Source organism: Filicampus tigris, chromosome 2 (genome assembly GCF_054856515.1).
Source record: "Filicampus tigris isolate MCC_2025a chromosome 2, RoL_Ftig_1.0, whole genome shotgun sequence".
NCBI lineage: Eukaryota > Metazoa > Chordata > Actinopteri > Syngnathiformes > Syngnathidae > Filicampus > Filicampus tigris.
In genome coordinates, this window is record NC_141218.1 from 23,365,364 (window position 1) to 23,509,542 (window position 144,179).

General features: G+C 41.2%; 3 protein-coding genes and 1 pseudogene across 7 annotated transcripts; 2 read left to right on the forward strand and 2 right to left on the reverse strand.

The window, feature by feature from the left end:
* Positions 1 to 9,761: 9,761 nt before the first annotated feature.
* Positions 9,762 to 25,191, reverse strand: LOC147151828 (uncharacterized; annotated as a pseudogene). Its single transcript, XR_015085676.1, has 7 exons — positions 24,958 to 25,191; positions 21,468 to 21,632; positions 14,472 to 14,531; positions 12,602 to 12,706; positions 12,324 to 12,494; positions 11,602 to 12,164; positions 9,762 to 11,448 (listed from the first exon to the last, which is right to left on the reverse strand). The product of XR_015085676.1 is annotated as an uncharacterized LOC147151828 (transcript).
* A 35,584-nt stretch (positions 25,192 to 60,775) lies between these two features.
* Positions 60,776 to 70,068, forward strand: etf1a (eukaryotic translation termination factor 1a). Of its 3 annotated transcripts, none has more exons than XM_086023996.1 (11): positions 60,776 to 60,960; positions 61,299 to 61,408; positions 63,280 to 63,455; positions 64,082 to 64,221; positions 64,332 to 64,470; positions 64,591 to 64,781; positions 67,304 to 67,433; positions 67,570 to 67,743; positions 67,827 to 67,891; positions 67,963 to 68,110; positions 69,049 to 70,068. In XM_086023996.1, exons 2-11 carry the CDS (start codon positions 61,323 to 61,325, stop codon positions 69,129 to 69,131), a joined length of 1,332 nt encoding a protein of 443 aa, XP_085880122.1. In that variant the 5' UTR covers positions 60,776 to 60,960; positions 61,299 to 61,322; the 3' UTR covers positions 69,132 to 70,068. The 3 variants fall into 3 exon arrangements, with proteins under 3 accessions (XP_085880122.1, XP_085880121.1, XP_085880124.1); XM_086023995.1 differs by having other exon boundaries at positions 60,777 to 60,964; XM_086023998.1 differs by lacking the exon at positions 60,776 to 60,960 and adding an exon at positions 61,069 to 61,215.
* Positions 70,069 to 70,648: 580 nt separating this feature from the next.
* fbxw11a (F-box and WD repeat domain containing 11a) lies at positions 70,649 to 103,113 on the forward strand. Of its 2 annotated transcripts, XM_086021775.1 has the most exons (13): positions 70,666 to 70,836; positions 79,583 to 79,651; positions 82,698 to 82,917; positions 88,356 to 88,542; positions 88,748 to 88,838; positions 90,709 to 90,846; positions 94,220 to 94,338; positions 95,283 to 95,532; positions 95,785 to 95,903; positions 96,525 to 96,635; positions 96,728 to 96,806; positions 99,974 to 100,138; positions 101,817 to 103,113. In XM_086021775.1, exons 1-12 carry the CDS (start codon positions 70,798 to 70,800, stop codon positions 100,133 to 100,135), a joined length of 1,584 nt encoding a protein of 527 aa, XP_085877901.1. In that variant the 5' UTR covers positions 70,666 to 70,797; the 3' UTR covers positions 100,136 to 100,138; positions 101,817 to 103,113. The 2 variants fall into 2 exon arrangements, with proteins under 2 accessions (XP_085877893.1, XP_085877901.1); XM_086021767.1 differs by lacking the exon at positions 79,583 to 79,651 and having other exon boundaries at positions 70,649 to 70,836.
* A 3,917-nt stretch (positions 103,114 to 107,030) lies between these two features.
* On the reverse strand, positions 107,031 to 116,910 carry fgf18a (fibroblast growth factor 18a). The gene is made up of 5 exons (XM_086024298.1): positions 115,354 to 116,910; positions 111,445 to 111,484; positions 111,161 to 111,338; positions 108,750 to 108,856; positions 107,031 to 108,627 (listed from the first exon to the last, which is right to left on the reverse strand). Exons 1-5 carry the CDS (start codon positions 115,383 to 115,385, stop codon positions 108,355 to 108,357), a joined length of 630 nt encoding a protein of 209 aa, XP_085880424.1. The 5' UTR covers positions 115,386 to 116,910; the 3' UTR covers positions 107,031 to 108,354.
* Positions 116,911 to 144,179: the final 27,269 nt, after the last annotated feature.

Below are 144,179 nucleotides of genomic sequence, written 5' to 3' on the forward strand. Positions count from 1 at the left end.
AACCCTAGCTGGAAACCCTAACCCTAGTTTGAAACCCTAACTGAAAACCCTAGCTGGAAACCCTAACCCTAGTTTGAAACCCTAACTGAAAACCCTAGCTGGAAACCCTAACCCTACTTTGAAACCCTAGCTGGAAACCCTAACCCTAGCTGAAAACCCTACCTGGAAACCCTAACCCTAGTTTGAAACCCTAACTGAAAACCCTAGCTGGAAACCCTAACCCTAGTTTGAAACCCTAACTGAAAACCCTAGCTGGAAACCCTAACCCTAGTTTGAAACCCTAACTGAAAACCCTAGCTGGAAACCCTAACCCTAGTTTGAAACCCTAACTGAAAACCCTAGCTGGAAACCCTAACCCTAGTTTGAAACCCTAACTGAAAACCCTAGCTGGAAACCCTAACCCTAGTTTGAAACCCTAACTGAAAACCCTAGCTGGAAACCCTAACCCTAGTTTGAAACCCTAACTGAAAACCCTAACCCTAGCTGAAAACCCTACCTGGAAACCCTAACCCTAGTTTGAAACCCTAACTGAAAACCCTAGCTGGAAACCCTAACCCTAGTTTGAAACCCTAACTGAAAACCTTAGCTGGAAACCCTAACCCTAGTTTGAAACCCTAACTGAAAACCCTAGCTGGAAACCCTAACCCTAGTTTGAAACCCTAACTGAAAACCCTAGCTGGAAACCCTAACCCTAGTTTGAAACCCTAGCTGGAAACCCTAACCCTAGCTGAAAACCCTACCTGGAAACCCTAACCCTAGTTTGAAACCCTAACTGAAAACCCTAGCTGGAAACCCTAACCCTAGTTTGAAACCCTAACTGAAAACCCTAGCTGGAAACCCTAACCCTAGTTTGAAACCCTAACTGAAAACCCTAGCTGGAAACCCTAACCCTAGTTTGAAACCCTAACTGAAAACCCTAGCTGGAAACCCTAACCCTAGCTGAAAACCCTACCTGGAAACCCTAACCCTAGTTTGAAACCCTAACTGAAAACCCTACCTGGAAACCCTAAACCTAGTTTGAAACCCTAACTGAAAACCCTAGCTGGAAACCCTAACCCTAGTTTGAAACCCTACCTGGAAACCCTAACCCTAGTTTGAAACCCTAACTGAAAACCCTAGCTGGAAACCCTAACCCTAGTTTGAAACCCTAACTGAAAACCCTACCTGGAAACCCTAACCCTAGTTTGAAACCCTAACTGAAAACCCTAGCTGGAAACCCTAACCCTAGTTTGAAACCCTAACTGAAAACCCTAGCTGGAAACCCTAACCCTAGTTTGAAACCCTAACTGAAAACCCTAGCTGGAAACCCTAACCCTAGTTTGAAACCCTAACTGAAAACCCTACCTGGAAACCCTAACCCTAGTTTGAAACCCTAACTGAAAACCCTAGCTGGAAACCCTAACCCTACTTTGAAACCCTAGCTGGAAACCCTAACCCTAGCTGAAAACCCTACCTGGAAACCCTAACCCTAGTTTGAAACCCTAACTGAAAACCCTAGCTGGAAACCCTAACCCTAGTTTGAAACCCTAACTGAAAACCCTAGCTGGAAACCCTAACCCTAGTTTGAAACCCTAACTGAAAACCCTAGCTGGAAACCCTAACCCTAGTTTGAAACCCTAACTGAAAACCCTAGCTGGAAACCCTAACCCTAGCTGAAAACCCTACCTGGAAACCCTAACCCTAGTTTGAAACCCTAACTGAAAACCCTAGCTGGAAACCCTAACCCTAGTTTGAAACCTTAACTGAAAACCCTAGCTGGAAACCCTAACCCTAGTTTGAAACCCTAACTGAAAACCCTAGCTGGAAACCCTAACCCTAGTTTGAAACCCTAACTGAAAACCTTAGCTGGAAACCCTAACCCTAGTTTGAAACCCTAACTGAAAACCCTACCTGGAAACCCTAACCCTAGTTTGAAACCCTAACTGAAAACCCTAGCTGGAAACCCTAACCCTAGTTTGAAACCCTAACTGAAAACCCTACCTGGAAACCCTAACCCTAGTTTGAAACCCTAACTGAAAACCCTAGCTGGAAACCCTAACCCTAGTTTGAAACCCTAACTGAAAACCCTAGCTGGAAACCCTAACCCTAGTTTGAAACCCTAACTGAAAACCCTAGCTGGAAACCCTAACCCTAGTTTGAAACCCTAACTGAAAACCCTACCTGGAAACCCTAACCCTAGTTTGAAACCCTAACTGAAAACCCTAGCTGGAAACCCTAACCCTACTTTGAAACCCTAGCTGGAAACCCTAACCCTAGCTGAAAACCCTACCTGGAAACCCTAACCCTAGTTTGAAACCCTAACTGAAAACCCTAGCTGGAAACCCTAACCCTAGTTTGAAACCCTAACTGAAAACCCTAGCTGGAAACCCTAACCCTAGTTTGAAACCCTAACTGAAAACCCTAGCTGGAAACCCTAACCCTAGTTTGAAACCCTAACTGAAAACCCTAGCTGGAAACCCTAACCCTAGCTGAAAACCCTACCTGGAAACCCTAACCCTAGTTTGAAACCCTAACTGAAAACCCTAGCTGGAAACCCTAACCCTAGTTTGAAACCTTAACTGAAAACCCTAGCTGGAAACCCTAACCCTAGTTTGAAACCCTAACTGAAAACCCTAGCTGGAAACCCTAACCCTAGTTTGAAACCCTAACTGAAAACCTTAGCTGGAAACCCTAACCCTAGTTTGAAACCCTAACTGAAAACCCTAGCTGGAAACCCTAACCCTAGTTTGAAACCCTAACTGAAAACCTTAGCTGGAAACCCTAACCCTAGTTTGAAACCCTAACTGAAAACCCTAGCTGGAAACCCTAACCCTAGTTTGAAACCCTAACTGAAAACCTTAGCTGGAAACCCTAACCCTAGTTTGAAACCCTAACTGAAAACCCTAGCTGGAAACCCTAACCCTAGTTTGAAACCCTAACTGAAAACCCTAGCTGGAAACCCTAACCCTAGTTTGAAACCCTAACTGAAAACCCTAGCTGGAAACCCTAACCCTAGCTGAAAACCCTACCTGGAAACCCTAACCCTAGTTTGAAACCCTAACTGAAAACCCTAGCTGGAAACCCTAACCCTAGTTTGAAACCTTAACTGAAAACCCTAGCTGGAAACCCTAACCCTAGTTTGAAACCCTAACTGAAAACCCTAGCTGGAAACCCTAACCCTAGTTTGAAACCCTAACTGAAAACCTTAGCTGGAAACCCTAACCCTAGTTTGAAACCCTAACTGAAAACCCTAGCTGGAAACCCTAACCCTAGTTTGAAAACCCTAACTGAAAACCCTTAGCTGGAAACCCTAACCCTAGTTTGAAACCCTAACTGAAAACCCTAGCTGGAAACCCTAACCCTAGTTTGAAACCCTAACTGAAAACCCTAGCTGGAAACCCTAACCCTAGTTTGAAACCCTAACTGAAAACCCTAGCTGGAAACCCTAACCCTAGTTTGAAACCCTAACTGAAAACCCTAGCTGGAAACCCTAACCCTAGCTGAAAACCCTACCTGGAAACCCTAACCCTAGTTTGAAACCCTAACTGAAAACCCTAGCTGGAAACCCTAACCCTAGTTTGAAACCTTAACTGAAAACCCTAGCTGGAAACCCTAACCCTAGTTTGAAACCCTAACTGAAAACCCTAGCTGGAAACCCTAACCCTAGTTTGAAACCCTAACTGAAAACCCTAGCTGGAAACCCTAACCCTAGTTTGAAACCCTAACTGAAAACCCTAGCTGGAAACCCTAACCCTAGTTTGAAACCCTAACTGAAAACCTTAGCTGGAAACCCTAACCCTAGTTTGAAACCCTAACTGAAAACCCTAGCTGGAAACCCTAACCCTTGTTTGAAACCCTAACTGAAAACCCTAGCTGGAAACCCTAACCCTAGTTTGAAACCCTAACTGAAAACCCTAACCCTAGCTGAAAACCCTACCTGGAAACCCTAACCCTAGTTTGAAACCCTAACTGAAAACCCTAGCTGGAAACCCTAACCCTAGTTTGAAACCCTAACTGAAAACCTTAGCTGGAAACCCTAACCCTAGTTTGAAACCCTAACTGAAAACCCTAGCTGGAAACCCTAACCCTAGTTTGAAACCCTAACTGAAAACCCTAGCTGGAAACCCTAACCATAGTTTGAAACCCTAACCGAAAACCTTAGCTGGAAACCCTAACCCTAGTTTGAAACCCTAACTGAAAACCCTAGCTGGAAACCCTAACCCTAGTTTGAAACCCTAACTGAAAACCCTAACCCTAGCTGAAAACCCTACCTGGAAACCCTAACCCTAGTTTGAAACCCTAACTGAAAACCTTAGCTGGAAACCCTAACCCTAGTTTGAAACCCTAACTGAAAACCCTAGCTGGAAACCCTAACCCTAGTTTGAAACCCTAACTGAAAACCCTAACCCTAGCTGAAAACCCTACCTGGAAACCCTAACCCTAGTTTGAAACCCTAACTGAAAACCCTAGCTGGAAACCCTAACCCTAGTTTGAAACCCTAACTGAAAACCCTAGCTGGAAACCCTAACCCTAGTTTGAAACCCTAACTGAAAACCCTAGCTGGAAACCCTAACCCTAGTTTGAAACCCTAACTGAAAACCTTAGCTGTAAACCCTAACCCTAGTTTGAAACCCTAACTGAAAACCCTAGCTGGAAACCCTAACCCTAGTTTGAAACCCTAACTGAAAACCCTAGCTGGAAACCCTAACCCTAGTTTGAAACCCTAACTGAAAACCCTAGCTGGAAACCCTAACCCTAGTTTGAAACCCTAACTGAAAACCTTAGCTGTAAACCCTAACCCTAGTTTGAAACCCTAACTGAAAACCCTAGCTGGAAACCCTAACCCTAGTTTGAAACCCTAACTGAAAACCCTAGCTGGAAACCCTAACCCTAGTTTGAAACCCTAACTGAAAACCCTAACCCTAGCTGAAAACCCTACCTGGAAACACTAACCCTAGTTTGAAACCCTAACTGAAAACCCTAGCTGGAAACCCTAACCCTAGTTTGAAACCCTAACTGAAAACCCTAGCTGGAAACCCTAACCCTAGTTTGAAACCCTAACTGAAAACCCTAGCTGGAAACCCTAACCCTAGTTTGAAACCCTAACTGAAAACCCTAACCCTAGCTGAAAACCCTAGCTGGAAACCCTAACCCTAGTTTGAAACCCTAACTGAAAACCCTAGCTGGAAACCCTAACCCTACTTTGAAACCCTAGCTGGAAACCCTAACCCTAGCTGAAAACCCTACCTGGAAACCCTAACCCTAGTTTGAAACCCTAAATGAAAACCCTAGCTGGAAACCCTAACCCTAGTTTGAAACCCTAACTGAAAACCCTAGCTGGAAACCCTAACCCTAGTTTGAAACCCTAACTGAAAACCCTAGCTGGAAACCCTAACCCTACTTTAAAACCCTAGCTGGAAACCCTAACCCTAGCTGAAAACCCTACCTGGAAACCCTAACCCTAGTTTGAAACCCTAACTGAAAACCCTAGCTGGAAACCCTAACCCTAGTTTGAAACCCTAACTGAAAACCCTACCTGGAAACCCTAACCCTAGTTTGAAACCCTAACTGAAAACCCTAGCTGGAAACCCTAACCCTAGTTTGAAACCCTAACTGAAAACCCTAGCTGGAAACCCTAACCCTAGTTTGAAACCCTAACTGAAAACCCTAGCTGGAAACCCTAACCCTAGTTTGAAACCCTAACTGAAAACCCTAGCTGGAAACCCTAACCCTAGTTTGAAACCCTAACTGAAAACCCTAGCTGGAAACCCTAACCCTACTTTGAAACCCTAGCTGGAAACCCTAACCCTAGCTGAAAACCCTACCTGGAAACCCTAACCCTAGTTTGAAACCCTAACTGAAAACCCTAGCTGGAAACCCTAACCCTAGTTTGAAACCCTAACTGAAAACCCTAGCTGGAAACCCTAACCCTAGTTTGAAACCCTAACTGAAAACCCTAGCTGGAAACCCTAACCCTAGCTGAAAACCCTACCTGGAAACCCTAACCCTAGTTTGAAACCCTAACTGAAAACCCTACCTGGAAACCCTAAACCTAGTTTGAAACCCTAACTGAAAACCCTACCTGGAAACCCTAACCCTAGTTTTAAACCCTAACTGAAAACCCTAGCTGGAAACCCTAACCCTAGTTTGAAACCCTAACTGAAAACCCTAGCTGGAAACCCTAACCCTAGTTTGAAACCCTAACTGAAAACCCTAGCTGGAAACCCTAACCCTACTTTGAAACCCTAGCTGGAAACCCTAACCCTAGCTGAAAACCCTACCTGGAAACCCTAACCCTAGTTTGAAACCCTAACTGAAAACCCTAGCTGGAAACCCTAACCCTAGTTTGAAACCCTAACTGAAAACCCTAGCTGGAAACCCTAACCCTAGTTTGAAACCCTAACTGAAAACCCTAGCTGGAAACCCTAACCCTAGTTTGAAACCCTAACTGAAAACCCTAGCTGGAAACCCTAACCCTAGCTGAAAACCCTACCTGGAAACCCTAACCCTAGTTTGAAACCCTAACTGAAAACCCTAGCTGGAAACCCTAACCCTAGTTTGAAACCCTAACTGAAAACCCTAGCTGGAAACCCTAACCCTAGTTTGAAACCCTAACTGAAAACCCTAGCTGGAAACCCTAACCCTAGTTTGAAACCCTAACTGAAAACCCTAGCTGGAAACCCTAACCCTAGTTTGAAACCCTAACTGAAAACCCTAGCTGGAAACCCTAACCCTAGTTTGAAACCCTAACTGAAAACCCTACCTGGAAACCCTAACCCTAGTTTGAAACCCTAACTGAAAACCTTAGCTGGAAACCCTAACCCTAGTTTGAAACCCTAACTGAAAACCCTAGCTGGAAACCCTAACCCTAGCTGAAAACCCTAGCTGGAAACCCTAACCCTAGTTTGAAACCCTAACTGAAAACCCTAGCTGGAAACCCTAACCCTAGTTTGAAACCCTAACTGAAAACCCTAGCTGGAAACCCTAACCCTAGTTTGAAACCCTAACTGAAAACCCTAGCTGGAAACCCTAACCCTAACTGAAAACCCTAGCTGGAAACCCTAACCCTAGTTTCAAACCCTAACTGAAAACCCTACCTGGAAACCCTAACCCTAGTTAGTTTCAAACCCTAGTTCAAACCCTAGTTAGTTTCAAACTAGGGTTAGGGTTTCCAGCTAGGGTTTTCAGTTAGGGTTTGAAACTAGGGTTAGGGTTTCCAGCTAGGGTTTTCAGTTAGGGTTTCAAACTAGGGTTAGGGTTTCCAGCTAAGGTTTTCAGTTAGGGTTTCAAACTAGGGTTAGGGTTTCCAGCTAGGGTTTTCAGTTAGGGTTTCAAACTAGGGTTAGGGTTTCCAGCTAGGGTTTTCAGTTAGGGTTTCAAACTAGGGTTAGGGTTTCCAGGTAGGGTTTTCAGTTAGGGTTTCAAACTAGGGTTAGGGCTTCCAGCTAGGGTTTTCAGTTAGGGTTTCAAACTAGGGTTAGGGTTTCCAGCTAGGGTTTTCAGTTAGGGTTTCAAACTAGGGTTAGGGTTTCCAGCTAAGGTTTTCAGTTAGGGTTTCAAACTAGGGTTAGGGTTTCCAGCTAGGGTTTTCAGTTAGGGTTTCAAACTAGGAGTGCAAGATAAAATGTATGCACTTCTGGTGTCTTCCTTGCCAAAATAACTGATACGGCAGGACAATGTTTCAATACGTATGTTTTCTTTATTTCAACAGCCTCGCTCTAATACACACTGTCTCTCTCTTCTTTGCTCATGAAATGGGCCGTGCCAAAGCAACTCAAAAAGGAACAAACACTCAAGCAAAATAAAAATAGATACATATACTAAAACACAACACTGTAGCATGTGAGGAAACAATAAATACAAAATAATATATACAATCCCAAAAATTAAAATAAAAAAACAAAACTATAAACTATAATTCGGCAACGAAATCATGTGTTACATAATGTGTAGGGGCACATTTGACGGTGTCGTGTTTGCGCTGTTTTTTTTTTTTTTGTAGTTTCACGTTTTGCTCAGTGTTTCTGTCTGTCTCATCATGATTATTGCATCCACCTGTGTGCCTTCCCCTCTGTAGTGTTAGCCAATCAGCTCCCTCCTACCATGTGCGCAGGTCTTTCTCGCTGTCTCGTCAGTATGCCTGTATTTAAATTCCTAGTTTTCGTTCAGTTCTTGTTGGGTCATTGTCAGTGTCTATGTCCATGCTGTCTGTGAGTTAGTGGAGTGAAGTCTTGTTTGTACGATTATGTTTCGTCTCGTTCCCGTCTTAACATCCCTCTCATGCCGATCTTCTCAACCCTGGTCAAGTCCTGCCACGCTACTCCAGTCACGTTGAACCGTGCCGCTTCTGTCACAGCACATTAACCCATTAAGGCCTCAACGCCTGGCTCAACAGCACCCCAAAACCTAAGGTCGTGTTTGGAATTACCCTTGAAAACCTGAAGTTTTCCCAGAAATTCAACACCTACAAAATAATTATCTCAGCCACTGTAGCAGACAGAAACATAATTCCAAAAGAATTTGAGAGCTTCGACATGTGGCTTTCACACAGACTCAAGTTTATTCATCTTTACTGTTTCAATCGAAGAGGTTATTCAAAAATAAAGTGTCAGTGCTCAAGAGAAGCACTACGTTTAATTTTTAAAAAATCGAGTGGTAATTACCATTCTCTTTTCTGTTACAAAGACGTCAATATCGTCATTATCTACAAACATATATCACATTTGACAGGTTCAAAGTCCACAATCGCGTTGTCTTTATCACGGCTCGTTGTCTCCATCACTCTATATCACTCAGAGCTCCCGCGATCGACGGCGTCCGCCATTACTGCTCGTAAAAATTCCGGATATCCTCCGATGACTCACGACACTGCCACATGTTTATTCTGATGCATTTCATTGGTTAAGAAATTGAAAATCAAATATTAAATAGAAAATGACTTATAAGCTCTCCCGCCTTTAAGGGTAGAAAGACGCAACAGCGCTCCCAGCTCTAGTGGTCGAAGCGCGGTTATGCACTCCCGTCCTTAATGGGTTAAACTCCCTTGAATCCTCCTACCATCTCACATTCCTGCATTTGGGTCCACCACGCCACTCCTCGTCACCATTCCCCGATCATGACAGACGGGAGGATTTTGATTTGTACTATTGTCATCAGGAAAGTTGTGTTTGTGCGTGCAACGTATGTCCGGTGTTGTGCCAAATCCAGCACCTCTGCCGAAAACTACACCCCCCTCGCAAGCGCGCGCATACGTCAGTACAGTAAGTAGAGTAATAACTAGCCTAAATATCGCCGCAGAATTAAGTGGGAAACTTTACTTTTTCACTTTTCTGAGAAGAAAGTCATTCTTTATTAGCACCAATTTAAGAAAACACGACAGATTTTTTTTTGGACATGGAATGAAACTGCGGGCTACGTGATGTGACAATGAGGAAATACAAACACGCTTGAGCGCACGTTGCTGTCTCACATGTTGCGATGACATACAGTTTCCCACGCGGGGACGGATGAGCCACGCAGCTCGTTGCTGCTGCTGCAAAGTAAACAAGCTACTCACCCGCGTTCCCCCTTCACCGCCACCTTCCAGATCGTTTTTGGAATTAAATTAAATGCATCATCTAGTCATCCCTTTATGGTTGTAGTAGGCACAATATGCATTGTTGTCGATGTCTTTTTGAAGCGCTGCCCCCCAACTTTTTTTTTTTTTGACGCCCCCCCCCCCACTTGTTTCAAACCATTTTGTGTCCACGAGTATATTCAGACACTAGCACATCAAGGTGGAGTTCATGCACTTTTTCTGATTTTCACTACTTCCGGAAATACGGCATAGCAAACCTGCAGTGTATAGTGGTTTACTGGTATGCTTTTATTTTGAAGGCCGGGAAGGAGGGGAAGTGTGCAAAATAAGTAACTACGAATTCTACGACGACTTCTTCTACCTTCTCTATAATTATTAGAACCAAATAATTATACAATACGACAAATCCAACCCCGGGGCTCGCAATGCAAGGAAGTACGCAGTTGGGTAAATACTACTGGCGCATTTGAAGCGTGTGTTCGAATAGTAAATTAGCCAGCTAATGATCCTTAAAAACCCTCTGTCGTTAGCGTCCCTCCCGCGGCGACGTCAATCACGGACGCTTTTTTCTTTTTTTTTTTTGGGGGGTTGGGGGGCGGAATAGGGCCGGGGCCGGCAATGTTTATGAATATGGCCGGAAGGGTAACCAAGTCAAGGGTGGAGGGTCGCGGCCGGACCGGCAAAAAATGGTCAAATGACCAGCTCTGGCGACAGCCAATCGGCATCGAGAACATAATCCTCAAGTCACAAGCAGGTTCCGCATGGTGATCGGTGAAATGCGTTTGTGGGACCGCAAGGCACACAGCACTGTCTTATTTTTTCCTTAGTCGGCCACGTGTCAGGAGTGCGGCAACTACGTGATTCTGAATGCCAATGGATTCTGAAAAAACATCTGAAAAAAAGGGAAAAAAACAATGAAAAATAATTGCGTTGAAAAAAGCCAACCATCTTCATACATCTTCAGTACATACCCGGAGTTGTGACACTTTTTTCTCCCGCATTGCAGTCATTTCAAAGCTGTCAATGACAGCAGCTCTGTCCACGTTTTTAGTATTATAGTCCCGCACCAGCAGTGTCAGGTAGGCATTTATTACCTAATAAAGATTGAATAACTAAGTAGCCATGTAAGATGCAGTTCCATACAGCCTGATAGACTACACCAACTACATTGATTTTGTCACGTTTTCGGGAGGGGGGCCCAAATGCAGGGCAGCAGGAGAAGCAGGGGGCACTGAAGAAAATATTTATTAACAAAAACGAGGACAAACAAATCTTGAGTCCAAAACTCAAAGTAGCTAAGAAACAAAACATAACACTGGGAGAAACAAAACAACCTGACAGCGACAGCAAGGACTAAACAACAACTAGGACAACATGACAATGACCCGACAAGGACTGAACGAAAACTATCAACTTAAATACAAGCACACTGACGAGACAACGAAAAACACCTGGACAAGAGACACAAGGTAGGAGGGAGCTGATTGGCCAACACTAGGGAGTGGAAGACACACAATAATCATGACTAGACAGACACAGAACACTGAGCAAAACATGAATTTAAAGAAAGCCCAAAACAAACCAAACATGACAGATTTAACAAATAGAGTGAGCTATCACAATATTTAGCAGGTCACTGAATTACAATCTACTGCAAAGTACCTTCCAATAATAGAATAATAAATATGTGTTTCAATGTGCATACTGCATAACTGCTACTATCAAAATGAATGCAGCCTATCGGCATCATACAATGATGACAGGATGATACCTCACTCTCCAGCTCCTGATTGCGACCAATTCTTTGAATGTCGTAATAAAACATCTTGTATATAGGCCGACCTTCGAAAGTAGGATGTGACCGTCTCTCCCTGCCCAGGCGTCCTGAACATCTGCTGAAAATGTTAACAAATCATACCCTGGACGGTGCTGTAACCATGAACCTTTCATTTTGACATTGTGTGGCTTCAAAACATGTTTGGAAACTTGTCATTTCATTTTTTATATATTTAAAGTAAGTGAACATTGAATTAAGAAAAACATACATTTTTCAGCTGATGTTTTTTTGTACTTTGATGTTGCTTCTGCAGAGACAGGAAATGCTGGTGATGCTGGTGCAGGAGGTGGTGATGGTGCAGAGGCAGGTACTGATGCAGGGGGTAGTCAGGTCAATTGCATAGAAACAATGACAGAGGGCCGAGTTGTCTGTGGTGGTGTTGTTACAGCTGGTGCGGAAGGGACCATGGATGAATTTATATTTGTAGGAATGCATGGAATTTCCACTATTTTTAAGTGGTCCACATTTACTTTGGGGAAAACAGCACCATTTTCTGCTTCCAGGTCTGTGCTTTTTCCCTGCAATGCAGTGATGTATGGGCCAAGGAAATTTAGCTCAAGCTTCCCACCCTTCCGCTGCTGGTTCCTAATGTTTTGCCTCCACACCTGATCGCCAATTTTAAAACTTTGTTTGGGAGCACATGATTTAATTCTCCGCCAAGTACTCTCCTGCTGCTTTGGACATTTGAGTGGACAGTGTCTCTGATACTGTCAAGACGCTCAATGTCCTCCGTCAGAGCTTCCTCTGCTACAGCATTCTCAATGGTGCTATCTGTGTAAAACAATTTTCAATGTTATTACATTTTATAGAAGCAGGAAGATTTAGTTTATAGGGGAAAATCGTGACTTGCTTTTACATTGATTTGTGTTACTTTTTCATACCTTACATTCCATCGAGACTTGTTATATAAACGAATTGGGATCTTTTCACTCACCATGTAGTGCTCTGGGACCTCTGACGGGTAGTGTGCCTCTCTTCCAAACATGAGGAATAAAGGTGATAATTTTGTTGTAATCTGTTTTTTAGTTCACAGCCCAAACATCACAGCATCCAGGTAATCATCCCACATCTCTGTTTTTCCCCACAAGTGTGCTGAGAGCTCTAAAAAAAATTGACACATTCAATTTGCATTTCCTTAAACACCAACATTCATTGTGCCTGTGTAAACAGAAGACAATTTATATATTTATCCTGAAAAAAATCCTCACCTTTGGTTCTATTTATCCTTTCCACCAAACAATTAGTTTGAGGATGATATGGTGCACAAAGGCTCCGTCGAACGCCAAGCTTGACACACAAACCCTCTTGTTTATCTGCAAACATAAAGTACTCATATGTTACCCACTTAAGCACACAGTACTATATTTTAGTTTGGAAGGCTAAGGTTTGTAATAGCATGCATTTTCCCAGAATATGATGCATTTTTGTCTCGGCCACGTACAACATTGAGGGAAAACAAATTGTGAAAATACTTACACATTGAACTTGACCATGAACACATTTCTAATAATTCAGTTACACTGTTGTGATGGATTCAAATAATACCAAATTCACAAATTCGGTTCCTTCTATAAGGACCCTTTTTGGTGACTCAAACTAATAAAAAAAATTAATTATGCAGTCTATCAACTCAGCTGCATTTTTACCTTTTAGTGGATAGTCCTGTGGCCATTTTGTTAAATCATCACACAGATGTATTGATAGCCATTTGCTGCTGTTGTAAGATTCCCAATCAGGCCCATTCCAACAAGGGCAATAGGCCGTTTGACCAAAAAAGGCAGAGAACAAAGAACATAAGGTGAGGAACAGCTTCCTTATGGTCTGCAATTCATTTTTGAACATCAGTTGAGTTGAATGAAGCGCCACTGGACTTGAATTGATTTCAAAATAATGAATGCACTTGATTCAATGGAATTAATTCAATTTATCTGAGAGAGAATATATGAATGTGTAAATAATAATACTGCAAACATAAAAGTAATCAATATATTTTAACAAATTAACTTAAATACAGGAATTAACTTTGCATTTACAGTACTGTTAAAACGGATATTTCTCAGCGTAAACTCTTACAAATTTCTGAACCTTGCATATGTATTTCCTTACTTATTGTAAATCTTTGTGTTTATACTTAAGAAGAAAATTGTTCTTCTCCCCCTCCTGATGCATTTGTTTTGGATTCATTACAGCTGTCATGTTTTGCTTTATTCCACTATTTATTTTTGGCATCTGTCAAAATGAAAAGACATTTTATTAATAATCTTTTTTTTTTTTGGTTAAAAAAAAAATACATGTTGTTTTTACCCTTGATAAATTGCCCTTTAACTCTGTGAAAATTGTATTTGCAGCCCTTTTGGATTTGGATTTGAGTGCACCTACATTACTGTACATGCAAGGTCTTCACAGTAACGAACAAACTCATCATAAAGGCAAGGCCTGATTTATTTTTGGTAGAAAAATGCAGAGCTGGGCATTTTACTAAAATTTCCCAGTCCGTTTATCGCCTCTGCCTGTAGCCGGGGTACCCTTCTGCCGTCCGACTATCCGCCTTTTTGTCCAGTTGGAACAAATAGTAGTTGACTATAGGCCGGTCCGCCTATCATTTTAAATGGGCTTCCGTTTGCGTTTCCGTCTACAAACTTCGACCAACTTCCACTCGCCGCAATTTTCTTTAGTGCATGCTAGTCTTTATTGATTTACAGTTGCGGGTGAACATTGTTGTTGTTGTCAGATTTCAGACTGACGGATACCAAACAACAACTGAAATATTCCCTGACATCCCCTGGCAGCCTGGTGAAGTGATATGAATACAAATTAGTCCATTGATTAAATGCACTTCCTATTCTTAATTTAATTGAGCTTCTATCACTCCAATTCATCTTGATCACCTTTTTTGGGGGTGTGGGCAGGTGTAGATGTACTTTTTTGGCAAATGTGTTTTTACTTCTCTTGCTTTTGGGTGGTTTACATCTTATTGTGGAGCATCTGTACCTTTGTTTATGTTCACAACTGTCACTCATGCCTTCCAGGTTGTTGCTGCACCTCTTAAAATGTTTGTTGCCAAGGTCCGTTTCTTACCTGGGTTTACGTGTTCAAACTGTCGCTTAGCACACCTGGGATTTCTTTCTCCTCGTTGTCCTGAAAATGTAAGTGCATACAACAGCTGGAATTATTTTAGCGAAACCACAAAAATTAAAGATGACATTCTACACTTATCACAATCACATCTTAATTGCTTCCTTTTAAGTCCATTGTGTTGATGTATGAAGCTAAAATGATATTTTTTAAAGATCTGTCATTGTTCAAATACGACTTGACCTAACTATATATTAAACTGAAGAATATGCTTTCTTTTTTTTTTCTTCTAAATATCCTTAAGGAAAGCAAGGTGGCAGGGCTGATTAACTGTACAAAGGCATCAAATAAGAAAGGGAAAGACAATGCTGGACACAGATCAGTAGGTGAAAGCAAGGTGTCCCTTTGAGCTATGCTTACTGATGTGGTTTTTGTACATTCAACATCTCCGTTTGTGTATCCACCAAGATGGCGGAGGAATCCAGTATTTTTGCACAGATTATGTCTATTAGCTTTGTGCCCAACCAGCCTCTATCGATTCAAGACAAGTGATATGAAAAAATGACTAGCAAGGGAGTCTGGGAGGATAAAAGGACATACAAAATAAAATGAAATAAATCACTTTGTCATTTGTGACCTGCAGCTGATTGTTTGCTTGCCTTGTGACACAGAAAGAGAATGAAAGGCTGGCTGAATATGGAGTAAGATCGCTGTCAAAAAGGCATATGCGTGATTAACGATTCGTATCCGTAATAGTAATCATTTGTGAGTACAAATTAAAATTGTGAGGGTTTGACTTCTTTTCTTGAGAGTACGAATCAAAATTTTGAGGGTTTCAATTTTTTTCTTGTGAGTACGAATCAAAATTGTGAGGGTTTGACTTCTTTCCATGTGAGTACGAGTAAAAACTGTGAGTGCCATTGTTTTGTGAATACAACTCTCGCTTCTACTACTACGAATCTTCACTATGCACGAATTGCCATCTGAGGATACGAATCACTTTGTGAGAGGACGAATCTGCACAACATGCAAATTAGGATGACGTCACGCAGAACACAGGCAGGTCCCAAGGGGAGCTAATCGGTCCGCAATTCCTCTCCCCGCGCATGCGTAGATAAGAAAACAAAGATGCGGGCGGATTGGACGGCGCTTCCAGCGGCTCAGGAGACGCATCACCACAGCAGCTAAAGTCAGCAACGTGTATATCCAATTTATTGATATGTATTTCATAAAGTCGTTCTATCTCAAATAATAACTTTGGACTCAGGTTTACGGTGATAGATTGTAATCTAATGATGCGTTTCACTGTTAGCATTAGCACTTGGCTAATGTAGCTCTGTTTTCAACATATCTGTCACCATACTGTAGTTTAGTCACGTGTACCCACAATTCAGCACGTCGACAAAAATGTATCGTATAGATACTGTTAATAGCTCTTGCTAAATTTTTTTATTGATTAAGTATTCTCACAGAACTAAAAAAACAAGTACAGTGGTACCTCTACTTACGAACGTCTATTCATACGACATTCTCAAGTTACGAAACATCTCAACAGGAAAATACTACCTCTTGTTACGAAAGAACATTGTATTGTATTGTATATTCTAACAAATTATTGATTGTCATTGATATTTTTGTGGTACAAACTTGTAGGTGGGAGTACTTGTATATATATTTGTTGGTTGTATATGAACAAGAGAAAATCATTATATATCAGTACACATTATCCAAGTATTTAATGGATTTTTAGTTACACTCCCCAAAAATCCCAGTTTACAATGCTGTACTGCTAAAATCTTATTGACTGTCAGGATATCCATTTTGAAGGTTGTGCACATTTTAACTGCAAATATTAGTTTCAATGTAATTTTTTTTTTCTTTTATAGTAGTAGCAACAAGATGGCTCAAGTCATGCCTGAAGAACAGTAGCAGTATTGATTCAATCAAAAAGACGAGGGTAACACTAATTAATTTTCTTTTCAACATACAGCATACCGTCTTTGTCCTGTGAAAAACACGTATGTCCAATTTTTTATTTTTTTATGTTCATGTTAATGCGATATCTGTAAAGCGGAACACTATTCACGTAAAAATAAGAAAATTGAAAAAAATGGAGATAAGTGTTTTTCACATGACAGCGACGATATGCAGCTAACTATACATTTTTAATTCAGAGCCACATTTATCCATTTATCGACGTTATCATTTAGTTGAATTATTTATTTTGATTACATATTATCGAAGTTACCATCATCTCAAACAGTATACTTTGCCTGATAAATTTTTATGCAATTATATTTTCAGAAATGTAGACAGTCATGTCCAGGATGATCTCTTTGGTGACGGTCGCAACTCTGACCCTGCATGCTGACTTGAAGTGTAACTGCAAGTCACTGGTAACGGCTGACATCCAGATGGAGCAGAGTTGGAGATGGAGGCAAACACTGATGACAATCTAGATCGACGATAAACACATGCCTTCGGATGGACCGCCTGACTTGGGGGACGATGTCAATGACGACGTGGAGATTGAAACACATCCACGAGAAAATGACAAAATAGAAATTAAAATACTTGAAAAAATCATGAGTACTAAATTACATAAACATACAACACATCCGAGTATAATAGACATCAATTATTTCACCGGGTATATTATTTGTAGGCATAACATTCATTATTTAATATCATTGGACGCTATGAACAGGCAATACCTTTTGTGTGTGAAATTGTATTTAGGTACATTAGTTTCAATCGGTTTAAATCTGATTTCTGACACCACACATGAAGAATTTACGCATTGTTTGGTACATTTTCTAGGGATGTAACGATTAATCTAAAATCAATTTAAACTGCAGAAAATATACATCGATGTAAAAAATAAAAGAAAGTAGAATTGATTCGCAACAGCATGTTAACAATAGCCGCTCTCAAATTATTTGGCGCAAATTTTTCTCTCAAAAATGCCTCATCTCCCGCTGGGGAAAAAATGATTGGTGCCGAAGAAGGGTGAAATATGTTTACAAATCCGGTATTTCTTTTAGTATTTATAAGTAGTTTCATAGTATTAGTGCAACTCAGCATAGTGTATTGTTTTTTGGTTCCATTTTAAAATGCACTAAACATTCAGCAATAAAATATTTACGGCCACAATTCAATTTCAACTACTGGTACTCCACTAAAAACAAGTCAGGAATGCTGATACAACCTGCACAGTTTAGTACAAGTTGAATGTAGTAAAATCTTGTCTTTATTCTTTTGTACAATACCTCAAAGAGTTCTAGCTGTAAGCTACTGATAGTCATATGAGCAGCAGCTTGCTGGTACGATTATGCCGCAATTTACATATGATCCGATTAGTCAACTAATCGCAACTCCTGTTGGTGAATAGTCGACTAGCAAAATAATCGTTTGTGACAGCCTACTTGACACTTGAATCTGGGCTGGAGTAAATTGTTACATCCATAACATTTACAGTCGATCAATTAAAATAATTTCAGTAGAAGACGTAAAGGGGTATGCTGAACAGGTAGGTATGCTGATGATACTGCAGCGGACTTCGGGGGTGGTTTACAAAGTGCTGCAGCTGGGCTGATTTGCTCAGAATGAAAAAACTACAAAAGAAAAATAAATAGTTAATAGGATGCAGATGGTTTTATTTCATGCATCCACTTGTCAAAATACAATTGAGTAAATTCAACGTTTTTTTTCAGTGTACTGACAAATTTAAGTATTATCAACTATTTCTAGGAATACATGATAATCACAAGTTTGCTCCATGGGGCGGATTCATAATTTGCTCTTATTATGCATACTAGATGTTATATAGAGACTCAACTGTTCTACAACTAGGTACCAATAAAGGCTGCTGTTGGTTTGGTTGGAAGCTCGTTTTTTTCCGTCGCATAATTGTCTATTTTTTATAAAAATGCCCTACTCTGGTGCTTTGGCATCATCTTGTGGCATCTTGGTTCCAAGGAACTATGATGAAATGGGGGGACGAGCTTCAGGGGGGTAGAAGGGTTGCCAAAATCACGTACATCCAACGAATTAAAAAAAAAAAAAAAAAAGTAAATATATTTGAAAAGAATTATTGTACCGGTTTGTGCAAATGTTTGATCACTTATAGTAAGACCTCAAAAGTTTCATTATTCTGCGACATTTTCATGTTGACTGAGTGATTCTGATTAGTGTACCTGAATCACTTTTGTGATATTTATCCAAATCCTGCATGACTTGCATAATATTCTTGAAAATGTTGGCCCAAATTGCAATTGATCGACTCTAGAGGTTCCATAAATAAACCCCATCATCTTCTCAGATTACCCATTTGCCTGTTGCGTTCAACCTGCAATAATTATTTGAATCTAATGCGTATGTATGTAAAAGCAAATCCTCAAATGTTTCCTTTGGATTCCATTTCAAAATCTAGCAACAGTATTTATCCCGACCTTGAAATCAGAATAATTTATATACACACAATGGTGTAATCTCACCTGTTTGCCTCTCTCTGTCATTTCTTCCCAAATTAAAACAGGGAACTTCTTTTTTTCATGATTTTATCAATTAACGGCTTTTAAATGAGCACAGCGGTGTTGTGTGCAGTCACACAGTCTAACAACAGATGAGATCGCATGGCGGGGGCGTTAATTGCAAAAATCTCAGGTGGCTGTAGGAGCAGAAAAGGTGTCAGAACGGTTTTGTTAAGAGCAAGCATGCAATCGTGAAGTGAGAACAGAATTATGAAAATTTAATTGGAATTTGAAAAAGATTGAACGTTTTCAGGTAGTTTTACTGGATGTATTTTCTCCCTTGGCAGTCAAATGCAACAATTGGTGGGAGCCGCGAGAAGAGGAATTGGATTGTAGCACGTGATAATCACAGGTAAACACGGGGAGGGAGAAATGCAATCACACGTGAAAAAGGGAGAGAAATACGAATGACTATAACAATATGATATGTTGTTGTTATCAGTTACGCCAATAGAGAGCAATAATGCACAGGAGAGTTGAAGTCGAACGTGTAACCAGTTGTTGACGCTAATACGTGTCATGTTCAAATAAATGCTGACCGAATTGGGCCAGAGCAAAGAAGCTGGACGTGTTTTTTATTATAAAGACACGGTGGCAGCGGCAGAGGATTTTGCCTTTTTTTTTTTTTTTTTTTTTTTTTGTGAGTCGTTGGTTCAACTGGTGAAGACGGCAAGGAGCTAACAGCTGGCAGAGGTTAGCATAGCAATTAAGACAAGCTACCAGCACCCCTGTGCTAAAGGCTCCACAGACGTTGTGTTTGGACTTCAGCAACTTGTGTTAAACTTGGAAGACATGGAGGGATGAGTTTCAGCTTTAAGTTGGATTAACTGTTGCAGAGGATGACGAGAAAAAGCGAGTGAAGCTCTTCAGTTATGTTGTCGGAGAGAGCGGCAGAGAGCTGCTTGATGCGCTAATGGGGGACACAGTGCAGGCTGAGTGGAAGTTGGGGGACATGGTTGAGAAGTTCGACAACTGTGGAGAGATGTAAATTCTTCACAAGAAACCAAGGAACCAGTGAGTCAATTGACAGCTATGTTACAGAATTGAAGCTACTTGCTAAAACATGTAACTTTGCCACTTTGAGAGACTCCCTCATTCGAGACAGAATTGTATGCGGCATTTATAACACCAGCATGCAGGAAAGACTATTGAGGGAAAAAGCCTTAACTTTGGACTCGTGCCTTCAGCTCTGCAGAGCAGCGGAGCTGTCCCGGGAAAACTGCAGAGCCATAGCGGGACAGGTGGAGGAAGTTCACACTGTGCACAGAGCTTCCCGCCAGCAGCAAAAAGACAAAGAAAACATGGTGGAGTGCAAGTTCTGTGGTAGGACACATGAAAGAAACAAACGAAAATGTCCGGCTTTTGTCAAGAAATGCAAAAAGTGTGGTAACGATAACCACTTTGCGGCAAAATGTAAAGCTCAACCAGAATTCAAGAGAAATACATCTGTTTACTGTGTAGCGGACTGTGAAAGTGAATTTGAGGACATTCTGTGCATTACAGATGTGACACAAATTGAAAATGTGAAGACCAAAGGCTCTAACAAAGAAAATGACACAAAACTGTTTGCAGGCATGCTCTTAGGCATAAAAAAAAAAGAGACTGTTTCTGGAAAGATGCAAACTTAAGCAGCTTATCAACCTGTTGTCAAAAGGATAGACAAAATAACCAAAAACATCAAGCAATGGTATCCGCTGCAGTTCGCATAAAGGGCCGGCAGGGGAGTGGATGACGCCAAGATATTCTGGAAGATCGCACATGCCTATTCGCCATCACCAAAGTTTGCTCTAAAATCATTGGCCACCCTGTTAGAACTTTAACCTGCCTTTTGCCAACAACAAACCATCCGCTTTGCTCACAGGATTCTGCACAACCCCTCACATTCACTCCCATCAGGTCGCAGGCTGCGTTGCCCACGCCGCAGAACACAAAGAAGGAGGGCCCCCTTTGTCCCCAGAGCAGTCCTGCTCCTGAACAATGACCCTACCTTGTCCCAACCGGCATCGATGGACTGAACGCACACAGCAGTTAGCATCAAGCACACAGCACTTTTTACTTGGCAGTAGATGGATATATATATTTTTGTTTTACTATTGTAATTGATGTATGTTTTTTATGATGTTGTGTTGTCCTACAATTTGATTTGATTTGAAGACTGTTGGGTATGGTAAACTATCTGGCTAAATTTTGCCCTAACCGTTCCTCCCAATGTGAAGTGTTAAGGCAGTTGACAAAAAGACGTGGAATGGGACTGCACAGAGCAACATCCATCCATCCATCCATTACCTATACCGCTTGTCCTCACAAGGGAGCCTATCCCAGCTGGAGCCTATCCCAGCTGTGGTCGGGCAGTAGCCGGGGGACACCCTGAACCGGTTGCCAGCCAATCGCAGGGCACATAGAGACAAACAAACATCCGCACTCACAATCACACCTAGCGGCAATTTAGAGTGTCCAATCAACTTACCATGCATGTTTTCGGAATGTGGGAGGAAACCGGAGGACCCGGAGAAAACCCACGCAGGCACGGGGAGAACATGCAAACCCCACACAGGGAGGCCGGAGCCGGGATCGAACCCACGACCTCTGAACTGTGAGGCGGACGTGCTAACCAGTCGATCACCGTGCCGCCCTGCATAGAGCAACATGAAAATGCTTTTGTGAATCTTGCAAAAATGATTGCAGATGCTCCTGTCCTGAAGTATTACTGCACAGAGGAGGACCTAGTAGTACTGTGTGATGCATCGGACACAGGTTTAGGGGCAGCACTCATGCACTCACACAGACGGAACGTGGCTATGCTCAGATTGAGAGAGATTTTAGCCATGGTTTTCAGTGTCGAGAAGTTTCATCAGTTCACATATGGGCGTAAAGTCACTGTACAATCTGATCATAAGCCGCTAGAGACAGTAGTGAGAAGAGACTCCAAAGAATGATGCTGCACATTCAGAAATATGAGTTGAATGCCATATATGTTCCAGGCAAAGATATGTTACTAGCAGACACGTTAAGCAGAGCATATCTCCCAGAATGCTTATCCCAGAGCTCTGTTGAAGCTGAAATAGAGACCGTTGAACGCTTCATGAGTTAAGGTGATTTGAAGAACGTGTCATCTCCTGTCGGAGACAACAGGTTTGCATCTAGAGGGATATATATAAGTAGCTTGCTCCCAATTCTCCAAGCCTGCTGCACCTTTGTCATGATATATTGTTGTTTCACATTTTCACACACGTTTTTTTATTTCGCCACACATTGTTTGTGTGCGTGTGTTTTTTAAATTTGATTTGGGTGTGTGTGCGCTTATGCATGCACATTGTAGTGTAAACGAAATAACACTACACTGACAAAGAATTATCTTGTTGGTAACTGACAATCTTTGGTCACGTACCTGTCCTGAGGCATTTGTAGATGCGCTGTTGGCATTCAAGCAGGAGTAAAGGAAAGCGACCAGCTGCAGTTGTCCCACAAATGTTATATGTTCAATTAAAAAACATGACACATGACATTAGTGTCATGAAGAAGAAGAAGACGAAGAACGAAAATCAAGGAATCGAACACAGAAGAATTCAACAACATCGTCAAGCAATTTAAACTGGGAAGAGGGGATCCTATCAAAAGTAAGAAATTATAAACAAACTTTTGGAAGTTTTAAGTTTGAAACTAAAATAAGTGCATGTGAGGTGTTTTGGCAAATGATGTAGATACACAAAATAACCGCATAATAGTGAACTATCTGTTCGAATATGACATGCATTTTTTTAGGGGGGGGGCGGGGGGCGGTTAGATGGATAGATGGATCAAATTTTTAGTAAAATGCCCAGCTCTTACAAACAATATAGGGAGGAATACTCAATTTAGAAACAACAGAGGAATGGCAAATTCAGTGAAAAGCTGAAATGGTGTGACAAAGAGTGGATAGTGGAGAAGTCAACAGAGGAAGGGCCCAGAATTCCTCAGGTTTGTATTTGCAAAGGTCCAAACTAGCCATGATGCCACTTGAGCCTGAGGTAGAATCATATTCAGGAGGTGAGGAAAGATAACGTTCTGCTAGTAGGATCCTGCTCCTTTTCTGCGTGTGCATGTGTGCCAGACCTACGGAAATGAAGAAGGCTCTCAAATGTTATCCGTCCACGTTTGCCGTGGGGGCTGTTACGCACACACCAAAAAATGGTGGTGTCTCAGTAGAAATGTCAACCTGTCTGTGCAGTGAGATGATGTTACTTCCAGACTTCACTGCAGTACTTCAATTGCATTTGTGTATTTGGGCACTCAAACATCTCTCTTTTTTTTTAAAATGAAACAAAACATTTTTGTAGTTGAAATATAAGACTTTTTCCAGTTTTTTTTTTTTCTAAGAAATTATTTTGTTATTATTCAATTATTCATTATTATGATTCAAGTGCTTTTAATTGTACTTAAATTTAAATACAGTGCATATGCAACAATTTACGAAAAATGTCTGCGATCTCAATCTTTTCCCACTATGTACTTGACCACAATAATGAATTAACATTTTTCGACAATACAAGGCTATATGGAGTATCGAGTGATGTATTGGTCCAGTCCCAAACTCAAAGATCAATAAAACATTCTGCCTTTACGAAGATATTAACCCTCTCCAGACAGGTGTTGCAAAATCGCAACTACTATTTCGCAACAACTAATTGCTATTCCCCTAATTAATACACATTCATATTTTCTCAGTCTTTTTTTACTCAGAAGAACTACTAAACTATTACTACTCACTTACTTAGAGTATTTTTCCTCTGTACTATGTACAGGCTAAAATGAGTGTTCCTCATACTTTTTATGTAGATGTATGTTGGTGTGTATATATATATGTGTATATACACATTGTTATTGCGCATATTTACATAGGTTTGATCCTGAATGTTTGCCGTTAATGTTATACATTAATGGCTACATTATGCCGCCGTCCCTGTGTGACCTATATCTTTGCTGCTGTAACACTGAAAATGTCCCCACTGTGGAATCAATAAAGGCCTTCTTATTCTTATTCTGAAACTTAATTTGGGCCTCAGAGGGTTAACCCTGTACACTGTACTTTAGCGAGCAAGTCAAACGTGATAGCTTAGATGTATCGCTTAACATTCAGTTTACACACTTCTAATCCGCAACATAGCTAGCCTGTATTCCCGATCGAGGCATGTTGCACAAACTACGACGGCGTATTAGTGTGATGCAAGGATACACTCAAACATGAAAGTGACAAGTCTACATCATCACAGTGATGAATGAGTGGGAAAATGCACTTTTCAGCAAGTTGAAGTTTAGTTATTCAACTTTACTGTGGGATCAATAAAGGCCTTCTTATCTTATTCTGAACACCATGGCCAATGTATGAGAATGGGTGTTGTCATGACGACGTCTTTTTGCTCTCGCTGGGTGACCGTAACACACCGCCACAGATATCACATATCAAATACGTTTTTTTTTCCCCATTCTGATTGCTGTAATAAACACCTTTTTCCTCATTCTGGGAGTTGGCAGTGGTGCATCAGTACTTACTGCACCTCAAAATGTCATACATGTCGTATCATTATGGAATCATTGGAGACATTCACATGACAAACATTCTCAAAAATCAATGTAAGTCTAGATGTAATTTTAGTTCTTCATTGCCTTAAAGGCCTAGATAGACCAATCTGAAACTTTGACTTTGGCAACCAAGTGCGAAGTCAAGTCAAGTCAAGTGCGAAGTCAAGTCACGGTGGCACGTAGCGACGCCATGACAGACACTTCCTCACACATACACTCTCACAAAATAACAACACACGTACATGGGGAGTTTTAACCTTACGAGGTGAAACGGATCAAGCATGCTGTTGCTGCAGCAGAGTTATCTTAAAGCGTTGGGTGAGTCCCCCTCTCCCCTCCGCTGTCAACAAAGTGATGACTACTCAAACCGCAGTATAATGGCAGAAATTCTGTTTTACCATTAGCTTCAATGTTGGTAGTCGAAAGTAGTTCTGACTTGTCCACAGTAGCACATCTTCTTATCCATGATTTGAATTTCCTTGAATTACTCACACGGACTCAAAGTTCCTTTTTTGTCTTCTTATATTGAAGATTTTGTAATCCAACAAAGTGAGCAATGTCATTCAGTACAGCAGGTGGATAACATGTACTTAGACTATGAGCACGGTCAAAAGCTGTTTGCTTCCGTAACTACCAGCACACTGTCTACTAAAACACTGTCTGCTATGCTATCACTACTGCAAGTGCATTAAATTTTTATGATGACAGAAATTGAGGTACTACTTTATGATGACAAAATTGATGACAGAAGTGAGATAATACTTCAAAGCATTGGCTCTCATTCATGTTGTTATTATTCAATTGTCTTCGCGATTACTTAATCGTGTTTCCTCAAATCGCGATTATATTGCAAATTCAATTAATCGTTCAGCCCTAGGAAGCAGTATAGTTAAAAAAAGGTTTTTGGGGAGAGGAACTGCAAGAATCTTTAATCAGTGCACAGGTAGAAATACAAATATATGGATATTGAGTAATTGTCAACAAATTCATTTATTTATATACATTTTACCAAATGGATATTTATGCTCCACTCAACTCCACAGTTTATCTCACATTTGGATAATATTTGAAGTTTGAATGCTCTCTGTAATTGGTGTGTTTCTATGCTTGCCTTGTGCAACTGTATAGACAATTATTTGGTGAAAACAGCGTGATCTGAGGCACCTGTGTGTTTGTAAGTATGAATAAATTGTGGTTACAAAATGAACCTGAAGGCAGTTTGCAGCGATTATGGTACACCTCCAGTCACTGGTTGTAACACATTTCCAGTTAAGCATAAACATTGGAGAGTGAAGTCCATGAAGCATAACTCTAATGATAGACTTTTCTAAGTCACCCGCACAGCATGTTGTACCAACCTCACTCATTAATCAGCGGTTCAGTCTTGTCTATAATTATTCAAGGTCTTTCAGTCTTAAGTTGATAAGATCTGATACATAGTAATGTACTGTATGACACCACTCATTCACTCATCAGGTCTGTGGTCTTGTGTGTTCAAATCTGATGATCAAATCACCTGGAGTAAATACTGCAACGGTCTCTCCCTATCAAGCCAAAGCAATAACAAATGGCGTTAGTGTTTTTGTAGCATAATAATTAAGACTGTTCAAAGTGCTTGCTTAACCCATTAAGGCCGGGAGTCCATCACCACATTTCTACCACTAATGCTGGGAGCGGTGTTGCATCTTTCTACCCTTAAAGCCGGGAGAGCGTTTAGGTTATTTTCTTTTTTTAATCCAAATCTCAGTCTCTTAGCCAAATAAATGCATCAGAATATACACGTAACGTAGGATATTGCAGGATTTTTTTCGAGCATAATGGCGGATGCGCAGACGATCGTGATCTGTGTATCCGCCATTTTGAACAAAAAATAGTAATCACCTACAAACACTGACAGTGAATCAGAATCGGGTAAGTATACAAATGAAATATATTTAATGTCCACATCGAGCACAAGTCTTTCTTTTTATTTGCACACTTGGCTTGCCCATGGGTGTTAAGTAGCTTGCTATAAACTGCATTATTGTATTGTATTTTCATGAGGTGCTCCAAAATGAAGCTCTCTTGTGGATAATTCAAAATCATAGGTTTGATATAAATTTATTTGTCAAAAATAACCATTGAGAAAATCAAAGGAAAATTAATAAACAGTAGAAAGGTTCATGAAACAACGTTAGTTAAAGTAAAATAAGTTACAAAAAAAAAAAAACACATTTTCACCACAGTTGCAAGACATAATGCCATTATCAAGTAGCAGTAGTGAGTATCTGCGCATTCCTACTTTTGGGGCGTATTTTTCTAATAAATCTGGGTCTAAATTTTATGGCTGTTGAGGCATTTGAATTTGGAGGTTCCACTGCATGTGTAAAATGGACACTACTGCATGCACTAGTCATCACTTTGTAGTGTCAACAAGGGTACTCTTAAACTTCTCTTAATTTTCGTCCACAAAAGCATATAACCTGATGAAAGACATTCTCACCCACCTGATGTAACCCACTGTGAGCACTTTAATATTTAATACAGCAATGCAACCTCTTGGTAAAATGAGATGAGACAGATGGCCTGTGCAGTTACAGTGGTATCATTTTATTCTCCTGTCTCCCGTGAGGAAAATGAACAAAAAAAATGTATTTAATTTGGCTATTTCTCTCACCCTTAGGTCTGAATTGAATGCCCAGAAAGTTTTTGCAGTTTATCAATATGTTGTGTGGATAACACTTCATGGGCCCAGTAACCACACGTGGAGAAGAAGAGTCAATAGAAATAGACAGCTTCTCTGTGATTAGCACTATGGTGTGTGTGTGGGTGTGGGGGTGCACGTGTGTGTGTTGGAGGGGTGGGGGGGGTATGCGTGTGTGCGCACAAAGTGAAGGCATTGCTTCCGAAAAACATGTTTTCTCACCAAACATGGGAACACTCCAGCTGTGTCACATTGTTGTGGTGTTGCTTGTGCCACTGGGGAGCAGTGGTCATTTACTGTGGTGTGAGGAACATCTAAAAACTAGTGCTGTCAAGCGATAAACATTTTTAATCGTAGTTAATCTCAGTTTTTCATAGTTAACTTGTAGTTAAACAGATAATTTATTTATTGTAAAAAAAATCCCTTGATTTTTCTGTCCCATTACTTTCTTGAATTTTAATACCCTTAAAATGAATAAGAGGATTGATTTTCTTATGCAAATAGTTTATTCAAGCGAAGTCAACCCAAACATATTATCTTTTAAGAATATGCTCCATGCAAGCCCACTAGTGGAAACAAGGCATTTTGATAAATATTGCGTATGTGGAATAAGAGTTAATCCACCTGTTTTTAGTCATCACTGGGGGCGGCCTATTGTCACGTCTTTCAACTGAAAATGATATCACAGTTGCTCAGAGCTCACGTAACGACCAATCACAGCTCACCTGTTTTCTGAAACAGCCATGATTGGTCGTTATTTGAGCCCTCAACGCATCTGTGATGTCATTTTCAGTCGGTAGAAGTAATAAAATGGCCGACACTTGAAATGGTAAAAAATTGATGGATTTTAGTCCTCAGTCGGAAAAGGGTGCAGTGCCTTCTCCAGGTCCGGGATGAGATTCTGCAACAAATGGAGGAGTTCTAGTATCTTGGGGTCTTATTCACGAGTGATGGTAGGATGGAACTGGAGATCGACAGGTGGCTCGGTGCAGCATCTGCTATGATGCGTCCTCTGTATCGGTCTGTCGTGATGAAGGAGCTGAACCGAAAGGCGAAGTTCTCGATTTACCGGTCGATCTATGTTCCTACCCTCACCTATGGTCATGAGCTGTGGGTCATGACCGAAAGAACAAGTTCTCGGATACAGGCGGCCAAAATGGGTTTCTTCCGCAGGGTGTCCAGGCTCTCCCTTAGAGATAGGGTGAGAAGTTCGGTCATCCGGGAGGCGCTCAGAGTCGAGCCGCTGCTCCTCAGGATGCCTCCGAGACGCCTCCCTGGTGAGGTGTTCCGGGCATGTCCGACCGAGGGCGACCAAGGACACACTGGAGAGACTATTTCTTCCTGGCCTGGGAACGACTTGATCCCTCCGGAAGAGCTGGAAGACGTGGCTGGGGAGAGGGAAGTCGAGGCTTCCCTGCTGAGGCTGCTGCTTCCGTGACCCGACCTCGGATAAGTGGCAGATGATGGATGTAAAAAGACATTTTTTTGCACATTTGTCCGTGCCTCTTTTTTTGCGCATGGAGCGACTACATCAATCCATTCTGGCATGTGTTGCACTTTATGATTTCAGAAAAATAGAACTTCATTGTAAAATGCAAAAATATGATAAAAGAAAATGTGAAGAAAAAAAACATTTAATGAAATTGAATTAAGCCAAAAGTCACTGTGGTGCATTTGTGGGTAGTTCCTGTAATGGGAGCATAGCCTAGTGAGTCATTGGCCGGTTGGCCATTTTTCACATCTGATCCATGATCCTTGCGAGTGTTTTCATTTTTCATATGTGTTTGGTTGGTTGTCCCGTTCAAAGTTCAATTCTGTTCAAATTTGTTAAATAAATAAAAAAAGTTCAATTCAGAGAAGCGCCTGTGAGCTGGCAGTGTTACTTTCCTCTTTATTTGTACTTTTTAACCCTTTTTTTTTTATTGTTTAGGCTTTGTTTTGCTTCATGCTAACCCTTTTTAAAGTTTGTTAGCTTGGAGATTTTTGGGTGGAGAATATTGGTGCTAATTGTTTTTGTTGTGCACCTGTGAATCAGCAGGCCATTTACAACAGTTCCATTCACCCCTTTAGTTACCCTTTACACCCTTTATTCTTTTTACATTGTGCGAAACTGTTGCACTGTCAGAACGTTTTAGCCATGATATCTATTTTTTTTAACTGAGAATATCACTTGTCTGCAATGCTACATACTCAAGGAGCTTCGCACCAACATGGAGTCATATGGCGTTCACTCAGCGAGGAATGCATCCCTGAGGAGATATGGACAGGGATGAGATCCTGCGCTGAAACAAAGCAAAGTCAAGTAAGAGAGCAGACTCAGTGGGACAGTTGCACTGAACTGTTCTTTCTCACTTCTCACTTCTCACTTTCTTACTCACCAACATAAGAACGAATGTCTGTTAGAAAACTGCAGCCAAGACAAGAGACGTCATGCACAGTGTGAGAGCTAGATTTCAACTTTAGCATCCCGATGCATTCATGCTGGTCAGTGGATTCTTGAGTTATGTTCCACTCTCCCATGGATGGATCCTTCATAACATGTCGACCTCATACTTGCCAAATGTCAATATGAACTCTGTAGTGAAATCTTGGATTGATGCAAATATATATTGGAAAACCTATGAATCACAAAGTGTTTAAAAAACTTGTTCGCGAAGCTATTTTTGAAAGTTGTAGAGAATGATTTGGATGACAATGATTTATCTATTGCTATTTCCTTTTTGTCTTTTTTTTGGTATTTGCATAAAATAGGTAAATAGGTAAATTCAGCCATATATTACCTTTGAAGGAGGACAAAAGGCCAGGCTTAAATAAGCTATAGCATCTGCCTGTGTCATTCTCTCACTGATATTTGACTTTTAATTGTTGTATTGTGTGTATATTATTCCACTGGATGATTGATGAGAGAATAAACAATGTCCTACCACTTCAAGATTGTTCATTTATTTATTCATTACTTACTTTTATATTTAGTTTTTATAATTTATGTTATTTATTGTGGTTAAAATTTTTTATTCGATCTTATGTACAACACTGTTACAGTTGCGCTTTTTGTTAAAGTGTTCTATAAGCAGCGCCGCCCCTGACCAAATTGTTGCCCCAAGAAAACTATATTTTGCAGGTCCCCCAATGGCTGTTTTTCATGGCCTGAAAAAAAAAAAAAATTGGGATGGAGGGTGCGGACAGAGTTCTGGACGACATGTCAAGTACTTGTCGGAGCGTTCACGCATGTTATGTGGAGCTCACTCATTCAGTGATGTCGCAGTGCATCCCCTCGCACAAAATGGGGTCCCCCATGGACGATGGAGCCCTACGCATTGTGCGTGATCTTTGTTTAGTGAGCGGCGGCGCTCTCTACAAGTAAGGCTGAGTTTAATTGAGTTGATTTCGACAATGTTCATTGGTGAGTGTGACTCTTTTCTTTTTTTACTTCACTCAAGTAGTGGCATATCTGAAGCAGTAACTCAAAGATTTGTTCGCATCACAAAGCAAAGAAAACAAAAATAGCCAAATGACAACTTGTAACAAAAAAATAATCTAGCACTAGAAAGTCAAGGTATACTAGTGTACATGTTTTGGGACTACAAGAAAAACTACAATACCTGCAGCAAACTCTTGTCTTCTATTTGTAGTCATTAGTCAATCGCATGCTATCCATCACCTTGTCATGTCGAGTTGAAGGTCGCCAAGTTAACCAAGTGGGTGGGATCATCACTGTCACTCTGTTTTCCATTGGACAGGCGGACAGCGGCTAGATTGATGGACAGTAGTGGTCCAAGTTGCTTCCTGTCATATTGATGAATGGTTTATTTTTTGACAAGGACACACACATAAGACATTTCCCTGAGTAATAGGAAGGACGGTCATTTCTCCTCTGATTAGGTATTTACAGAAGTACACACTACTGTTTTGATATCCAATTTAAAATAGCATGAACTGAAATCGTACTAGATTTTTGAAAATCACATCACTGATGTTAGAAAAATGTCATCTGTGTTGAGAGATGCTGCAACTCAACAAGCATTTTAACATTTTGCTATTCATGTACACCCAAAGTCATCTGGGACAGACTAGAGCCTTCTTAGGACCCTGATACGTGGAATGGAAAATAAATGGATAATTTTCTGTCTTGTCAGTTTCAACATTGAAGCTCTTACATTCCTCATATACTGCTGAAGATTGTGGATTTAATATATATCAGTATTTTATGTCCTGGTGATTAAAAAAGCATACAGACACGTGTTCAAATTTAGAACAGAATTTTTGTATTCTACTTGAAGTTGTCAATAAGGTGAAAATGAGTCATTTTTCATCTAAGAAAGCATTGTGTCTTTACATTTTGTGTTTGGCAAAAGTCATATCTTCACAGAGGTAGCACAATTACTCACACTCTGAACTAAAGTAGAGGTATAGATACTTGTGGAAAACTACTCGGGGGGCGGGGGGATGGGGCAGAAGTACAGACTGAAATATACTTAGAGGCAAAAGGTAATCAGTAAAAACGAATTTCATTCAATTTTGGTACAACAAAGAAAAACATCTGTGCTCAAAATATTTCCCTCTTTATTAACTTGCATTAAGGCCTTCTCTAAAGATTCATATCTTGAACACAAGTGATGCTAAATGAGCATCTGTCAGTTGCAGATCTGAGTGAAAATGCCCCTAAAATTAACTAAATGAGCTAAATCAAACGCTCTGGGGAGCGGAGATGAACAGATGGGGGAAAAGACAGCTGTATCTTTGGTGCACATCATTGAAAGTTTATGGAAGCATTGCAGCAAATTTAACCACACAAGTTTAAAACCTGCTCACAGAGAAGATTGTGGTGCTAACAACATCATCCATTTGTCACAATTAACTCATTGGGAGAGAGCAGTGGTGGGCCAGCGAAGATTTCTGTTGGCCTGAGCACTTTGTCAGAAGCACTTACCTACATTCATCTATGGGCTATTTTCATGACCAGGGCAAGTCTGGCGCCATCTTGATATTTTCATAGACGCACACAGCTTGGCGCAGTTGAAGACGAGCCTTTTGCGCCTTTGTGGGCCTGAACATAGTCGACTTGATTCGCCGGAGGCACGGAGTCCTTGACATAGCGGATGGAGAAACTGATTTGCTGGTCAAGGCAGGAGGTTAAAGCACACAAGGTACGTTTATAAGGAACCACAAGCATGATGGTGGTGGCATGGCTCAGTGAGAGTGGTTGTTTCCCAACCCAGAAGTTGTGGGTTCGATACCCGGCCCTTGTGACCATGTCAAAGTGTTCTTGAGCAAGATACTGAACCCCCAGTTGCTCCTCACGCTGCGCCATCAGTAGGTGAATGTGAACGCAGTGTGAAGCGCTTTGAGTGCCTTAACCCTTAAGCGCCTGGCTCAACAGCTCCCCAAGATCTAAGGTCGCCTTTGGTATTACCGTTGAAAACCTGAAGTTTTCCCAGAAATTCAACACTTGTAAATAATTAATATCTCAGCCCCTGTAGCAGACAGAAACATAATTCCAAAAGAATTAGCGAACTTAGACATGTGGCTTTCACACAGGCAGAGTTTATTATTATTTACTGTTTCAATCGAAGATGTAAAAGTAACGGGTCAGTGCAAAAGAAGCACTATTTTAATTTTTAAAAACTCGAGTGGTGATTACCATCCTCTATTCTGTTACAAAGACGTCAATATCGTCATTGTCTACAAACCATATCATATCACATTCGACTGGTACTACTGGTTAAAAATTCCACAAGCGCGTCGTCTATATATGACTGCCGTTACTTATTTCAGAGATCCCGGCGATCGACGGCGTCCGCTATTAGCCTGTGGCTCGATGAAAAAATTCTGCCGCATCCGCGGTCTCGTGACACTGTCACATATATATTCTGATGCATTGAATTAGCTAAGAGACGGAGGATTGGATTAAAAAAAGGTTTTAAAGGTAGAAATGCGCAACAGCGCTCCTGGCTCTAGTGGTAGAAACGCGGTTATGCGCTCCTGTCCTTAATGGGTTGATAGCTGGAAAAGCGCTATACAAGTGAACAACCATTTACCATGATGTAAAGTTGACCAGCTGGATTTTGAATTCTGTATACTGCAGTGCAACATTGTCTTCAAACTTTGCCTTGATATTTCACTTAAAAAAAAAACAAAAAAACCCATAAAACCATAAAATACTTTCAGCCTTCAACTCTTGACATTATGGAACAGACTGGAAAGTGGAGAAGAATATAGATTAGATCCCCAGGCAGAGAAACACTACTGTTGTACTGTCACAGATATTTCACTTTTGTTTTAGTTTCACACTGAGGTTTCTCATTGCAGAAAAGTTATGAGAACCCTTTTTCTTAGCAATGTTACGTACCCTACTTGCTGATTATTGTGAATTTTTATTAGACATGTCAGTCTAGTGGTTCGTTCTTTAGTATTTTCACGCCTTGTATAATTTCCCTCAGCTCCTGCTTTCTCCATGCATCTTGTTTTTGTCAACAGGGTTTTTGTTGCTTCCAGCATATTGCCAGAATGTCTAGGTAATACTGTATTATTATTTTAGATGAGCATGTACTTTGGTTATCATCAAATACTTTGGCTGGGAAACTTCAAAAGTAAAGCTTTTATAGATAGTTCTTCGGAATTAATTCTTTTTTTTTTTTTTTTAGCATTATGTATTGAGGACTCCTGCTAAAAATATATGTGTATGATTGTGAATCCAGCAGTCGTACAGTTTTTTTTCTTTTTGACTCTCTGTACAGGTGCTTGTGGCAAACAGAACAACGGTGAAAACAATAAAAATCTGGGAGTTGCTGTGTTGAAGCTTTAATATTTAATACAGTCATTACCACAGCGCTACACATGATAACACACACAGACGTAAGCACATACTGGTGCACCCACATTCTCTCCTTAACTTAAGGCGCTGTCACAAGGCAGTCATTACGGTGAACTATAACTCGAATTTGATGGGTTCTGTGTTGTGCAACTGCACATTACAAATTTGGTCTGTGCCTGGTGCCATTAATTACACTCTCGTGCTTGAACATAAATACTGTATTTAGATTCTGCAGCTTTGATATTGCATTATAGCAGGGGTGGGTATCCTGCATGTTTTCTATGTCACCCTGCTGCAACCCACCTGATTCAATGATCAGGATCGTTATCCAGCTTCTGCAGAACTTGCTGATTATATGATCATTTGAACCAGGTGTGTTGCAGCAGTGACAGATGGAAAACGGGCAGGACACCCACCGGCCCTCGAGGGCTGGAATTGCCCACTCCTGCATTAAAGGATCTGAGAAAAACATCAACCAGCAGACATGAATTGTCCTTTGACAACTGCATTTGGTACAGTATGTTCATGTTTGCATGTCGGAAGCTTTCTGTCATATTGCCTTAACCACTCATCTTAAAGTGGAAGTATGAATGTATATCTTAGCTTTATTTCACCGACCTCCCCCCCTATATGTACATGAATTGCTGTCTTTGCTTTTCTATTTGTTTGTTTTTGCTGTTTTGTTCCTATATCTGTAAGGATATAGTACTATAGGATCAGAACTAAAAGGGAAGTGGCGGAACTGCTAAATGTCATTAATTTTAGTTTTAGATCCACATTTTTGCACATTTAAGTTTAACTGGTGATACTACTTTTAATGTGTGTGAATTTTTGACAATAGCACAGCAGGTTTTTCTGTGTTCTTTGCTTTACTTAGGTCATTCCCATCACTGTGCTCGTATCCATGGATGGCAAATGCATCATTCATTTTGATGGCATCCTAAAATGTAATCCTAAATTACAGTCCTCCCTTGCTGGGCTTTAAATGTGGCAGGATGAAATATAGATAAAACTGTAATTTATTTGTTGTGAGAGGGGAAACAGCAAGCAAGAATAAAACAAGGACATGATAAAAAAAATAAAAAAAAGAAAAGAAAAGAAACGTGACAGTTTTATTTCCTTGTAATTACTGTGAAGGGTTTGAATGATTGTGCCAAAGTGTTGGAAATGTTTTTGAGATGAGCACACTTAAATATTGATGGGGTTTTAGTGAAGGAAAGGTCACTTCTTAGACCGGCTGAATAAGAAATGAGACAATGGCAAGATCATAACATTGATGAAATGCGAACAAAATCTCACACGCTTGTGTAATGTTGGAACTAAAAGGCTTATTTTAAGATGTTATCAAATGATGAACACAGTTAGGTCCAGAACTACTACAATAGACTTTTAATACAGTGTGATCTTTTAAGAATGATATATTTTTCACACCTGAAATTTGGGGGACTCAAACGTATTTGGACAATTGGCATAATGTAATTGTAATGTGCATTATAGGCTGAATATGAACAGAGGGTATTTCCCTGTACACCTTACAATCAATCTTGATACTTCTGTCGGAACTCGAATTATCAATAAACACCAGTGAGTCTTTATACTGTATTAGTGACAGCACATGTGTAACATTACCTCCATCATGTTGGACGCATGATGTGGTATGCTTTGGATATAATGAGCGCCTTAGATTATCCAGTATTCTGTTACAAGTTGTGAATCTGTCCACAGAATTATTTCGGAACATTGGACACTTTTAAAAAGATATTTTTGGAAATGTCTGGTCCAAATTTTGTTTCTTACCAGTCAGTGTGTTCCACCTTGTTGGAAATATTGATGCTGTTTTTATGTGTGGTGATTTAGCCAAGATGAATGTCATAAATTGTTGCCTCTTTTAGCCAACTCTGAGCAACTGACATGTATTGTAGGTCGTTAGGGTGAAGAACAATTTAATTTGTTGACTTTTATTCATTTCCAGCAATAAACATATACAGAATTTGGCAATGCAAGTTGCAGAAAAGCAATTGCGCTCAGTTTTGATGTACGGTTTCAGGTTAGGGAAACAGTTTGAAATAAGAGTTTCACGCCAGTCTTGAGGTTTAAGGTTTCAAAATATGGGTTACTGGCCGGTTTAATTTCCTTCATTTTATATCACTTCCAATCCTGAGTTCAGAGTGTCAATTGAGCGATTATCTTAACCTATTGAGGCCTAAAGCGCCTGGTTAAACATCTCTCTAAAGCCTAAGGTCAACTTTGGAATCACCCTCTAGAACCTCAAGTTTCAACACCTCCAAAATAATTGATATCTCAGCCCCTGTAGCAGATAGAAACATCATTCCAAAACAATTTGAGAGCTTAGACATGGCTTTCACACAAGCCTGACTTTGTTATTATTTACTGTTTCAATCGAAGATTTAAAAATAAAGTGTCTGTGGCACTATTTCTAATTTTAAAAAATCAAGTGGTAATTACCATCATATTCTGTTACAATGTTGAGTGTGATGTTTGCCACTGTTATTTTATTGACACTATTTTATTGTGCGCAAGGTTCTGCCCAGTTGCTAAAAGGAAAATAAACGGCGGAGCCTACCTGCAGAGGCTATCTTTAGTTCTTTTAGTTTCTTCTTCTTTTCGTTGTTTAACCTCTTCATTTAATGACGGACACAAACACTGTTTTACGTGTACCCAACACTGACGATCGCAGCACAGTAAAACGACCGTGGTGCTCGTCCACCATTGTTTTTATTTCTTCTCTAACAATGCACAACACTTTCTTCTTCGTGTGTAACAAAAAATAATGAACCGCGCCCTCTAACGTAGACAGTAGTAACATCCCACACATATTTCAATTCAAAACTTAAAATAATTACAAAAGAAAAATAAATGCATTATTTCTTTTCACCAATATAGAGAATTATTGAAAAACAAAATATTTGCAATTATTATTCATAAAAAATAGCTAAACTTATTAAATGGCGCTAACACTACCTACACTCCTACTGTGTTTTGTTGAGCCAAAGGTGGACGCAGAGTGAGCGTGTGTGGCTATCGTCTTTAAACTATTTGTGTGTCTCCTGACTTGTGTTTTTATACCCTGCGATAAGTACATTTGTCTAAAGATGTCTACGGGGACGACAGCCTCAGGAGAGGGATCGAGTGTCTCCCGAGCGCTAAGTGAGAGACCCGCTGAAGTTGTTGTTATCCTTTCGGCTTGTCCCCTCGGGGGTCGCCAGAACAACCAACATACAAAGCCGTTAATATAGTCATTGTCTACAAAGTTATCTTAAACATATATCATGTTCATCTTTTCCACTGCCGTCACTTATTTCAGAGATCCCACGATCATCTGCGTCTGCCATTATTGCCCGAAAAAATTACGGACATCCTCCAAGTGCTCATGACACCGTCACATGTATATTCTGATGCATTTCATTGGCTAAGAGACGAAGAATGGGATTAAAAAAAAGAAAATGACATATACGCTCTCCCGGCTGTAGAGGCAGAAAGACGCAACAGTGCTACCGGCCTTAGAGGTAGAAAGGCGCTTATGGGCTCCGGGCGCCTGGCTCAACAGCTCCCCAAAAGGTCATCTTTGGAATTACCCTTGAAAACCTGAAGATTTCCCAGAAATTCAACACCTACAAAGAATTAATATCTCAGCCCCTGTAGCAGACAGAAACATAATTCCAAAAGAATTTGACAGTTTAGACTGTGGCTTTCACACAGACCCAAGTTGATTAAATTTTACTGTTTTAATCAAAGAGGTAAAAATAGTGTCCGTGCAAGAGAAGCACTACCTTTAATTTAAAAAAATTGAGTCGTAATAACCATCCTCTTTTTTGTTACAAAGATGTCGGTATTGTCATTGTCTACAAACATATATCTTAACCATATATCACGTTCGACTGGTTCCACTGGTTCAAAGTCCATAATCGCATCGTCTATACAGTATCACTGCTGTTACTCATTTAAGAGCTCCCTTAACCGTGGCGTCCGCCATTATGACTTGGAGGAATTCCGGAACATCCTCCGCGGGCTTAAGACACCGTCAGAGTGTATATCCTGATGCATTTCATCGGTTAAGAGACAGAATTAAATAATAAATAGAAAAGGACGTATATGCTCTCCCGGTTTTAAGACTAGAAAGACGTAACAGCGCTCCCGGCTCTAGTGGTAGAAACGTGGTTATGCGCTTCCATCCTTAATGGGTTAACATTCATGAATTGATTATTGAATGCATTCCTTTAAATCGAACATTTTATACTATCAGCCTCTATTCCAAATCATAGCGATAGACTTGGTGAGACAAAATTATTTTAGATCAAGTTTGCAAAGGTCATGCTCGAAGTTTCCGATCACCACCTGGAAAAGTATAGCCCATAAACAGGTTTTATGGCAGAGGACATGTTTATTGTTTTTGACAGGATGAAAATGGCATAATTTTGCCTTTTTACCTTTTTCACAATGTCCAATATATCATGTACATTTTTCATGATGCAACACAATTAGTCACAGTCATTACTGCTTTAACCCACACTCAACGACGTATCACACATCAACTGCATGTGTCACACACATGGCTGTCCTTGCGCTGTGCCTGCCACGTATGACAGACTGTAGCAATCTGTGATTGGAGTGCCTGCCATAGCTGCCATGAAAATGTCAGCCGTGTATCAATATTTACTTCATTTTCTATTAACAGCAAGGTGAAAACCCGACTAGCTCTTAAACAATGTCACATGCAAGGACACAATAAAGCGAGTTTTCAGCGCGTGCAATTCTGACTCTTAAAATGTCCCCTTTTCACTGCATGAATGGTCCTAGGACCTTCTCTGCTCTATGACCAATGAGCTGACAGCATATTCATACACGATATGACGATACAGAATCCGCTTATCTGATTGGTCGAGGAAATGTCGCCAATGTCTGACTGACCTCAAACAAACATGCTTTCAGTGGTGGAGACATACGAAAGGCAAAACAAAACTAGGGGAACCCTAGACAAATTTGTTGTCCACCAGGTAATGCCAGAGCTAGATACGGTATGTAAAGAATTCTTTTTTTAACCCTCTGTTCAATGTTGATATGGGAATGTGCAATGAATGTCAACATTGTGTAGACAAACAATAATTTTGGGGTGGAATAAACAAGTACAGATGATTGACAAGTACGTTAAACAGACAGGTAATTGATTGATTGATCGATTGATAATAGCTAAAGAATACACACACACAGCCTTACATTACAAGTTCAAACAGATATGCATAATTTTTACTGTACAGGCAGTCAATATACTACACTTAAATTATAAATATAGTTAAAAAAACAGTAAAAAAAAGGTTTAGTATTTTTCTCTTTTATGAAGATTGAAGTGGATAAATGTCGAAAGAAATGTTCTCCCTAACTGATTAAAGGTGAGCTCATTGTGAGCCTCAACTATGACATGTCTTGCTCAGTGTTTTACTCTGCAATTGTGAAAGACAACGCTGCCTCACTGCAGCAAGATCTCAGAGAAAATATAAATGGAAAAATAGGCTCCACATAATGTGGCATTGAACTGTTCATAAGCAGGAAAGGTTCTGTTTGAGAGATATTTATTTTGATAAGTTAAATTTGTTAATTTGTATTCAAGTAAATTTCTGGATAATAACTTTCTAATGTGTTCATATCATTCAAAAATACGCATTTTATTCAACTCGGGTTTGAATAGTTAAAAATTGTTTCACCCACAAAAAAGAGCTAAAAAGAAAAAAAATCAAGATTCGAAGGTAGGTAGCCCATGGGCGATACCAGTGATTTGGGATTCGATCTGATACCAAGTAATACTGGACCAAATATCGCGATACCTATCTGATATTGATACCGGAAGTGACTTTTAATTTTTTTATACAAAGCTGCAAACAAAACCACATGTGTTCTGCCACTGGTGTAACACCAGTGGAAGCGTACACATCATCAGTTGAACCAAACTATTCCAAACTATTTTGTTATCACTTCCATGTCATCTTGTCAACAGTGGCGTGGACTCCATGCAGTGCCTACGAGTCGTGGGCCTTCACCCTGATCGTTCTTCATCCAATCAAATGCATTTACAAAGTTCTGGTGGGCCCGGACCAGAGCCAGCAGTTTGTTTCTGCCAAGGCAGAAAGCTCTTTGCCCTTGGCGACATATAGCAAAAATGCTGATTGGATGACAATAAAACCTTCTAAATTATGGATTAATAAATATATTATACAGTATATATGAATTAATATCAGATATCAATACTTTAGCTTGAGAATCCATACTTAAAATTGAGCACTCTTGATCGAAATATTGATATTTTAGTATCGATCTGCCCATCCCTAGTTGAAGGCAGTCAGGTCGGCCGTCCGTGCCGATGAGGTGTCCCTTATTTATTTTTCCAGGAGTTGGCCACCATAGCCCTCACTCACCAGATGGACGATTTAACAGGACTGCCCACCGTGCAGTGGTCGGAATTTTACACATACCTCATAGAAAAACCGAGTTTACACCAAAGATAAAGTGAAGGCCTATAATAGGAGCTTTTAACTATGTCTTTAATGGACATGTTCAAGATTTACAGTATAACAACTTGAGCCAAGACTTTTGTGTCGTGCGGTCACAAGTGCTGCCAAGTCAACGACAGGGACAAAAGACGAGGATATGTCAGGCATGGGCGATTATTAACAAGAGAAGCAGCTACATCTTGATGGCAAACTGCACATGTATTGATGGAGAAATAATAATTGTGAACCCACTTCTCATGTCATGTCAAGTGGTTAGCATTAGCACATGTAGTATACATGATACTATTCATTAATTCATTCATTATCTGTACCGCTTATCCTCACAAGGGTCGCGGGCATGCTGGAGCCTATCCCAGCTGTCTTCGGGCAGTAGGCGGCAGACACCCTGAATTGGTTGCCAGCCAATTGCAGGGCACACAGAGACAAACATCTGCACTCACAATCACACCTAGGGGCAATCCAGAGTGTCCGATCAACCTACCAAGCATGTTTTTTTTGGAATGTGGGAGGAAACCGGAGTACCCGGAGAAAACCCACGCAGGCACGGGGAGAACATGCAAACTCCACACAGGGAGGCCGGCGCCGGGATCGAACCCACGACCTCTGAACTGTGAGGCGGACGCGCTAACCAGTCGCCCACCGTGCCGCCTACATGATACTAACTTAAAGTAATTTGAGCCACAATAAAGTCCAGCCCATATCATTTTCCAGGCCGAAACTGACATTTCATGGTAGTACACTTCACGTTAAATCTTACCAGATATGAACGCTGCAAAAACAAGCATTGTTGATGGTATCCTCAGTCCAATCCTTTCAGCTAATCGTGTTCAACCACAGCCGTCTACGATTTCTCTGGCTGGCAGAGGCTGGGATGTGATAAAATTTCAAGGTTTTGTTTTCACTTGTACGGTTTTGGCAACCAAAAACACAAAATGACATTTTCCACATAAAAGTAGATGTGTTTACTTCTGGCTTTCATTCTTTTCCCTCCAGCGAACACCATGATGTCATCGTGACTTTGGCCATGAACTTGATGACTGCTCTAAGAGGTGCCTGACTATTTCTCTTTACGCAAGGCCATACTGTACTGTATATGCATACATGAACAAGGAGTTACCATCTGCCTTATGCAGCTGGAGCCCCCATACGTATTTTCACGACCAAAAGGCGCACCGTATTAAAAGGCGCAGTCTCAGTTACGGGTGCTATTTCTGTATTTAACACATACATAAGGCGCACCGTATTATTGGGCGCAGGCATGGTAAAACATACAATAGCTTAAAACACACGGTAGCATGCATACACGCTAAATCATACAAGCATGCTAACGTATGTTTTTAAAAAAGCAGCGGGAGCAAAACTGAGTTCGGTTGTTTTTTATTTAAACATTTAACAATGTACTCACGTAATTGTCAGTGATTAACTATCATCCACAAATCCATCAAAGTCCTCAACTTCAGTGTCCGAAACGAACAGCTGGGCAAGCTAAGCGCTCCATTAAACACGTCAGGTTCGCTTTCGTCATTGTCTGAGTCAGTCTCGTTGCCGTGCGGATCCTCAGAAACGATGCCGGCTTTTGCGAAAGCTCGCACAACAGTGCAAGCAGACACTTTAGCCCAAGCATCCACAATCCATTCACAAATTGTGGCGTAACTTGCCCAGCGCTGCCTCCCAGTCTTTGTGAAGCTGTGTTCACCGTCCGTCATCCATCGCTCCCATGCCGCTCGCAATTTAACTTCCATTAAGTTCCATTGTTAAGACTCCTGAAATAATGGCAAGCTCTGAGTTCATTTGCTTCACTTGGTTTTTCACAGCGGCTGTGAGATGGGCGCGCATGCAGTCACAGATTAACAGCGACGGTGACGTGTGGAAAAAAACATCCGGTCTCTTTTGCTAGGTTCACACCGCAGGTCTTAATGGTCAATTCGGATCTTTTGGAAAAATCTGATTTTTTTGTGTAAACGTTCGTATTACATTTTAAATGCGACTTCTGTCTTGCCTGCTGTATGAACACGTGTCACGAAAGTGACCTGCATGCGAGATGACGTCACTCCCGTGTTTGCGGAAGTAAATGTGGTCCAGCGTGTCGGGGCATTTATTCAGTGAAGCGATTAGGTATGAGGTAGAAATAAATACAGTATTTGGGGAAAATCACCCGCAGTCAGCCACTCTCTCCTTTTTCTCCTCGTCCATCCAGCCCTTTTGATTGGCCTTGATGATGACTCAGGCCGGAAACTTTTCTTTAGGCAGCATCTTCGTCTTAAAAATCACCATAGGTGGCAGTTTCTGTCCATTACCATGGCAACCAAGCACAACAGTAAAAGCCAACTTCTCGTGCCCCATTGTGGTATCGCTACCGTGCTGAGCCCCTTCTTCTCCACAGTGTGGTTCACCGGGATGTCGGAAGTGAGCAGCACCTCGTCCATGTTGGTGATGTGGATGGCCCGGATACGTTTGTCGGCATCCTTTTTGCTACAGTAGCAGCGGAAGATGGCCAGCTTTTCCTTGTAATCTGCCAGAAGTTGCTGCGCCACGGTGGTCCTTGTCGGGATGTGTAACAATGTGATATGTTGTTGTTGTTGTTGTTGTTGTTGTTGTTATCAGTTACGCCAATAGGGGGCAATCATTCACTGTTGAGAGAGTGGAAGCCAAATGTGTAACAGGTTGTTGACGCTGATAAGATGCATGTTCGAATAAATGCCGACCGAGTTGGGCCAAAGCAATGTTCAATTTTCATTTCTCTCTCTCTCTCTCTCTCTCTCTCTCTCTCTCTCTCTCTCTCTCTCTCTCTCTCTCTCTCTCTCTTCTCTCTCTAGCTTATAGCTTGCAGTTTGAACTGTGCTTTGTAGGCGTGTCTCTTCGTGGGTGCCATTTTCAATGTTGTTATGCACAATGAATGCATATACCGGCACTATATACCTCCTGGGGCGTGCCTTTAGCGTCGTCTGTCATGCCCACCCTTCTCCCTTTAACGTCCGCATGGTGTCCTCACTCACGTCCGCTTTTTTTCTATACAACCAGCGTATTGGCAGCAAATGCTCCCAGTCAGTCAAACGCAGCGCTCAACAATCACATAACAATCACAGATATTGGAACTGGGTGCACACAAAAGCTGCACTGCATTATAAGGCTCACCGTCCATTTTGGAGAAAATTTTAGACTTTTAGGTGCGCCTTATAGTCGTGAAAATACGGTACATAGAGTAAATCTTCGTTTGTCTCACAGCAAAGTGATTCCAGAATATTAGAGAGCGATTACTGCATGAGGTAATAATTAACATAAAATACATTTTATGCAAGTGCAAAGGCATACAGTTTTCTTAGCACTTGGCATAAAGATGCCACCTGATGGCACCAAAGCAATATGTAATTGCACAAAAACAGAAAATAGGTGAGTTTTTTGGGGAACAATAAAGGACAGATTCCCCCCAAGAAAATACAAGAACAGGCACACCACGCCGTAAATAGAGAGAAACAACAAAAATAAACCTGCTTGCTAATGTTAGCATACTTTGGTGTTGCAGTATCAAACTTAACTGTTCCCCCCATTGCTTCTGTGGTCCTTTTTCTTGCTGCCCTCAGTCGCCTTTGAAAAAAATGTGTCTCCTCACCACAATCAGTAGCTAAAGGATGAGAAGTAAATACATATTGCTGTTTGTTAGCTTGTGTTTCGTAGCTGTTGCATTTCGTGCAATCTGGTTCACCCAGGTGCTCATGATACTACAGCATTTTGAAGTGGAACTCTGACCAAGTGGAGTAGAGCTGACCAGCACTTGTACTGAGCAGTGGAAAAGTGGCATTATTAGCGATGCCTTTTTTGGAGCAGGGCCAAAATTGGTTAAATCTAACATTTGCATGTTTTACAAAGAGTCATAATATCTGAGCCCTAACAAAAACTCTGGCAATAAGCCACCTTTGCGTTTTACACACAGAACCGATAAAAGGTGGAATATTGAACTGTGTGTGCTTTACTGGAAGCGGACAATTATGCAAACACAAAGGAGGTAAAAGTGAGTGTCAAGTGTGAAAGTTCTCAACCCTGTCCTACCATCCTGACATTCACCATTTACACTATAGCCTCATGCTCTAACACAGGGGTAAGGAACTCCGGTTCCCCGAGAGCCATATCCTGCTTGTTTTGGAGCCCTCCCTAGTACAACACACCTGATTCAAATGAACAGCTCATCAGCATGCTCGGTAGAAGTCTGAAACGATCCTGATCATTTGAGTCAGGCGTGTTGTAGTAGGGAGAGATCCAAAACAGGCAGGATATGGCTCTCGAGGAACCGGAGTTCCTTACCCCTGCTCTAACAGAACAGTGACTTGCAAAAAACATTTAGAAGTCCAGGCTTGTCAAATGTGCTTTAGGCAGGCTCAACGCTTGAGGCGCCTTTTTTATGGTGGGCCACACACAAAAAGGTTGAATTAGGCTTGAGGGACTTTTAGGCGTTGAAACCTTGCATGCTGCATTTTCATTCTGTCCATGATAAAGTTTCATGGCATTTTGTCCCATCTTTTAATTTCAAATGAATAACTCAATTGTTGTGTGATTACCCCTTTTATGTTCCATAATCTGCATTATTTTCTGGTCAGTGTCAAAGGAGCCTGAGGAGCAGATAACAACTGAGCTGTCAACTCCAAAAATTTCAGCACGCGGGTTCTTGTATGTTTTTCCACCCTGCAGATTAATGGCATTGTGCTTTCAACACATTATCTGGAAACGACAGGCATATTCCCATTATCTCAGCCGGTCCAGAGGAGAGTCAAACTGGCACAGACATTTAGACTTCTAATCAACGGAAGGAAATGCTTCTCTAAATGGTCTGTCATTGGCATTTGTTGACTTGGGTCATCAATCAGCCAAAATTTTGAATTGCAGTCAGGTGAAATTGTTTTTTGTTGGCTAGTTGGCATCCAAGCATCAGGTTTTATCACCTGTCAGTTTGGCTGGGAGCAGAGGAACCACAAAATGTTACAGCCTAATTGCAAATCAATGTAGTGACATTTGCTCCAAAACAAATTGATGTTACTTGATTTGTTCATTTATTTTGAGATTATACTGTACACCCAAATTCCAAACCAAGCAAGGGGAATGCACTGCATCTGATGTTGTTTTGATCAGTTACATTGGTCAACAGTAAATTTTAATCAGAGATGGCTTTATGTGTCCCTGAATGTATTTTTGACACTTATTTTAAAAATATCTTTACTTTTTTCCCTAGCACATCAGGTATTTGAGACATTTTCATTTTTCGTTTGTGACCTAAAAACTTGAACGGTATGGATTTTACTATGCCTTAATTGTAATGTAATTTATAGCTCTGACGATTCAGAACAAATTCCACCTGTTGCTGAACCTAACAATTAATTCATAAATATTACAAAATGTATTATTATTATTATTAAAACTTCAATTGCTATAGTTAAAAACAGGAGGGCAGATTCAGACTCATATCTATTTAAAAATAGATATGACCAGTCTTGACCAGTGTTATTTTTACGTTCAAATGCGAAAAACTCCCATGTGTGCTGAGTGTCGAGTCTCTACAAGACTGTACCAAACTGGCAAACAGTCCCAGCTTGAAAATGCAAAAGATTACAAAAAAAAAAAAAAAAAGAACGCACGTATACCTTGCTGTTCTGACTATGTCTCTGTAGAAGAGTGTGATGAACGACTGACTTATGCCAGAAGAAGAATTCAGTATCAGTATTTATCACAACAGTCATATGATCAATATCAATACAAAATGTGTTGGATAAATTGTTTGACAAAAAAAAAATCAGGAAGAAAACCAAGACCCCGACATTTTGCATGCTGCAGGCAGAGGCTACAGTATGGCGTTAGATGTGTGTCACAATTCCAAGCACGTAAGAGGAAATTTGGAACACAAAAGCGTTTTTTGAGAGCAGCCAAGTCGCCGTGTGCTTGTCCGTCGAGTGCCCACCAGAAGAAGACTGCTTGAACCAATGCAAGCGCGTGCGCCACGAAAATGTTTAACGCCTCATTGCAACTCTTGCAATACGATAATGTTGTGTTGTGCAAATTAACCCGATTAAACACCTCGGGATAGATAGGCGGTGTAGAAGTAAAGAACTTCCCTGTTTTTGACATGGTAGCAATCAAGTAAAACAATTACCGGTAGTTATCCTGTAGTAGCACATAAAAGTAGACCTAAGACGGTTGGTCAACTCTAATGCATATTTGTTTTTTTTGTACATTATCTTTAAACCATTTAATACTTTTAAACTTTTCATTAGATTTAACAAGTCGACTGGTTAGCATGACCGCCTCACAGTTCAGATGTTGTGGGTTCGATTCCGGCACCGTCCTTCCTGTGTGGAGATTGCATGTTCTCCCCGTGGCTGCGTGGGTTTTCTCCGGGTACTCCGGTTTCCTCCCACATTCCAAAAACATGCATGGTAGGTTAATTGAACGCTCTAAATTGCCCCTAGGTGTGATTGTGAGTGTGTATGTTTGTTTGTCTCTGTGTGCCCTGCGATTGACAGGAAACCAGTTCAGAGTGTACCCTTCCTCCTGCCTGAAGACAGCTGGGATAGGCTCCAGCACACCCGTGACCCTTGTGAGGATGAAGCGGTATAGATAATGGATGGATGGATGGATTTAACAAATCCATAACTATCCACTGATATGAAATACTTATAGGCCTACTGTAACAGCCATATCGCCCAGCCATACAAGAAGGTAAAGAAAATAATGGATGAACATGACAACACCAACTAAATTGGGTAATGCACATTTACAGTACAATAAACATCATTAGTTAATTTAATATAAGGGCTGGTATAAAAATCCATGAACATTTAATCCCTCAGTCACACACAATGTCAGCACACAGAAATTGATTGACAGCAATTGTAAAAGCAAGTGCGCCTGGGAGAGTGGGTCAGTGCAAGTCAGCCAATGGTAAGGTACAATTGTGTGTCGCCTTTGCGCATCCTCTATGAACTCATAAATTAGGCAGAAAGTTCCAGTGTTGCTTACAAAAAAATATGCAGTGAAAAACACAGGGAGATTTTCATTCAGCTTCTATGGCGAGTTCTGAGGCCAGCCCTAAAGCCCTTCACGGTCCCGGGAGAAAAAAACAGCCTGAGGCCAAACTGGCTTCCAGTCAAGCTGTTGTGCTTTAATTAACACAGAAGTGAAATTAGAATTGGTTTTTACTAAGTTTAATTTGCCTGCAAAAGGGAGGGGATATGTGTCAAAAAAAAATTTGCGGTGCTATATCTTGAAGTGCGTAATTACTTTTTGTGTAAAAAAAAATAATAATAAATGAATAAATAAAAAATGTAATTGACTATTTAGCCACTGGTTTCCAATCACTCACAAGGCGCATTCAGACAAACAACCATTCACACATAATTACAATTATGAACAATTTACAGCCTACAATTAACGTTGGTAGCATGTTTTGGGGATGAAAACTCAGATAAGCACGACAAGAGCATGCAAACTCCACATTACATTGGGGAGTCGACCCAAGAGAAAATATATAACACTTTTGAATCAACATTCAGCTTTCTGACCTTTTGAATGTACCATTCAGTTATCATCGGGGGTGATCCGGAACAAAAAATCAACCCTGGCACTTTTGGATTATCAGACCCTAAGAGCACAACCAAATTTATGTATTTGTTCCCCGAAGGAATGTATTTTACAATTATTCCAAACCCAACTTTAAATTTATGCGGGTGAGGTGTATATTTATTATTACATAATTTTTGCTGTGACTATTTTGGAGATAGTATACCATAAAATAAAGAGGTTCAAGTATTCAAACAAGTACAACTAATCCAATCTTTTCAATCTTTATTAAGAACAGTTTAATTGATTATTTTATCCCTTTTATTCAAATGATTTCTCATATCGTCGCTGTCCTGTGAAAAACACGTATCTCCAATTTTTTAAACTTTTTTATTTTTCACTTTAATGCGATGTCTGTAACGCGGAAACATGATTCATGTAGAAATAGGAAAATGAAAAAAATGGAGAAAAGTGTTTTTCACATGACAGCGACAATATGTCATGTCATGTCATCTTCCAAACCACTTATCCTATATAGGGTCGCGGGGAGTTGCTGGAGCCTATCCCAGCCATCGACGGGCCAAGGTAGACTACACCCCGAACTGGTCGCCAGCCAGTCTCAGGGCACACACAGACACCATCACTGAGCGGGAATCGATCCCACGCTGCCCGCACACAACTCAGGCGTGTGTACCACTACACTATCAGCGGACTTAGCGACAATATGTATTTTTTGTATATCGATGATATGGCTTCAGGTTAAAAGATCCCTCCCTTACAAAGCTATTGCATGCATGTGTATCTGGTAAAACCAGGGTTGCTTTATGAACTCATGCACAGTAATTATGTCTTTAAATCATTTCCCTCTGTAATGCAGTGATTCCCAACCATGAGCACATTGCAGGGGGCACATGGAAAAATGTAATATATTATTGCCTGGATCAATAAACTATGGCACAGCTGAGGCAAAATCACCACAGCTGTGTGTCAAGTTAAAGCTCAGATGACTGATGAAAGCTTAGATGACTGATTCTAAACAGAAAGTAAAACAGCTTTCGAGGGTCTGATTATTATTCTTGTTCAGTGTTTTGTTCCAGACATGTAAAGTTTAAATGCCTGTTTAAAGGGGACTTTTTCAAAGGAGCTTGTTCTTTTTTTTTTTTTTTTTTTTGTGGTAACTGATAGAAGAGTTATCTATTACAAATGCAAGTATATTCTTTATTGTGATTAGTCTTTTTAAATGCATTTTACCTACTTATGTGCAAGTCAACAAACATGTATTTTTATGTTTGCATTAAAAAGAAGACAATGCCTAAGAATTAAATGTTGAAATTAAAGAAATAAAAAGCAATAATTATTCGCAATTAATTATCTGTTGCGTTGTGTTCTACTTTTGGAGAATCATCACGTCTGCGTGAGGAAGTACTCATGGTTTGACAAAAACATTCAGGGGTGCACAAGCCAAAAAAGGTTGGAAACCACTGCTATAATGGATGCTAACTTCATCACCTAAAAGTCCCCTTTTTATATAGCTGTTACAGCAGCTTCAAATTTAGGATGTTGCATTATATTAGGTCACCACTAGATGACAAAAAAAATCTACACACTGTACCTTAAGTGCGAATGGGAGAATATGCCCTTAGTGTGCTATGAATCTCAAGCCGCTCTTCCCTTCTGACCCATGTATTTGAACAGGAGATATGCAAAATCAGCTATTTCAAAGATGAAACCATTGACATTGACAATAATTTATTTGAAACATTATTGTTTTTTTTCCTATTCTCATGCAGGCTAAGGGAGGCTCTGCCACCCCTGAATGTTCTGACCGCACGTCCCTGATATACTTGACTGATATTCACTATTTTGACATTATATTTACAGATTTGTGCCCACACATTTCCATTGCATTTCTGGGAGATAACACAACCCGTGAACCTATTGAGGATAAGCGGTATAGAAAATTAATGGATGAATGTTCTTGTAGCTGCTTGTATCAGTTAATTGACAATGTGGAATTTGTCTTTATAACATTCATGGCCATGATTCTGAACCTCTAAACAAATACTAACTAATCCACCACTATTTTGTATGATACTGTGATATGATACTGTGAAAAACTGAAAAGAGTATGAGGAAAGATTATGAAGACAAGCTGAGTGATCTCTTCATTCAAGCGTCTTGCGACCACTCTAGTTTGAAATGTATCAGCCTTTCCCATCTGACAGTATCTTCCTCACTCTTAGTTGTCATTCTTGAGAGACTCTATTTTCAGCTCCTTTTAGCCTTCCACATCACCTCTCAGTCTGCTCTCCCAACCTTTCCAGTCATCTCCTCTCCTCTTATCAGTGTCATTACATCCATCTTCTCTTCCTATTTTTGTAGCTCAGTCAGGCGCTTACTTCAATTCACAACGTATTTTACTTTTCTCCGGTTTCCAGTAATAATTTATTGTTCAGTTCATTGAAATAAAGGGGATTCTGACTGACTCGCTGAGAGATTCTGCCTATTGTGGAAGTGTGCTTTACTTTATGAGTTCAATTTTTCACCATTTCACTCATTTCTCCCCAAAATTCTCATAAATTACAGTGAGGATCAATGAAAGAATGAAAGAGATGACATCTATTGACTTTATTGTCAACGACTTTTCTCTAAGATGTTGGAGCGTGTCCGTGGGAATCTTTGTCCCTTCTTCCAGAATATCTGTGATTGGCTGCTGACCAGACTCCGCCTCTCACCATTTGCCCGCTCTATTGGCTCCATCTCATTTGCGACCCCAATTGGGACAATCACTTTTGAAAATAAATGGCTGAAGTCAAGTCACTATAATGTAGGTCTTGAGAGAGGGCCTGGCTCACAATAAAGGTATTTGTTCTATTTCCTCCCCATTAATCCCAAAGGTGTTTTTGATGGGGTTGATTTCGAGTTCTTCCACACCAAATTCATCCAAGCATTCCTTTATGGACATTGCTTTGTGCACTGGGGCACAGTCATGCTGCAACAGAAAAGAGCCTTTCCCAAATTGTTGGAAGCTCAGAATTGGCCCATTTTTATTCTTGCCATTTCTTTCATATTTGAATGGCATACGGATGATTTGGGCTAATGTGATTTGAGTTTAATTTGACAGCTGCACAGTATTTGTCTGAACAATTCCATTCCTGCCCAATGATTTCTGTTCAGTCTCGTCATGTCAGTGACATTAGGCTACACGTGCCACCAGTCAGCGCAAACATGCAGACTGAGAGTTTTCCATATAGCAGCGCTCATGCACATATGGTTTTACAAATGGCAGTCGGGCGTAGATGTCTGTGGAGTTTTACAAAAACGTTGAGCAGAGCATGTTTTAAAACCTTGAATTGATAAAGCAGTTTTTATTGATTGTTGTTTTTTTGTAAATACGTTTAATTCTTGAGACATTCTAGTAGAAGGCCATCTAAGCACTGTTGACCTTTGATCACTCCCATCATCCTTCGAACTGGGCTCGCCTCACCCGATACGCCTCTGTCTTCCTTTAACACGCTGTATTAAATCCACTGAACTGATAATGCCGTTTCAGTAGTAAATTTGATTAATGCAACTCCAAGAAAATCAATTTTCCACCATCTTTCTCCCCTGTTTCATCTCTTTTCCCCCCATCTTCCTTGGCCTATCCATCTATCTTCAAGATTTTCATGGTGGTGGCTCTGATCTAATCTATTTTGAAGCCGTGACGCAGGAGTGATGGCGTGGATTACCGCATACCCCAAACTAATCAGTGTAAAATCTTTATTTCCCTGACATGTACTGGAAGAATTCTGCCTCACAAATGCCAACATATCAAATGAGGTGATACTCATCAATAACACCATATTTTCATGAATAAAATAATTGATACACTAAATAAAAAATCATGAATTTGAGGTGTTAAATTAACTGTATTTTCTTGTCTACCGTAGAGTATCTACTGATTAAACATATTTGTTTTCAACAGATGTATGTGTAACGGGTGTGTGGGTAGAGTTCAATGAAGGTATTCAAATTGCTGGTTTCCAGATTTTATTCATTCCTTCAGAAAACAATACAGGACAGAGATTGTCTTCACAAATCCTTAATCTGCACATATGATCGCCTCAGCAATCAACATCGCATTGTGAGGGAAGAAGGAAGTTGCTACAGAATCCCATCTCAGGATCCCACGCCATACCTGCCTTGAGTCGTTGTTCTTAAAGCAGTCCTCTATTCTCCTCTTATAAGCAGCCTTCACCACCTTAATTCCCCTTCTTAAATTGGCTCTAGCTGCGCTGTAGAGCTCCTTGTCCCCAGACCTAAAAGCAATGGTTCGTTCCCTCAGCAGGCACTCCACCTCCCTAGTCATCCAGGGCTTCTTATTCGGAAAAAATCCCGATGCATTTATCCACAGTTGAGATGTCTATGCAGAACTTTATATAGTCCATGACTGTTGTTGTGTAAAGCTCCAGATCATCATGTTCAAACACATCTCAGTTTGTCATCTGAAAGCAGTCCTGCAGCTGCTGGGATGCACCTTCAGGCCTGGTCTTTATTGTTTTCAAGGTGATTGGAGCCCTTTTTCTGAGAGGGATGTACGAAGGTATCAGAAGCAAGGACACATGGTCTGCCTGCCCCAAATGTGGCAGAGACCTCACGCTGAAACCATGCTTAATAGTCGAATAGAATTTGTCTAGTGTATTATCTCCTCTTGTGGCACATTTCACATGCTGATATAAAATGATGTGAATCCAGATTTTTTCAAGCAGACTATACATCTACTTTAAAAATGTATCTGTGGACAGATGATTTTATTTTGTGTAACCACTTGACGAAATAAAATTGAGTAAATTCAACCATTTTTTTCAGTGTACGTGAGGGTTACATGGCGAGCGACTGGTTCCCACATCCTTACAGTGCAAAGGTCGTCTGTGTGCCCTGCGAATTGACTGGTTACCAGGTCAGGGTGTACCCTGCATACCGTCTGAAGACAGCTGGGATAGGCTCCAGCATGCCCGCGACCCTATCGAGGATAAGCGGTTCAGAAAATGAATGGATGGATTCTTACGAGAATCAAAAACGAAGCAAAATAACAACTTCAACTGGATAGCTGAGCTGTGTATAGGATGAGTCAGTGATGTTCACAAGAATACTTATCCATTACTTTGGGTTTAACCCAAATCCAGTGCCACGTTTGACTGACTAAATGCCATGGCTTCTGAGTTGAGGTTATTGGTCTTAATCCACCTTGTTGATAAACTTAAAACGTGCTTAATTGTGTGGACATGAAGCAGAGTTTGCCCTATTCCTCAAAAAGACTTCATTTATATTTATGACAGTCTTGAGTCTCCATTCCTGATTAATCCACTTCATTTTAGGATGCACATCCGTAAATGTCCTCCGAGCCGTGAGACAGTGTAGTGTAGAGAGAGAGTATGTGATCTGAATGTGAACTCTGTGATTTGCAAACTGAAAAGTGTGAACCTTAAGAGCTCTCTTACTCCAAATCTTGTCTCACTTGCCACTTGGTAACTAGTCAGAATGGTAAAGCACATGGCTGTCCCATACCTTCAATCCTAACTTCCCGCATCTTCAAGCCCATCCCAATAAGATTGCTTTAAGTCATAGGCAAGCCATTGGAGTACGGATGATTATGATACTCTTTTTCACTATGAGAGACAGACAGTGAGTTCACAGATTAGCAAGTCAGCAGAGAGTAAATGCTGCCTAATTCCCTCTAGGGATCTGAAAGGTTTCTTCATCCTTGTTGAGAGCTGCACCACTCAATGTGAAGAGCTTTTATGGAGAGCTGCTTGGGTCGGGACACAGCAAAATCAACAAAATTATGAAAGTGGAGTCTACAGACCTGGCCATTTTACAAAAAATTTGCGGTCTGTTTATTGCCTTCTTTCGTTTTTGGGATCGAGAGGCATAAGCCATAAGCAAAAACATGTTTTCAATTTTACTTTTGATGGTGCAAGAGGTGCATTGAAGGGCCCTCAATCAAAGCTGGACATTGCCTAACCACCACCGAATTCCCACCTGCGTACTTAAACGACACACGTGGTCCCAGTCCGTCCCTCATTGGTGACAGGCAATCGGCATCGAGTACGTAATCTTCAATCCCACGCAGGCGTCGCATGAGCAGACAAGCTGCCAAACGAATAAAAAATATCAAACAACAACAACTGACACGCACACGGTGGGCATCTGTGAAATACATAAAAAAATATGGGGAACATGTCAATGCAGTCTGTGGGACTGCAAGATACACAACACTGTTTGATTTTTCCATACTCGGCCGCGTGTCACATGTGCGGCACCTGCGTGTGACGTGGTACAGGTTAAGTCCGTTCTCGACATTGTTTGGCTGACTCAGACCGACTGGGATCACATGGGTCGTTTATATATGCAGGTGGGTACTCGGTGATGGTTAGGCGATGCCCAGCTCTGCCCCCAATTAAACAGGATATCTCAAAATTCGACGAAACACACTGTCACTGAATTAAACCTAACAACAACACCGAGATTCCACCAGATGGCGCCACAGTGATTATTTCTCTTTCTTTCTTTCTTTGATTTGGCTCTCAAAAAGCCAATAGACAGATTTTCAGTGAATAAGGGGAAAAGTGCCCCTCCCAACCGTGGCGCCAACCCAATCAAAAAAAAAAGAAAAACCAAGAAAAAAATATGTGAATCTACAAATTGTTGACTGTCAAACAGTGATTATGCAGGGGAACACTGTATCACATTTGGGAATGCTTGATTTCAAGCGAACGTGCAATATTCACTTTATCCTTTCTGTGTTTTATATATCACACTCCAATTCATGGGTACAAGCATGAGTGTGTCCTTGAATACCCCTGACAGTTCCAAGTTCCACCTTTTACTGTCCCTTCTCTCCGCTCAGCACTACTTAAGCAGATGGCCAGAGGTGGAAAAAATAGAACTGGATGAACCTGGAGGCAGCTGCCTTCAGTCATATGCTCTATAACACTTCCATGTACATTGATACACACACACCCCCACCCCCACACACACACACACACACGCACACACACCCGCCCCCACACACCCACGCACGCACACACACACACACACACACGCTTGCACAAACAATTCCACAGATCCACAGAGATCCCTGCTCTTCTCTTATGCACACACGACGCCATAACATGCAGATTTTATACATATACATATATATATATATATATATATATATATATATATATATATATATATACATACACATATATACACATATATACATATATACATATACATACATATATATACATACATATACATATATATATATATATACATATATGCATATATATATATGTACATATATACATTTACATATACATATATATACATATACATATATACATAAATATACACATATATGTATGTGTGTATATATATATATATATATATATATATATATATATATATATATATATGTTTATATTACAGTGGAACATGTTATTCACTGGGAAAAGGTTTGGGTGTTGAATCGCCCCACATCCCCATGGGTGTGACAGGAAATGCAGACGTTGAAACCTTCAAACGGTAAGGTCCCCAACGTTGCGACACTCGTGCTATTAGCAAATGGCATCATCTTAAGGACAGCCCTCTGCAATTGAGCATGTGTCATATATTTCCAACCAACAGATTATCACAGCTCTAATGGCTGACAGATGGTGAAAAATTGGCTCTAATACTAATGCTACAAAATGTTGCAGGCAATCATTTTAACAAATTATTTTCTACCATTTCGCTCATGAGGTAGCAAACTTGGAAAGTGGTAAATACTGACACAAATTCCACATACTCCCTCATTTCATGAGAGTTGAGAAAATGGCAGAGGCAATTTTGAGAATGTTACTTTATGGCACAGAGGAAATTGACCAAGGCACTAATTCTCTATAAACGTCTACGTGATACAATATAATTACATGTGTCCTGTGCCATGACAACCTTTTCCCCCATTCACCATAGAAAAGTGCAACTGAGTAAATAGATTTGCTTTCACGAGGCGCCTTCAGGAATAAATAGCATCGTCAGACAGTGAAGTACGTTTTGTCTGTTGAATGATGCTGACATCTAGTGGCGTATATTTGTACCAGTACCAGGATTTAGCTCATGGTACAGGATGTCTTGAAGTTGTGACTGTTTAGTGTTGTATACTATACATTCTTCATTGGCTATTGAACTTTCTGTGGTGCAAAATAATGCACTCAACACATTCTTGAAAGAGTAATTATCTTCAGAGCTTTTTGGAAGTCTCGTTATCCACAATTGAAAAGTGCTGGTCACCAACATATTATCACTGATATGTAACTGTTTTGTTTTGCAAAACATAAGGAACATATTTGGGTGCTCAAATACAACTAAGCACAAGCTCTTTTTAAAGGCAATAAAGAGCATCAAAATATGCTTATTGGACTTGTAATACTCAACAAATGCAAGAAAAACTACATATGTTTTAATGACAATTGGATATATCTTCTCACCAGTGGTGTGGTGGAAAGCAAGTACAAATACTTGATTACTGCGTTTAAGTAAGAGAGTTGGGAAGCAGGAAAAGAAGTTATATCTGGCCACAAAGATCAGATGCTTAAAACAGAGGCACTACTTCGTTTTTCTCATTGCCAATCCTAACTATGTACAAAAGTTTGCTGGACACTGTTTTTTTGTTTGTTTGTTTATTTTTTTAAAGAGGAAGTCAACCCCCCAAATGTATTTGCAACAATATATTCTATGCGCTAGGGCTGTTCGAGTTTGCCTAACAAGAAATTCCGATTATTTTCTCTCAAACCCGATTTTACGGGATGGATGGATGCCGCCCATTGATTGGATGTGAAACTCCAGTTCCTTTTAAAGATAGTTATTGCTCAGCTAAGATGTTTAATGCTCAGCTATGACAAAGAGTGCTTTGCTTAGTATCAAAGCTAATCACGATAGACAATGCAAAATAGTACTGACCACTTTGGCCTGCTTTCAACCAATGGCATTCTTCTCCCAGATATAATCATTATTGTAAAAAATGTGATACTTCAACAAACTTGTTATGTTAACTTTGAATATTCACTCGGCTTTGGCAAAACAACGAGGAATGACGAGGAAAAAGTAAGCAAAAGTGTCGTGGTGAATGCCACTACGACAAGTTATTCTCAGTCTCTGCGTAAAGCCTACGGAGAATCTGTAAGACGCAACTTCCAGTACGAAATTTTCAAAATAAAGGCATCGCATTTCAAAATTCAGATGGCAGCCATTACAAATGTCATGCGATCTACCAATATTACCTTTGCGATCAACTGGTAGATCGCGATCAACATATTGAGCACCCCTGGTTTATACTGTATGTCTCCAACATTCCTGATTCAAATGATCAGCTCATCAGCAAAGTCTGTAAAAGCTGGATAATGACCCTGATCATTTGAATCGGGTGTGTTGGAGCAGGGAGACATATACAACATCTAGGATACCAGCCCTTGAGGACCGGAATTGCCTACCCCTTCCAGAGAGTCACACAATGTCACATGGATGCGGCAGAGTTGCCCTCCTGCGTGGGTGGGTCTCAGGGAGTATAAAGAATAGGAAACAAACATATTTGGACAGATTAGACCTTCTTCCGCATCTTGCAGAAAAGGCTCCACGGCATTGTCTCGATTTTCCTGGCATGCATTGAATAGTTCAACTGAAAATACAGTATGCAGTCTTCCGGTGGTTACTCTTTGTGTAATATAACGAGCATTAAAGATAAAAGGACCAGGAGAGGGGTTCCCTTAAAACTTTTCAACACCCTTGACTTTAGTGAGCATAAGCGGTAGAGAAAATGGATCGATGGATTAACAAAATTACATAGAGTCTTTGCGTAATGGAATGGTACTGTAGTATCGAACAATGGCGGCTGTTCAAATGATGTGGAGGATTATCCATCAAAAATAAAGTGAGCAGTAGCGCAATAATGATAAAGTGTAATGACAATCGAGGAGATGATGCAGAGAACCCTCACACAATTTTAAGTGACCTGTAGCACAGTAATTGTGATATAATGACAAATGTGCATGATGCAGAGTCCTTGAGCACTTTAAAGTGTCTAGTGGTGTAGAAATGTGATCACAACAGTTATAAGTACAAATATGCAAGATACAATAATTAATATGGTATTACTGGTACTGTCCTCACAGGGTTGTACAATATTGGAGCACGTTGGCACAAATTGCCTGTCAATTGCAGTGGCTTAAACACTGCTTGTTCCTGTATTGTGCTTATTTATCACAAGAGGGCTGTCGTTGACAGATGACATCAACATTGGATTATAGGCGGGAGTGTTCGCGCCTTATTTGTTCTCTCTGTACCTGGCTCTCGTAGAGAGCAGTTCATGTGTGTTGCTGAATAAAGTATGCCACTTGACTAAAGAGAGATGGGTCTGCAACATCAGAATTATTCTGCTGCTGCGACCGGGCAAAAGGTATGAGCCTATACGCCGCTCCGTACCCATAGGTTTCATCAGTACCGTTCAGTTGTATTTTTCAAATCAAATCACCAAATCAAATCTTATTTACAGACCATCTTTGACATATAGAAATGTAACTCAAATTGCTGTGCAATAAAAACATCAAAATACAACATAAAAAGAAGACCCGCTCCCTCCCTGCCAACATACACAAAGACAGATCCACAAGCACACTTACACTCCCCCCCACATACACACACTTACACTCCCCCCCACACACATACAAAACATACATATAACCTGATAAACTATCCATCCATCCATTATCTGTACCGCTTCTCCTCACAAGGGTCGCGGGGCGTGCTGGAGCCTATCCCAGCTGTCTTTGGGCAGTAGGCGGGGGACACCCTGAACTGGTTGCCAGCCAATCGCAGGGCACACAGAGACAAACATCCGCACTCACAATCACACCTAGGGGCAATTTAGAGTATCCAATCAACTTACCATGCATGTTTTTGGAAAGTGGGAGGAAACCGGAGTGCCCGGAGAAAACCCACGCAGGCACGGGGAGAACATGCAAACTCCACACAGGGAGGCCGGAGCCGGGATCGAACCCACGACCTCTGAACTGTGAGGCGGACGTGCTAACCAGTTGACCACCGTGCCGCCCTGATAAACTATATAAATAAAAAACTATATTAACATATAACCTGATAAACTATGTAAAAAAACATTTGCGTAGTAGTTGTATTAAGTTCATTTTGTCTTCCTTGTTATCTATATTTTGGTTGGTTCATATATAACAGACAATCGAGATTTTTAGGTCGTTTTATTACCTGACATGTTTCGGCGTGTACTTCAAGCCAAAAATATATATATATATATCTCGATTGTCTGTTATATATGAACCAACCAAAATATATGTGAAAAAACATGGACAAGTCCCCCAAACACATATATAGGTTTTAAGTACAGTACATTTGGATTTTAACTTTTCTAACTTATGTGGAATACATTCTAATTTAATTATTATTTAAGTACAGATTTTTTCATACGTTTTAGCAAAGTATTGATGCTCATGATGTGTATAATGTAACACTGGTCTAAACTTTTTAATCCTATCTGTTAAGTGCAGTTTAGTTGCATTTGCCTTTTAACAGATGCTTTTAGCATTGTCAAACTGTTTGTTTTCAAACATTTATTCATGTACATTGTTAAATTTATGTGCAATGGATTTAAAACAAATCATTTAAGTACGTATTATTTTCTTAAATTTGCTATATACTTTATTTAAGTGCAGTATTGTTGTTCAAACTACATTGCAGTGTTTTACAATAATATTATATTACATCTACGTTATAGGATTAAAGCCTCTGCCACGCTTTTACTGAACACACGGGCCTATAGTATTTTTTTGTTGGCCATGTTGGTGCTTGGAAGGCTAAGTGACTTTTTAGGTGATATTTGGTATGCATTTTTGAGAAACACTGGTAATATTCAACAATGTTAACCCTTGTATGATGTTCGTATTTTTGTTACTCAGCCACTATTGATGGGTCTGGTGGACCCGCTAGCTAGACTCTAGCGGGTAGAATTTTGAGTTTTCAAACCAACACAATCAAATAATTTTCAGTTAAAATACTCAACAGATGTTTACTGCATCCCAGTTGCAAGTCATATGAACAGCAAATATAGTTAATATTTTCCCTTTACCTTTGTTAGATCACATTTGTGTGCTACTCCTTTTTTTTTTTTTAAATAAAATGTCATTAAAAAAAAAGAAAATCCCATGCACGTGTGTCATCACCATGAGGAGAAATGCCTTTGTTAATTTTTCTTTTGTCAATAAAAACTGAACGGGTTCCAGAGACCCGCGAATTTTTCTTTTGTCAATAAAAACTGAACGGGTCCCAGAGACCCGCGAACACCATACAAGGGTTAAAGTGCTTACTGTGTCTTTTTCTACACTGATAGACTGGATTAAGGTGACGAATATCAAAGTGGTCCTTGCATTCTTCGATTTTCCGTATGCGGTCCTTGGAAAGAAAAGGCGAAACTCGCAGATGTAATGGCCCCAAAACATTCACTACATATCCCACAAACAACTGCGAAATGCGCCTGCACCTCTATGACGCGAGATTGCCATGAGTCATCCAATGGTTGGGTCGAGTATGATGATTGACGCACAAGTCACATGCTACCATTGGTTTCTAAGCGGTTTCCAGGAAGTGAACGCCACCACTTGGAACCACCTCCTACATGTGAGCTCAGTCGGCGGCACCACGCGCGGCGTGTGGAGGAGAGAAACCGGCGGAAAGGCAACGTCATCCCTCGGACCACCGACACGACGTAGAGTAGAAAACAGCGAGCGGAGCGGCGTTGTCCGAGGCAGGTACTGTATTGATTGTGATTTCAGATGGTTTAATCCCAACACCGCAGTTGCTGTCGAAAGAAAACGTGGGGGAAAGTAGGTCGAATTAGGTAAGAAACGGGGTGGACTTTAGGGCCTGGCAAACTGTAGGCCTGTTAGCTACCGCGCACTTTACTGAGAGAGAGCCCGGGTAGAAGCTCTCGTCTTCGGTCAGTTGTAGTTTCAATATTATTTAGGTGCCTTACAGGACACCACACCATTCATTTGGCGAGGTACGAGACTGTGAATATGTACCAACCATTTTTGGTTATGACGACAATTCGATCGTATTTACGCTTCTTTTGCTACATTTTAGGTGCTGATCAACTACAGCAGAAAGATGGCGGACGACCCTAGCGCGGCGGACAGGAACGTGGAGATCTGGAAAATCAAGAAGCTGATCAAAAGTTTGGAAGCTGCCCGTGGGTAAGGACGCGATGCCATGTGTTGTGTCCGCGTGTGTTGGCCGTTGGCATTGACTTAACACGGCGTTACCCGGCTGAGGTTATTGTGTAAACGTCCCCAGTCGCAACAGCTGGACATCAGCTACGAAGGGCCGACTTTGGGAGTGGTTAGCTTAGCATCGCTAGCGTTCTGCCGCTGTGGCTGCTAGCCTGCTGGTGAATGGGTGCAGTCGTCGCATTTCGCCGGCCTGTTAAAAAAACGGTTGTAACTACGTGACCACCTCAGCGTTTTGAGTTTTGACACACAAGGGGTACATAAAACGAGTTAAACCCAGTAGACAGACTAGAAACAGCGATGCCGAAGACATTCGTTATAAACGTCATCTCTGGAGGGAGGCCGCCATGGATGTCTTTAGAGATGTGGCTAGCTGTAAATGAGAGGTCGGAAATCTTCCGGTTGATCCATTAGTTACCCGAAATGCGTGCATTTTTTTTCATCAAGTGACGTCAAGCGTTGAATTGTCCTAAAAGCCCATGAGGCTAGCCTCATTATATAGCAGTAATGTCAATATAACGTAATTGGTTCAACATGGTCAAAGATTACTGAACTGCTTTTGAAGATCTTGTAATAATTGAACTTTTTACAACTTGTTATAGGTGGTCCAGTGGTTGTTTTGCCCACTAGTCACACTGCTCGTTGCTACCTACCATTTGAGTGCTGTCAGCCTGCCTGTGGCCCGCTTGTGTAGCCAGTGAACGGAGAGATGGAAATGTGGCAGAGGTGCAACTTGTACTCAGGCCTTTGTGCCTGAAAAGTCACGTTTTTTTTTTTCTGTACTCACTTTTCACTAGCTTGCACTATACTGCGTTTAAGCGATTTATTGTGTCTGTCCAATAGCACAAATATAAGTATCACGTTCATAGCCTGGCACAGTTGCAAACCAAAACAGTGATGTGACATTCAAATGTGTTTCAGTGTACAGTGGTGCCTTGACTCATGTTAATACTTAAACCTCAGATGATGAATGTTTCCCCATTGAAATGAATGTGAATGCCATTATTGTTTTACAATCCCCATATAACACCAACATTTTTTTAATAAGAAACAATGCACTCTCCAGTATTGCACTTAATAAAAACTTCCATTGTAACATAAATTGAAAACCACAAAACCAAAAATGATGAAGGATGAACCAAAAATGTGGTCACTGAAAATGATTTTGTCACTGAAACAACACGACTAAATCTGAATGTTTTGATGGTGCAAGCAAACATCCTTAAAGCTAGCACTCTAGCTAAGCTAACTAACCAACTATGACGACTGGGACACTGCATTGGAGCTTGGCGTGAGATTGACTCAGAAGAAAAAGAGGGGGGGATAAAAAGATTCTCGTCACTCACGCCGCAGTGGCCTCCTGCCCTTGGTCGGCCTTGCATGCGCCAATGGCCCACTGAACTGAGCAGAGGTGAGCGGCGTGAAATGAGCTAAAAATTCCCTTGCCACTGTAGCCGGCCATTGGCCCAGAGCGAGAAGGCTGCCTGGCCACAGTGGCCATTGAGGGATGCCTCGTGGGCAGTCATAAAAGGTTAAATACAAAACTTGTAATTCTTTGTTTTACATTTAGTTTTCCAGTAAACCTTAATCAGGAGTGGCAATAACAGCTTAAAGAAAGAACTTGGCCTCCTTTTTGAATACTTTTTCACCATCTGCCAAACTGCTGCTTGTTGTGAAGTTTGCTGTCGCCATCCAGCACTCGTAACTCAAATGTTTGCTTCGAATGCAAGACAAGAAAATGGTCAAGCAATTGCTTGTATGCGGAAAAACCCAAGTCAGGTCACTTATAAGTCAAGTTATAATTGTATAATAACAGTAATACCCTCCTCTTTTTTTAGTAATGGCACCAGTATGATCTCCCTGATCATCCCACCCAAGGACCAGATTTCTAGAGTGGCCAAAATGTTGGCAGATGAATTTGGCACTGCTTCCAACATCAAGAGTCGAGTCAACAGACTCTCCGTACTCGGGGCCATCACCTCTGTACAGCAAAGACTAAAGCTCTATAACAAAGGTAGGTCAAAAACATCAAATAGAAATGTAATATCCTGACATCTTTAATTTCAATGTAATACATTATACTGGTTATAAACTTTCAAGGGTGGATTCAACTTGCATGCTGCCATATATTTTTTGTTGCACACATATTCAGTGGCAGGGGTTGGGTGGGATTCAGTAGCTTTGCTCAAAGGCGCCAACTTTTCATGTGTGCATGATAAGATGCCCAAGTATGGCATAGTGCACTTACAGGGTGTTTGTCAACTCAATCTCATCTCTTTACCTTTTGTTAATGGGAAAAGTCAGTAACAATCTTCCCTTTGCTTATGTTTATGTTCTGACGGAGTATGCACAGGGTGACCTGCTGTGGTGATAAAAGTGGGGCAGGCGGGACTGAGCAATTCTTAACATGCTGCTCAGGGCTAGGCTATGATTTCCAATTTTGTAAGATTGTACATATTTAAAAATACTTCTCCGAAGTCTGTTTTATCCTATGGGAAACACCCTTGCTAAATAGAAATGTCACCATTTTATTGAATATGGATGATATTGATTGCATAGCTGATCTTTGGCAAAATTTATGCCGTTCAATATTCATCTGAAAACAGCACATTTTTAATCATTTTACTCTTCTCTCCGCAGTGCCACCCAATGGCTTAGTTGTGTACTGCGGAACCATTGTCACAGACGAAGGGAAGGAGAAAAAAGTTAATATCGACTTTGAGCCTTTTAAGCCAATCAACACTTCCCTGTATCTCTGTGACAACAAGTTCCATACTGAGGTGGGTATTTTCACTTTTGTGTAGATTGAACTTAAGTTGTACAAGTTCATTTTGAATTTGTACTCATTCCATTTTGGCTCATGCTCTCAATCTTTTCCTTTTAAACGTAGGCATTGACAGCCCTGCTCTCTGATGACAGTAAGTTTGGCTTTATTGTGATTGACGGTAGTGGGGCGCTGTTTGGCACACTGCAAGGGAACACCAGGGAGGTGCTGCACAAGTTCACTGTGGACCTACCTAAGAAGCACGGTACAATACCACAATGCTCGCTCAACTGATTTTTATATTTGCTACAATCCATCAAGGACTTTCTTTCTATTAATAGTAGTTTTTCCCCAATTTGACACTTTCTCTTCATCTTTGTTATAGGCAGAGGAGGGCAGTCAGCTTTGCGTTTTGCCCGTCTCAGAATGGAGAAAAGGCACAACTATGTGAGGAAAGTGGCCGAAACGGCTGTCCAGCTGTTTGTGTCCAACGACAAAGTCAATGTGGCAGGAATGGTTTTGGCTGGTTCTGCCGACTTCAAGACTGAGCTTAGCCAGTCTGACATGTTTGACCCAGTAAGTATGTGTTCTAATTATGTCACGTTAAGTTTTACTTGTTTTTTCCCCTCCCTCCTCTGTCGAGGATGCTGATGTAGTATGTTATAGTTAACCTTAGTTCACATGATACTCAGATGTCTGGAGAGGGTGAACCTAAAGCCTTAATTACTTTAAATTCAATGTGTTTATTTATTTTCCGTGTACTCTTTAGTGCATTCTTTAAATTGAAGTAATTTCTTTGAAAATGAATCCTTGCTGTGTCAAAATGACATGATTTTCCTGGAGACATTTTACAGCTCATGCACATACCTATTTTCCTATTTTAGTTACTCACATTAGTTTGGTGACTACAGGTCAACACCATCACGTTGATTTTAGAACCTTTCGTTCTAGCTGTTCCTAACATCCGATTTGAAACCTAATTATTCAAGGAATGTCAAAAGAGCAGGAGTGATTTTGTTTACATCAGTGTTTTTCAAACTCTTTGCAGTTGTGCCGCGAGATATTGTCAGGTGTGCCGTGGGAAATAATCTAATTTGTGTGCCTGTGCTGTCTAGCGCTTGGCAGCGTAATCATGTATTTACTACATTGTAGTACTCTTCCATACCAGCAGGTAGCAGCACAGCAGCAGGTAGCTAACTGTATTTGTTTAGAGACAAGCGAATCAGTGAAGCATGTTATTCCAAACAGGCCCATGTTTCACACTGAGTAAGTATCAATATGAAACATTATAAAATGCTTTTTTTTTTGTTTATTTAATTCCTATTCAAGACGTTATAATATAACGTCATTCTTCAATGTTAAAAAATGCTTATATAAACAATATAACACTTATATTGTTAAAATGAGCCTTTTTTTCACAATTTCAGATGGTGGTGTGCCGTGTTTTTTTTTTTTCAATGAAATAAATGTGCCCTGACTCAAAAGAGTTTGAAAAACACTGGTTTAGGTAATAGTTTAAGATAATCACATCCATATTGATATATATACTGGTACAGTACAGCATCACATCCTGGAGTATCCTGGGATATTGCTTTTCTACAATAGTTATAAAAGAGCCATTTGTTAGTTAACACTAATAAGCAGCAACAAAACTATGATTGTCTGTTCAGCAGTTATTCTGCTCTATGAACACAAATGGCAGCAAACGTTGGCCTTAGCTGCAATGTTAGCTGTTAGCATGGCATGCTAACTAGCAGAGATGGGGGAGACTCGAGTTGCTATTTTTAGGACTTGCGACTTGCTTGCCGAAAACACGGGAATGACTTGACTTGGTATCTAAGTGACTCGACTTGACTGAGACGTGGACCTCATAAATTGACCAGTCATCCTGTTTATAGTTTTAAAATTTACATTTGGACACAGTTTTGACTTTTTATGAAGGGAACAAGAAAGGGGGCGGGGGAGTGTCAACTGGCAACCCGGTCAGCGTCACTTGTTAGTGTGATGCGGCAACGTACACACCAACAGTGTCGGAGCAAATCCGAGGAAGAATAATTTGATATTAATGGATTATTTTGGTCATGACGTTGATAAAAATAGGGTGGAAAAACTTCTTGTTTGCACCTCACGGGATGAAGACAGACACAACGACATCTAACATCATTCGTCATTATTAAAAAAAACACAGCGCGGTAAGACAATTTTAGTTTAGCTAGTGATATAAACACTGGTTTGGGAACAGTAAAAAAATTGATTTTGAACATTTAGGTACAACTAAGTAACGTAACTAGGGGTGGGATGGTTTGTGAAAACTGTCCAAACCATTCGTTTTGACTGTAGCTTTTCTTTTCGCATGCAAAAGTCCCCGCCCCCCCCCGAGGTGAAGTGCTGTGCACTTAGAAAGTAGATTCTATTAATCAAAACATAAGACACCTGTGTCACAGGCATGTTGCTAGAATAGAATACTACAGAGTCTATACAGAGTACTTCTCTGGTCGCGAGCGTATCTGCCATATTTTAAATTAAATTAATGCATGTCAACATCACACAACCTCAAAACGCGATAACCTACAAAGTGCACAATGCTAATGCCTTTCGTTGACACATGAATACACACACTAATTAGATTTGGGTAACAGATTGGCACCTGAAACAAAGTATGGGGGGTATGTTGTTTTTAAATCTGAAGAGTATCCACATTTGCACCCTCATTCATCATATTTCAGTATTTATCACCACATTGACAGTGCGCCACTCATGTAAACGTTAGTATGAAAAAGTAACATGCATTCTTCTAAATAATGTAAGTGTAGATATTCATTTTATAAGTTAAATTTTTTTTTACATTTCATTTATAGAGGTGTAAATGTTTATTACATTTTTAGAGATAATGTACTTTTTGTAGTAGGATCTGTGATATTTTTTTTTTTTTAAATCACTCCAGAATATGTTTTACTGAGTAAGATTTTATGACTTGACTTATGACTTGCTTGAACCAAGTAATGACTTGACTTGCTTGAAATTTGTTTTACTCGATTGAGTGATTGGCATTGTCGATCTGTTTTTAACCAGTGAACATTTCTGCTTTTAAATAATAGAGGTTACAGGCCAAAGTTCTGAAGTTAGTGGATATCTCCTATGGTGGAGAAAATGGCTTCAACCAGGCAATTGAGCTCTCAGCAGAAGTTCTCTCCAATGTCAAGTTCATCCAAGAAAAGAAACTAATAGGTAGGTTGTCTTATTAACATGGTGGCACAACTTTCAGAGCTCTCAACTAGAGAAATAAGTGCCTGTGAGATATACCAAATCCTCGTCATTTAAAAAAACGCATGCAGTTATAAGCCTCTCATTTGTGGTTCTCCAGGACGATACTTCGATGAGATCAGTCAGGACACCGGAAAGTACTGCTTTGGTGTGGAGGACACATTGAAAGCCTTGGAGATGGGAGCGGTGGAGATCCTCATAGTCTACGAGAACTTAGACACCATGCGTTACATTTTACGTGTGCATGGGGCTGAGAGCAACGGAGCTGAGAATGGTACACATAGACCACATACGCCTGAAGTCACCTGAAGGTGAACCGTGCAACCTCATGCTCATTGTGGTTTCTCTGATCCCCAGATGAGAAGACTTTGTACTTAACGCCAGAGCAGGAGAAAGACAAATCTCATTTCACAGACAAAGAGGTGAGGACTGCACACGCTGAAGTAATGGCGTCGAGTTAAATTGTTCAATCCCTCTGACTTTATTTTGACAGACGGGGCAAGAGCACGAACTGATTGAGAGCATGCCACTGTTAGAGTGGTTTGCCAACAATTACAAGAAATTTGGAGCCACGCTGGAAATAGTCACAGATAAGAGCCAAGAAGGATCTCAGTTTGTCAAGGGCTTTGGAGGCATCGGGGGTGAGCACTTTTAAGTCACAATAGAAGAAGATTCAAATATAACAGTCTTAAGGCTTCTTTATACTCCTGTGGTCAACATCCGGCAGCACATCACTGTGGCAATGCCGCGCACAGTTTGTCTTTATACTTGCGCGCAACCCACACGCGTTGTTTTGAAAATGTGTTGCAGTTTCACTCCAAGCCGGGGGGCGTCGCTATGGCTGATAATGATGAGGACACTGCCTGGCGGAATTTCCTCTGCCTTTTATCGGCAATTCCGGTCTGTGTTTTTACTGCCGAGCAATGATCAAAAATACAGCGACAACAATGGACATTGTGCCTGCTACAACAAAGGAACCTAGATGACTATACGATGCATTTAATTGTATTGCGAAAACAATCTGCAAGGTGGCAGCAAAGGTGTTGGGTGCGTGTTGGCTTTTTTACACACACATACATGACATAACACCCATGCCGCTGCCAAACTAGTTTGCTTCGCAGCTGCAACAAGCTGCGTGGTGGATCTTCTTCTCCGCAGTAACTAATAAATTGCCCTGAATCGAGCCGATGGAAAAGTGTACCTCATCGCAACATAAGACATAATGGACAAATCAGTGTAGAGAATGCGCGCGGCCTCGTATACCCAGCAACAATTTCAGACGGTGCACGGATTGTGTTGCAGACCTGTCGCCTACAAGCAATGCGGCAGTTGTTGCCCGGGAGTATAAAGAAGCCTTTGACTTCCTTTAACCTGCAGATACATGACGAAAAAGTTAGTTGCGCTGAATAGAGATTATTTTAAATAACAGAAGTATATCATGAACAAAAAAGCAGTTGCAACATAAAACTGTGATTTAAATAATACTCTTGTTATTTAAATGTTATGACAGTGAAGAACCTCACAACAAACCTGATGTCGCTCACGTTGATGGCTAATGTCATTCTTGTCTCCCTGCCAGGTATCTTGCGGTACAGGGTAGACTTCCAGGGCATGGAGTACCAAGGAGAGGACGATGAGTTCTTTGATTTGGATGACTACTAGGTAGTCGGGGACTGATATATTGGGAGAGAGAAAAAAACAACAAAGGAATGAAGAATTAAGGAAAGAAAAATGCCACCTCTCTTGCAGCAAGTGAGGGGCGCAACTGTGTTGACCACATAATGACAGCCAACTTCCAATTTACTTGTTTAATACACAATCTTGCACATACATTTCATCTGTACACACATTGAAGTACATCACACAGGCTGAAGAGGAGTGAAATTTTCTTTCATCCGGAGAGGGGAAAAAGCCTTTCCTGAATAAATCCCTGCCTTAGAGTGCTGGTTCCTTCCCCTAGTTGGATTGGACTTGACTCATTTTTATTCCTTATCACCCCCCATCCCACCTTTCCCCTCCATTTTGAATGAACACAACAGCGAGTTCCCAGAGTGTTTGCTACCCTCAACCCAGTTGGAAGATGAACATTTGACTCCGATACTATACAAAAAAATGTATTTTCCATTTCTCCCATCCTCCATCTTGTCCTCCCCTCTATGCTTAATCTGTTTTTTCTTTTATTTTTTTTACTGGCAACTGCTGCTGTTGTATTTTATGGAAGTGGGGGATTTTTTTTTTTAAATACACCTGGGTTTCTGTAGAGAAAGGGGGACAACGTATTAAAATTTGAACTGCTGAAAACCTTTGCTACCTCCTCATCTCCTGTGCTCTCAAACTTCTGCTGCCAGCCTGCCCATCTTGGAGAAACCTGAAGATTATTTTTCCCAGTTGTCAGATGTGATGTATGCATGACTGCACAGTAATTCCACGTGTTTGAGTCAACATTATCCAACTCTACTTTGAACATGAATCTGTGTTTCCAATTTTCCAGCAGCAGAAATCAAAGTTTTGGAAGTATACCTTGTTTGATTTGATTTACTACCAAGATTAAACCCCTCCTATTTTTGACTATCAATCCCAATATATATTCCACAAGTGAGTTGTTTGTATTTCAAATGGATTATGCAATTGTGTTCCTGTTTCTAAAATGTTGTAATGCATCTTAAACAATCAGAAAACACTTAACGATTTTGAGCCACTCTGTGGAGAATGTCAACGTAGATAAAAAAACATCTTAATTCTTATTTAAAGAAAAAAGACATATATAGCTAGCTAGCGCCGCCAGGTCTTTATATTCAGCTGAAAAGGACACCATGAAATTGATATGTATATTGTCAACGTGTTTATACTGAGCACCCACATCGTAAAAGCATTGAAGATTTTGCTGACTAATCCTTTAAGTGAGTAAAGGGAAGTGAAATCAAGCACTGTCAACATGTGATCGCAGACGACATTAAATTACCTAACATCCTCACAATAAGCAGTGTAGATGATCGATTTTGATTTAGCTGGTTCCTCTTCAGGATAGCAACAGCATCTTTGAGCAAATGCCCTTTTGTTTGGGGGAGTCACCGGGGAAAGCCTTAGTAGCTCGCTAAGCCAATAATCAACCAGTAAATTCGTGCTAGCCACGCCCTGTTAGGAAGAAACTGTTCAATCACCGCGTTGGTTGGACGCATGGGCGTTCCCATCCCCCACCCTCCCTCTTCACACCGTCCTACCCAATGCTGTGAGCTTGAGCAAAGCGAATGACGTCTCTGCATTTGCGGGCCGCCGACGCAGGGCTGGGTTTCCATTTTCAGAGCGAGTTTCGGGGGGGATCGTCAACATGGAGCCGGAGATGGAGGACAAAACGTTGGATCTGATGGTAAGACGTGTTCCAATGAGGCATCACGGACACAGGCGGTGTTGTCCGAGTCGTCTGGGGGAACCGTTGCTCGCTGATTTGAAAGGAAGAATAAACCGAAGCAGTTTGTCTAGAGAGGCGGAGGAGAAAAGTGGGGACCGGGAATATAAGGGAGGGCCTGAAATTAGCGATACATTTCTAGTAGTACTGCAGATAACTAATGTTATTATGTATGTAACTTTGTACTTGTTGTCATCGGGTGATTGTGGACAACCTATCAATTCGGCTACCGGTTGCAATTGGTGTTGACCACGACGGATTCGCGCAGCCGTCGGCCGAAGACAGCTGAGGGTTTCTCGGGGTAGTGTTCACTGCGGTGACGCTGCGCCACTTTAACTGGGCCCTGTCTGGGCATTAGCTATCAAGCTAGCACTGGCTAGGGAACGGCGAACCACTAAAATGTACGCTTATGTTTACATATTTGTTGTGTGTTGAAAGCCCTCACGGTAGAAGATATGTGGACATGCCCAATACTTTCCGAGGCCTGTGTGAATATTGCTAAAATGATCCTGAAGTGAAGCATGGCTGTTTATATTTTTGAAGTGCGTAGAAGGAAGTGTACTGCTTTTTCATTCATCTAGCATTACGCTTAGCGGCAGCAAGTTGCCATGTAGCTAGCTCGCTAGGTCTACTTGACATTCCTTTCCATATCAAAATAGATATTTAGTTGAGACAGGAGTAGCTGTTTGGCGTACTAATCATAGCCAGTAAACCACCATTCTAAATGCACTTTCTCACAATGCGGCTTATTTACAATTTATTTAGCTTATGTATTACTGTTTATGTCAGACGATTGGCTATCTTCAAAAGCTAGGCGGCTAGGGTATAGTTAGCTTCCCAAAAGCTACTGTTTCAATTGCACTGGATGAAATGAATAGTTCCTAAAGTTACGATACCTCTTTTTGACCATTATTACATTATCGACATATCCAGGTTCCCTTTGTTTCACTTTAGTTTGTTTCTGTAGCTACGTGGAGTTTAAACAGAGTTTAAAAATGAAATAAATACTTGATCTTTTGATGGAGGTTCCAGCCAGATATCGTAACAGAAAATAACATTCACCATGAAGTCACATGTAATGCTCTTTAAGGGTCAGCACTGCAGCATCTTTACAATACGAGTAACGTTACTGATATGACGATTTACTAATAAGGACAGTGAGTAGATTACCCGGTAAACGTGAGTTGGTGAGTAGCTAAAACAAAAACTGTTAAATCACTGTTGATAAACGAAAATGCTGATGTGCACATTTACAGATAGACTAATTCTGTGCAATACAAAAGTGATGCTAAACTAGTATGCTGTTTACCTGAAATTGTAACTAAAAGTACAACTCGAGCCTAGACTAAGTGCTGTATAAAATTGATGCTGAATTAGTATGCTATTTATCTAAAAGTAAAAGTACAGTTCGAACGTCAGACCTGTCTACATTTAACATTTGTCAATTTTATTATATCATGGTTAATATGTTCACTTGAGCAGGACTTTGACCATTGTGTAGTTCAGGGTTATGTGTTTTGTTTATGTTTTCGGACAGTATATTTTCTGATAATTTTTGTCACAGTGTTACTCAGTAACCACTTATGGCAGAACAATTGGGCAGAATAAATATCAGTGACCGTAATCACAGTACCCCTCCCCTCTCCTCTGCACACCCACTTCTAGTTCACATCAAATATTGCTTTTGTGAGTATCTGTCAGTATTTCGTGTGTGAATGAGTGTGTGTTCCTGTGCTCACTGTGCAATGTGTGTGTAGCTCTAATACTGGTTTTTCCCTCCTCACTATTCCCCCCAATTCCCTCCCTACTCTTTTCCTCACCTTTGATGGACACACACTCACAACCTCCTGATTCCCAACTAAACACTATTTATTTATTTATTCATTCATTTTTCTTGCATTTTGACACATCTACACCACATGAACTCCTGACCAATTGCATCCACGTGTCAATTGATTGATCCATCCGTTCACTCACCTCCTCGGTTTCTTCCTTCCATTTTCCCTCAACATCACTTCCTCCCTTCTCTTTTCCTTTACTTCTCATCTATTTCTCTCTTGCTCTTCCTTCCTTCCTATACCCTGTCCACTTGGGTCTCCTCCTCCCTCCCTCCCTCTCTCTCTCACACAGTGCTCTGTGCCTCGCTCTCTCTGGCTGGGCTGCTCCTCGGTGGCTGAGAGTTTGTGTGCACTCAGGTGCCTGCAGAGCATCCCCTCCACCCGGGCTCACAACCAGGTTCTGCCTCTCTCCTCTTAATTCTGCTGCTCCTCCTCTACCTAAAGCTCACCCTCCCCTGTCATCTCCTTTTACTTTTCTTTCAACATGACTTCTAAGCATCCATGTGAACCCTCATCTCACCTGCCAACTTCCTTACCTGTTGTACTCTCCTCTGCATTTGAAGCACACTGCTCTCAGGTCCCTCCCCGATGTGCCTAAAGCATTAGTTACAACATCCTAAGCTGAAATTGCATCCTAAACTGTAATTGACCACATTTATAATCAGACAGACATAACTGGTCACGGCCACTGTACCCTGTGATTAAGACACTAAGCATCAGACCTTCCTCAATTGGCCATTTCCTTATTGCACATTCAAGTGACAACAGCCACCTTCATTTTTCTGCCTGGAGGTGTGAGCTCTACGGTGGGGAGGGTCTTCTTTCAAGCCCTGAGAGAATATATATGCTTGCTTGCCTGCCTGCCTGGTCAAACTTGGTCTGTCTTTTCCTTCCCTTTCTTCTGCCCTGCATGATCATCAACACCAGCAAGCCCATCTTGGCTTCTTAACCCTTCTGCTTGGGTCTTGGGACCAGACGTTTTTGTTTTGTGTGGGTACTTCTGTGGCAACCACTGATTTGGTTGTTGTTTTTTTACTCAATATTAACTAGGGAAAGAAATAATTATCCTTTGGTAAAGTTTATGTTGATTATGTGGAATTAATTGTTGATCAGCTGCATCTTTAAACAGTTGAGGCAACATGAAGTGTACTACTTCAATAAAATCAGAAGAGACAAAGTTGATTCTGTGTGATCCAGTTTGCGGTCTAAAGAAGAAAAAGTTATCTATGGGACATCTCCATTCACACAGACTGCGTTTACATGCAACCAATAAACCTTTTAAAACCTGAATATTGGCAGTATTCAGGTTTTTAAAAGCCATGTAAACGTGCGCAATAACTTGAGTGGTCGTTTCCCAACCCAGAGGTTGTGGGTTCGATCCCCGGCCATTGTTGTGACCATGTCGAAGTATCCTTGAGCAACATACTGAACACCCAGTTGCTCCTGATGCTGCGTCATCAGTAGGTAGATGAGTTACAGTGTGGCGCGCTTTGACTACCAAAGGTAGAAAAGTGCTATACAGTGACACAGTATACAAGTGACACACCATTTACCCATAACCGGAATATGCCCTTATTCGGGTTTTTAAAACTAAGAATATCATGCCTGCGTAACTCCCTTTCTACCACGAATAGGCGTACATGTATACTGCAATTCGCCAATTGCACGGGACACTCTGTGCATGCTCAACTGCAAGGAATCTTGGCCTTTGTAGTACAGGAAGTGCTTGTATACATGCTGTTTGGCACGCAATCCACCAGAAATACACGTTTAGTGATAGAGAAAACACAGCGAAAGCTAGAGTAAGTACGGCACCACACTTTTGAAGCAAGGAGGAAACCATCTGCTTAATTCTTTCAGTGAGTGAGATGAATATAATGCGTTTTACTGACGGAATCAAGTAACAAGCGGAGATGACATAAATTGCGTCATGTCGTCCTTTCGTTGCCGTTTCAATCAGATTATTTAAATGTGGGGTGTTAACTCTCCACTCAAGCCATGTAAACGGGGGTATTCCGAATTACTCAGAAAACGGAATTTTCATCTTAACTCGAATATTGACTGCATGTAAACGTAGTCCCAGACCTTTGCTATGACGCAGCTCTTCCAGGAAGCTTTATTGTTTTCAATACGACATTATCAGGAGTTCAGAACATTCAGAGAGATATACTGTGTTCCCTTTAAAATGATATTTAAAAACAACAGTAAATACAAGGGTTTGAATCAGTGTTGTCCAAACTACAGCCTGCCATCAACTTTTGTCATGGCTGTTTAAAAAGTAAAAGGCGTGGATGTCGGTAGCATTAGAAGTTTGGCTGTCGAAAAAGTGGGGGAACGTGAAAATTTGGCACTACCACTACAATCAGCTGGACAAATAATAAACTTTTCTAGAAATGCGAATAAATACATTTACAGCTGGCGCAGCAAACCAGCAGCCGTGCCTCAAGTGTGTGGAAGTATTTTACTAAAAATGAGACTGGTAGCACGATCACTTACAAAATATGCAAGTTTGCACAGAAATATAACAACCAATGTACGATCGCCCATCTGAAAAGGATTCCACTAACGCTAGCTGAAAAGCAAATGCCCCCCTGTAGCAGTAAAAACACAAACTATACTGTAGCGTCCACTTAGATGACAAAAGAAGACAAGCGGTGATTGATCAATTACCACTTTTTTAAAAAATTGATTGGTTAATGACGGCAGCATCTGTTTTACTCAAGCCTTTATTCCGTAGACACACAGCAAGCTCTTCTTCTTCCTTCCAGTCACCTACCCTACATTTAACCCATCCAATTAAAAATCATACACGTACGCCTCATGGTCTGACAGACAGTTTGATCTTAAAATGTCTAGCAACAGTCCATATAACAACTTCGGGTTTGCTTTACTACATTATTGCTATGCATTCCCTCGCCAGGTTAAAAAAAAAAAAAAACATTTGCTAACGATTGTATACTGTAGGGAGTACCAACCTTGCAGTTTTGTTAATATGTGAATTGGTAGTTCTGACTGTCTGCGAGGCCATGAAGTTGGCTGAATATGATTGGATGTCATTGCATCAATGAGTCGGGAATGGTGTGAGTGGGTGAGCGAGCTTGTGTTTTGAGGCAAAAGCAGCGCTCAAAACACAAACTACTTCAGTTGACAACTGAAAAAATACACATCATTGATAAATTGACGTCGACTCTGCAGTCATCATCTAAGCGTCAACTACAAAAACATGTAGTCGTTCAAACTAGGGATGTGCGCAACTAGTCGTTTAACCATCTACGACTTATTAAACGTTTTGTATTTTACTAGTCGGTTAAACGCGGCATTAAGTATCACGCATCTTGTTCCACAGGCCTCGGCCTCTGTAAACATGCTGAGCACCAAGAGAGATAATTGCTCCCTCCCCCCCTAAAAAAAATCCTATTTTTTGTGTGTAAGCGTTCATATTACCGGTACATTAAAAATGCGACCTCTGTCTTGTCTGCTGTATGAACGTATGCGTCGTCAAAGTGGCCCGCCTGCGTAGAAGAAGAGACGACATCACACCCGACGTTGTGTTTGCGGAATTAAATGTGGTCCAGTGTGTCGGGGCATTCAAGCGATTAGGTAGCAGGTAGAAATAAATACAGTATTTGGGGGAAATTGTAAGGTGAGGCTTTATTATTTCATTTCATGGAGACATCACTAACAATGACGTCACGTCATAACCGTGCGTAAAAAATCAATCTATCTGAGCTGTGGCTGAATTACTACGATCGCCATAAATGTCAACTTTATGCTTCACGTTTCAAGTGGGATTAAATTAAAGTGAAATATAAAGTCAATAGTGTTACTCAAAACAACTTTGCAGATTCGATCCCCCTGCTGCCAGCACTTTCCGTCCGCCTGCGCGGAGCGCATCTTGGGCTATTCAATGTCGTATACAGTATGCGACCTGGCCGTTTCAGACCGCAAACGCATTGGAAAAGATCGGATACGTATCCGATCTAGGACCCCATATGAAAGCGACCCAGGTCGCATTTGAAAAAATCGGAATTGAGCCGTTCAGACTGTCATAAAAAAATCAGATACAGGTCGCATATGGGCAAAAAATTCCGATCTGGGTCGCATTTAGCTGCGGTGTGAACTTAGCCTTAGAGGAAAGACACAGCTGAAAACTTGGCTGCTCTCCTGCGGAGTGTGATGGGTACGTGGGCACTACAAAATAAAGTCGTCCCCTGTGTGCATGATAATGCAGCTAACATGGTGCTAGCGAATGAGACCCTGCTGGACTGGGAGTTGGTACCATTACACATAACATTATTCATAATAAATGCCATGCATTGCATTGGAAAATGTATCAGAAATGTATTTCTCTTTCAATTGTTCACCTTTATTCAGTCAGTTGTTGTTACATCAATAGAATTTAAATTAACAAGCTGTCCTGAATGTTTGGGCTAAAATAGCCCCTAAATACACACATTTGCATTTTAAACTTTGAATTCAATATGTATTAAAATTCAAGTTTTCTTCCTTATAGACTAGTCGACTAGTTGTAAATTAAATTTGAGACTAGTCGGCGGGCAAATTAGTTGAAATTCTCATCCCTAGTTCAAACTGTAATGGATACATTGATTTTCCTTTTCCTCCAACTCGATCAAGGACACTTGTCTCCTCATGCCCATTCCTATAACGTACACGCAACATAATTGGTATGGGATGTTCTGCTTTCCTCTAAGAAATACTGATTTGGATAAATGAATTCGCCTGATTTACAAGTTAGGAAGTTAAAACTCTGCTTTTGCAAAGCTGTTGCAACACAGCCAGGCATTGGAGGCGGCCCCATCCATTGTGATTGAATCAGAGAGCCCATTCATTCATAGAATAATCAAATTGTATGATTGAGTGAAATGCAGGTGTGAAGTGGCTGGTTGCAGCCTATTGAATACTACTCAGCTTTATTTGGTTTATGAACGTACAGTGACCTTTGGTGGGTTCAATATGGTTTAGCCCAATTTGTTTGTCACCCATAGAGAAAACAGTAATTTGTATTTTTAATCCAATAGCATTCACACCGGTATAAAGTGTCTTCAGCAAAAATAGTCAAAATTGGGAAAAAAAGGAATGTATCAGTTATTCTTTTTGACGACAGAAGCATGAAAGTCAGTTTTATCTTTTCTACCATTGTTACCTAAAAACTGTACTCCTCTGAATCCTGTACAGTTTTCATTTTAGAACTGTACAAATTATGTTAAAAGTACTAACCTGGAAATGGACATACTTTTTTTAATCCTGCTTGTTTGTATGTTTGTGAAATAGTTAGGATTATGAATTTATGCACCACTGTTTAAATATCTATTTAAAACGTTTTATCTCAATATGTTTATGGTCTGTTTATGTGAGTGCTGCATCGTAAGTCAAACTGTCTAAATCAGAGGGCGACTCCCTTTAACTCTCAAAGTGCCACTTCGACCCGGTTTTCACAGAAAAGGAAACACTGGGCGCTGCAAACACTTTTTGACATCTAAAATGAAGATCTTAGCATATATATATATATATATGTATGTATATGTGTATGTATGTATATGTGTATGTATGTATATATGTATGTATATATGTATGTATATGTATGTATATGTGTACATGTATATATGTATGTATATGTGTACATGTATATATATGTATGTATATGCATACATGTATATATATGTATGTATATGCATACATGTATATGCATGTATGTATATATATGTGTATATGTATATATATGTGTGTATATATATATATATATGTTTATATATGTATATATGTATATATATGTGTATATGTATGTATGTATGTATATATACATACTGTACATATACATATATATACAGTATTTACATACATATACATACATATATACATGCATATATGTGTATATATATATATATATATATATATATATATATATATATGCATGTATATGTATGTAAATACTGTATACATATGTATATGTACAGTATGTATATATGAGAGAGAGAGAGAAAAATTAGTAAAATAGTGTGTTGCTTCTGAAATCCATGCAGTCCATCCATGTTTCAAAACATGTAATTTTATTTATTAAATGAACTCATTTTGAACTCTTACAAAAAACATTGCAGAGTTGAAGGTATCTTTCAAATGAATTAAAAAGCTGAATTTAAAATATCCATCTAGCAAACAAATAAAGTGAGGAGTCATCTTTTGGGCTTTCGGAGTGTGTAGGCTTCAAAATCATCAATATTAAAACAATAAAAGGCTTGAACTACTTCAGTCGGTGTGCAATGAATCTAAAATATATGAAAGTTTAATTTTTATCATTACATTATGGAAAATAATGAACTTTATCACAATATGCAAATTATTTTTAGAAAGACCTGTATATGCATATATATATGTTGTTTTTTGTTGTTGTCACTCTTTTTTTTTTCTGTGTATTGTATAGTTGTTATTCTCAATAGAGCCAAACACTAGAAGACCAAATTTTGCTCAATATAAATGAGGATACACAAAAATATTTGTATATTACCAAAGCCACTATCTTATTTCATTTCTCTAACATATCGCCAAAGCTCGTAACAGCCAAGCCATTTAATTTACTGTTGTGTTCCTTTGTAACTGGCATCCTTTTCAGGAAAGAATGTTGTGTTGATCATGTTCTCCACTCAGTGCGTGCGTGCGTACATACTGATGTGCACGCAGGCCTCAGTCGTCTTGATGGTTACCCCTCCTTGGCTTTTTTTGCGGCACTTCTTTGTCCAGCTCAAACCACACCGCTCTCCTGGCTCAACACTGTGCTTTTAGCAAACTGACGACTGAGAGAAAATAATGCACTTACAAGCACATTTGATTTGTTTTTCCTCCTTTTTATAAAGAATACGTCGGGGATGGAGTCACAGAATCTAGTGGATGACCTGTCGCCAAAGAAGAACACAGTTTTCAAGGTTTCTCCCAGTGCTTGTTGTCAGTTGTTGTGATCCATATCTATTGTGTGCTTCAAAACTAACACGACAGTGTCACATTCGCACTCGCCTCTCTAGCAGTCAGGTTATCATGCTCTTCTTCAAACTTTTAGTAAATGTTGATTTCAAAGCATGAACAGAATGACACAACTTTTTTTTTTTTTTTGTTGCAAAATTTCACCATTCATTTCCAATGGCAAACATTTTGGCATGCAAATCACCACTGTCATAATTTTCAATCCATCTTTTTCATATGTACTTTTTGTTTCTATTAACTAGAACTCAATTTTTTGTTGTTGTTGTTGCCATTTCCAACCAAGTAACTAGGCATGTAACAATTTATCGAAAATCTATTTTATATTGATATAAATGCTAAAATGCATGTCAACAACGCACATGCGCAGTAGTGGTAATGCAGGTCACCTGTGATGTAAACAGAAGCATTGTGGGTAATGGTGCCATGGCTACCCGAGACAAAGTTAACAAAAGAATCTGAAAGTCCAGGCGCACTGCACAAAATTTATTAAAACAATGCAAATCTCCCTTTCATAGCAGCACAGCGGTGATAAACAAGCATAAAAAAGGAAGCACATTGTGGCTGATGCCTGATTTCATTTATGACATAGGGACAGTCGTTTCTGAAAGCTAGCTAGTTAGCACACACAGGCTACCGTGTGCGTCTGAACGCCGCACGAATGTCCTGTTGTGGTACGCTAACATTTTGTAGCATCTACTACAGACTATGGAGGCATTAGTCAACAAACTCAACGTCTATTTAAAACCAAAACACAGCTTTGGTCTACCTGCGATTCCACAGTTCACATCAAATAGCAAGTGAGGATGTCAACATGCGCTGCCTCACGGTCACAGTGACTACATACTGAGTGTTGAGTTTAAGAACTTGGAAATACCACCACTCATAACTCCACAAACCCTTAATGGCAACACCAAACAATAAAAGACATAACATACCTAGCTCATTAGAAAGTAGTAATTTAGATGATAAATTCAGATAAAAAATTATGTTACTCCTAATCTTTAAAGTGTTTTTTCCATTCCAGGTGTATACCACATTTTGAATGTGTGGATTCAATTATGCATATTAGAGAAGCGAAAAAAAACATTTTGGAATAAGGTTGAATAAAAACAAAATTAAAAACCAATGCAATTGTTTGGTTTAGTTTAGTTTTATTTAGCACAGAGCATTTCCCTAATTTAACTCATTGGTTTCACTTTCTTCTACATTAAAAAAAAAAAAAAAAAAAAAAAAGCAGCGGTGCCCAAAAAAGTGAAATAAATTTACAAGTATTTTTTGTAATTATAGGTATTTTCATAATGTTATTGCAACTCAGCACTACTGCTGGTGATCAATCGACTACCAAAATAATAATTTGCAGCAGCCCTACTTGACACGCTTGCACCACACATCTTCACATATTGCGTTTGCGGATGGCTGCAGCACCACACTAGTGCACAGAGGCAAGCATGGTAGCCATTTTAAAAGAATCGAATCGAAAATTGCGGAACTGAAAATCGGATTAAAAATCGGGGAACTGAACATAGAAATTGAATCGAATCAGGGATTGAGTGGGATCGTTACATCCCTACAAATAACTTTATTATAATAGAACCGGAACCTCCAAATTTGTATAACACTGTTGCAGGATGCCATTTTAAGGATGACATCTGAAATATGTTTGCTTCAAAATGCATTTTCCATACCAAATAATGTCATCTTCCAAACCGCTTATCCTATATAGGGTCGCGGGGAGTTGCTGGAGCCTATCCCAGCCATCAATGGGCGGAGGCAGACTACACCCTGAACTGGTCACCAGCCAGTCGCAGGGCACACATAGACACTGTCACTGAGCGGGAATCGATCCCACGCTGCCTGCATACAACTCAGGCGTGTGTACCACTACACTATCAGCGGACCTACCAAATAATGTAGAATTACTTATTTCAGTGTCAAACTGTCCATGTAAAAGCTTAATTAACTGTTCAAGCTCTAGCATGAGTATTCATAACTGTCATATGAGTCTATAAACACTGTATCGGCTGTATAATTAGCTTCCATTAAAATAAAATCAACAAGATAGGAAGGGGCTGTAAGCTGTATAATATTTTACAAGTAAGTAGCAAAACCTTGAAATCACATCTCAAATGGAACGGGAGCCAGTCTAAATTGGCTAGTTTCAGGTAATTTGATGGAACTTCCTCTTCCTTGTCAGGAGTCTAACTGCAGCATTTTGTAGTAACTGCAGTGTTTTAATATTAGACATCGGAAGACCAGAATATGTTGCAAAAATCGAATAGTAAAACGTTGTTGGTTTTTAGAGATCCATACTAAAGTGGGGGAGGCACAAGCAACTTAGTGGGTGGGCACAGCCCCCCAATGGTGATGGGTCTTGTACATAAGCGTAAATTGTTTTTTTTATTTCTATCAATTTTGAAAATGTGAGGTGCTTTTATTAGTGTTGTAATGTGACCTAGAGTGCCCTGAATGACACCTACAAATAAATTGTTCTGTTGTTGTTGTTATTATAGGTGCAGTGATTTGTGATTGATTTTTTTTAATTGTTGGTTGTTTATTGTCTGCTTAGTGCTCCTGTATAATACATTTTATTTGTAGATGCCTTTTGGGGCACTCAAATAGTAAATAAATGGTAAATGCACTTATATAGCGCTTTATCTACACCATATGGTGCCCAAAGCTCTTTACGAAGCCTCACATTCACCCATTCCTCCACTCAACATCACTTTAAAACACACTAAGGCTACGTTCGGACTGCAGACAAATCCGATTATTTTGCCCATATATGACCTGTAACTTATGTTTAATTTTTTTTAATATGACAAACTGAACGGCTCTATTCCGATTTCTTTCAAATCCAACCTATGGAATTGGGTGTAAATGACTTTTGAATTTCCAATGTACAGTTATTGAATATTGAATAGTGTGTTTGTGTGTAGTAGGCTATTCTCAACCAAAATAGTCGGTCACTCAAATGTCATCTTCTTTTCACAGCTTAGTAATGGTCCTGTTCTGGGGTCCCGCAAGCGCCCGTCAGAGGGGAACTACGAGAAAGAGAAGGAACATTGCATCGCCCTATTTGACCAGTGGTCAGAAGCTGACCAGGTGGAGTTTGTTGAGCGTCTGATTTCCCGAATGTGCCACTACCAGCATGGCCACATTAATTCCTACCTCAAACCCATGCTACAGAGAGACTTCATCACAGCGCTGCCAGGTATGAGAACCAACACAATTGTCCTATACAGTGAGTAAACTGTAAAGGTGAGGTAATTATTGGTTAATGGATTCAATTAAAAATATGATTTCAAGTGGCCTTTATTTTTTATTTTCTTTGCGCCGAGAATTCGGCAAATATCAATCCATCCAATTTTTTTTTTTTTTTTTACAACTTATAGGTCACACTGGGTGAGCGGCGTACACCCTGTTCCAAACTCTTAATAATGTCACAGATACATTTTTATATTTTCTTTAGATAACTATATAAATAAATTTAACACATTTGTAATCAGCAAGCAGAAACTGGGAAAATAATTGAGATCCACCCTCAGGCTCTCCACCTATCATTTGTTAGCTCAGTACATTCTGTTCTGTCATAAAGCTGGACAATTAATCGAAATGTAGTCATATTTTCGATTTTGGCATGACACAATGATCAAAACGTTATCGAAGAAAAACGATTAATGTGCCGAACAGCGTAGTGTTTGCAGATTCCCGACGTTATGAAAATACCCTGAATGCACCGTGTCGTGGATGCGATTCTGTCCTCCTTGAGCTTGCTTTAAGCTGTTTAATGACACACTAGTTGAAGTTTTCTGTCAAACAAAAGACACAACAAAAAGTATTACATACATTGTATATTTAAATTAGGGATGTGCGCGATTAGTCGTTTAACCGTCTACGATTTATTAAACGTTTAGTATTTTACTAGTCTGTTGAACGCTGCATTATCACACATCTTGTTCCTCACGTCTCTATGCCTCTGTAAACAAGCCAAGCACCAAGAGAGAGAATTGCTCCTCTCTCCCCCGCCCACACGCACACATAGTAGGGGGCGGGGACACTAAGTTTGGGGAAGAAAAGAGATGTCGAAGCTCCCACGAAAAACAACGTCACCGTTTGGCAGTTTTTGATGCAGCAGATGACGACAAGGTCGTCTGTAGGCTTTGTAAGCATAAACTCGCGTATGAGAAACCACATGTGCGGCGCGCAGCCTCGGGCTCCTGCCGCAAGCTGCGTAGCAACTATAGCACGTTCGCTCGCCCCCAGTCGCGCTCAGCTCCTCGTCCCGGCCGGCAAGCGTGGGCAGCGGCGGTGGCGACTCTGGGCGGGGCGGGCCCTTCCCACAGATCTCCACAGCTGCAGCGGCCGCTGGGACACCACGGTGGCAGCAGTCGCCCTTCGCGGGGTCAGTAATCCGGGCCGGCCTGGCCGGCTCATTTGGCCGACGCGGCCTCGATGCGGCTCATGACCCAAAGTCTGAATCGGCTAAATACGTCTAATTGCAATATTGAGCCAACAAGTTCAACACACAAATGCACATATCTAGCTAATATTTGGCTTATATCATGCGTAGCAGCAGCTACTGTACATACAGATACATCAGGTACCATATGATTACATAAATTGCTTGGATTAGATAGTCTTTCCTTGCTTGCCCTTAAAATGCAGCGGTTTTTGTCATATATATTTTCTTTCTAAAGCAAGACAAGGTTAGCAAATCAATTGGTGTTCAGTAGCATGCTTTCAGTAACAGCTGCATTATTATCTTGTCTTGAACTTCTCAAAAATAAAGCTCTTGTGAAAAATAATACAAAAACATTTATTAAAATCAATCTAAATATAGAATTTAAATTAACAAGCTATCCTGAATGTTTGGGCTAAAATAGCCCCAACTGTAAATACACAAATAATTTGCATTTTCAACTTTGAATTCAATATGTATTAAATTTCAAGTTTTCTTGCTTATAGACTAGTCGCAAATAAAATTTGAGACTAATCGGCGGGCAAATTCCCATCCCTAATTTAAATACAAGACATGCTTCGTTTTAAAATATCTAAATATAAAGCCAGTGTAAAATCACAATGGTATGCATTTACAAGGTCATTTTGTACTTGACAAAAATAATAGCGTTCAACAAATCAACATACTGGGATGATATGAGGTAGGGCTGAATGATTAATTGCATTTGCAATATAATCGCGTAATGAAAAAACGCAATTACGTATTTTATTGTGTTGTAATCGCGAAGGCTGCGGTTTAAATAGTGCTTATTTTATTGACAGCGGAGGCGGGAGGGGGATTTACCGATTGCTAAGCTAACGTTGCCACAGCTACAGAATGCTTGATCCTTTTCACCTCTATTTTGTGATGTTTTGGCTGCCATCTGAGCGCCTGTGAGGAATGTCTGTCATGGCGTCGGTGCGACTTCAGTTTACGTGTGTGTTCGAAGTTTAATCACACATACACAGACTTGAGTATGCAGCTCCTTGAGCCATGACAAATAAAAGCCCATCCGTTCAAAGTTGTCAAGCGGTCAAATGTTAAGAGGATGAATTCGGCTGCATGTTCTGAACTAAAAGACGAAAAGCTGTTGAGATGCCGCCGAGTGATCATGCCCGCTGTCGTCATAAGTAGGCATTATCTTCTATTTGCTACCGGGTGGCGTGTGTGATGTTATTAAATGGAGATCGGTTAAGCTTTAATATTATACCTGTATGTTTTATCTAGTTATCCGTCTATATGCTAAGTAAGTGATTTAAGAAGTGCAGTATACCTTTACATATCACGTTTTTTAAATGAAGTGACGTGGGAAGTGGTAGAGCCCCTGGATTATTGTTTTTCGGTCTATATAAGAAATTCATTGATTAAGAAGTGCAGTCCACATTTATATCATGTTTCATGAAACAAAGTGATAATGTAGGAAGTGGCAAAACTACTGCTTGAGTTTGTGCCTTTACAGTATAGTGAATATTTATGTTTACACCACATGTGGCAGAATTATGTTGTCGTGGTGAACGCTTACCAAACTGCACATCAAAATATTTAGTAACTATATACCTCTAATTGTCGTACGTAAACTGTCTTTCATATTAATTCATGCTTCATTTGCCTGTACCTCAGTATTCTATAATGCAAAACAGAGCTGATATTGTTTTTTGTAATAAGGATTAATTGTACTGGTTAGCACATCCACCTCACATTTCAGAGGTTGTGGGTTCGATCCCGGCTCCGGCCTCCCTGTGTGGAGTTTGCATGTTCTCCCCGTCCCTGCGTGGGTTTTCTCCGGTTACTCCGGTTTCCTCCCACATTACAAAAACATGCATGGTAAGTTGATTGGACACTCTAAATTCCCCCAAGGCGTGATTGTGAGTGCGGATGTTTGTCTCTGTGTGCCCTGTGATTGGCTGGCAACCAATTCAGGGTGTCCCCCGCCTAAAGACAGCTGAGATAGGCTCCAGCATGCCCTCGACCCTTGTGAGGATAAGCGGTATAGATAAAGGATGGATGGATGGATTAATTGTAGAAAAATACATTAAGTACCTTGAAAAAAAAATGCAACTCATATCGCAATCACAATTATGTCATGTCATGTCATGTCATCTTCCAAACCGCTTATCCTATATAGGGTCGCGGGGAGTTGCTGGAGCCTGTCCCAGCCGTCAATGGGCGAAGGCAGACTACACCCCGAACTGGTCGCCAGCCAGTCGCAGGGCACACATAGACACTGTCACTGAGCGGGAATCGATCCCACGCTGCCCGCACACAACTCAGGCGTGTGTACCACTACACTATCAGCGGACGCAATCACAATTATTTGTAGAAAAAAAATGCAATAAGATTTATTTGTTCAGCCCTTAAAGTAATCGCTTTTATTAATCTGGATTTCATTATCAGTCAAAATAAAAAAAAATTCTATAATCACGCATCCCTCTTAAATCATTAAATCCATTCGCTTTTTTGTAACGGACAAATAACCTGATGAGTAACATGAGCAGTTGTGATAAAATTGTTTGCCATAGTGTCTCAGAACTTCTTGAAATAAAAAAAATTAAAAAAAACACAGTGTATTGAAACGAAGAAAAAAAATGGAGTCCGACTTCTGGAGAAGGAATTGTTAATAAGAGAGGGAATGTCACAACACGAGTTTGCAATATTTTACATATTTTTGGTGGTTAAAATGTGTTTGATAAACTTTATTTTCCTTATGATGGTTTATTTGTATACAGTACTCCACTTGTCTACTGACTCCTTTCATCTTGCAGATGTTCTGACAACCTCAAGTTTATCCTCGTGTCTATGTAGGGCTGCACGATGTTGGAAAAAAATGACATTACGATTTTTGGGGGGTTTACGATATATATTGCGATGTTAAAAATAGAATTTTCACCAGATAACCTGAATAGATTTGTTTGGGGATAATTTGGTTAACTCACCATGACATGATTGTATTCATACAATATCGTTTAATTCAGACTAAGGGGGGTTCGTCTGTGAATGATGATTGCTGTATATTAAAAGGGATCACAACGGTCATGTTTCTGTTACATAATAGATTATTTAACATTGTATTTCACACTTCAATGTAAACAGCAGCAAAATATTAAACATATTTTAAACAAAAAAATAAAAAGAGCAGGTGCACTAGACCCTTGAGTTATTTCAAAAAATAGACCTAAAAAACCTCAAAAGCAGCAGCAGAGTTATAAACACCTTTAAACTAAACTATAAAATATTGAAAAATTAAAAAGCAGGTGCACAAGGACCTGAGTTGTTTACAAAAATACAACATTAAGATAAAAAAAACCTTGGTGAAACTGCTGCAAAGTTGTAAACAAATGAGAACAAAAATATTAAAACTTAAAGAGCAGGTGCATTAGTGCCCTGAGTTGTTCACCAAAATATAACAATAACTAAAACGGTCTGTAAAACATATTGCATCCGTGATTTTTCGGTGCTCTTTGGACTTATTATCATAAGGAGTTATGCTGGTGAAGGCGTCTGTAATTGTTTTTCGAGTAGTGAAGTTTCACCTCGGGTCCCACTTCTTAGTTTGAACTGCTCATACAGGGGCTTGTGACGCTATTGCAGCAACAACGGTGAGCTTGCTGCTTTTATGAAGCAAAACAAAAGTTTGCCTGTTCTAAGAAAAAAAAAAAGTTAAAACATTGCACGTCCTACGATGTGACTAATTGCAAAAGACACATCGTCCAGGCCTATTTCTATTTTATTATATCTAGTTTAGAAAATCCTTTGCACTATGCCCATATTTTGTACGTTTGTTTGACATTATTATGTATTTTGATTTGCATGCTTGATATGAAGAGAGATTCATTGCAATTGTTGACTAAGTACTTAGCACATTTTGTTTAAATTAGTGTTTATTTATATTTATCACTTATTCTGACTTATTACTAAAGGTTAACATTTTAAATAAAATTACGTAAACCCCGCTTTTTTTCTCCGGCTCCTTATTGAACAGTTAAATGAAAAAAAAAATTAAACAATCAATAATTACTGAAATCGACTGTTACGAAATACTTAAGTTGTGATACATTTTTCAGCCATATCATCCAACCCTAGTTGCAAGTTGAACTAATGCAAAATATTTCTCTCGCTTTCATGTATGTCCCCCTCTCTCCCTTCTTCTTCAGCCCAAGGCTTAGATCACATAGCAGAAAACATCTTGTCTTTCCTGGATGCACGTTCGCTTTGTGCAGCAGAGCTGGTATGCAAGGAGTGGCAAAGGGTAATCTCGGAGGGTATGCTGTGGAAGAAGCTCATAGAGCGCATGGTCCGCACTGACCCACTATGGAAAGGACTGTCCGAAAGACATCAGTGGTGAGGATGGCCCCTTTGTATTATATTGTCTACTTTACCGTGTACTGAAAATCAAACTAGCTTGTTTGTCTTATAGCATTTGTCGTTCACATTAGAAAAGTGGTAGAGTATATTACTGTATTATTTTTATTATCATTATTTGTACTAGTAGTAGTAGGACCTCATAAAATAATCATTAGAAAACTAATCCTTCTTTTTCTCGTAGGGAGAAATATCTGTTCAAAAATCGCACATCTGAAGTCCCGCCCAACTCATATTATCACTCCCTTTATCCCAAAATCATCCAAGACATAGAGGTAAGTGAATTTAAAGCAAAGGACAATACACAACGGTCAATGTACAGGAAGTCCTCAATTTACGAACGAGTTTCGTTCCTACACTGGCGATGTAACCTGAATTTCCGCATATGTCGGATTTCACCGTTAAAGTCGAAATTTACATCAAAATGTTTGGTATCAAAAAAACTAAAATACAGTGATCCCTCATTTATTGCAGTTAATGGGGGGCCAGAACCCGGCGCGATAGGTGAAAAAACGCAAAGTAGTGTCAGACTTATTATTATTTTATATATTTATTGTACAGTTTTATTTTTTCGGGGTTTTGCGCCTCTGTTACGTTGTTGCGAACCCCCGACATGGTTCCTACACTTCTAAATATTGTTAAACAATCAATTTAACTTTAAAAATGCAAAATGAAGAATAAATACCAAGCTGCAGGCTGTGATAAGAATGTAGCTTCGACCGCGGCAGCTGACAATCACGACGGAACGTTCGCTAAAAACTACGTTAAAGTTTTAATTTTTATCATAAAATTGACTTACCTTAACTAGAATGCCATAGTGTAATTTAACCAATCCTGCACTTTAAAACGCTTGTTGTTGTCGTGAAAAGAAAAAACGAAGAAGAAGCATGGCCGCCGGAGGGGATCATGCATTAACGGTATCTTTGCACAATAACATCAATAAAGTCCTTTGGATAAAATGCAACGCGGGATTGTAGTTAAGGTAAGCTGTTTTAAGACAACCTAAGGACAAAACTAACAAACATTTTCACACTTTTTTTGGCGATGTCTAAGTCGTGCCGGCCGGGAGCGCGCTGCGCTCACGACATATAAACACAGCTGTTGTACTGTGTACAAAGCCTCCGAGTCAACTCATATCTTTGAAATAATGCGTCTTTCTGCAATATAGCTGCCGATATGGCTGTGTTGTTTCCTTTTTAATTTGTTATGAATGCTTCTGAAAAATCCGCGATGTACCGAGGGCGTGAAAGTTGAAGCGCAAATTAACGAGGGATCACTGTACATTAAAATAAAAACACAAGGTGCTGTACTTAGCATTACTGATGAGAGGTGGATGGAGAAGAAGGAGAGGAGGGCGAAAAAGGCAAAGATGCTGCCGGCGTGCAAAGACACGATCGAGACATTTTGCGCATGCTCAACCGCAAGGAATACTGGTCTTTGTAGTACAGGAAATGCTAGCATGCGGTGCGGTATTTGGCGCACAAGCACCGCAAATACACAAGCAGAGGTAAATAATCTCAGAGACTCAGCACAAAAGCACACTTTTGGAGCAAGGAGGAAACCAGCTGCTTCATTCTTGTGGTGAGTGACATGAATATCAAGTGTTTTATTGACAGTTGAAAGCAACCCACAGAAATGACATCCATTTGAGTCCCGATGCCGTGCATCGCCGTCACAGTGGGTTATTCAAATGCCGGAGCAACTCTGTCCGCTCATTCATGTAAACGGGATATTCAGAATGTTTCAGAAATTGGAATTTTGACCTTAACAGCGAATATTGACTGCATGTAAACGTAGTCACTATGGTGCTGAGGTCAAAGAAGAGGCACGGGCTTCGTAAAGTCGAAACGTCATAGATCGCGTCCTCGTAATTCGAGGACTTCCTGTATATGCAATATAGTTATACAAATTTCTCCCATAGCCAAGTTTTTCTTTCTTTAGCCTATTTTTATTTACCAAGTTACCATGGCCTTCTGTTTTGCAAGGCTCTGTTTTGTTCTCGATATAGCACATTACTTTGTCATTGTACGTAGTCGAGCCAAAAGAGTTGTTTTTTTTTTTGTTTTTTTTTTCCATTCTTGCTCATTTTTGTCCGACTTTTAGCCTTGAGAAATGTCTTTCTTATTGCCTTTCTTTTTTTTCTAGACAATTGAGGCTAACTGGCGGTGTGGCAGGCACAATTTGCAAAGGATTCAGTGCCGCTCAGAAAATAGTAAAGGGGTTTATTGTCTCCAGTACGATGACGACAAGATCATCAGTGGCCTTAGGGACAATTCCATCAAGGTTTGTGTGTATGCTTATATGAAGTCGTTAGGAGTTTTATGTTATTTTCTACTGCTCTGCTGTTAATTTTGCTGGTTTATAACAATGTTTTTGATGTAAAAAGTTGAGTTTTTTAAATTAAATTAAAAAAAAAAAACAAGCAAAGAAAAGCTGAGCTCAAAATAAATTAAAAAAAAAACCATCACAATATTCTGCTTTTGTACATAATAAAAGCATTCAGAAAGAAATAGGCTTGGCCAGTCATGCCCTCCTACTGGAATGAGTTTAGCAGTAAAATCCACCCATTTTAGCTATCTCAGGGGGCGGCCATTTTGTCGACTGAAAATGACATCACAGTTGGTCAGGGATCAGGTAACGACCAATCACGGCTCACCTGTTTTCTGAAACTGAGCTATGATTGGTTGTTATCTGAGCCCTGATCAACTGTGATGTCATTTTCATTTTCCTGGGATGGACAAAAACAGGTGGATTTTACTGCTCGACTCACACACAATATTATTTAGAATGCCATGCTTCGACTAGTGGGCCTGCATAGGACATATTCTTGTAAAGAAAATGTTGGGGTTTACTTCCCCTAAATAATGTTTATGAATTATGAAATCACTGCTGTTAGCGTCTCTCTTACGGCATCATGCATGAACGCTTTTTTGGGGGGCGAGGGGGCGGACTGATGACATGTAAGGACGGTATCGCTTTAAAAGGATGAGGATGGACGGGGACGGAGGACGATTATTTTTAGGTATAAAGATGGAGGGTTGATGACGGAAGGGTGCCCTGGTCGCAGACGGAGGACGGACCGGCAAACAAATATGTGCACAAGCAATTTGACGTCGCACACGGGCGGCTAATAAATATCTGTACTAGCAAACAGTGTTTGTCATTTAACTCATTTTTTAGCATTTACACAACAACAAATATTGAAGAATACAGACCAATTGTAGTGGCAAAGTAGATTTCACCAGCTATTGTAGCTGCATCGGGAGAGATGTAGAAATGCTTTCACTTTTGACTGGACAGATATGGAAATTTCAGATGCAGATGAAAAAACACAAATTAAACCTCACCACACCCAAAGATTCCACCAGATGGCTCCAGATTATTATTATTATTATTATCATTATCATTATCATCATCATCATCATCATCATTATTGCCAAAGCAATAATAATTTTAAAAAAGAATACTTTGGAGCCATCTGGTGGAATCTTTGTGTGTTGTGAGGTTTAATTCCTTTGTTTTTTTAGATTACGGATGGATGGATGCTTTGGCCTGAGCACAAAAACAGCGAATAGACAAGACTTTCAGAGAATAATGGCGGTTCCCCCAAATAAATCTGTGAACTCTGAACTGTGAATATTTGGGCTTTCTCTGTAATGCTAGTTATACTACCCAAATGACACCTGGTAAACCACTTTGTCTATTTCATTGCGTTTGTTTCAGGATGAGAACCTTTTTTGAAACGGATATGTCTTACTGACAATTCAATCTCACATTGGTACATTTGACTATAAAAGTATTTTAATACGTTAAACTACTTGCTTCTGTTTCAAATGATGTCAACGTACAGTTATGTAGTTATTTTTTGCTACACCTGTTACGAGTTTTTAATGACATCCTCCTGGCAAATGACACTGGAGACTACGCATGTCTCATTTTGTTGGATTTTTTCTGCAGCATTTGATATGGTAGACCTCAGTTTTCTTTTGACTCGTTTGTGACACCAGGTGGGCATTAGTGGATGCGCCCTAGAGTGGTTTAGATCCTATTTGGCTCGCAGGACGTTTTCTGTTAGCCTAGGTTCCTCTGAGTCCCGCTCTGCCCCTCTATCGTATGGTGTTACACAGGGTTCTATTTTGGGGCCATTGCTGTTCTCTTTGTATTTTTTGCCCCTGGTTTCCATTCTTCGAAAACATGATATTTCCTTCCACTGCTATGCGGACGACTGTCAAATCTATATCCCGCTGAGCAAAAAAGACACATTCTCCATAAGACCACTTTTGTCCTGCTGAGAGGACATCAAAGACTGGATGTCACTGAATTTCTTAAATTTCAATGAAAAGAAAACAGAAGTTATGTTGTTCGATCCCAGTGGCTCGTCTACATCCCACCTTGTTGACCTGGGCTCCCTGGCTTCATATCTAAAGCCAACAGTCTTAAACTTGGGTTTTAAAATGGACACTGATCTTAAATTGGACTAGCAAATCAGTGCTGTTGTAAAGTCGAGCTTCTTTCGCCTTAGACAGCTGGCTAAGGTAAAGCCCCTCCTTTCCCATCCGCACTTAGAAACAGTCATCCATGCCTTTGTTACATCTCTGCTAGATTACTGTAATGCACTTTATTTTGGAGTCAGCCAGTCCTCTCTCAAACGTCTCCAGTTGATCCAAAATGCTGCTGCCCGCATACTAACTGGAGCTCGGAAGATGGAGCACACAACACCAATTCTGGCCTCCCTTCACTACCTCCCAGTGCATTTTAGGGTTCAATTTAAGGTTCTCCTATTTGTCTATAAATCATTAAATGGCCTCGCCCCGGCGTACCTCTCCAAGCTCCTCCACTCCTACGCACCTTTCCGCAGTCTCAGGTCTGCGGACCAGGTGCTGCTCGAGGTGCCGAGGACCAAGCGGAGCCTCAGAGGGAAGTGAGCCTTTTCAGCTGCTGGTCCTTCCCTTTGGAATTACCTCCCATTGGATGTTAGGCAAGCCCGCTCTGTCCATTTTTAAAACCCAGTTGAAGCCACATTTCTATTCTCTGGCTTTTGAGCTGACCTGAAATCTTCGGCTGTTGTCCATTGTATATCGTGTTTTATGTTCATTTATTGATTCCACTTGTTGTATTATGGCTATTTTGTTGTTTGTATGTAAAGTGCTTTGTTACAGCTCTAGCTGTTGTGAAATGCGCTATACAAATAAAATTGTATCATATTGTATTTTCAAGGCCGCAATCTTTAATTTTACTCAATCTTGCATACTCATCATCTTCCTACCTTTGGCCCTAACCTGCAGACAGAGAGAAAGCAAACAAGTGAATTATAGGCGAAAGGGCTCAACACCATGTGGTCTTGTGCCCCACTTATCTGTCTAGCTTGTGAGGAGAGGAAGATAAGGTGATGAAGAGCAGGAGAGCAATAGTTGGAGAGAAGCGGATTCGTCATATTGTTATACAGGAGGTTGGCGCGCACCCAGGGACGCTCTAAATTATTCTCCAAGCGCACACGTTCTGCTTGCCTCAGCAGTGGGGAAATGGGGCGTGAACAGAACATGAGCATCACAATGACAAATGGCCTTTCTTTGCATGACCTAAATGTGCGACCATTCTAAAATAACGAAATAAATTCTGCTCCTTGTGTGTCCTTGTGTTTTATTTCTACCTGCAGATATGGGATAAGCAGTCACTGGAGTGTCTGAAGATTCTGACTGGTCACACAGGTTCAGTGTTATGTCTCCAGTATGATGAGAGAGTCATCGTCACTGGGTCGTCCGACTCAACAGTGAGGTATGAAACTCGTTATGTATGGAATCACGTTTGGAAGATGCAAATAATTGTCCAGGGAGTTGACAGCAATTAAGACGTTGACTTCATGATCTGGTTTAGGAGCTGTTTTTCAGTCACAAATTCACAATCAATACATCATTAGGCCACACCCCTGAAAGTCATACGTCCACACTTTGCATTCTCTTTTTATGTGTGTATTTTCATATTGTGTAGTGCAGTGATATTTCTCCTCTTTAAAGGGATGTCAACCCTCCAAAAGATTATTTGCAATAATACGTTCTATGTGCATTCAGTAGTCTAAACAAAACATTCTGATTGATATTGTGCTTGTGGAATATGAGTTAAGCAGCAAAAACCACCCGTTTTAGCCATCTCAGGGGCCGGCCATTTTGACACTTCTGTCGACTAAAATCACATTACAGTTGCTCAGGGCTCTGGCAACGACCAATCACGGCTCACCTGTTTTCTGAAGCTGAACCATGAGTAGTCGTTATCTGAGCCCTGAGCAACTATGATTTTCAGTCAACATTATGAGCAACTGTGATGTCATTTCCAGTCGACAGCAAGTGACAAAATGGCCGCCCCCTGAGATGGACAAAAACAGGCCGATTTTTCTGCTTAACTCGTATTCCACAAACGCAATATTAATCAGAATGGCTTGTCTAGACTACTAGTGGGCCTGCATAGAACTTATTCATGTAAAGAAAATTGTTGGGTTAACCTCCACTACAATTTCTCTTTTGGCGGTCCTGGAGTGGGTTCATGCCATTTCAGTTCATTTCAATGGGAATTAAATATGAGACTAAATGTGTTGCAAGCTTTGTCACGGAACAAATTAAACTCATGAATCATGGTACCACTGTATGGGGAAGTCTTGAATATAAGCTCCATCTCGTCCCCCTTCTATTTGCTTCTGTTTTACTATGGACTCCCTTCCTCTGCAGGGTGTGGGAGGTGACGACGGGTGAGGTACTGAACACGCTGATCCACCACAACGAGGCCGTGCTTCATTTACGCTTCGCCAATGGCCTCATGGTCACGTGTTCCAAGGACCGCTCGATCGCTGTGTGGGACATGGCCTCTCCAACCGACATTAGCTTACGGCGCGTTCTTGTGGGACACCGAGCGGCTGTCAACGTGGTCGACTTTGACGACAAATATATTGTGTCAGCCTCAGGGGACCGCACCATCAAGGTAATGACTTAAGTATATGGATTTTTCATTTTTTACAGTGTTTATGCCTCGGGGTAGGGTTTATTACCTATTATTTACCGAATAACATCGGAGCAGACAAGCTTTTTATCTTTACATTCTTCTGTCAAAGCTTACTTGCCATGACCTTTTCACTTAAGAGTCAAACCACAAATACACTCACAACATTTTTGTAATTTCTTTACTGAAGAATGTCATCCATGCTAATCATTTTTTTATTGTTGACTTGTGCAGGTATGGAGCACCAGTACCTGTGAATTTGTCCGCACCCTAAACGGTCACAAGCGGGGTATTGCCTGTCTACAGTACCGGGATCGACTGGTTGTCAGTGGCTCGTCTGATAACACAATTAGGTACATTTAATGCTATCAGACTAAACAGGTCTATTATCTCCATAAAGGCTAAAGTGCTGTGATGATATGATAACTTTACCTGCACATCCTGTTAACAGACAGTGTGACTTGCAGTTGAACAGAGTTGATGGGAAGATTTGTGCAACACAGAAAAAAATAATCAGGCTGGCTCATTACCATAAAATGTGAGAGAGGATTTTTGTGATATACAAGCATGGGATGGGAATATCTCATCTCATGATTCCATTAGATATTTACGATTCAGAAGGATACAGTTTGATCACCAGTTATCGATGCATCTTGTGTTGATGCATGTTTTTAACTTTTTTTTAAAATGAATACATGAATACATACCCTTTATTATTATAAAACAGTAATTGTAATGACCCATCTTTCCATGATTAACAACTTCCATTATCTTTTGTTATAATAAAAAGGAAAACACCATAGATTGTACGATAGTACATTTTTTTCATTGTGTTAAAAAAAATATACCAGTGTCCAGCACTCTGCATTTCTGCCAGTATTACGTTATTTAATGAACCAACGCCACCTTAAAACTGTATCGTAGTGCTGAGATCCTATTTTGCCATTTAAAGTTTATAATAATCCCTGTTGCAGGTTATGGGACATTGAGTGTGGGGCATGTTTGCGAGTGCTGGAGGGTCATGAAGAGCTAGTGCGTTGCATCCGCTTTGACAACAAGAGGATTGTCAGTGGCGCTTATGATGGGTAAGACTCCACTTCAACAAGCATTCTGCTTCAGCTTTCTTCGGTAGCTCCCGCTACTTATGTCTTATGTTGTGGCATGTTTCGCTCTGTAGGAAAATCAAAGTGTGGGACTTACAAGCAGCCTTGGACCCACGAGCCCCTGCAAGCACACTATGTCTACGTACTCTAGTGGTGAGTGTTCACTCCCGATGCATGTCGATAATATCTATGCTGTTCGGTTTCTGTCAAAGACTCTTATTATGTCTGCAACTTTCCTGGTAACATTATGTTCAGGCCACTGACAGTCACATTGTGTTGCTAGTAGTGTTGTTCCGATACCACTTTCCGGCCCCGATGCCGATTCCGCTACCTAGCTGTGCAGTATCGGCCGATGCCGATACTGTACCGATACCTCACCGTTTGAAAAAGATCCAAAATAAGCGCAATTTTTTTTGTAATTCTGAAGAATTGCCCTCACTTGGATGTAAAATTATTCATATTTAAATCATCACTTGCTCAGTATCTGTAGTAACATATACACACAAAATACATTATGTTGAATAAACAGCCTATTTTTATAGGTCTTCGTGCTTGTGAGAGTGAGACATGGATACATACTGTATTCACATGAATGTACATTCATAATGTACGTTCATTCGTAAAGCAAGATGCAGCATTTGTACTTATAAAATCTATTCAGTGATTCTAACCGACCCCCCAATGCGTGACGTCACATTTGTATGCTGCCAGAGGGGCAGGCGGTCAAGTGAGTGGGATAACAAAAGTCCGTTATGTGTTTCTAAAAATGGTTAACACCTGTGCTGTTTATGGTTGCTCTCATCGGTCAACTAGAGATTTTATTTTGTGATACCGGCAGTGATTCAAATTAACCGGAGGCAAAAACGAAGTTGTTTGAAAGCAACAATGGCTGTCAAATCTTCAAGTGACCACTTAACACCATCACAACGTACAAGGTTATGATCTGATGACTTTATATCAGTTATTGTTTACTTTTTACTTTTCATTCAAGATTTATTTCGCACTGCTGTTCATCATTAATCTGTCAATTATATAGGTATACAAATTTCATATACATTGATGGAACATTATAGAACATTTTGCTGAGTGATGTGTTGTAAACAAACTCGTCTCTTTGTTAGCAGTTATCAAGCTAGGGCGAGCTCGAAAAGCTTCGATCGGTCATAAAGACGAGTTTATCTGGACACAAACCATTTCATGAAAGACGTTTTACACCATTAAACTAGTGATCAATGTACTGTGTCAAACAAAAGCAACATACTTTGCTACGAGACAAAGATTCAGCCGACATGCCCCCAAAGTAATTGCAGGCTCTTGATAGCATCAAAGTCCGCCCAAGCAACTGCCTCCAATGTGGCGATGTATGTCATTATAGCGACCTTTTTCACCAAACTAGACATAAGTAGACCGATGACCAATAACGCTAATAATGGATAATAATGGATTCTCCTCGTATTTTCCTTCCGCTTGCGGCTCTCAAATATGCGTGCTGCGTTCAAATAATGATACCAGTATTGATAAACGGCACCTGCGTTTTATTTGTTAGTACCGGCCGATCCGATACCAGCGTTTTAATGCGGTATCGGGATACCACCTGATACCAGTATCGGTATCGGAACAACACTAGTTGCTAGGCAGAAGCAGCTGCTGACTTTCCAGTTGATATTCTGACTGGATGATGACAACTAGTGATATCAAGACGATTTTATCATCAACAATCAATTTAATAGTCGACGATGTATTATGTATATTTTATTTATTAGGTGCTTTGGTTTTCTCTCAAAACTGCCTCTTCTCCGCTGGCCGTATGCTTGTCAGTGATACACATATGCAGTCCTAGTAATATGGGTCATCTGTGATGTAAACAGAAGCATTGTGGGTAATGCAGTATCTATTTGACCCACAAATAGCAAAACTCTGCGTATTATTGACGCCCATTGAGATGGAAAATTGCACATCATCTGTACAACACCCGAACAACTGCGATTTAGGGCAACACTGGAAAACTGTTTCTGTGTGCAAACTTTCACTTTGAAGGCGACATAGATCACGGCTTTAATAACATTTAATGAAAGCACATTATACAGTAAATCAGTAAATTTAAAAACACGAACAGAATATGAACACCTGGCACGAAGCGCGATGTAAATCTGCACAGAGGTGTCCTAGATTAACTAAAGCCTGGTACACACATTTTTCAACTCTTAATTTTTTTTTAAATTCTGTGACACATCCCACTCATAAAGAGAGACGGAATGAAAAAAAATACATTTCTTCTCCCATCCTCTTTAAAGGGAAAGTCTACCCAAAAATGTTCTTTACAATAATATGTTCTATGCAGGCCTACGAGTCTAAACACGGCATTCTGATTGATATTGTGTTTGTGGAATATGAGTGAAGTAGTAAATTCCACCCGTTTTTGCCCATCTCAGGGGGCGGCCATTTAGCAACTTGGTGTCAACTGAAAATGACATCACAGTTGCTCAGGGCTCAGATAACAACCAATCATGGTGCAGTTTCAGAAAACAGGTGAGCCCTGGTTGGTTGTTACCTGAGCCCTGAGCAACTGTGATGTTATTTTCAGTCGACAGCAAGTGGCAATTCAAGGCAAAATGCCAACTCTGAGATGGCTTTTTCTGCTTCATTGATATTTCACAAATTCAGTATCAATCAGAATACCATGTTTAGAGTAATGGGGGCATATAGAACATATTGTAAAGAACAATTTTGACTTGACTTTTGCTTTAAGTCCTGCCGCAGGTTGATGTGTACAAATACATTTCCAAGGAACCGCAAGCAGACCTCTACGGGTGTATGATTTGAAGCTGTCTATAGGGCGATCACAAAAGTGGGCACTTGGAGACTGCCTTCCACCTCCTACACTACGTGTCCATGTATGACCCCCAGCCCCGACACCATGGTTGCCACTGCAACTTGCGGGGCGGCAACCTCTGTCAATATCAGAGGAGTTCATCATCCATTTTTGTAGAGCGTAATTTAGAGTTGCTGAAATGTGTTGCCATCTGTATCCTTAAAATATCTCCACACACACGGCTGACATGGCTGGTGATGTGGTTTTGGTGCATGCAGTATCTGAGGATTTTTACGAGTCATGATACTGTACCTCAGAGGTAGCAAATCCAGGTCCACAAAGTAAAAACCCTGCCACGGTTTTGCTTTAGCCACAGCTGCTTCTCCTCAACCAGCAGGTAGATGAGCTCTTGAGAAAAAGCATAGCCAAACTGTGGCAGGGTTTTTACTTTCTGGATAGCGCATGATGGGACAGGTTTTTCAGAGGTACTCTTAATATTTATTTGCAGGAGCATTCTGGCCGCGTGTTCCGTCTGCAGTTTGATGAGTTCCAGATCATCAGCAGCTCTCACGACGACACCATTCTGATCTGGGACTTTTTGAACGTCTCAACCAACGGCCAGTCGGAAGGACGGTCTCCTTCCCGCACCTACACTTACATTTCTAGATAGCAGGTATGCAAGCACACACATCTTCACCAATGACCAAGTCATGTCTCAAAGAAATCCCGCATTCCAGTCTGTCTTCAAACTGAGTTTTTATGCTGAATTGGTAAAAAGATGCATAAACGTGCCTTCCACACTGTGTGCTCAGCTTTGAGTTTCTGGCTTCAGAAGACCTCCCCGCATGACTTCGAGTAATATAATTTTTTTTTTTTTTTTTTTACATTTTTCTAAGTAGTGTAGAATTACTGCCAACTTAAACGTTGATTTCTTTCAAGTGTCTCAAATGTTCCATGTTTCCATACAATTGTGCCCGTCAATGAGTGATTCCACTGCGTGTGATTCACTCTCTGCGCATCTGGCCCTCCCGGGTGTGAACAGCTTTTTCCATCTGTGCTCAGAAATTAAGAGCAATAAAGGAATGTTGCCACATGTATCGGGATGTTGGGTGACTTTCTGTCATCACATGCGTCCATTATAAGGGTTTGCATAATAACAGATTAGTCTATTGTTAAGAATTCTGTTGATTTGTGTGGAATTTGTCATGAAGCAATTGAGCCAAAATGGAGTGCACTACTAAGTGGCAACAAGCAAAGGTGCTGTTAATTCATCCTTAACTAGTTCGTGGTCTTAAGAACATGACACTATCTGTGAGAAGGAAAGTCATCCTAACAGCAGTTAGCGCTAACACACAGCGCTTGGTTTTTATGGCACCCACCACAGGATAGGATGCAGGACAGCTCAGACATGACTGCCTGGCGTAAGCATTTGGCCCTGGTTGCTAAGCTACTGAACAAGACGTAGTCTGGTGCCTTTACCCGCAGTTTTAAGTGTAAAATACCTAAGTTACCAGAGCTGGGCATTTTACTAAAATTTCCCGGTCAGTTTATCGCCTGCTGCCGTGGTACCCTTCCGCTGTCCGTCTATCCGCCTTTTTCTCCCACCAGTCCAAATATGTAATCGCCTATAGGTCGGTCTGCCTATCATTTTAATCAGACTTCGTCTACAAACTTTGACCAACCGAATGGGCTGGTTGATGACAAAGTACAGTGTGAAAAAGGCCTTTATACTGCTCAATGGGCTACAAGAGTTTAAAACATGCACAATTAAGAATTACAGTGAAGCCTCACTATTTGCGCGGGATAGGGATCGAGACTTGCTGTAAATAGCGAAAATTGACAAGTAACTGCCAATACCCCTGCCCTCACCTCTAAAACGTGTAACTGTAATTGCCTATAGATGCTACAAGATGGTGGCAAAGGACTACTTTTGTCTAAAGGAAGTTGCTAAATGCATTTCAAATGGTACCTTGGTGTCAAAACAATATTGCCTCAGCAGAAAAACTGTGAAAATCATATTTTTCCAGATAATAATTTAAGCAAGGTTCCAAAAAATTGTCAGTTGTGAATCCCAAACTGAATACGTGAGGCTTGGCCGTTTTCTTATTTTTCTCCATTGTCAACAAGAAACTTTAGCCAAATACTGTACCCATCTCAGTGCCCTTCTGTTAGTATTTTTCTGAAAACAATTCAATTCAGCAAGTACTCCTTGTTTCACTGTCTGAAAATCAAAAAATTGTGGCTGCACATCTTGCAGATGCTGACTCTTCGTACACATGGCATGTGGAATCGTTTTCAGCAGGTGTTTATGCCCACTAAGCAGACACTGACTGTGTTTTTCTTTCCTGCAGGTGGCTCCATCCACCGCACCCTGTCTTGTTGGAGCCCAGGGCTGATTCAGCTGATGGGTGCATCAATCATGGAACGGAGCCCATCTCTTCTCCTTCCTCTTCATCATCTCTCTGTCCACCTCCTAGCCTGCTCGCACCTCATTTCCGTCCGTTCCGCCCAACTCTGAACGGACCTCTAAACGTGTGCCCATTTTCTACCAGCGCTGAGGATGCCCGGCAATAGAACCAACGCCACTTTGTCCAGGAAGCTCACCTTCTACTAATTTATCTTTTGTAAACTAATGACAGTATTAACAGACGTTATATAAGTCACAAGTTCCCTTCTCCCCCTGTCCCCCAAAATTTATGAAGCTTCTGCTCCACAGTTTCCACGCCCTGCCAAAAGAGGCTCTACAGATAAGGAATTGCTTATAGTTCTATTTATATATTTCATATACATTCATGCAAATGCACACGGAGTGGCACAGCTGGACAGAGGATGGCTGGAGCTGTGATGCAGGAGAAAGAGACTCTTTACTCAGCTCCAGGAAAAGGAGGGAAGAATGGGAAAGACGGAGGGAGTGCATGAGGGTGAGGTGTGTGTGCACGCACACCCCCCTCTGGCTCCCTCCTCACCGTTTCTCTCGCAACATTACCCATCCCTTCCTGCTTCATGTTCCCACCTTTCCGACCCCCCAGAAATGCACACTAGCTTGGAATATGGCGGCACACACAGAAGTGAGTGTGTTTCGCTTGCGTATGTGGACTTGGCAGAACAGAGCAAAGGCGTCAGACATGCATGTGAGGTTGCCGCGGATACAGCGTCCTGGCACACCTCAGCTATTTTTTTCTCTCTCTAACTCTTATTTTCTTACTGTTTTTTTTTTTTTTTTTTTTTTATAAATGTTATTTTCTAATTTTATTTCAGTATGTTTTGGTTCTTAGTACAAAATTCATACTAGTCCTCAACCCTTTTTGCTGTCTTTCGTCGTCCTTTCTTCTAACCTCACATCGTTTGTCTGTTCCTCTCACTCCACGTTTGAGCTTGCTTTGGTTACGAGAGAAGCTGGAATTCATTCAAATTTAGTTGTAAACAGACTTGTCTTGTTAAAAATTGTGTTGTATATTAAAATGATTTTTTAAAGAAGAAAATGACCTTATTGTGAATAAAGTACTTGACAGTGAGTGTTGAGCCAACTGTAACGCGGATGAGTGTCTATTATGTTCTGTGTTTGTGTGGGAAAGTGTGGGCAGATTTGCCCTCTGCCTCCTCCCCATTTGCACATGCAGGATTAAATAAAATATAATTTCTTTTGTAGCTGAGAGTATTTGGATAAGTTTTTCATCTTGCAGCATTTCAAACTTTTATGCTGTAGCGGAAGTCAAAAGGTTACATTGAACCTTATTTAACCTTAACAGCAGGAAAGCCGTGGCTCACCTGGTCAAGCAACCACTGGACAATCTGAGGAACATTCGGGTAACACGTTTTAGTTAGTGTGGAAAAGTACCTTGGAAATGATCTTGTAAAACTGCTGGTTAGGTTGTAGAATTTTTTTTAATGGAATTTTCAATCACAATGTCAAGAAAAAATCTTGCATTTTTGATACTCTGATTAACCCAGAAATACTGAGTTAAAGAAAGCAAAGTTATATAACAAAATGTTTAGTTATTGTGTTGGTTATAACAGTGTTTGAAGACCTTTAAAAGGATGTATTTTAATTATTTGGGCATTTTGATAACATGCCCTTTTCATGTTACAGTTGGCTGCAGGCACAGCGGTTGTTCTCGATAAATTTCATAGAATGGTTTCGATATAGTTACAATGAAAAGATTCCTTTAGACTGATGCTAAATATTGCATTCACCACAAACTGTGTTGAAAGATTAGACATGGAAAATTCAAAACACTAAGAAAGCACGTTAAAAAAAAAATGAAAATGGCAAATAATCACATTACACAAACTTTTACAGTCTTGACAAGTTTTAAGTAAAACCTATTACATATTTTTGATGTTTTTTTATGCCCAATAGTAAACTTTGAGTTGGGGAAATTATATATGGTAATTGAGTTGGAAATGATCAAATACATCCCTCCATGTCCATAATTTGAGACAATGCAGCCACATCTAATTGTTCTAATGAAGTTACAATGCCCATGAAGATCAGGAAAATGAGTAATCCATCCATCCGTTATCTGAACCGCTTATACTCACGAGGGTTATATATGTATGTATATATGTACATATATACATGTATATATGTATGTGTGTGTATGTATATATACATATATATGTCACATATATGTATGAATATGTATATGCTGTATATATATATATGTATATATGTATGTATATATATATGTATATATATATATATATGTATATATATATATGATTAATCAGTGTCTTTAACAACCTTTTTACAGGCTTTCGAGACTTGCAGAGATGGGGCACTCGAGTCATATGACTTGACTCGAGTCAGACTTGAGTGTGTTCCAATTTCCCAGATGGATTTTTCCCCCTCTTTGTCTTCACCTGCCCAAAGAAAGTAAAAGGGGAGCGGGGACACAAGGTTTAAAGGTAAAGAGGAAGAAGTAATTGGATTGGGCCTTGAGCTGCTATTTTTAGGACTTGCTTGCCAAAACATGGGTATGACTTCACTTGACTTGGTATCTAAGTGACTTGACTTAGAACTTGAATCTCATGACTTGACAAGTCATCCTGCTTATAGTTTTATTACATTTGCATTTGAACACAGTTTGCCTTTTTGAATAGGGTTAACACATTGGTACCTGAAACAAAGTATGTAGTTTTTAAATCTGATGATTATACATGCTTTCCCTCTTCATTCAGCCTATTTCAGTATTTATCACATTAACAGTGTGCAAACTTAGTATGAAAAAATAACATGCATTTGTCTGAATAATTTAATTTAATATACTTTTTGTAGTTGGATCATGCAGTCATTTTTTTTTTTTTAATCACTCCAATATATGTTATACTGAGCAAGCTTTTATGACTTGACTTGACTTGCTTGGACCAATTAATACATGTCTTGCTTGCTTGAAATTTGGTGACGACTTGACTTGCTTGATTTTTTTTCCACAGTAACCTGGGACTGACTTGAGACATGATGGTTACGACTCGAGACTTAACTTGTGAGTTGCACATATGTGACTTACTCCCACCTCTGCTTTCTTGTGTCATTTCCTTAATGAAGATGCCAATTAAATGATCTCACTCCAGATTTAATGTAAATGCTGGGATGTACTCCAGAACGCCCGCAACCCTCGTGAGAATAAAATGCTCGTATAATGAATGGATGGATGGATGGATGGTTGGATAAGTGTATTACAACGCTAGCTATGCTGTTCCATGTAGTTGCCCAAAGTTAATGCACATGGAGCTGGTTGAAATGTGAAAAGGTGTCCACTAGACGGCAGTATTAACTCACTTAATGGCTGCAGTGAGGTCAGAAACAACCTGTTACAGTAGGCCACACACCATCTTGTATAACTTAGAGAAGAATGCATGTTTGAATAAATACAACAGTGCACACGAAGCAAGACTGCTGTATAAGAAAGTGGCTATGTTATTGTACATTGAAGGGGGTGGAGTTTGTTTCGGAGGGTGGTTGTACTTGTTTCTTGGTTTATACTCCAGAATGTTTCAAATTGTAGAAATGTTACGTGTTTAATGTGCTTGGTATATGATGTCCGTGTATGGGTGTGTGTGCTTCCGCTGGGTCTGTGGGATTTTGGCCCATAATTCCTGTGCTCTCAGGTCACTGCTCCGTTCTCACACACATATTTGAAATTCCTTCCTCGACGTGATTACCATACACCTTCCACTCTTGGGTTTGGCTTTCGCAAAATATTTCCATCATTCCCCCAGTGCAACTGGAACAATGTTCCAGAAATGAACAAATCGGCCCACCAGCATCCCCGACTTGCTCTCCTTTATCCCACACCCTCGTTGCCCTCCCACCTCAACACTGATTCCTGTTGTCTTGTAATAGGAATCCTCTGGCACGACCCCTTTCCCCCCTGAGTCAGCTGTTTGTGTCTGCCAGCATGATTGGGTCATTTGGCAGCAACATCTCTTCAATGACCTCCTGCTATGATATGGAAGGAAGGGGAGGGTAATGGGGGATAGATGAGAAGAGAAGCAACTCAAACACAATAGGGCATGTTTTCCTTACTGGGTGCTTCACACTGCAGGGAGGAACTCAACACGCAGCTTTTAGTGACTGCGCAACTGTTTCCGAATTTACAAGTTCATCACGGACAAAAACAGCTAAATTGGAGAATAACTGACTCTTGACATGTGCCATCACCATATTCAGGTCATTTGAAAATCAGAAAAATATAACTACAATTATTATTATTATTATTATGATTAGTAGTAGGCCTACTAGTAGCAGGAGTATGGCGAGCTGTTTGAGCATTTATTAGCTATCCTTGCTGTCCGAATGGTTGATTGTTTCATTGGTTGATTGATTTTGAATATTTTGTTAGCACAAAAGACAGAACAATAAAATTTCCCGTCACTTAGGCATCACCGAGGATAAAAACACAATAAAGCCCAAGGGATTATTTCCATTGTGGTCCTCAACAATTTATTTCAAAAAGTTAACAAACAGTAAATTCCAACAGTTTAAAATCAATGTACTAGTACATCCTTTGTCCTCACTAGTAGCACAACTACGATGTGCACTAGTTAACAGCCGTGTGCTACTAGTACTACTAGTGACATTGTAAATTCTACTTCTGAACAGCTAGTGCTTCACTAGTAGTCCTAGACTAGTGCGCGGATGTCAATGAGTAAGCAATGCCCAAATTGTCCTACTGGTATGCAGAAATGTGTTTCTTTGGGAAGTCACAACTTTGTTCTCGTAGTATTTTGACTTTATTCTCATAGTATCCTCATATATTTATTTCTTTTCAGTTTGGCCCTTCCACCCAGTTTTCATGTAAATTAATTTGAATCTCTACCCTGCGCGTGTATCTCCTAGTCCCTTGGACAAAACACACTAATTCCTGCAGGGTTATTGAGGCCACACACCCTGCATGCACTGTGCGTTCATGTTTCAACAATTTCGACATTGTGTTGATGTTTTTTGTTGTCCTCACGTGGGATTTTTAATTTTTAAGAAGCTTCAAATATATTTTCTCTGAAATTGCCTTTTGTTGTGTGTACGTGTCATGAAGGACAAATCAGTTCAGAGACACATGGAATGGTTCTGTAAGGTTTACTGAGTCAAGAAAGACTGCTGCACACAGCTGAAATAAATAAATGAAATAATTTTATCATAATAATTATACTAACCATCATAGTAAGAATGCTTATTTAGTGTTTCTGTTTTCTTTATATATATAATATATAGAGCTTTCAATAAATTGTTCCCTTTAATATTTAGTTCTCCTGGGCGTATGCATGAGACTTTGGTTTGTTCCATTGAATGTCCTGGTAGCAGCATTCTGTATCCACGGTATCGCACAGGAGCATCATCCCCTGGGGGTCGTTTCTATAGTAATGCTTCTAGAGAAGGCACCTTTCCCTTGTGTGCTCCCCCTCTGTGCTCATCATTGCGCCCCTCTGCACATCCAAGCAGAAGGTGCTGTGTCCTCTATGGTCATGGTGAAAGGGAGGAGTCCTGAAGAAGGCCCTCAGTTGTCTTTGGTTGCTCACTGGTTTGGTGTTCTGTTATTGGTTGGTTGTTTTTGGTATATTTGTTCTATACATTCCAGTTGCTCCATGTCGTTGGAGTCTCCAGAGTCCCCCGTGATCTAGCTTCCCTCATGCTTGCTGATGCACTTACACAAACACACACAAAACACACATTAATTTCTTCATTTTTCCTGTTACAGACATGTATGTATTAAGTGAATCTGTCACCCCGTTCCCTCACTGATCCATTCATCCATCAATCACTCTCACAGGTTCCCACCAATCTAGTGCTGAGAGGAATAAGTGTGTCACATGTCAAGAGTCCATTATTAGTCCTTGATCTGTGTAGATCATTCCATCCCTTTGTCCACATTGCAGTCTTTTCCCTTTAGACTGAGCACCCACTCACCCCTTTTCACCCTTGTCCTCTCTCTGTATGGGCCAGTTGTAATTCCATTCTTGATATTGTCCAGCTGGTCCACAGCAGGAGATGTAAAAAGGCCATGTGTTTTTTTGTGGTTGTGGAATGAAGGCCTTTGTGGAGCCGTGAGCCTTGGACTCTGTTGGCTGCCCTTCAGGTATTCTGTCAATAGTTCTGGTCTGTGAAGGGAAGCAGACCAGGTCCATATCGCTTCCAGTGATGGACCACCAAGGGTCCAGTTGGTCCCAGAGAGGGGAAAAAAGGAATGATCGACAACTATGGAGCTGTAGTGGCAAAACGGTTGGTGTAAAGATAAACCCCATGAATGATTCATCAAGTTTCTGGTCAATGTTTATCCCAACAAAGCGAGTTGTTCAGTGGAATGCGAATGGTTTTTGGTTGACTGGTTCAGCCATTGGCAGGCTCAGGTCAAGGCTTTCAGGCAACTTGAATTTGGGCGTTAGCCGCCATTAGCGGGGTCCAGTAGCACGCACCCTCTTGCCTCTCTTGCTGATGGTGGTGAAGCGAAATGGTGTGGTGAGGTCAGGTTGCTCCCCAGGCGGGAAACGCTTCATGAAGTGTACATCCTGCTGGTTGGGGAGCGTGTGGGGGCCGCGGCGAGGGCGCCCTCTTTTTGTAAAGCCCACATACCAGCCTGAGTAGCGTGCGGACATCAGAGCTGTGTAGTGGTTTTCCAGAACCTTTTCCACAAAGACACAGTCGGCACTTCTGTTACTGGCCTTCTGAGGAAGAAGAAGCACAGACACCCACGTGCAGAAAAGAGAAGCAAAGAGAGGCTGGTCAGGAGAGTGTATCACAATCATTTTGCATTGGACATATTGATGTAAACGAAATTCATTCTTACCTTTCCTACCAGCTTGCCCCGGCGGTTCATGCACAGGTAGAAGTTGGTTTCTTTGCCCCGGATTCTCACCTGGCTTCCAAAGGTGTCTGCCTCCACTACGAGCTGGGCTTGTGAAGGGACAGACAGAGGGACAGACAGACGTTAGAGCCAATGAAGACAATGGCAATGTGTGGAGGTCAACAGAATCGTTATCTGACATTTTATTCCATGTGTAGAATCCTATTAAAAACAGACCCACTTCCATCCATACTGCCACTCCAAAATGTCTATGTCCTAGTCGCCAGTCAGGGCATGTCAGAAATGTTCCAGGACTAGTGTCACAAAATTATGTTTTAAATCCAAACTACGAATTTTCGTCTTCACTGTGGACCAGACAATCAACCAGCACTTCTACCCAAGAGCTCCTGCGGCGTTTGCCTCGTTCAGTGTGCGAGAAGAGGCTGGAGATGTGCCCTCACAATGCCTTGAGAATTTGACACTTCCTGGCCGACAAGAACATTGGCATGCTGCAGCAACCGCCCTACTCACCTGACCTGGCTGCGTGTGATCGTGCTTTTTCCCAAGCTAAAGATGGTCAACATGATGACCCATTTTGAAGATGTGGACGGCATCAAATATGCCGTGACTAGAGAGCAACAGAGAACTCTTCCAGGAGTGCATAAAGTTGTGGCAGAGAAGACTGGGAAATTGCATTAGACTCATGGGAATTACTGTGAAGGGGCAAACTTGTAGTTTGGATTTGAAATATATCTTTTGTAACACTTTAACCTTTTCTGATACACTTTGTAGAGACTGACAACCATTCACACTGTCACACTCATAGAATGAGAATTACTGTAAATCCACGTTGCCTGTATTGGAGTCAAGCTAATGAACCACGGCCATCAAGATCCAGTACCATTTTAGTATTTTCCATCAAGCAGTTTATAATAAGGGGGTACAGTTAAGGGTGGTACCCATTTTTTCTGTGCTTCCATTATCAAAAGACCTCCTGAAAATAAGTGAAGTGTACTGAGACCGAGTTGATGGAGCTATATTTAATGTAGTCATTTGACTGGCCAACAAATAAATTCACAAGTGGCGGGAATGGAAAAAAATCAACAACAGAGACTGTGCCTTAAAAACATGGTTGAAAATGAGAAGTGGCAATTGGCTTCAAAGTTGCTTCAGAGAAAGACAGTACAACTTCACCTTGTTTCCATAGAGCATCCGTTCAGTTCGGTACAATTTTGTACACTAACATTGTCAAAGGTTGTTTTAAGTACAGAAACACATATTGGTTATGTTTGTTTGGGGTACTGAGGTATAAATGTAACTGAATTCAATGGCCCAAACATTTTTTATGGCATCAACAGAACCTCCCATGTTTTCTATGTCTCTAGACGAACAGATGGTTTTAAGATAAGACGGGTCACATAGATGTGAGGTTGCTGCCCACAAATTGGCCTCGTAAAGACAGAACAGATAACATGGCGGTCTTGAGCATGCAGAGCAGAGCAAGAGAAGGCTTTGAATGGGTATCTATTTGTGTACCTACAGTATAGCATACATTCATCCTTGCGGGCAATACAACTTGCCATCCTGAAAAAGTGCTTGAGCCTGGTTAAAAATAAATCCCTAAAATGGTTCCTACATGACCTTAGTCAACAAAGGGGTCAAGATAAATCAATACCTCCTTCCCTCTTGCCCTCATCCTTTCTCTTCCCCCAACTCTCCTCTCATATCCCTTCAGCTCTCTTGCATCGTTGTACATGCATCAGACACAATACCCGATATCTTTTAGTCTTTGGAATGCTTTCTGAAACATTTACACTTGACAATGTATTGCTCGAGGTGGAATGTTAGTAACTCGTTTGTGAATGGCAGAGAGGTACAATACAACCGCCACCGCCAAAAGGAGCATCTAAAGAAACATGAACTCCAGGCTTCCTATTGCCCATAAAGCCCGCGCAGTTTAAGAATGGTTTTAGGCATAATTACATTCAAGGTGGAGACGAGGATGTAATGGGGGATGGACACAGGGAGTGTTAAAGAATGGAAGTGGAAAGGGAAGGAGGGAGGCAGGGAGGGGAAGCCTGCTGTTTTAAATCCAGAGGAGACAACAGCGAGGATGAGAAATCAATGCATAGATCGATGAAGAAGATGAGTTTCTAACATCGGGTCTGACACCGCCTACCAGCCTTCTCTTCTAACTAACACCTTTTTTTTTTTCAAATTTTACACGGACAGTTTCAGTCTCTCGTTCTCTTTCCGTCCTTTGCTCGCTTATGAATCACTGAGTCAGCGACCAGTCGATGAGGTCTTTGTACTCCTATATGCCCTGGTGCCAAAGCCTGGGGAGGCATGCACAGCTGCCGCCTACGTTCACTTGTTTAATCACCGATTCTTCTACTTGTGTGTGTGCATCTTACCATATTTGTCTCCATCTTCTCCCCGGGCGCTGATTCGGCGTCCCAGCACTTGGACATGTTTTCCACTGGTGCGACTGTAGAGTTGGTAAACCCGGTGGTGTCGTCGACTCATGGTGTCTCGCACCTGTGTCTGGTTCTCCACATGCACACTGAAGTTGACCCCATCCACACCGAGTACCTGTTGGAAACACGTACACATGCAGACAGGTTTGAGAAAGTGTACCGACATTAAAATACAACTAGTCTTTATTACTGTAAAAAATCCTCCACGTCATGCATCTCACCTGTAATGGATTGCACATCACCAGTAACATCTGGATACATCTGGAAATAGTCGAAACAGAGCAAGAGTTAAAAAAAAAAAACATTGACAGCTGCGAGAGTCATGACACCATCATTCATTTCCATCCCCTCTCCTCCCCTGCTCTGCAGTACCCTCTGTTCAACAGCTCTTTGCCGTATTGGCCAATTGCTCACATTGCTGGCTGGCACAGCAGCTTGACATACGGACAGGCAGATGTCCAGGCATCAGCAGACAGGCAACACACATAGTCCTGTTTATAGTTACGCTACCCGACTTCTTCCCGAGCCCAAAGGTCTGACCAGGCCATGCCAAAATTTGGCCTCCAAATGACCCGACTGGATCGTACCAGAATGGCAAACATGCCGAGACAAATAGAATATGCTTTGGTTGGGACATCTGAGGGAATGAGTCGGTGCATTTGGCGGCTGTGGATATGTAGACAGCTGGGCTGGACTACAGGTGCACACCGGGCTGTGATGTGGTTTTGGCCAGAAGTGGATTGTGGTACCAATTAGAGATTCTATGAATAAGTGAGAACATGAGCTACCAACTGTGTGGAAAAATCATTTCAGGAGGAATAATTATGGTGATGCACAAGTCATGTGTGTTAGTCACACTGCTTATTTATGTTATTACTGACCATGCACCTCAACTTTGGACTACTTGAGACTCATGACAGAAACAGCTGGCTCTTTTTTCAATTAAAATATATCTCTATATATCTAAGATTAGACCACAAACCTTGGAGCTATCTTTTGTTATTTAAAGCTCTAGAATGGGATTGTGCAAGATCTGGTAGTCCTTGAGCTGCTCTGCATTAGTGACTTGATGACTTTCTTAACCACACATGGAAGGTGAAAAGCAATTCTACCCATCTTGTCTTTCTCCACCTCATCTCTGCATGCCTCTTCCATCTCTACTCTGCTCTCTCTCTGACTTGTTGTCCTCCCTATCTGTCCTCCACCTCTTTCGCTCTCTACTATCATTTTCCTGCCTCCCGGTTTATGTTTTGGGGTTAGTGAGGTGACTCCTCCTCACTGTCATGGGCATGCACACAGATGTGTGTATACAGGAGGAGCAGGCAGCTGACAGCTGGGCTGAAGCAAAGACATGTGCACCATTTATGAGACTGGGAGATAGTGGTGGAGAGACCAGCTGAATGGGAAACAAAGGGGTTGAGAGAAGGTGATGCAAAAATAAATCTCCAGGGAATGATGCTGGCAAGGAATCCAAAAAGGTGATAGATAAAATCAGATGTTTATGTGAGAGGGAGAAGAGGGGGATCATAAAAGGTTGTGGTGAGAGTAAAAGGTTGCATCTCTGTAGGAGAAATAAAAAAAAAACACAGAGTGTGGTCTGGTCTGGCGTGAGAAGTAGACAAAAAAAATCAATAATGGGAAAGAAAGGGGAAGAGGTTACAAGTCATGCACATCATAACATAGGTCACCACCATCTCCTGACTCTGGCAAATGTACCTCATCGCAAACGCTTGCTTCATTCCTCTCCTCTTTTTGACACATTCTTAGAAAAAAATGCTCCTTAAGGGCCACAGTAATTGGTTGGCACTAGTGATGGATTAGTATAATAATTGATTAACAGATCACCTCAATTTAACACAACTTAATTTGTTAAGCACTTTCAAACAACCATTGTTATTGGATTGTAAAGAAGTGTGAAATGGACTATTTGGCCACAACCAGCGCATCCAACTTAATTTGTGGTCTCAGAAGAAGAACGTGACTTCAGCTAAGGCCGACATCCACGTTATGCCAGATCCTCGGGGCAACATTACTTGGCTGATTTTAACATTGGCATCAAAACAGGAGAACATGCAGAGAGTTTCTCTTATCTCTAGTCTAGTAAGAATATTTAGTAAAATTGTATATTACTTGGGAAAATACCTGTGCCTTGATGGCTTTGGAAAAAGTGCAAAGAAGTCCATTTATTGGCACTTTGTAGTACATTAAAAGAGATCAAACATAAAGGTACAACAATGCCTTTGTCAATGAATCCAAGACAAATTCAATTCTTCTTGGTTGTTGCAGATGTTTCACCCTTAATCCAAAAGGCTCTGTTTTTCTAAATCCAGTTGCCTTCAGCTCACCCTTAGATTACCATGACCTGGATGGCTGAGAAATCACACAGACATATTGTATCCCCTTTTCTGACAGCGCATACTTTGCTGTGTTGACTCTTCAGTCATTCTAATAGATGCAGACGTCCAGGGCAATGCTGTGTTGGCCCTCACATTTTACCAACAGCGCCAAAAAAACCTGAGCCCCTGTGCATTGTGAGGACTCTCAGCTGTTAAAACACCACGGCCGCACTGCCGCCGAAGACACTGCAGGAAAAGTGCCTCGACGCTGGATTCCCCGCTCCCACAAAAACCACAGACACTCCGTGTTATGCCAGCCACAGAGCGAAGGCGAGAGGAAAGAGGGGACCGGTCGGGGGTGGGGAGGGATGGGAAAAGGACAGAATAGGAGCAAAAAAAGGTTGGCCAGAGCAAAGACAGAGCAGCGGTATGAGGGGAAGAGGGAAAGCCCGGTGCACAGTGGCCGTCTGCCAAAACAAGCAAAAGCTCTGACATCATAAACCTGCGTCCCCGCAGATGAACCAGGATAAGACTGTGGTCAGATGAACGAGCCTCAGCGCGGACGAGCGAGCACCAGTGTGAAGAGAGCGTGATCGGCCTACTGGGACTCAGCATACAGAGCGGCGGTTTCAGCTGTGTGTAGCAGTGGTTAGAGCGGTAGGCCGACACTGCAGCAGCGGGCCTCGGCACGTTGGATGTTGGTCTGTGGGCCTCTGTGGCGGTGTTGAGGCAAGTGGGTGTGTGAGTGGTATCAGCAGGAACAGGCCAGACTGTGGAACAATAGTTGGAGAAAGCCTCAAAGTGGAGCTGCGGCTTTTAAGAGAGTAGCAACAGGTTGCTGCGGTTAGGACTTTTCCCCTTCGCATACCAGACTTTGATAAAATGGGTGAAACTGCGTTTTCTGGGCGGAGGTAATAAATCCATAAATGTCTGCGGTAAAGTGATAGGCAAGAAGGAAATGAATGGCCCGATGATTGGCTTTGGTCGACCTTAACTAAAACCAGCAGACTAAACAGTCGTTCTGCTCGTCCTCAGATACTGCCAGGGGCGCCGTCATTCATCAGTTATTAATTCAAAGTTTTATCTCAGCAAGCATCTGTGGAAAAATGGTTACATGCAAGTCAAGGAGACAGATGTTGGCAGTTAGGTGGGTAAAATGGAGACAGCGGGATGCAGGCAGGAAGGAGAAAGGCGGGCAGCGGCGACGAAACACACCCCGTCCAGGTTGCGCATGGAATGAGAAGTATCTGGCGATGGCTGACGTGTGGGAGAAGTAGAGCCGATGCAAGAAAAGAAAAATAAATCCCTCTCGGCTTTTTAGAAGACACACCTCGAATGGGCAAGCAACGGCCCCCTGAGTATGCATCCTCCCTCGGATTTGCTTTTGGCACTTTATCATGTTCCTATCCCACTAGATAAAGTTTGTTACTTGACTCGAAAATATTTTCAGCAGGAAAAAAAAAAAATTGGAGATGGGAAAACGGCTTTCCCAAGTCAGTTTCGGCCATCCCTGAAATAGGTGTAGACGGTGATGGAGATGTTTATGGCAGCTTTTATGAGTAACACAGCCCGAGTGTGACCTTGTGACCCCGAACTGTCAGCCAATCAAAACAGGACTTTCCTGGCATGTTTTCCACGGGGACTGATGAGGAGTGATGTAATCGTTTGACACAGCAAGCCCTCCATCATCTTCATGTGTTGCTCGGCTTATTTGAAAGTAGTTTCAAACACAAGGTAAACTGAGCACAGAGATCTGATTACGGCTAGATAAAGAGATTTAAAAGGGATACTTACAAGACGGTCAGCGTGGAAAGAAGGGACCACATCGCTTCCCCCCTCCACTATGGAACTTGGCCCAGAGTCAGTCTCCTCGCTCGGCCTGAACCAGTCCGACAGCTCGGAGAATTTCCCTCTGCGGTTGAAATCCGGTGGATGTTAGGCAGAGTCAAAGAGTGAGCGGCCACTCCAGTTGGCATCGGCGATGACGTGGCCCAGTTCCCACAGCGTGGAGAATAAATATGCGGCCGTGGGTAAAATGGTGTTTGAGGTCGGAGTAGCCGGGCCACTGTGACCGCAGGGCAACCTCGAACAGCTGTCCACGCCGGGGGCTAGTGGGCGGGGGCGCAAAATGGTGAGTTTAAGATGATGCGCGCCCCCTGCAAAGGATGGAACAGGTGAAATCGCGTGCTCTACTTGCAGATTGTCAAACTCCTAAACGACTGGCGACCATCAGCAGCCCCGTGGAACGATGCGACACGCGCGCAATTTTATGCGTAATCCAACCGTCCGGTGCGTAAATGGAAATATGCACTACGCAGGAGAAAAGGCGGTAGTTGAAGGGTTCGCTCCGAGATGACAGCAGCAAACGAGCTTCAGTCCCGGCTGGGTAGGTCCAGTAACTGTTGGAGGTTCTTGGCTACCTGAGAAGGATGCTCGTGCACACAGCAGGTGGGAGATGGGGGCTCTGCGGGCGCAGGGTGATGCAAGGTGCCTTCGGTCATATCGGCTCCCCCGCGATGCCTCCGCTGGTCTGACGCTGCAGTTGACACCACAGTGTCCGTCACAAATGTCGATGAGGTCCTGGAGCCGTCCAGCTCAGAGTAGTGTTCTGAAGGGACGAGACGAGGGAGGTGGTAACTGAGGAGGATAGGAGCAGCTGTGACTGGGTGGCGGACTCAGGGAGGAAATGACAGCCGCACTTTGCACCTGATTTTCCGAACTTGCCCGCCGCCCTCAGCCGCTGGTTGCCGCCCGGCTGCAGCACTTCTCCCTGCGCCTCCTCGACACAATACCAGCCAAAACACAGCTCGATGACATCACCTCCAAAATGTTTGAAGGGGGAAAATGCAATCCGATCGTTTTATTTATTTTTGTAAACCTAGAAAGTTAAAGCTGTTCCTATGAAGAGCGAGGGGGGGTGGGCACGAAAGCCTCTCCGCTCCGAGAGAGAGAAAAAACAGCTCCTCGTTGCAAGAAGAGAGGGGTCGAGCTCGCCAGGTTAGTGGAGGAATAAAAAGTTGAACACTGCAAACGTTTACCCAAAATCACACTGACAGATCCACTCGCAGTCCAAAACCTGCAGCTCCTCTCTTCTTCTTCGTCTCCTTCTTTTATTTCCCCTCGCTTTCATTCACATTAAAAACAAAAAAAAACAAACAAAAAAAGAACCCAGCTGTGTGGTTTTATCCACTTTCTTGCTATTATACAGATGTTTCTCGCCTCTAAAAAAAAACGCCAGGCTCTTTGCATAAACAGCTCTAGTTGTGGGGGCTGCACGGGAGAGGCACGTCGGCAGGCACAGACCTCACTCTAAGAAAACCAGAACAAGATTTTAACAGACGCGGATCAATCCTCCCCGCTCGCCTCCCTCTCTCTCTCTCTCTTTCTCTCTCTCTCTCTCTTGCTCTCTCTCTTGCTCTCTCTCTCTCTCTCTCTCTCTCTGTCTCTCTCTCTCTCTCGCGCGCGCTCTCTCTGCCGTCTCTCTCTCTCTGTCTGTCTCTCTCCCTGTCACTCTCTCTCTCTGCCACTCTCTCTCTTTCACTCTCTCTCTCCCTCTCTCTCACTCGCACACACGCACTCGCACATACACACGTGTTGGATCAAATTGGAATTGGTCAGTCGCAATGCCACGCACGACAAGAAATGACACTTTTAACAGGTGAGGAAGACAAGACGAACTTAATGACCTCTGCCTGTTTCCATTGATGATTGTTTGATCAGATCATGGAAAATAATCCATAAAACTGTGGAATTTTGGAACATAGCTCGATGAAGAAGAATTTATTGTGAATCTAGGAAGATAATGACCCCAATGAGTGTTTGCCGTTGGTTAACATAAACTGGGTGGGTGGATTGACGACTATAGAAATGAATGGTCGATGACTGGTTGGATGAGTGAATGAAGACTACAGCAATTCTTTCTGACCTAAACACAGTGGAAAATTGGACTGAAGGAGACTGTCTTGAACAGTCAGTAAACATCTGTTCTAAAATCAACTGCTTGGCCCCCATTGCCCGCATACGCCATGATCCCCCGGTTGACACCCCCTGCCGCCGCCCCAATCCCGTCAGTGTGCGTTCAAGTGATGCATTATGACTCCCCTTTTCTTAACTTTTAAGTGAAACCTTAAGAGGGGAAATGAAACGGACAATGAAAGACAGTCGGGAGGGCGGTATGTAAGCAAGGACATGGATCCAAAAGGAACATTTCTCAGGGATTTCTGCAGAAACGCCCGCTCTGCGCTCCCCCGAAAAAAACTCTCTCTCACCGCTGCACAACCGCAGACAGTCCGCCAAGCCAACACAACACTACTGCCATACCTTTCAATGACACACGTACACACACGTGCAACACGCGCACACACACATACACTGCTTACAGTGAGTGAGAGTGCATGGTGGGAGGGGGCTTAGCCTCACACACTAGGGACAGTTATCTTGGCTCCAAGTGAAGGCCTATTCTTTTCATCATTGTACTTTTAAATCATACACACATGCACAGTCGTTTGTGCAAGAGGACAGGCCTCAGCTGGGACGGGCACTGGGGTGCTGTGGTTGAATGCCTTTCCAGTCATGCTCCACAGAAAAGCCTCTGGCCTCCTTTCTTACCACTGGCTCGCTCTGTGTCTTTGCACCTGTGTTTGGGTGCTTTCTCGCCTGCTCACCACTGCTGCAAGGGACATGAGCGTAAATGTTGTGGAGAGGGATTTGAACCACATTGTGGTGATGAGGTATGAGTCCGTCTGGTCCGGTTAAGACCAGATGGAAGGGTACAAGAAAAAGGGCTTGATAATAATAATAATAATAATAATCATTAGTACATTGAGGAAGTAGAGTTTATTGATTAAATTAGAAGAGTGATCTCCAACAATTGCTACTTTTCATTGCAGATCGTCATATTATAGTCTGTAACAGTTTACACTCTTACACTCTTATCTACCTTGCATTTCCAATTTTCCACTCATAGGGTATAGGACAGATTACAATAATTGTGTCTATACAATCTACAAATTAATTGAACTAAAAAGTGGAAATTGACAAATTAAACGCGTCAGTGCAGGTCATCCTTTATTGTGTTCTTTTTTCCAGCTAGATTATCCAACAGGAAATTAACAGTTAATTGCAACATTGCTGCTTGAATGTGATGATTGTCTGTCCAGCTGCTCGTCAACACAGTAAAACGAAGTACAAATGAGCAAAGGTGGGCATTTTACTAATATTTGTCGGTCCGTCATTCGTCATCCGTCAACAGCCTGAGTATCCGTCATTTTTTTAAAGACGAACCAAACTGTAATCATCTGTCGGTCAGTCCGTCATGTTACTTTGATTGCGCTTCTGTCAGTAAACATCAAAGGTCCACCATTCCGCCTATTGCCAATCAAGGAAAAAAAGATGAAAAATCCATCCATCCATCCATCCATTTTCTGAACCGATTTGATTAAAATGGTAAATGGAGTGCACTATGTACATCAAAATGTGTTGGCTTGGTGCTCAAACAGCTCCGCACTCACATACATTTGACATTTCACATAGCCTACACTTACAGTGCTACCTCTACTTACGAAATTAATTGGTTCTGGAAGAAATTTCTTAAGTAGAACATTTTGTAAGTAGGGACATGTTTTCCATGTAAATGCCCTAATACGTTCCAATCCCCCCCAATATTCAGAAATAAATGTTTTATAAAGCATAAAAATGCATCAAAACATGCAATGAATACATGTTACAATTAGATTATTGCACAATAAATGAGAGTTGTGCATAATGTAAAAAACAAAGAATAGAGTAAAGAACAAAAATGATGGTCGTTTACCTTTTAATTGCTGTCCTCATCGCTTTTTGCCCTCTTTGGTTCATGTTCTCTCTCAGAAGTGTTTTTTGCCTGGCGTTTTGTAAAGAACTGATTTAATAACGTGGCGACTGTCAATACATTGCGGTCATATTCTTTGGCGATATCAACCAAACGCATCCCTTTTTCATACATTTCTATTATCTCTTGCTTTGTTTGTATGGACAAAAAACCTTTTTTCTCCTTTTTCTTTTCCTCGTTTCTAATTCACATAAAACTATCGGAACACCTGATGGCCCGAGGGGCGAACAATGAGGACGCTGCATAGACATATCTATCACATATCTATCTATCTACCTGTCTATCTAAACACATAGACACATACGGTAGGGGTCCCTCTTAGCCAATGGGATGCCAGGAAGATGCTAGGTAATAGCCAACGGCAGAGCAGGTATGAGTATGTTGCGTTCAGGAAACTCTGGAGCTGCGAGTAGCAGCCCATACTGCGAGTAGCAGCCCATACTTTTACCTTTCGTATCCTGAAATTTCTTTCGTCACAAGATGCAATATTTTCCTGTTGATGCATTTCGTAACTTGAAAATTTCATAAAGCTTCATGACTTCAGCTCTGTTTCTTCTTTCTGTAGATTTGGTCTATCCCAGAGATGACATTCAGATTCGCAAATACCTCCGCCAACAGTTTTAACGGTCGCAAAGAGTTTTTATTATCGCAATGACATTTTGAACATGTTCAAAATTTTCTGGTAACAACAAAAGCTGTTTGCGACCATTAAAACTGTCGGCGTACACCTGGCGAACGTCTTCACAACTGTCGGAAATACTGAATGAACCCTGATGAAAAATCAACATTTGGGCTGTGAACAAACACTCGCCCACTATCACCGCTTAGGCCAATAAGGAGTATGTTTTACAACATCTGTTTGGATGAGTTTAAGGACAATGTGCTGTACAAATAAAATTGTATTATATTGTATAAACCCAAAACACAAGTTGGTGATAAAAACTAAGCAAAATATGATGAGATTTTGGTTGTCGCCAGGAGGCGGGGATAGTCAAAATTTCTAGATATGTGTTGCTAGTGGCTTTTTGAAAAAGTGTTGATCGACTGGTCCGAAAATTTGCTGAATAAAGCAATAAACTTACTATGTTGGCAACGGCTGTTTGGCTTCGCTTTTCTTATGCTGATTTAATCATAAGATGTTACACTGCAAAAGTTACTGATCCGTTAGCTGAGATTCTTGTTCTGTTTGTGTGTGACTTCATTACTCTCTTCTGCCTCCTTCTCTTCAGACGCACGCTGCAGATTGTAGAACGTGCCACAATGTGGTTGGAATGAAAATTTAGTACGCCCTTCATTTTGAAAATATTTGTAAAATACTGCTTATTTTGTACATACTGGCTTTGGACATAATAACTAATAACAATAACTTCCTACACCCATATTCACAAAAAGAAACCTAAAGTTGAGAGAAAAGACAGATAGGAAGCTGTGTTTCATTTATCTGTTCCCTCCTCAGTCACATCACTCACTCTCTTTTATTTTCTATCCTCACTATCTACCCCTTTAATCTACCCCACCATTTTATCTGCTGTCTCTGTGTCTGCCTCTGTTTGCAGCCCGATTATTGATTGCTCATGTCTTTGCCTCTGCAGCTACTCCCTATCGATCTTTGGTTAAGACACACACACACACCAACATGTATTCACACACCATAATTTCTATGAAGGTCCAGTTGTCATTTGCAATCCTTTTTGCGCCACCACAACCCTCACACACACCCTTCTCAAACATACATACACGCATGCACACACACACACCCACACCCACACACACACACACACTTAAGTGCAAAAATAAAAAAATAAAATACACAGTGATGAGAAAACACATTTTTGCCCTCCATTGTGTTCAATAGACTTGGCATTGATGGACATTATGCCTTTGTGGGGCTCTCTGGTCTCATTAGAGAGAGAGAGAGAGAGAGAGAGCGAGAGAGAGAGAGAGAGAGAGAGAGAGAGAGAGAGAGAGAGAGAGAGAGAGAGTATTGGGAACTCTGTAACTGCAAAACTACTCTGTCTGTATGTGTATGTCTTTTCAGTGGGCCTGCAGGCTTCTTCATCCAGGGAGCCGGGTCAATATGGCCATTCTGTCTCGCAATTAACATCGATCAGTGCTCGTCAATACCGTTAGCACCCAGACAAAAGGCCAGAGCGCATTTGTGTGCGGGCACTTTCTTTATCACAGTCAAGCGTTTCCCCAAATGGCACTCTCATTATATGAGGGCATTCTGTCTTGACCCCAAGGTCGTGACGGTGAAGGAGTGAGGTGTGCTGGACTTTAGGGTGCAAGCTGACTGTTATCTCTCTAAGATGAGTAAAGAGTGAGTCAAATTAGGTTAGCCTTAGTTTAGATGACATTTTGATGATGCATCATCCATCATCTGGAATGACTGCAGAGATTTAGCCCAATTAGCCTGGCCTATAATATATATGGCCTGTATCGGCATTGATAAGGAGGAAAGCCTGGCTTGTGGCTTTGACCCATATACATCTTGGGCTAACATCTCAACATAAAATGTTGAGATATTAGCCCAATATTGGTTTCTGGGATTGATATTGCTGCTCTGTTAAATACAGGCCAAATTTAAACCGTTCCCCAATGTGGAAATGTATGAGGCACTTATAAAGGCCCTTTGAAAATCGGGGCCCCAATGCACAGTTGGAGGAATGACTACAATGTGGTGTGCTTTGAAACAAGAACATTATTTGCCACTTGTTTGTACAAGATGATACAGCTACAGCTAACGGAGAGCAGGAGTTACAGTAATTAGCAGATAGACACTTGTGTGATAGAAAGATGCGGGTGACATAGAAAGGCAAAATATTGTTTTTATTAGCTGCGATGTTGGCGGTGCGCAGCTAGCTTTTCTCTGCTGTAGCAAGATGAATCTGATTAATACTGTTCACTCTCCGCTCTGTCCCAGAATGCATTACAGCTGTTGTCATGATACATATCCCAACTCCAGGCTCCAGAGTAACTTTGATTTGACGTTTTCAAGTTGAAGGATTTGATTCTTGGGTGATTCTTCATGCTATCTATCCTTTACATGTCAAGCGTTGGTTTTGCAGAGTGAAACATTTCCAATAATTCTAGTGCATCGGGTTACACCTGCCATCACAATTGCTTTTCAGTCAGGTTCTCTTTCACTAGAGCCAGAGTAATACTTTTAAAACGATCAGAGTTATAGTTGTGATGTGGCTGATGTTTGCCAAAATATATGTTATGTTTTGTATTAAAAACATCTGCTGAAACATTAGAAGCAAACTTTACGACACAGACCTGTGAAATTAACGCTGGAGAAGTCAACGTTACCGAGCGGTAGCTATCAAAATGAGAATCCACCTTGGATCATTCGGAAAGTTAGGACTTCTCATAGATGCTACTGAAGAATTCATGCCCATCACAAGTGGATTAAACTGGGGGAAGAAATACAGTACATATCATTGGAAAACAGGAAATATCCAAACATCCATTGTTTGTGCTGTTCGGGGATCACAGAAAAGCTACAGCCTATTCTAACTCATTTAGAGCTAGTGTATACGGGTTATATTCTGCTTTAAACCAAAGGACTGCCATACAATGGGCATTTATTTACACGTTCCGATTTGAGGTGAAAATGGTTCAAAACATTGTTTTTGGGGATGTTGCTTTTGGAGCCTGAAAATGCAAATGTTTGAAAATGGATCTCTTCCAAGCGGAAAGGTTCAGTTTGTTCAGTGTTCAGCGTTTGCATTGTAAAGGGTCCCAAAATATCCAAACTGTCACACATTTCATGTTTTTGTTAGGGTACTGGTGTAGAGTGGAGTTTTGTTTAATTCATCAAGTAACAGTGGATATAAAAAGTCTACACACGTCTGTTCAAATGTCAGGTTTTTATGCTCTGAAGACATTGAATGAGACCAAAATAAATCATTCAAGCTTAAGGCTTCTACTGGAAAGAAAAACAAATGTCAAGAAAAGCCTATTAGAACAGCTGAAATTTATTTGGGGTTAATCAGAGGCATTTTAAATGCTGGCAGGTGTGTGCTGACTCCCATTTGATATAAGTAGGAATGAGATTCATTCTGAACACAGCCAAATACCCAATCTTAAGAGGGTGTGCACATTTTTGCAAAAACATTACCTCTACTGTTTATTTTTAATTTCTCCTCAAAAATATTTCTTCTTTTTTTTCAATTGAGTTGCACGGGTTCTAGGTTCCATTAAATGAAACCTTTTTTCAATGATTTGTCTTTTTCTATTTTTTTTTTAAATATCACAGGAACCCGGCACTTGAACAGGAGTATTTAGATTTGTTACATCCACTGTATAAAAGCTATCAATCTGCTATGTCAGCCTACTTTTGTAGCTGATGCATAAGTACATACTGTATCTCCATTGAAATAACTAAAAGCATTATCTGCGAAAACAGAGGATGTGTGTGTATGTGCGTGCATGCGTGTACGTGTTCAAATTTACATTCTACACATTTGCATCACAACAAATATATGAAATTATGATTATAACCTCACCATTGCTGTGTCTGGTGGAGTTCCATTACTTTGGCACGGTTATTCAAAATATGCCTTTGGAAAAAAACCTGGGCATACGCATGGGTACATATTGTTTCTCTATATATTTCCAAGCACTGGTGTGGTATTCATATTACAGAGTTTAAAGACGTTTTTGCAGCTGTCTGTGAGCGTGGATTGCTTAGATTGACATTACTGCCATTGCTTGGCGAAACCTTTCAAAAGGGAAAACTTTCCCATTTATACTTGATTGTCATTGTGTAAGTGTACTCTTCCCAGACATTTTAATCTGTTTGGACTTTTGGAGGAAGTAAGAGGACCTGAAGACAACCCAGGTGAGCACAGGGAGAACTTGCAAAATCCACATAGAGCGGTCAGGACTGAGATTTCAAACTTAGGCCCTTCTTGCTGACAGTGCCTAAGCTCCAAATTGACAATAAATACAAAGTACAATGAAGATTTTAGTGGAACAAAGGCGGCTGTGTGCTGTCTGACCTTGATTAACAGGTGTTGGATTGCACTCTCTCGAATGATGTACTAGTTAATTGCTTTTGACCAATGTGCTTGCATATAAATATGCAATGTTCAGCTGTGTGGTGTGTGCTGTTATTGTGTCAGCTGACATGACCGTATCCCAACTGGTTCAACAAGGGTATGTGCAGTGTGTGTGTGTGTGGGGGGGTGTGAGTTCCTGGATTCTATTTGTGTTCTTCAGAATCAATCTACGCACTCCATGCAGCTGTGCTGGACATCACGACTTGTTTTTGTATTTTTTAACCTTAGATATATGTTTAAGTATTGAGCAATGGAATCATCTAATTTGACTCATCCCTACTCCTCTAACTCTTTCAGGTATGGGACAAGATATTGATATTGCAGTGTCTCATATCATTATCTATCACAATATAGTATCGATACGTCAGCAATCAATATCAATCCTGCCTCTGTCCAATGAAAAGCAGTCTCCTCAAACACTTAAAAACAGGTAGTATAAATATGTTTTTATAGTAGAGTGTCTTCATAACTACTTTGTGAAGCGCCAACAAATTTGTGATGTAGTAATTGATCGCTGTGTATTTTACTTTTTACTATTTACACATTATTTGTTGGCCGTATCGCATTACATGACATACACTATTTATAGAAAGACTACAAATCGCTGTTCGAACACCAGAGTTTTGGGATATCAAAAAGATAGTACAATAGATAATTTCAACACCTTTTGCACCCCTAATTTGACTTGTAACTTGTAGAACTCAATTAAATATTTTCAAGAGGGGAAGTAAAAATAAAAAAATGAAATACTGTGGTTGCATAGGTTTGCACTCCCTCTTATAACTGGCTGGGATCAGAATTAACCAATGACATTCAAACACATGTTAAATGGGAGCCAGCACACACTTGCCACCATTTAAAGTGCCTCTGATTAACCAAAAATACATTTCAGATGTTCTAGTCAGTTTTTCCTGACTTTTTTTCTTTTCTTTCTAGCAGAATCCTGAAGCATCTGTGCTGACACAGACAGCTATTTAGAACTTTTCTTCTTTTCTTCTAAGACCCCAGTTCCAGCTGTAAAAAAAAAAAAAAAAAGGCATGCCACTTCTAACTGTTCATAACTGCTTATTGGTATGATGTTCTTTTGGTGATGAGTGGCGTTGTGTTTGCTCCAAATATTTCATTTTTTCCACGGGGAATTATGGCAAACAAGTTTAACCTTGGTTTCATCGCATGATAACATGTTTTCCCACATGTGTTTGAGAGATTTTGTTCACGTCCAATGAAACCAAGGCTGAACTTTTTCATTCCTCTATTAACCCCTCCTTCCCACCACAACTCCACCACCCCTTCTTTTCAATTGTGTTGTACAGATTGTAGGCCACATTAATGATGGAAGACGTTTTGAAATGATTTATGTTAGTCTAATTTTTGACAAAACTCTGGTATTTGAATATGGGCGTGTAGACATTATCTTCGCTGTACTCTAGTAAGTTGGCTCTTGAGCTGAAAACAGTTTGAAAAATGATAGTTCTTTTTCTTCTAAAGTCTACCAATATCGTTGGAAATGTATGGCATTTAAATTGTAGATTACTCAGTAATTCCAATCTTACCTCTCTTTAGTCCCATCTTCTCCTTACCTTTAATAATCCTCTTCACTGCCATTAATTTCTTTGCCCCCTGCCTTTAATGTTTCTTTTTCCTCATATCTGCCTTCTTTATGCTTCCACACTCAAGCTCTCTTTCACCACGTCTCATTCAGTTTTTTTCCTCTTCTTGCTGCTCTTTAGTCTTGCCACTGGGCAAAGGAGGAACTGTAATGTTCATAAAAAAAAACGTTTAATGTGCTATGTAATTACTCTGGCAGCAACTCCCATCATTACTCACGCACATAAAGCCCCTTGGAGTTGACATGTCAGAGTGTGAGAGCAAGAGGCTGCAGACCCCCTGCAATTATTCTCTCCTCTCGTTTCTCGTGTTTTCCCCGTCTACCTTTGCTCATCTTTTGCTGCTTCTTTCATTCTTTCCATTCACTGATCCTTCCTCAGAATCTCCTTCTCCTTGGCTTGCTGCGTGACTGCCAGATGGCCGGGTTGTGGTCATTTACAACAGAACTTCTCGATTAAGAGCGCTCTGAGGACATTTGTAGGAAGACCTCAATGCTGGAAACTACAAGAACATACTTGAACGAAGAGAGGAAGTCAGAGAGCAAGTAATAGGAAAATAACACTTTTGCATGAGTAAAGAAGGATACATAAAACAGTCAGTCAACTGCAGGCTCAGTGCTGCATTTCTCAAAGAAGTGCAAAAAAAAAAAAAAAAACTTCCATGAGCAATTAACACTAAGTCCTTACAGAAGTGCACCCACGTAAGTTAGTTTCTGGCCACTCTACCGCCCACTTAGAATGCTGAGAACCTTTCAAAGGCCCTCCTTCGACCCTGTGCGATTGTCATTTGGACCTTTTACAGTACAGGTCATTGCTGCAGCCCCTTTCTTCCTTTGCCCTGACGGAATCCTCATTTGTAGGACAAATATTATAACAAATTAAGCAGCAAAACAATGGGTGGGTGCCTGCCTGACGTCAGCCTGCATTTCATTAGAAATTGCTAGTCTAACACTTTCCATATGGAGAGGCCTGCAGGGTAGCCCCCTGCTATCCATGCAGCCTCAGCCTAGCGCTGCGTGGCCCAGCTCGATGTGGTAACCATGGTTTGCCCCAGCCTTACATTTCAGAAAGGCCAAAGAATATGCCTTCCAATTTAAATAAATGAATAAATTAATAAAATATGACCTCACGGTTATGTCATCTTCAATTTGGCCTTGACACACTACACTTTACACCTTCTCCCATTATGATGTAACCTTTTGTTCTGTTAGAGTAAAAAAGAAGCCCTCGGAAGCTTCTCTGGCTCTCTCCTGTTTCTCTTTGTCTTAAAATGTACACGCCACAGAGAAGAGTGTTGTTAACAACCCTGCCAAATTTGAACAATGAAAAAAAATCAGAAAGTATTAGGTAGTAGTAGTTAATATTAGGGTTTCAGAATCGTGAAAAATCAAGCCATGGTCTCTTTGCTCAAACGCTGGGGGTGTTTCCACTGAATGTGTAAAGCCACACATGCCATACATATTTGAGCTGTGAAAATATATCCGCTTAAAGGGGAAGTCAACACAAACATTTCTTTTTAATGACATGTTTTATGCAGCCCCATTAGTTGTAGACACAGTTTTTGATTAATGTTGTTGTTCACAGCTCAACTTGACCAAACTTAGAAAACAGGTTAGCCGTGATTGGGCTTTACCTGAGCCTGAGCCATTAGGCACTCTGATGTCATTTTCAGTTTACAGCAATTGACAAAATGGCCGCCCCCGAGGTGGATTTTGCTGCTTAACTCATATTTCACAAACACAATATTAATCGGAATGCCTTGTTTAGACTATTGGGGGCGCATACAATATATTACTGTAAAGATTTTTTGGGGGTTGACAACCCTCTTTTAAGCCTCCAGTGGCTGTAATAATTGCCTTTCTCCGTCAGGACGATAGGCGCTAGTCACAAGTCAGCTTGCAAGCTAACAGGCCTCCGGTGCTCCTTTTGGCCGGTGGACAGGCAGCGGGCTAGTACGCAACATGAGATCCTCACTTTAAAATTTAAATAACGACAGCAAGCCGTACTATAAATTTTGGCATCCATGGAAGATGCATTTTCAGGTTGTAGGTATAGCTAACCAGGTAACTGCTGTAGTGGTAGAAGTGGGCCTAGCAATACAATACAATACTATACAACTTTATTTATACAGCGCATTAGTGCCTTTAATGTTCTCTTCATTCTTTTGTTTTCTCTCACGCCCTTTACCTTTCTTTTCGGCCTGTGCACAGTTTTCATTTTTCTTGGCACTCTCCTCTGCCTGTCATTCATGTCCAGGTGAGGACCGCAAGAATCTTTTGGCTCAGATTGTGGATGACACCTCGGCACGTTCACCCACAGGTCTGCTGCAGATGAAATGATTGACAGTAATATGCGAGAGGTGACAGTAAGAGGGAAAGCAAAGTGTTCTGGAAAGTGCCGCATTACTGTATAGCACATGACAGGATTCTGGATTCAGATTGTTGTGTTGTAGAGGGGCGTCAGACTTGTGGGAGAGTGGCAGGGCCTTGGGTACGTTTCCTGTGGTGGAAATAAGGGGTGTGATGGATCAGCGGAATATGACAGAACAGGAAGAAAGTCAGGAGAGAAACGAGCTGCAAATGAGAGTGAAGTCCAAATTCCTCAGCAAAGACTAAAACATGGAATTCCTACATGTGAGCAACGTCTGTGCATGCTTCTCTGACCTTTTGCGTATTTGCAAGCATGTGGGCTTTTTATGAGCCATGCTGTGTGATGTATATGGTTCACAGTGCACATCACAATGTGAGTTGTAGGGTGCTGGTAGCTGTCCCTCATCGCAGCTCTGTTCCCTCAGGTCTCTGCTGTTGGCATTTCTCCCACAGCTGTGATTCAATTCTGTTTGTCTATGTAAATATCTATGATTCACAGCGCACATCCCCATGAATTATGAATTTGAAGAAAAGTCGGCATAAATTTGGGCATAAACAAGCTGGTGACGGGAGGTCATGGGTTCAGTCCCACTTTCCTTCATGCCGCCACTGAGGTGCCTTTGTAGAAGCATAGATTCCTTCCTGAATAAATAATGGTTAGAAAAAAAAGGTTCAGCGATCTCACCACTGAGCTGACGTACCTCCGTCATACTTGGAGTGCGCTGATTCTTTCAATGTGAAGGCTGCTGTTTGGGCTCTGGGTCATCGCCACGGATTAAGCTTTAGATGCTGTTGATGTCCATCCATAGCTTGCTTATGATGATCCCTGTGCACTATGACATGGCGCCACTTTCATTTAGAGACTAAGGACTAGACAATCTGAAAGGAGCAGTACAAAGACAAGTAGAACTTCCAAAGTCAAACACAGTCCATTCAGTGACATTAGCCTTCCAATTTATTATATTTTAAAGATCTTGTAAAGTGAATTCATCAATTTGTTTCCAAACACATTTTTAAACACGTTTTTGCGTCTTGGCACCAACCCTTTTCAGCATCTGCTTCTGTATGTTGTTTAAGCAAGCTAAGAATACCTAGGTGATGAGCATGGGTTGTACGTCAGGTACCGACTGGATGGCAGCCTCTTCAACCTACGGCGCCTTTGAGCTGACACCAATATATATATATATATATATATATATATATATATATATATATATATATATATATATATATATATATATATATATCTTCATTCATTCATTCATTCATTATCCATACCACTTATCCTCACAAGGGTCGCGGGCGTGCTGAAGCCTATCCCAGCTGTCTTTGGGCAGTAGGCGGGGGACACCCTGAATTGGTTGCCAGCCAATCGCAGGGCACACAGAGACAAACATCCGCACTCACAATCACACCTAGGGGCAATTTAGACAGTCCAATCAACTTACCATGCATGTTTTTGGAATGTGGGAGGAAACCGGAGTACCCGGAGGAAACCCACGCAGGCACGGGGAGAACATGCAAACTCCACACAGGGAGGCCGGAGCCGGGATCGAACTTGCGACCTCTGAACTGGACTTGAAACAGTATAGAAATGACTTGGGCACCCTTCCGTCATCGCCCTTCCGTCCTATTCATATAATTAATTGTCTTTCGACCCTGCCCTTCCTCGTCCTTTTAAAGCGCTTCCGTTCTGACTTTTCGTGAGTCGTTCCCCCCCAAAAAAGCGGCCGTACATGATGCCGTGGGAGGGATGCTAACAGCAGAGGTTTCAGGATTCATAAACATTTAAAGATTATTGTCTGGCTAATTTCCTTTTCTCATCCACTTAGCGGCGGGGAGTATCGTGAGTGGATTGAATGGTTTTCAACTGTTTGAGTGTCGACCATGCCGTCCTAGGGACGGTAATGGCATGGTAGTCGATTGGTTGGCACATCCAGCTCACAGTACAGGGGTCCGGTGTTTCATTACGGCCTTTCTGTCTGGAGTTTGTATGTTTGCCCCGTGAATGTGTAGGTTTACTCCCACATTCTAAAAACATGCATGGTAGGTTAATTGAACACTCTAAATTGAACCTTGGTGTGATTGTGAATGTTTGTTTGTCTATGTGTGCCCTAAGATTGGCTAGTAACCAGTTCAGGGTGTATCCCGGCTACTGCCCGAAGACAGCTCGGATACGCATACGCAACCCTCGAGAAGATAAGCGGCTCAGATAATGGATGGATGGATGGATGTTTTCCATGTTGGATTGTGCTACTTCAAAAAACAAAAAAAATCCAGTTGAATGGTCATCATCACTGACATCATCATCCTTTGAAGGGGATGCTGAGGAAGGATGAGTTGGTGGAAAAAATTAAAGCAACAACAAGATGAACAAAGGAAGCTGGAGAAAACATGAGCAAGGAAAACATGCAATTATACAGTACCATTATATTTAATCTAAGGATCCAAATGAATTATCGGAAAAAACAGATGCATGGATTAAAAAAAAAAGGCCACTTGTTACCATATGACTAAGATTGTGCATTGAGGACACTGTGGAATAAAAGACCAATCTGCTGCAAATAATAGGAAGATGGCTCACACATTTGCTGAATGTTTCGAAATAAAACATTCGATTTTACAGTGTGTAATCCAAGTTTGGAAATGCAGCACCTGAGCTCTTTTCAGCCAGCAATAACAATACTGTATGTGCGCTTAAGCACCAATCCCAACACTTGCACATATTCAAAGCAGCGAGGTTGGCTCCTAATATGACAGTGGTGGAGTGTTACATACCACAGTGACAACATCAGACGTTTGTGTCTGGTTGCGTGGTTTTCTCGGTAGCAGTGTGTGTTTTCAGCGGCTGAGTGATGCATGCGTGCATTCGAAAGTGATGGTTTGCACTTGTGTGCGTGCGTTTGTGTGTGTGTGTGTGTGGGGGGGGGGTGCGTGTGTGTTTGTGTGAGTAAACCACATCGCCAGCTTGTGTATGCAGTGGCACGGTGCGTGTTTGTCTGTGTGTTTGTGTTGGCTTGTCGTAGGCCCGTCGGTTGCCGGTGTTGGTCGGCGGTTTATGATCAGTATTTTCCGGCTTGCATGACTTAGCGTGTGAAAATCCATTCACACCCAACAAAAACGCATAAGTCCGCGTACAAAAAACACACACACAACGATGGATGAGATTCCTTGGTGTCTCCGTGTCTGTGTCGTAGTCTTGGTAGCAGCGCGGTGTAGTGTGGTGCGAGCATGGGTGTATGTCGTGTCTGTTTGTGAGTGCAGCTGCGCGTCAGTGTGTATGGAAGGAGTGTGAAAGACATCAGACACCAACACATTAATGGACTTAATCAGTGACAGATGAAATTCTTGTTGTTTTTCTCACCACAGCACTGTCTGCTCCAATAGAAACAAGGCACAGAATGTGCAAGGAGACTGACGGGATGACTGAGGTTGGAAATCTCACTTGTGCTCTCAGCCACAATACACACACGTACATGCACACCAACGCACACCTCCAGATGCTGCAAGGAAAGGTTGTACATTTGTAGTTAACCTGCTTGCATCTTACTCTGCCACAGAGTTTACAAATTGCATAAAATATGCATATTACAAATAAACGGTGCATTCGCTGGTCTTTGACACTATTACACAAATACATCCACACGCACGCATGCACACACGTGCCAAAGTCCTTTCTGTGTTCCAGCTGGGGACCCAGCTGCGGTGATGTCATTTCTTGCTGCCACTTTGCTGATTGTGACTCTTATTGAAAGCAGAGCACTTTGATTTGCCTTCCAGAGTGAGTCAGCGTGCGCAAGTGTGCGCATACGTACACGCACACACACCAACACGCGCACACAACTCGAGAATGGATTGAATGCATCGAGCGCACGAAGATCCTAACATCAGCATGTTTTGTGGACCTGATTCATACTGTATGTGAAGCATGCTTTAAGGCTGGATTATAAAGACCATACAACTCAAGGAAGGTAACATTTTGAACACGAAGAAGAGATGGGAGATGGACAGAAAGCGATGGCAACCCGGTAACCCAGCACTGACCGTTTGCTTGAGAGAGACATAAGAGCAATACAGTTAGGCAATGGAACGTCTCCTTTGCCTCTCCAAGCTATCCCCAAATACATAGTATGTAAATCTCCCACACGTCAACACCTAGCTAGCACCGTGCACACACACACTTGACTGTGGGATGGCCGTGGCTCATTCAGGCTGTTAAAATCCCGCTCTGTCCGAGTCGCGTGTTGTTGTGTCCTTGGGCAAGACACTTCACCTGCAGTGTCACGCTGGTGGTGTATGGCTGTATGTGAATGTTTGGTGGTGGTCAGAGGGGCTGTCCACTGAAAAAAATGCTGTGCATCATTTACTCAATTTTATTTCTTCAAGTGGTTGTACGAAAAGTAATCATGTGAATCCAGATACATTTTTGAAGTAGACTACTTAACAAATGTGTCTGGTTCCAGATTATTTTATTTTGTGCAACCACCTGACAAAATATAATTGAGTAAATTCAACCATCATTTTTTTCAGTGGAGACGCATACTTGCAGCTACGCTTCCGCCAGTCCACTGCGGGGAAGCTGTAGCTACAGAATGTAGATTACCATAACCAGAGCGTGAATTTGTGAATGCATGAATAATGTATCCACTGTGAAGCGTTTTTTGAGTGTCCAGAAAAGCGCTATATGAAAACTGATGCACACTGTTAAAGCCAGTATCGCACGGATTCTAAGATTCATGGACATGTGTTTGTCATCGTTCTTCATTCATAAATATGACAACACCATGCACCAATCCCTCTGAATCATTATAGAAATCAAATCATTGAACTAGTTTTTATTATTACATCTTAAATATCAGAGGTGGGCATTCGTCAATGCTGTAGTCTGTCTATGAGTTCTCATCTATATTTCAGGCCCGCCAGGTCGGTCCGAGTCAGCCAAACGGCGTCGAGACCGGATTTACCATAACCACGTCACATGCAGGTGCTGCAATCCTGACACGCAGTCAAATAAAGAAAAAGTAAAACTGTGTTGTATACATTTCGGTCCTACAAACATAGTGACATGTGCCCCATATTGTTTTCATTTCACTGGTCACCACGTTGTGCGTGTGTGCGCGCTCTTTATTTGGCGGCGGGTCTGCTTGTGCCGCCTCTGTGTGCGACGTGAAAATGATGTTCTCGATGCCGATTGCCTGTCCCCAACGAGGGACGGACTGGGACCATGTGGGTCGGCCAGAAATACAGACGGAAACTTAGTGACGGACAGACGATTCCCACCTCTGTTAAATATATTTTTAAAAGCACCATCCTGACTATGGCACAACTGTATGTGTGTGTTGGGGGGAGTGTACACTTACGGATGCACGATCGGTGGTAAAAAGCAGTCTCCAAGTGGGGATCTTTTTGCAGTTCCTTTTAAATGTACTATGCATGCGCCGATATCCTGCATAGACTCCGGTGCCGCCAGACCGCGCACCTCACCTGTGCTGAATTTAAACGGAATGGGGGGGTCAGGAAAGAAGCCAGCAGTGTTCACTCCCACAACGGTTCAAACGTCCCTTTATATCTGTGCCCACCTACGAAAAGGCCAAAAGAAAGAAAACTCCACCCATACCAACAGCTAGACTGCACTTTGTACTAGACTTGCGCTGGGCACGAAAATAGGGCCCTATGAGTCTGTGACATCACCAACTACTTAAGTGGCTTGCATATTACAGCATTTTCAGTAGTTTTTAATGGTCGGTGTAAAAAGGAAATAAACACCAACCTCTGAATTGGCGTACAGATTCCAGAATTTTCAGTCGTTTTTGATGGTCTGTGTAAACGGGATTAAAAACAGTTTTCTTTATATGGAACTTCTCAGAAATGCTGTTTTTACAAAATGAAAACATACCATTGGATTAAATTTGTCCACTTTTCACTTTAAAACCTTCAGATTACATTCTCACTGCCAAGAGAGACAAAACCATGAGGTTCCTCATTGCACTCTAGAGACCATTCATTTCCACGACTTACTTTTTACCTCTTTCTTTAAACCACCATTACCACCTTTCTTTAAATCTTTTTCACCCTGCCCCATTTCCAGAGCTCTTTTCCCCATCCATCCCTCTCCACAGCACCAAAGTCGTCCTCTCTCCATCCGCTGCCTTGTATACACTCGTCTGCTGGCATGTCCTCTGTCTTTCCAGCCTTTGAAGACTTTTCAGGCTGCTAATAAAAGACAGGTCCCCACCACAACAAAAGGGGCTCAGCGCTGTCTTTGAATAAACAGTTTATTTCACTTGTTTCCCTCCGTTCGGCCTCTCTTCCTACCTCATACCCCCTATGTGTATGTGCGTGTGTGTTACAATTATAGTTAACAGGAAAATGTGTGCACTTGTTTTTTTCCATGAGAACGCGATGCTCTGGATTAGATTAGCAGGGCACGACGGAGGAGCAGAGAGGTATTAAAAGGAGATGAAGATGGAACAAGAGATGAATGGAAATCAGGTAACTGTGGCAACCTTTCATTCTCATGCAGTCTGTCAATCTGGTTCTCTGTTCTAAACTTTACTCTCTTCTACTCTTTGAAACGTAACATATTCACACCACTTCAAATTCACAATATGACTTTACTTATTGGTTATTTGTTCTATCTTTTGAAATCAATTTATTTGACGATATTTGATGAACTTTGCTCTAATGAATAGTCCAATTTAGACATTTTCACTTTGGGGATGTACTCACTTTGGTTGTTTCAGCGTTTTAGACATTAATGTCTATGGTCTTTATTTTTGTGACCGGCTAAATCCTGTACGGACGTGGGGTAGACCCGATGTTTGTAATTGCATGAACAAGCGCAGGCCAGCCGATCTGCGAGAGGCAGATTTGCCTCGCTGTGGGAGTGGTCACAGCCGACTTCAATAATGGTTAATCAAAGTGACTCCTTTGATAACCTACACTATTTCTGCGACTGTTCCTGTGTCCCCCGCATAGCTTTGCCCAGTGGGATTATTTAAAAACTATAATATAATGATTCTGAGGGTTTGATAGAAACCATTCACATATTTTTAAATGAAATATGTCGCATTAGACCAACTGTCTGTCTAATGTTAAACGTGGTCTGAGCAGGCCTAAGGTTTCGATCAACTTTCTGTTTTCAGTTTGGCAAACTCTGGTGTGCCAAATTGGCAAATGGGATGCAGGATCCGCTGACATTTGTGTCAAGATGAAGACGTGCTGTCTATGAAAATAGAGCCCTATGTGTTGAGTTATTTTTAGTGGACAGTAAACTTACACTGTTATAAAAGCTGTCCACTGACTACTATTGTAGCAAAGTGTCATTTCTCAAGTTTTGTCCTATGTAAAGAAAATATTTACAAAAATGTGAGGGGTTTAACTATTGTAAGACACGGTACCTCTTACACCTCTAAACTGGTGACCAAGCAAAAATACAATAAAATACAACTGAACGCATCACTAAAGCACAAATTATAAACTCTTCACCATCTGCTGACTTTTGTCTCTCCACCTCATACCTCATCCTCCTACATTAGCCCTGCTGTCTGATGTCTTCTTACGGCTGGGTGGTAATTATATTTTTTGCTCAACCCACATCTTCCCATTGCCTCAATAATTTCCTTTTGGAGTTTGGGCTTGTCCTCCATACGCCTCTTCATATGTGGCCATGAATAGCCAGCGTGCATTGTTCACACCGGCCATATAATTGTGGGTGTAGTGTGATGAAGTTGTTTTGCTGAATCACTGTTAGATCATGTCTTGTTTTGTCTTCTGCCTGCTGGCATCATGCATGTTGCTCAGGAGGACAATAGCCATTCCCTTCTGCACAAAGCTCACTGTGGTCATGCACAAGAAAGGCACACAAAGTTGTACATTTACTCAATATATTATTTTCTAAATTATAACATCATAATCTAATGCTTTGAATTGCTTTACATTTTATTCTATTCTACTGTTATGTGAAAAACGCCAACCCTTTAACCTGATGGCGCTTTCTAAGAAGTGTCTGCCTATTTCCTCTTAGGCAAGGTCATATACTGTATACACATATGAACAAGTCATTATCATCTGCCTCAATTGCCCCCACACCAAACAGATCTTGCTCTATCTCATATCAAAGTGATAATACAATATCAGAGAGAGAGAGAGAGAGAGAGAGAGAGAGAGAGAGAGAGGAAAAAGTGTACTCGCACTGAAACAAAAGATCATCCATCAATTATCTAGACCACTTCTCCTCACAAGGGTCGCGAGGTGCTGGAGCCTATCCCAGCTGTCTTCGGGCAGTAGGCGGGGTACACCCTGAACTGGTTGCCAGCCAATTGCAGGGCACACAGAGACAAACAAACATTCGTACTCACAATTACACCTAGGGGCAATTAAGAGTGTTCAATCATGTTTTTGGAATGTGGGAGGAAACCGGAGTACCCGGAGAAAACCCACGCAGGCACGGGGAGAACATGCAAACTCCACACAAGAAGGCTTTTGCCGGAATCAAACCCACGACCTCTGCACTGTGAGGCGGATATGCTAACCAGTCGACCTCCGTGCCGCCACAAAAGATCATATAAGATTATAATTAACATAAAATACATTATATAAGTGCAAACTGAAAGCCATATAATTTGCAACCAAATATTATAAAACGTAATACTAAAGATGATTTGTGCTCAACAAAACCAAGATATGTGTATTCACCATGGAAATACCAGCCAGAGCAGGGAATTTTACGAAAATTTTGCGGTTCGTTTATTGCCGTCCGTCTGCAGCCGGGGTACCTGTCCGCCGTCCATCTATCTGCCTTTTTTGTCCGGCCGGACCAAATGGTAATGGCCTATCATTTTAAACAGGCTTCCCTTAGCGTTTCCGTCCACCAAACTTCGACCCCCTCCCACCCATCGTCATAGGCGGATAGACGGACCGGTCCGTCACATAGGCAGAATGCCCAGCTCTGCACTCAGCCATACATGAAAGAACATGAAATAACGTGAGGATGCATGTTGTGCTTATTGAGGGTAGTGATACAAAAAAATGTTTTCATTTAAAGATAAAAAAACGAAAAACATTAAATAAAGCTGCATGATGAAATGAATTCTAAAATGAATTTATTGCAAAATTGTAGAAACGTAGCCTGGTCACTATGGAACCATGTCATGAATCACAGGTCAAAAGGTCATTTCATACACACTTCGCCATTGCAAGGTCTTATCTTGTGAACACTGCGGCACACTCCTACAAGCACCTGCACTCTGAGGTAAACTCCCTCAAACCACATTAGTCCTGTGTACACTGGCAACACCTGGCTTTTCCCAAGCGGGTTCATATAAACATCTTGTTGAAGAGAGGCCTGTTTTGTTGGATAAACTGGAACAACCTGGGCTCGAATCAGAGTGTAATCCACCACATCCAGAGGAATCACGTCAAAGTTAGCTTGACAATTTGTCCTGTTTACATGCATAGAAATATTTCATTGGCTAAAAGGGTCTTATAGGGCATATTTGAAAAAGCACATTTTCCCCTAAATGTAAATAAGTTTGTTGGAACTGGACCCAGTGTGGTCCCACTGGCTGGAAAGACACTCTGCTACTGAAGCAAGCCCCGGCAGCCCGGGCCAGAATCAGACCGGGCAGGGCAGAGCGCTGTCTAGCAGACATGGACAAACATAAATATGGCTTGGAATATTTCAAATACTTGCGGTGAACCTTAATTCATCTCATGAGATGCTTACACAACCTCAACATTGACAAAATCCCTTGGAAGATAAGTTTATTAAGCACTTTAACATCATTTCATGTGTTCTGAGTGAACTCATCTACTTTTTCCCTCCTCACCAGGTTTGTTTCCTTGCTCATTTCTTCCCAAGCCACATAAACCAAAACCAAATGCAGCAATGGACCAAACCACAACTTGCTACTTGACAAACTCTCTCCCTCTCAAACAGCCACTCTCTGGCTCGCTTGTCTTCATCTTGATGTTCCTACCTGCTTTTAGCTTTCCTACTCCTGCAATCACACTCCCCTCCTGCCCCACCCCCCTCACTTCTAGGAGGCTGCAGGCCAGAGAGCTCAAAGTAAATAATTGTCTATTTTTTTCAGCTTCATCCTCTCTGAAGAAGAATAACAGCGAGAGAGGTATGTGTGTAAAGGTTTGTGTTTGTGTATATTCATGCACCGGTGTGTACACCCTTGTGTGCATGTGTGTATGAGGTGGCAAACCACAGGCTTGTTGCAGCTATTAGAGCCCTAGATGAGCTACACAGACAAGCGGCAGCAGCAGATGCGCAAGCGGCAGCAGCAGATGCGCAAGCGGCGATAAAATGTTGCACGTGGATGAACACTCAGCACAGTGCAAGAAAACACACAAGGGCCGTTCAACCGAATCAGTGCCATTTGCTTTCAGAGGAATAAAAAAGCATGAATTCAGGATAAAATTTTCTTTAAAATATTTTTGCATGATGCAAAGTTTCCTGTTCATTGGACCGAATGCATATTTAATCAATGCTATTCAAAAGATTCATTTAACTTAATGACAACTGGAAAAATAGCATTTGTTGCCTGTCCCCACTTCTTCAGAGTAGACTTTACCGTTGAATATTTGAAATGTTTTAAAAACGAAGTCAACTCCCAAATTTTATTTCATAAGAATATGTTCTATGCCGGCCCAGTAGTTGAAATATGGCATTCTGATTAAAATTGTGTTCGTGGAATGTGAGTTAAGCAGTAAAACCCACCCATTTTAGTCCATCTCAGGGGGCGGCCATTTTGCCACTTGCTGTTGACTGAAATGGACATCACAGCTGCTCAGGGCTCAGATAACGGCCAATCATGGCTCAGCTTTAGAAAACAGGTGAGCTGTGATTGGTCACTACCCGAGCCCTGAGCAACTGTGATGTAATTTTCAGGAGACAGAAGTGACAAAATGGCCAACCCCTGAGATAGCAAAAAACGGGTGAATTTTGCCGCTTAATACAATGCAATACAATTTTATTTATACAGCGCATTTCATAACAGCTAGAGCTGCAACAAAGCACTTTACAAACGGTAGACAATAAATAAAGACAATAATAGGCCGTAATACACAAGTATTAATAAATATAGAGGCGGACTGGCCTATAGGCAGGTAATATGTTCCCCCCCCCCCCCCCGAAAGAAAAGTTAATGACGGAAAGGTATCCACACGAATGACGAATAACGGACACTCAATTTTTAGTAAAATGCCTAGCTATGGTAATAAGGGCCTCTCATTAACTAACTTTACTGTTTGCATCGACCATTCAGAGTAAATTATCTCAGTATCGTCAATTGTGATTGAGAGAGGTTAGGTTTACATTTCGCAACAAATTTTGTCCTGATGGCCTCTGTTTTCATTTCATTCTTGGTGGCTTTGACAACATGATGTAGACAAAAGTTTGAGTAGCTGGAGGTTTACAATTCACAAAATTTTGCCGGTCCGTCATTCGTTATTCTTCAGCGGCCTTACCTGAACCAGAGTACTGCTCTCCCTTTTGGCCAAGGCTTGAATCCAACCCAAGTCGGTCGCACGCCTACTCCTGTCTATAAATGGTCATCGTCGTCTTCTTCTATTTCTTCTTCTCCTTGGTTCATTGGCAGATTACATCTTTTAGGTGCATACCGCCACCTACTGTACAGGAAGCACAAAGAGTTTGTATATTTTTTTCAATGGAAGAAACCCCGCTGTATTCAGCCCTCTGAACAAATACACGAGACAGGCAGGGCATGTGTCTGTCAGTCGTCAGCAAAACGGGCGTCCATCAGTGACGGACCGAGGTGTACGTCGATACTTGACTCGGTAAGTGATGATTACATTGATGGACGAAAACCCACTTCTGTCAGTGCTTAGGCCATCTTTTTTTTTTTAAGTTTCCCGGCATTCAACATTCATCAGCTAAACGGATATCCATCAGTAACGGACTGACGGAATACGCACCTCTATGAGGACTACTCAGAAATATACCATACAAAAGAAACTTTAAAATTGCATTCCTACCCATGAATTGTGCATGTAGCGTTTCTCCTAGACATATTGGTACAATTGTATGCCGTACACGGTGGCATGTTTGCCATAGAGATAGAAAATAATATGAAAACGCAGCTGCGAAAACAATGTATTTAAGTTAGGCGGGTTTAGCGGGTGGCAACGTAAAATGGCCATGGCTGGCTTCACTTCTCCTGATGGTGAGTAAGCAGCATTGTTAGTCCATTCAAATATAAATGTAAGGTTACTCCCCTGCTCCCTCCCCAGTTATCTCTTTTTTTCTCCTCCCTGCTTTCGGTGAAAAAAAAAATTGAAATTGGGTCCACAACACACTGCAGAGTGTCTGCCTTGTGTCACACGCAGTGATGACAGAAGGATATTTTACTGTTGGAACTCTTCAATGCAGTAGACACCCCGCTGTGACATTATCATCAAAATGATTGCATATTTGCAAAAGCATGAAGTCCAGACGTTTGCACAGCTGTCACATAAAGCAGAATAAAATGTACAAAGTTTAGTGGATAAGACGTTTAGGGGCTTATTAAATGAAAATGCTTTATAAAATATAATGACAATGTTGTGCTTGAGTCAGCTCATGAATGAACAAAAAAATATTTTAGTCAGGTCTACTTTGTCTTCCAAATATTTTGATTTGTTGTACGTGAAAGTTTTACAGTATACTTACATTCCCAGCAGTTCAAATTAGACTTGTCGCCATAAATCAACTATTTTATCCACATCTGGACTTTACACCTTGCTAAGTCCAAAACGTTCTCCTCACGCTTAAGACCCCGTAAAATGTTACAGCTAATGCTTATCTGTCTCCCAGAAGTCACAGCAGCTTGTCTAGAATTTCTCCTTTTCCCTGCAACGCTGCCTTCGCATCTCCCTCCGGACCCGGCTGGAATTTACTACGAGACTGTTAGCCCTAACGCTCCCATTTGTCATGCATCCGAGTTATTGGAACGTTACAGTGGCACTTCCTGTGGCGTTGATGCGGCCGGCGGCTACGTTCTTGGGGTTACAGTAAAACAAGCGTCTAATGACACCCCCTGTAACCACAGCAAAAGAAGGAAAAGGGAGGGTGTGTTGGGGGTGCGGAGGGGGGAGGGGTGCACGCGTCACTTTAGTACTATAACCCAGGAAATGCTTTGGTTGGCCACAGGGTAATTGGGACTGTCCCATGTAATTTAGGTGGAGAAGCAGGCAAGTCTGGCCGCACACTTGCTGCACTTGTCTCTGACTGGCTGTTGGTCAACCACACGGCACCACAGATATGACAAAAGATGGAGGGAGGGGTGTGTGTTGAAAAGAAGATAAGGCTTCAAGTCTGGCTGTAGAGGTGGAGGCAGAAGTGTGCAAAAACGCAGAGTGAGTGTGTTAGCGTGTTTTTAAAGTGCGTGTCGCAGTTTGACTGTGAAAGTGTGACATGTGCATGGTGGGCATTACTTGTACTTCTCCCCGATGCAGGTTCTCCTACGCTGAGGCAGATGGAAAATAGGAAAGGGGATCAGGGGGAATTCAGCTTAGTCAGGTCTTCTGCTCCAGCAGTGTACTCATCACAGTATGCGTGTGTGTGTTCTGTGCCGGCTCCTCTTCACAAGCTGAGCTCACGTTAAGTGGGACAGACAGCTCAAAGACCAAAGACTTCTCTGTTTTGTGGCCCCAAACCACAGGTGTGTGTTTGCATGTGTCTCCTCTGGGTACGTTTCTGTTTTGGTGTGACTAGTTTTATGGGGACTGTGGCGCAAGTGTGTGAATGGTTATCACATCCTACGTGTGGCGCATTCTTGGAAACATGTAATTGTGCCCTGCTGAGCGTGTGATGTCTGCCTTTGTGTTTGTTGTAAGCTGCTGTGTCATACCTGTCTGTCTGTGGAGATTTTTTTTTGTATTAATGGAATTAGATGGCTTGTTCCGCATGCTTCCTGCATGTGTGGGTTCTGTCTGCCTGTCTGTCTGTGTTTTCTTGGCGGGTGTTCATGTCTGAGGGTGCATATAGAAAGTAACAAGAATGTGTGCGTGTGTTTTGCAGGCTCTGGGGTCACCAGCAGGTCCTCATCTCCCGAGACCAGACCAGACCAGACGAAAAGGAGGGGAGCGGCAAGGCGAGCGAGCGAGGCGGTGCGATCCGGGACATGGCCTTGGGCTGCGACTAAATGAAAAATGAAACAGCGCGGGGCCTTAAATGTTTGTAAATCGGAGACTGACTTAACTATGCTAAACCCCAAAACACACACACAGAAGACTCTAAACAGATCTTCCTCAGATCGCACCCGCTGACCCGCTTTCCTGGCTAGGTTCTGGCCGGAGTCCAAACTCAATCAGGTAAGCAGTCAGGTAAGCACCAAAGGCAATTGTGCCACCGGTGGCCCGCTTGAGTTTATTTTTCTTTCCAAAGCTACTTTGTTTCCATGATGAATCAGTGACGAGCTCTCATGCAGCACAATTTACTGCACTTTTAACTTCAATAAGCACGCTATTTAGCAAGTGTCCCTTGCCCCAGATTCTTGTGCAACAGTAATATGTCTAACAAAGCACAGATGCTACATCAGCCTGGAGACATACTGTAGGTCTGACTTACACAGGGAAAGACAGGGGGAGAGACTTTGAAAGAATGTCCCATCTCTACTTTGTGCTCGCTGCTGTTGCACATGTCCTCATCTAGCCGGTGCCAAAGGCTGCTCCAAGCCAAGAAACACTGACCTTTCTCTATCCTACTGAGTCAGTATCAAGTTTTCATGGCGGCGTTTCAACTGTGTGCATGATACAAGATGAAGAAAGACAAATGAAAGGGATACATAGAGAAAGAGCCAGTGGTTCTGGAGTGGTTGACAGAGCTGATGTGTGTGCACCTAGTGTGGTATCAATTCCCAACAATTCATAATGGGGAATAACAGACAGTTGACTGACTGGTGGTGATGAGTCCAAGTTGTAGTGCACTTTTTGCCTTTCAAGTGAATTCATATATATGTCCCTAAATACGTTATAGTAGCTTTATAATAGCTTTAGCGAGCCTCGTTGTTCTGGAGCGGAAAAGGCCCTTGACAACCCAGATATATTCCAGCCGACTTAAACATGTAGTTATGTGTGGACATAAGAAAGATGCAAGCATCAGAGGTGTCAAGTGACGACCTAAAAATACTTTGTTACCATACTTAATTCAAAACTTTGGGTAGCTAGTGGAGTAGTTATTTTTCAGCCTACATTTTACTTCTACTCACTTCTTTTATATGGAAATATCTGTACTTTCTACTTCGTACACATAAAAAACCTTGTTACTATATTTAATTTTGGATTTTGTTCATTCCAGTTTATCATTTTTCAAAACACCAATCCAGATAAAACATGCTACGTACATAGATCGAGTGATTTTGATTGTGGTTGAATGAAAAGTGTAAACATATAACATTCCGACACTCTATTGGTTTGTACGCAATGCATTGCGCCTGCACGTGACACAAATCAGCAAATCAATGACAACTCACCACACTTAAATAGTATTATCATGTATAGCTTTGCCGCTAAGATGTCCGATTGTCCGTGTCCCAACCGAGTAACAGCTCCAGCGAGGAGGTTTGTAGCCAAAAAGCCACCCAACCTTTGCACTTGCTTGGTCGTACTTGGAGGTGTTTTTCTAAAACAACTCATTTTGAATGCCCCGCAAGCTTTACGAACCGAAGTGCCACCGATGGAATTGCAATGGGTTATTGGC

Coding starts and splice junctions, on each gene's coding strand:
- etf1a (XM_086023996.1), top strand. CDS start 61,323: ATGGCGGACGACCCTAGCGCGGCGGACAGGAACGTGGAGATCTGGAAA. Junction 61,409..63,279: donor AGTTTGGAAGCTGCCCGTGG/GTAAGGACGCGA, acceptor CTCTTTTTTTAG/TAATGGCACCAGTATGATCT. Junction 64,471..64,590: donor GGACCTACCTAAGAAGCACG/GTACAATACCAC, acceptor TCTTTGTTATAG/GCAGAGGAGGGCAGTCAGCT.
- fbxw11a (XM_086021775.1), top strand. CDS start 70,798: ATGGAGCCGGAGATGGAGGACAAAACGTTGGATCTGATG. Junction 94,339..95,282: donor TCGTCCGACTCAACAGTGAG/GTATGAAACTCG, acceptor CTTCCTCTGCAG/GGTGTGGGAGGTGACGACGG. Junction 96,636..96,727: donor GTCAGTGGCGCTTATGATGG/GTAAGACTCCAC, acceptor TTCGCTCTGTAG/GAAAATCAAAGTGTGGGACT.
- fgf18a (XM_086024298.1), bottom strand. CDS start 115,385: ATGTGGTCCCTTCTTTCCACGCTGACCGTCTT. Junction 111,339..111,444: donor TGATGTGCAATCCATTACAG/GTGAGATGCATG, acceptor TGTTTCCAACAG/GTACTCGGTGTGGATGGGGT. Junction 108,857..111,160: donor AGAAGATGGAGACAAATATG/GTAAGATGCACA, acceptor TCCCTTCACAAG/CCCAGCTCGTAGTGGAGGCA.